The sequence below is a fragment of the Anguilla rostrata genome, chromosome 8 (genome assembly GCF_018555375.3).
Source record: "Anguilla rostrata isolate EN2019 chromosome 8, ASM1855537v3, whole genome shotgun sequence".
Taxonomy (NCBI): Eukaryota; Metazoa; Chordata; class Actinopteri; order Anguilliformes; family Anguillidae; genus Anguilla; species Anguilla rostrata.
The window spans coordinates 32,424,386-32,568,564 of record NC_057940.1 but is presented as its reverse complement, the minus strand read 5'-3'; the positions used below and the strand labels follow the sequence as shown (position 1 = coordinate 32,568,564).

General features: G+C 40.9%; 4 protein-coding genes and 1 long non-coding RNA gene across 7 annotated transcripts; 3 read left to right on the top strand and 2 right to left on the bottom strand.

Annotated features, from left to right (window-relative positions):
- The first annotated feature begins 56,603 nt into the window (after positions 1-56,603).
- Positions 56,604-63,299, top strand: LOC135261445 (CKLF-like MARVEL transmembrane domain-containing protein 7). The gene is made up of 6 exons (XM_064347751.1): positions 56,604-56,772; positions 57,002-57,117; positions 59,892-60,068; positions 60,446-60,544; positions 61,199-61,280; positions 61,994-63,299. Exons 2-6 carry the CDS (start codon positions 57,010-57,012, stop codon positions 62,005-62,007), a joined length of 480 nt encoding a protein of 159 aa, XP_064203821.1. The 5' UTR covers positions 56,604-56,772; positions 57,002-57,009; the 3' UTR covers positions 62,008-63,299.
- Positions 63,300-69,741: 6,442 nt separating this feature from the next.
- On the bottom strand, positions 69,742-79,763 carry dync1li1 (dynein, cytoplasmic 1, light intermediate chain 1). Its single transcript, XM_064347750.1, is given in 13 exon segments — positions 69,742-71,402; positions 73,166-73,297; positions 73,571-73,691; positions 73,930-73,974; positions 74,273-74,332; positions 74,998-75,106; positions 75,662-75,797; positions 76,563-76,656; positions 76,966-77,135; positions 77,451-77,681; positions 78,126-78,242; positions 79,288-79,361; positions 79,578-79,763. Coding segments are annotated over 13 exon segments (1,512 nt in total). The 5' UTR covers positions 79,682-79,763; the 3' UTR covers positions 69,742-71,283.
- A 723-nt stretch (positions 79,764-80,486) lies between these two features.
- On the top strand, positions 80,487-118,155 carry cpne4b (copine IVb). Of its 2 annotated transcripts, none has more exons than XM_064347747.1 (16): positions 80,487-80,723; positions 86,496-86,685; positions 93,099-93,278; positions 93,668-93,739; positions 93,989-94,063; positions 95,261-95,344; positions 95,950-96,039; positions 103,632-103,730; positions 104,728-104,814; positions 105,544-105,603; positions 106,517-106,650; positions 107,499-107,553; positions 108,038-108,089; positions 111,551-111,684; positions 113,994-114,230; positions 117,609-118,155. In XM_064347747.1, exons 2-16 carry the CDS (start codon positions 86,515-86,517, stop codon positions 117,738-117,740), a joined length of 1,662 nt encoding a protein of 553 aa, XP_064203817.1. In that variant the 5' UTR covers positions 80,487-80,723; positions 86,496-86,514; the 3' UTR covers positions 117,741-118,155. The 2 variants fall into 2 exon arrangements, with proteins under 2 accessions (XP_064203817.1, XP_064203818.1); XM_064347748.1 differs by lacking the exon at positions 117,609-118,155 and adding an exon at positions 116,882-117,593.
- On the bottom strand, positions 101,025-111,614 carry LOC135261443 (uncharacterized). The gene is made up of 3 exons (XR_010331936.1): positions 111,480-111,614; positions 109,695-109,763; positions 101,025-101,411 (listed from the first exon to the last, which is right to left on the bottom strand). It is a non-coding gene; the product is annotated as an uncharacterized LOC135261443 (long non-coding RNA).
- Positions 118,156-125,176: 7,021 nt separating the features above from the next.
- Positions 125,177-140,922, top strand: mrpl3 (mitochondrial ribosomal protein L3). 2 transcript variants are annotated; one of them, XM_064347745.1, is made up of 10 exons: positions 125,177-125,427; positions 126,055-126,236; positions 126,837-126,928; positions 127,600-127,698; positions 129,134-129,233; positions 129,527-129,587; positions 133,908-134,019; positions 135,075-135,152; positions 135,957-136,034; positions 140,330-140,922. In XM_064347745.1, exons 1-10 carry the CDS (start codon positions 125,333-125,335, stop codon positions 140,477-140,479), a joined length of 1,047 nt encoding a protein of 348 aa, XP_064203815.1. In that variant the 5' UTR covers positions 125,177-125,332; the 3' UTR covers positions 140,480-140,922. The 2 variants fall into 2 exon arrangements, with proteins under 2 accessions (XP_064203815.1, XP_064203816.1); XM_064347746.1 differs by having other exon boundaries at positions 125,178-125,427; positions 126,058-126,236.
- The last annotated feature ends 3,257 nt before the right edge of the window (positions 140,923-144,179 follow it).

Here is a 144,179-nt window from a genome sequence, read left to right as displayed (position 1 = left end):
TGGTTCATTAAGTCCACTCTGTTGTTTGAAGATGGAAGCCACAAGGAAGGCAGAAAATATTAACTGTGAATTAATGACTTCCTCTATATAGAATGATTGACATTAAAAAGAAATAGGTAAGTGGTGAAAATTAGAAATGCAAAAGAAGATACATGGTTTCATGCGGTAGAGGATTGTGCTATATGTTTGGCTGGGAAGTGGGGGGTAGTAGATGTGGGCAAAAGTGGGGGCTGGGGTGGGGGGGGGGGGGTGGAGTGGGAGAGAGAAAGAGAAGGGCTAACATTGGCTTGTCAACACAAAACACCCTGAGGAGCAAACTGGAAAATTTCACTGCGGTAAATATTAATCAGCCAGCCCTGGCAGGGTACCAATAACAACTACTCCTGCCAGACTTGTCTGTTGCATTCAAAATCGCTTACAGTTGCCTCTCGCTTACTGTGCACTATGAATTCCCATAAATTACAAAGTAATGCGCAATTTTTTTTCTCCATTCTTCTTTCAACTCCAGCTTGTGGAAGGACTTTAAGCCACTGGTTCATCCAAATGCAGTATGTTAATTGTAACATTAAGTCATTTTTGTCAGTTGTGTGAGTCATTATGAATTCTTTTTTTTTTTTTTTTTTTTAGTAAGAAGCAAGACTGGAAAACCCTTGCATCTCTCTCTCTCTCTCATTCTCTCTCTCTCTCTCTCTCTCTCTCTCTCTCTCTCTCTCTCTCTCTCTCTCTCTCTCTCTCTCTCTCCCAACCAACCAACCAACTCTCCACACAGCAGGGGGGACCCAATTACACCACTAATTAAAACCACACTCGCGCTAAAGCTTAATTGGCTTCCAAGAGAGAAGATGTGCTGGATATGTCTGCCAGTTACACCCAGGATAATTGCATATAAAACCAACCGTCCCCCTGACCCCCCTCACTTTCTGTCTCCGTGTTTACAGAGACTTTTCCAGAAGTGAATGGATGTGTGACACTTTATTTTCAGCCTGTACCCACTGTCCTTTCATAGACGCCAGAGAAAAAAAAAACAGAATTAATTTGTCTCTAATGTTCTTTTTTACCTTCTGCAAATTAAACTTCAAATTTCTCCCCTTATCTGCCCGACAGCTGCTAGGAAATACACATGCTGTCCTGTTTATCATTTGTTTTCCTGGTTATTGCTTTGTTCCTCTTGGCTCCCCGAGGTCTGATAACACTGTCGCTTGGGCTGTTTGTGATGGGGGCCTGCTGGAAGACTGATGACATGTGTGCATGGGCTTGAGGACGGATCCCTGCTGTGCTCCCACTAACCTCAAAGAGAGTTTGCTCTGCCTGGTCTTCACAGAGCTCCAACCGAGGTCCCCACCCCCTTCTGGCTCACACACACACACACACACACACACGCATGCACACGCGCACACACACGCGCACACACACACACACACACACACGAATGCATACACGAATGCATACACATATACAAACACACACATACACGCACACTCTGTCTTTCTCTCACACACACGTTTGCACACATGCGCATATACACATGGCCTCCCACTCACATATGCACAAATCTATGTGCCCATGCATGCACATTGGTACAGTCTGACACACACGCAAGCACGAACGCACACATGCACAAAAACATGCCTGCACCCCCTCCCCCCCCACACATACACACACACAATCCAAAAATCAGCACGCACCTCTATTCCAGTGACACCTGATCATGATTTTCCCTTCTCCAGTTCCACAGGGGAAAAACCACGGAAATCAGATAAAACATGGCCCGTCTCTTCCCTCGGCTGTTGCTTGTTTTCGGATAATACCTGGTGTCAGGCTGGCAGTGGAGTGCTCTCACGAGTGTCCATTAATTGCATTTTTCACTCGATATGATTCTGCTGTGGCTATTTAGAAAAGTGCCCTCAATTTTCCTTGGCACTGTTCAGTGAGAAATTATTTTGCAGTTTTCATTGTGACTGCTGATTGCACAGAGTTCAGCTGCTTGGGTTCCTTTTAGAGCATAGCCAACAGGCTGTACGCCAATTTCATGAAATGCCCTTAATTTCCTGTCAGATGTAAAATTGTAACCCAGTAGCACTCATTCGGTTTTTCTGATTGACGTCTATTGAAATACAAAATAAATAAATAAATAAATAAATAAAAACTCTCGAATTTTGCTATTAGCATGTGGACACTGCAAAGAAGCGGACTCTTGATGACACGTGTAAATGACAACTCAAGTCCTCTCTTTTTAAGCCAAACCCTACATGAAAACATATTTCTTATTTTTTAATTTTATCGTCTGTTGCAAAACAAAATGAATATGATTGTTTCACAAAAAACATTGAAATGGCATCAGTTGTTTTCCCCTTTTATGAAAAGAAATAAATGTAGCGGGAAAAAAATTACATTTCTTTATATATTTATTTATTTATAAATGTGATAAAAATAAAGGATTCAGAGAATCACAACCAAGCAAATCTAGAGAATCCAGAGAATCACCACCAAGAAAATATCAGTATAAGTGCATATGTATTTCATACACATACCAGTATTTTTTTAAATCAAAATGGTGAGCAGCTGTGTCAAATACTTCATTGATTGTGGGAAATACAAATCTAGAACACAGTTTAACATGGCCAACCCTGGTTTAACAGTTATTCATATAGCATATTTTCACTAATCTACTACTATTCTTATGCATAAAGTATTTATTTTAACGTTTTATTTGGTTCTGAATGAAACTGAAATGTGTTTATTCCCCAAGAGCACATAGACTGACTTCTATCAGTTCAGTCATGAAATCAAAATCTCAACTGTAATCCATAAAAGGGAAATGAGCCGCTAAGGAGTCGTCCAAACACACTTAATAATTGTGGGAAATGTAGTTCATAAGCCAATGCTGGTAGAGGGCTATGTCTATTCTGAGACAGAGCATGATTGTGTGTATGCTACCAAAGCAACGTGAATGAGTTCTGCTGAAGTGATGACTCTTACATTATTTAGCCAGAACCCCAAGGCTTTTGCACAGATGAGAAAATTAGTTCCTGAAAAGACGCATGTCTGGGAGTTTGTGGTACACCTCACTCGGTGAATGGGTTGCACAAGCAACAGCAGGTCAGGTGACCAAACCATAGCTACACATGAACAAGCCGGGGATGAGGGCAACACAAAAGTGCCACATCCTGCATCCATCGTCCGAAGGAGTCGCCCACCGCTTGCTATTGCAGCTCAAAAGAGGGATAGAAGTGGGATATTTGTTCCTCTTTCACTTAAACATGGCTGGGTGCAGCATGTGAATTATACTCACAATCAAACTGACCGGAATTGGTGCCAATAATTATGTTTGGCTACTGTAATGTATTTGTCTGTGGCTTTGCGCTTTTACATATTTGTGCAAACTATACTGTGACTGCATTGTATGATCCAATAGCAAATGCTCATTCTGATTCTTATGTTCCTACCTAAAGGTCTTTAATTCAAGTTATTATTGCACATTATTGTAAACTTATATTTCAAAATCAAATTGATGGATTTTAAGCATAAAATTCACATCATTTTGTCTGATTTCAGACCAAATACCCAAGGTGCATTTTGTTACATTTTCCAGATAATTCTGTATTTTAAAATGATAAATATGCTCTGGTAGGGAAATTATATATATTTTTGAAACATTAACTACAGCAATAAAGTTGATCATTTCTATTGAACACACAGGGTAAAAAAGGAGCACAGATGTAAATTGCATGAAGCTAATTATCTGAATAAGAAGTTGCCTTACATTGAATTAAAAAATAAAATATGACAAGAAATAAAGAAAATCACGATAAGCATCTAATTTTTGTATAGAGAAAAATGTAAATTGTTGATTCGATTCAAACTGATGAATCATATTTCCTCATTTTCATTATTCAAAACTTAGCTAGAGTATGTGCATTCTACGTATTCGAAAAAAATTTAACAAAAAAGAAGATGGTTTCTAAACACTATTATAAGTACCAGTCGGTACCAACATAAAATTTCTCCCACAAATCTGAAAGAAACACTGCACAGTTTAAAGTACAGGGCCTACATTAAGATAATTAGGATTGTAGAAAATTCATTTATGCCAAGCTAAATGACCTTGGGGATTTCAATAAATGTATACAAAAAGTTTGGCATTCACTTTCGTGGGTTTGAATTTTTAATTGCGTGGTTGCAAGGAAACAAAAATAAGTGTCTCACCATGCAGAGAGAGAGAGAGAGAGGAGGCCTCGCTGTTGAGACTAGCTACAGGAAGCCTCAACATTATCAGAAAGATTGACTGTAATTGCAGTACTTTCTCCATTTCTCAATATGCTCTAAGTAAGCGCTGGCTCAAGAGGTATGGGAAAGCATATTCCCTAAACAGCTGGCCCATGTTTACAAATTTGGTAAACCAAGGTTTAATGAATGAGCGCGAGCTATACGAGTGGCTGTCAATCATCAGGTGAGCAACGGCTTTCATTTTGCCTCCGCGCCACCGCGTCAGCCGGAAGATAAACAGCTTCATGTCACCGCGTCCCCTACACCACACCTGACTCATCCGCAGCCCAATTAGTGGGCTTTAGGAAACTTATGACGCAGAAAATGCGGTGCGGCGCTAGCGTGTTCGGCAGCATAATCGTGTCTTTAGAGAGATCCTCGCCGAGTCTTGAAAGGCTTTCCTGGATCGAGGGCAAGAAACGGAGCCTTGCTTCCGCCTGAAGCAATGAGAGCATTCAGTCAATACAACCCAACCCATACATAAAACCCTAACCCTCGCCTATGTCGGAAAACTGCCAGGATTGAAACAATATCCATCTTTTCCTCGCTGCAACAAAGCTTAGTAGCAATTAAATCAGCACTTTGGGACGACAATAGCTCATTTGCGGCTAAATAAGAAGCAGTTTGGATACAGTCTTGGATTTGGATTAATACGCTTTCTCTTATCAGTAAAGGTGTTAATGATCTGATCACTTACAGTGATAAATTATGACCGTAATTCAGTCCGAGAAACGGATTAATGTTCTCAGGATTCCTTTCTTGGTATTCTGAAGGATTGCATGTGCCAATTTGTTTATAAGTGGTCTTACTCAGTTAAGCCCAGAATCAATTATTTATATAAGGGCTAGATTAGGCATTACTACATAACCAACTGAGGTTTTTTCACGGTAATAATGTGCAGTGTGACAGGACTTTTACTGAATATAAGTAGAAATAAGTCAGCAATGAAAACTCTAAATATGGAACTGCCAAAGTCGCTGTATATAGTAGATTACAAGAAACTAGGCTTTAAAATCTGTTTTACTGTGCCTTGTTGAAGTAAACGCTGAGAAAATCCTTGAAAAAAACATAATCTAACTCAAAAATATGGGCAATAACTATAACTCTTGAAAACAGTCAAATGAATCACGTCCAAAGCGCATTTTAATCTGAAACCTGGGGCTGCAAACCATCTTATTAAACTGCTTTCATGCAGCCAGGAAAGCTGATCTAATCTGCGCCTGTGAGTCCAGGCAGGCGGGAGTACAAAGTGTCCACACGGCTCAGCCCCACTGCCCCCTGCTGTTTTTAATCAATAATATTATAATGCCTGCTACTGGTAATTCTGAGGGTAATCTGCTCAGCATTCCGCAAGGCATTCTGGGATGCAGAGAGACCCAGAGTGAGGAGTCGTAACAGTCTCCCCAAGGATGACTTCACCCCTCCAGTAGCATCACGGGAGAGAAATACATGGTCGCAGGGAGGGAAAGGGCTTCCTGGAGGTCAAATGGGAAGTAGGCAACCTCCAATTTCAGCCGTGCTTCACTTCCACTTGTGTGTTTACGTTGTAAAGACTCGTCACGTATCACCAAGGTGCTGCAGGCCTGGATTCAGTTCCATCTATGGCTGTTCATACTCTTTTAATAATACACTATTGCAACTTACATGTTACCATTTCAGCATTTAGAGATGGGTAAAGCAAATAAATAGTGTGATTAATGACTCCATCAGGCCCTATGTCAGATACAGACTGAGAAAGTGAACAGGAGCAGCGGGAGATGTCAGGGGCATAGGTGGAGAATGTTGGGGGGAGAGGGTACGTGAGTGGAAGGGAAGGAGAAACAAACACAAGAAAAACAAAGAAGTTAAGCGAAGAGGTTGGGGTAGGGTCATCTTTATAACTGCACTTTGTCATTTCAGTTCACGTTTCAATACTTCCATTGTAAACAATGAAGTGCTGATAATCAAGGTAAAACATGCGTTAATAGCATTAAGCACAGCTACATGTGCTATCATCAGTTCCATATGGATCCATGGTGCTACTGCTGTCATGGATTTCCCCATACAAATGCAATACCTAATATCCTTCCAAATAAACGCTAAAAAACTGTTATTAAAGTCACTTTCACCAATAAGGCAGTACTATGAAAATGACCATAATTATTGATAAAAATATGCATACAGTCCAATATCCATATTAATACCTCAAATTGTTTAAAAAAATGCTAAGCAAAAATACTCACATTAAATTGAAGTATTGAAATTGAAATATTGGCAGGTATGTCTTCCAATAAAATAATCCTGAATATATCAATGGGCCTATTTACGTTTTTATTGTTATATAGCTTATCGTCAAGGCAGCGCAGAGGTAAATGTGACATCTTGAATAGTTGTCAGGTTCTGTATGTGATCTTATCAGCAAAGCATGTGCAAGTTTCTTTATCTTTTTAATATCTTTATAGTTCTCAAAACTGCCCTTCAGCGTACGTTTTTTGCAGGGGATCCTTAGCCTCACTTGCTGCCCACTAAAGATTGCAGTTTGTATATGAAAATAATAATAAAAAAATGTAGGCAAAAATTGCATTGCAATAATGAAATGATTCATTTTCGGTAATAAGATTTATATATAATATTTAATTTATCTTGGCTACATGGCTAATATAGAATTTCCAGTTTGTTTTATAATATAATATAATATAATATAATATAATATAATATAATATAATATAATATAATATAATATTTTTGGTTCATTTGAGAAGGACGGTGCATAGCCACTTGTCTCTCCTAGATCAATAAAAATTTTATCTGTTGTCCATTGGCAGATAACAGCATTGAGTGCTTTATTATTTGTAATTATAGTGATTATATCTTCTTTTCACTTGTTTATCAAAATTGAATGAATAATTATTGTATATACCCAACAAACAAATTGTTATCCTTTTTTAGTTAGTGTAAAATGAATAGATCTAAAGTTTTGGGTTTTTTTTGTTTTCATTATTTAAACTACTTTATTTATAATACTTTATTATTTATAATAATGATTTATTTAATGCATTTAATATTATTTACCAATTAACTTTTTGTTCCATATTTTTGAATGGAGAAACAAAAATGGAATGTTACCCCAAAACACATACATTTATAAATTTTTCCATTACAATTTAATTACATTATTTTTATAAAGCAGCCTCCTGTTATATAGGCTGCTGTGCAATATTATGCATATGGGTCACTAGTGCCTTTACTAGTAGCATTATGATATCACATCAATCGTAATTCAAAGACCAGCGTTGTATAGGCCATAGGCTACAGTAGAATAACGGCTAGACAAACAAATTACATATTTTCTTCCTGAACAATAGGCTGTATAGGAAAGCAATATTTCCTATAGTTAAAGCATTGCAAATATTTAAAGTTTTAAAGTATGATAGTATTGAAATAAATGTAAAACATATATTTTCAGGATACAGTACATTTAAACCTCCTTTCTATAACTTGGTGTAATTAGTGTAACTGTTGATTTATTTACTGAAAAGACTAGAATGAAATTTGGCAGTGACAGGAAAGAGCACTTATGTACTAATGTTAACATTTGTATAGGGGCTACTTTCTAAACAATGAGATGCATTTATAAGCACACATGCACTCACAATACAGACAAATATCCACACAATGACCATTGAGCTGTTTTTGAGCCAAATGCAGACTAGACGTGCTTTCATTGCCATCATTCTAACTGCCAGGATATGTTTTTAAGTCACACAATACAAATTATATCCAAATCAATTTGATTAAAAAAAAAAAAAAAAATATTGAGCTCCCAAAAAAAAAGCAAAATATCTGTGAGAGAACAACTTAAAGAACAATGTTATAACCCAGCTAATGCATACAATTTACTGCTAACAATACGGGACAGAACCACTTCTCAAATACAATGACAAATTAAATGTTTCATTATAAAGCACATTGATGGATATTGGAAAAGGCATACAGAGACATACAGAAATTACAGCCAAAGATTATGTTAGTTTTCATCTGACATCTTGGGTGATATGTTGGATAGTGGTGCTGGTGCTATAGTATGTACTGTATGTGTATACAATTTGATTATCAGCCAGATGTGAGTCAATGACTGTCTGCAAGAATGATGTACAGTGAAGCTTCTGGATAAGCCCAACACTGCTAATACACTGCTAATACAGTCTAAGGGGCAGTTTAATTAAAAGGGAGAATCTAACACAGTCTACCTGAGACAGCAAGTGAGATTTACTGAAGGTTTCTTCTCAGCCATTTTCCTAGTTTATGGCTGAAATTAACCGAAAGTCCTAACAGAAAAAACTGATTTTAATTCAAACCCCCTCCAAAATGCCTTAAAGACAGGTGAGAAATATATAACAAGACACTATTCAAAATCCATTGTACTGTATGAGGCTTTGTCGGAAAAGAAATTGTCGAGAAATAGGCACAATATGCACCCAGTCTGTAAGACCTTTTACACACATTCAGGGGGGGAGATTACCATGGCAGTGTTCCAATAGTTCTGTAATAGTCTTAGACTTGGAGACGTACTGTACTTGCCTCACACAGAATGTTTTGGAGCAGGGGAAGACGTAGCAGCCAGGTAGCAATCCCCTTTCACACCCCATTAGGCAACACTGCTCGGCAGCCTCCGCAACGCGCCAAGATCCGTGCTGAGCTAATCGCCTTCAATTACAACACTCGCCATGCCGCTCGCATTACATGATTTTGGGCTGTCAATTTAGCAGCGTTACAGGGCTGCTCGAGTGCACATTATGGCTAATCTAATCTATGGCGTGAGTGTTCGCCAGTGGAGAATCCGCACTCTCACTCTGTCAAATTGCTGGGCAGGTTAGGACGCTTGACATTACGCAACAGAGAAGCAGAAAAAAAGAGAAATGCTTGAATATAGCTGTATAATACAGTGTAACTGTGGGTGGGTGAGGAGTGTATTGAGTCTTACTGCAGGGTGCCTAGTTTAAGTAACAAATCTAAGCCAGTATTACATGTATTCAATACATGTGCACCATCCTGAGATCTGCAGTCACTGAAATTATACAACATTGTGTAAGAATAAAATAGAAATGCAAAACTTGTTGCTCAAATGAATGACAATGCACCATAGGAGATCAAGAGTGAATGTCCCCCCCTTAGTGGAGTTGTACAGTTGCACAATAGTAGGTTGATTCCATAGTAATGTCCCCTCTAAAACGTTGTCTGTGAAGAAGTGATTAATACACAGTCTGTGGTGCTAGCATAGCCATCCTGCACCGGCTACAAGTCAGATTAAATAGTGCTGTATGTTATCTAAGTGAATTGTCACAAATACATTCTCTCATTGGACAGATTCGACTTTCAATGGCTGAGTCTCGTAACATCCCTAAGAACTAACTAGAGTACCACTTTGTCATTGAGTCTCAAAAGTTAATTACGGAAGTTTTATTAATTAATTCATTCATTAATGTATTTATTTATTTATTTATTTATTTAACTATTTTTAAAAGGATTGGTCACCAGAATGTCTAATTTGCTGGCCCTGTTCACCAATTTCCCCAATAACTCAAGAGGGCAATGGCCTTGACCACCAGTACGCTGTCTTGAGACACAAAGCTTAAAATAAAATAGAAGAAAAAAAAGCAAAAACCTCTAAATCCTAAAACATTTGTCCACATACCCGACCATTGAATTCCGTCCTTCCCTGGAGTAAACCACAGATACCGTGCTCCGGTGATGCAGTCCCCGGCCAGACTCCCATCTTTGTTTCGTCCTTCGAAGGAGAAGGTCTTCCATTTTCCTCAGGTCATTTTCTTCACAGGTTAATAAAGGAAATGCCGCCATTTGGACTATGATTCATGCTCTGAGAAATATGAGAGAGAGGAAAATGTGGGTTTTATTCCTCTGTTCCATTGATATTTGTGAGCCCAAATCATTGAAAACATTGCTTTTCTGTGGGAAATTCTGCCGGCTTGGGGGGCTTTGATGCCCCCCGACTGTGCACAGTATGGGTTTGGATCTAGGGAAGAGACGCTGATTTACAAAAAAAAAAAGAAAAAAAAAGAAAAAGATGGATAAAAAGGAACAGGGAATCTATAGACAGACTCAGGGCTATTATGCAGAATGTTGAATTTTAGTTCACATTTATTTGGGTTCTTGCGTTTTGTCTAGGCTCAAACTACTCTTTTTTAACAATCACATGTGTCTGAATCTTCATCCAAACTAAACTCTGTTTTTTGGTTTCTTTCTGCCATTTTTGCTGCATAGGCTATTGTTCATAGTGAATACACCTTAGGCAGTTTGTAAGCATGGATCTATAAATGCCTCTAAGCTTTTAAAATTAGCATTTTGGGAACATGTCCAGATGTTAAAGAGATGGATTATTTTAACATTACACAAACTTTTGAAATGTTTCTTCTAGGTAATTATAGGAGTAGGACAATACATGAAATCATTTCTCCTATGTTCCTAGTTTTAAAAAGAATGGATTGTACTGTTATTTCCAACTGTTTTCATATATTAATACATTTAGCTGATGTACTCAGAATTTCAATGTTTACAAGTATAGTTAGATGAGAACTAATTTCATTTAATAATATTATTATTTTAAAAAATCCATTTGGGAAAGCAGTATGTATGTTAAAGTGAAACATAATTACAAATAATGCTTAAATATTTTAATTGTTATATATTAATATATTTATATATTTAATATATACTATTGTAATTTTGTTCTAGTATATTGGCACATATTCTTATAAGTATACTTGATATGATGACATGCTTGTACATTGGTTTGCTTTCCTTTATGCGTGTTTATGAATACATCTTACTGTATATCTGCATTATGGCTTTCATATGTATACTTTTTTGTAAGACTTTAAATGTGAAAAGTTCTGCTAAACTTTAAATGTGACCTTTACACCAACTTACCAACCAGGAAGTTATAGTTCTTTCTTAAACACCATATATTAATTGCAGTGAGATGAATGATTAATTACACAAATGAAAGTGTACTTACGTAACATGGCACTACGGTGTGTCACACACAATGTGTTTTGGAGTGGCAGGCAGTGTGAAAGGGTGTTGTACGGTGAGATTGAATGCACCTAACAAAAAAACAACCTAATTAACAAGAACAGAACACCTTTAAGTTCCTTTCAACACCTATAATTTCCTTTTTTTCCCAACCAAAGTGAAGTGTGTTTGTTCTGTTGGCTCAGCACTGTCCTTACCAACGAAATGCCAGAAACTCACGCAGGCCCTTGACACAGTATTACCAACTTGTTAAAAACAAAAACTAACAAGCAGCATTGACATTCGGTGTTTTCTTTCGTTTGTGATGTAATACAGCCACACGAGACCCAGCAAGAAACTAAACCAATAACAACCTACTGCATTTTGTAGAGCAGAATGAAGGTTATGCAAATGGATGTGTGTGTGTGTGTGTGTGCGTTTGTGCATGTGTGTGTGCATGCGCGCATGAATGTGTGTGTGTGTGTGTGTGTTTCAGGCCGCTCCATTACCAGAGGATTAGGCAAATGTCTCTGCCCGTATTCTCTTTGCAAACTAGTCCCCGGCCCTGTGTTGCCCCTAATCCGTTGATCGCGGTTTGTCTGCCGGACATTCTTTCTTCTGTCAGTTAGTGTCACAGGGGCCGTCTGTCTCAGCTGCTGCTGCCGGTGCCATTTGCTCAAAATATCCTAACCCTCTGTCTTCCTTTTTCTTTCTTTCTTTTTTCTTCCTTTCTTTCCATTTCAGTTGTTCCTTCATTCTCTTGCGCTCTTTCTTTCTTTTTTTCATTTCTGTTGTCCATTCTTTCTTTATTTATCCCTTTCTTCCCTTCTTTCTCTCTCCCGCCCCTCCCCTTTGTCTCTGTTCCTCAACAATACTCATAACATCTTGTGATCCCCTCTCTTTCACCTCCCAGGCCATGTTTATATTCCTATATTGATTTTGCTACTTGTAAGCATACAGCTTAACACATTGGGAATTGATTCCAAATGCCTTTGAAATGGTGTTTGAAGACTGATCTGTTTTGCAAACACAATCTAATACTGCCAGCCACTTCAGACATTCATCAATTTTTGTTCATTTTTGTCTGTTACTGAAACAAACATAGTGCATGTGAAGCATTATTTGTATGCAGATAGAAAGTAATTACTAACCATAATGCTAACAGGCACGTTTAAACATATATTCTTTTTGGTCACCAATATTTAGCGCTCTTTTTTTAAATTATTGCTTCCCCTCCTGTTAGTCAAGTTGGCAAAGTTGATGAAAAGGATACTGAGGTCTTCCGTGCAACAGACAAACTGTTATATTTCCATGGAATTATTTCTTAACCAAGCACACGTAAGGTTAAGATTTGTTCAAATCAATAAATATATTGAAATGCATGGAATGTGATGAAATGAAGTTGCCTAGGTGTCAGATATATTTGCCAGATGCATTTAAATGAGAAATGTGTAGGCTAGCAGCCAAACAGAAGGGTATTTTCTCACAGTCATGTAGATAGTATATTGTGAGATAATTCTTGTGGATGTCAATGTGTTTCGTTGCTCACTTGTGTAATTGGTCAGAATGCCCTTGTGACCAAATATGGGCTAATTGATACTAGTTCTTAAAAGAAGGTCCAGTTATTTACTCCTGGACATTTATTTCCAAAACTTGCTCATCTCTTCCATATTAAACAAAACACAGCTTATATATTTTATATAAAGTATTTTGGCATGCTGTACTACATTTTTCCACAGATTAAAATTATAAATTGTACAAATATGTTAGATTTTTGATATTTCTGATAATTGACAATGCTATACTATACTATATCACACACTATTATACACTATATATATGTATAGATATTCTACAGTACATATACATACAGTGAAGTTGCTCCTCAGCAGATCATTTTGTATTTAATGTGACAGTTGACTGGGCTGCTGATATCTCTCTGTTCCTAGGAATGTTTTTTTTTAGAATAATCCCAATTTTTCCCCCTATTTGTTTATGTTTAACTGACTCATGCTTAACGATGCATTTCTAACCCAGGTTTGCCACAAAGCTATTCAGAAGATGCACATTTAAGACATGTGGAAATGTTGGTGTTAGGAGGGGCATATTATTACTTTATGTTACGTTATAAAAGACAGAATTTCTGAAACTACTCAGAAATGCATTTATTCCTCTTGCTGAAAATTCCCTAGTCTCAGTTTCAGGGAACATTTTTAATCCTTGTCTAGCTGACACTGTCTCAGCCACCTGCAGTCAGCAGTAAATCTCTTAACTGTAACCCTGAGCTTCAGCACATAGGGTATACAGTACACACTGTATCCGCTAGCACTCAGAGAGATGCCAGCTTACCATTCAGTATTCACTAATCTGTGCTTTGACAAAATGTCATAATCATCACGGCTGATTATTTATTTATTTATTTATTTTTCTCAGCACACTGTTTTTATTGTAAGATGATATACGAGTGTTCGGTGGGATTTTACATTCTACGTGACGCGTCTCAGAGAACCTTCAGTTTCGGGTGGGGCATTCGATTTAAAGCACTATGGCGCTATCCTGTATATTACGCCATTATAATCTGAACACTGTGACCCTGCTGTTGTAATATAGAAAGCTGAGAAATGACAGGCGTATTCCCCTCCAACAAGGAAGTTAAATTTGATTTTGGTGCCACTTATGAATCAACTAGAGGGTCTCTTACTTATTATATGAGTTGAAATGAAAGGAAATCATGTTAGGTTCAATTCAAATATGGTCTTTCTTCTTGAGCCCATATTTTCTCACCAGAATCATATCTTCAAGTGAACATTTTCACTTATGTACAGATAATGCACTTCTCTATGCGTGAATAGGAATCAAAATGAAAACATGCCTTAAAAGCATGAATGTAGAAATTGTGCCTTTGAACAATACATTTGATTAACCTAAACTTAATTACCCTTCAGTTTTAAACACTTATGTCACCGCATAATTTCAGGCTCTGGGAAGTCATATATTACTGATTATAACTTCAGTTTAAATATTTTAAATTGTCAATAGTCATGGGATAAAGAACGCATATTTCAAAATAAATATATTGACGTAGACAATTCTTATTTTTAAAGAGGTTTTGAAATAAAGATATGGTTTCATTAATTTCCTTTCAAAGCTTTTGTTTTATTGTTTACCTGTCTTCGCTGAATGCATAAAACATTAAACAGATAATCTTTTATTTATTTTCTGCCTATTTTACCAAATCCTACTCTTCCTTATATAACATAAAGCAAATAACACTTCCTAAAATGAATTATTCTGAAAATAAGGAAGGACTGAATTGCGGTCAGTGTAGAAAAATATTATGGACGGCAGGGTCATCACATCAAGATAAGAATATACACCTGGGCAAATCTGAGCATGTGCAGTATGTTCTCTTTCTGTTTCTGAAATTCATCTCACATTCCACCTTTCACCAGGCTCCGACACAGAAGCCAAAAGGCTACGTGGCTTCATTAAACAGTGCAAGGGATGGTGGATACTTTTGATTTGAAATGGGCAACATCATATCCTCCAGAGATCCAGCAGAAAAAAAACCAACATATTTTAAATTTCTGACCTAATACAAGCATCATGGATTACAAAAACATGTGAAAATATTTTCAAAAATACGTATTTTATTTTTATTACCAGAGACTAATGTCCTCTACAGGGGACACAAATGAATTGCCAGGTCTTAGGGAGGTTAGAAACACAGAAACCTACAAGCAGGCCTGTTGTTTTCCTATGAGGGAAATCTGAAAAATGCATTAGCAGGCTTTGCAATGCATCACGTCACACTTGAAACCTCCGTGCTCTAGTAGTCAGTCAAATTTCTGATGTAAAGATTGAAGATTTGATGTGCGTGGTCAGAGGTTTCTTATTTTACAAAATCAAGTAAAGCAAAACTGCAGTTCATTTAGAACACAGATTTATGACATCCACTCTGTGGGTTAAATCTGCCAGACCCCATATGTATCCTGGAAAATATTTTATTGAGTATGCTCTTTTCACCTTCCATGAAAGATGAATAATGTATCAGTTATCTCTTCAGTTGCCTACATATATTTGCCAAGCTTTTGAATGATTGACTTTGTATGTGCTTGCTTTGCCAAACTACTGTATGGTTGCCTCTGCATTTTTATACCTCATCACTGACTTTTAATATTTATTTAATCAGGTATTTGCTAATTTAGCTGTAATAGGACACATTGATTAACATCATTTTACAATTTACAATGCTTCTGTGAAATTTGACAATTTTGCAATTTCTGCCATAGATGTGGAACATTAAACGGTTTAATAAATATGCTATTGTAATGATCCCTTTGACTCTATCAGCAAATTTCTGGGGTGAGGGTTATACTTTGATTAACCTTGCTGCTGATTTTAAAATATAAACATAATTATGTGGTGCTTGCTTGCTCCTAATAATGCCATCATTTTGAACGAATAACAGTTTATTTGTTCTAAGCGTTAGACTTGCTAAAGAAACATTACATCTGGCCAGATGTTAGAGAGGTTGGTACTGTGATTGAAGAAAAATAGGCTATGGTGGCCAGTGGTAGGACATACTGGCTATAATTTAGGGGCCTGACAATTTGGTTTTTCGTGAGAGGAAGTAAATGGTTAAAGCAGGTAAATCTCACAAGTGTCCTGTTTGGGAATCCTGCATATTCTGCAACTTCCAGTTTTCGTGAGAGTGGAGCTCGTTACCGATTAAATGAGAGTAAATGTAGGAACAGTTGCGGAGCTGATAGATGTAATCACTGTCGATATTATGGTGGTTGTGCATGGTGGCAGTAATGGGAGCCATAGAAGCAACAGGAGTTTTATTGGTACAAACATACAATCCCATGATCCTTGTTGCTTAAATATTGCTGCTTATTCATGTATTTCTGAGTGAATTTATTCACTGTTTTTCAAACAGAGTTCATTAACATTAACATCATGCATATAATGTTATCATATTATACACACACACACACACACACTCACAAACTTGCATAGACACACACACAAGCAAGAAAATGACTAGTTAGTTAGTTGCCGTCGAGTCGTATAACAAAGAGAAATGTTTCCCGGTCTTGAGCAACATGCCTGACCATTCCAATGTCTGCCAAGAAAATGACTAAACTGTGCTAAATAAGAAGATAGACAACAAAGACCACTAAATCCAACCAGCTATTCAAATCAGAAAAACTGGCTCTGCGTAGTTACACCACCAACTGCTCAAGCATCAAAACAAAAATAATGGAACCCTAGTGATTCTGTATGATATTTCAAACATCCCAGCCAGTTTTCCAACAGCAAAAACAGTCATAATGCAAGCTCCCAGCAGCAGGGCTCTGTGGCAGCAGTTCTGTCCTCAGAATGTGGGCCCTCCTCATTCAAGGGTAAGCCTCTGAGCACTGAGGTCTATGTCTCCTGCTTAATGGAGCATGTCTCTCTTTGTGTTCCATTTGAAAGTCCTTCCTTTGCACCCTGCCATTGGCGGTCCACAGGGCCACAGACTGCGGCTCCTCCTCTCATCTTCCGCACTCGTTCAGTGGAGCTGAGCAGAGTTCAGGAGTGGTGGTTCAGAGCACCGCAGCCAAAATCCTGCCAGCAGAACCATTTTGTTTCAGGGCCTCTAGAGTTCAGGTGACAGTGGTGTGGTCTCCGATCGTCTCAGTCGAGGGTATATGCAGCCATTGACATTTGAAGTGCAAGTACGACCGAAGGCAAACTTAAAGTGTTCAATAAGATTAAGGTGATATTCACATTTGAGAGCTCATGTCTTTGAATCTTGAAGTCAATTTGAAGAAGCGAATTTTCACCTTTTACAGGTCTATTGTTTATGAGTGATAAATCATCCAAATTAGAACAAAAACTATGCAGTCAAACTATGCATTATATTATATATAACTATTATTTAGGTTGTGGAAAGTTGTAAAAACCTTTTCTCCAGTGATTTCATCAGGTTCAAACACATTCTTAAAGTAACATATGTACAGCATGGCTTGATATACTAAGAAGCATTCAGTGGCATTATTCACCACACCCATACAAAACTGTTATGGAGCGTTGTAAAAAATTGGCATAACATTTTATGCTTACTGGATATTAAGTTCTTTTGATGATCGATTGTTGTCTTCATTACTGGACCCACATGCCTGTTGTATGTGGCTTAGATAGGTACCTCCTGCGTAGCGCCTTGTCTAAGACCAATAGCAGTGTAAGAGTGGGGGGATTATTCTCAAGGGGTCATGTACGTTACAGTTATTTCTGTTCTATTTGAACTGTCAGTGCGTATGTGAACACGCCCTAAACCGTGGTAATGCAGCTGGTGGCTTGGGGCAGGACGGACTGAACCGATGCCGTTCATTTGTGGTGTTTTCCTTGTGGCGACTCTGGAAAACATTTCCCTGAATTCGGGTCAGAATGGAGGCTAAGATTAACCCCATAATTAGGTGGGGTTGGTTAGCCACAGACCTGCTGCCCGTGCCTGCTACACATTCACCACGCGTTCAGGGCCCGGTTTACTGGAAGTCCACAAGTCATTTCTGCGTACTTAGTGACATCATCATCAGGAGTGCAAGGTCAGTCCTGCAAGGTCAGTCAGTGGATATGTATTATCCAGCACGGTAAGCAAGATCTCTACATCCGATCAAAAAGTTCCCATACAGACAGCGACATTGTGCTGTGAAGCTACATGTAATCCTTTGGAGTCAGTAACATCAGCGTATGGATAACATATACACTCCAGTTTGATCAATGACATCACATGCAGAGGACATTCCAACAAGAGGAATACAGGGGCTTCCGTGTAGTCTGTGACATCAAACCAGGATATGACATCGGAATGTTGCATTCATAGATGCCAGGATATGACATCGGAATGTTGTGCTCATAGATGCCAGGATATGACATCAGGGTGATGTGAACTCAGATGAAGGTTTATGACAATACCATGGGTTAACACAGACTGCAAAGCACATTCGCATGGGGTAAACACAGATGCTGGTTTGCCCGGCCAAACCATGACCAGAAATGTTTATTTTGAGGAACAATAAATAGAGGAGATCCTGCCTTCACCCAGCCCGTTGGAAAAACAAACAAGCTGCAACTATCTAGTAATCTGTGGGAAGGCTAGCTCATTGCATCATTTCATCTGCACAGAGAGAAGCCATTTCTCCCACACATCTACGGCTTGAAAGGTCACACACTTCCTGACAGTGCCTTGGCCTAATATAGGCCTGTTCACCAACCACAGGGACAGGCACTCCTGACTTAACAGATTATTATATAAACATTTTATAATCAGATATGCTACCGTGACAACTACTGAAGCAACAAGCACCCTTTAATTACAAGGATTTCATTTGATGCATTGGTATATATGCTATTTTATTTATTATGTTGTAATGTTTTTTTTTTTTTTTCTTTTTTTGTGGTGGGCTGTTAAATATCTGTGGAAATTCAGACCAGCATAACTGGAGTCTGTGAAATATTCCCATGAACATGCTTTGAAAGTTGGCTTTCCATCAATAAATCTGTGAAGGCGCTATTATTTTCAGCTATATCAAGGAAGACTCACAGATGAGCCCGGAAAAGGACTTCTTGCATATTTAGCGCTTGCTCGGTGTTTGGCAGGGATTCGTTTTTCCTAATGAATAGCAATGATGATGTCGGGGAGCGGGATCAATGTCCTCAGAATGACAGGAAGCCCCAAGACACCGGAGAAAACCTGCTTGCTGTGGGCAATGGACAGGAGGAAGTCCCGGGGCTTCCGCGCCACGGAAACTCAGCAACTCGTAAATCTCTATTTTTGTTTTTCTTTTCAATATTCTCGGCACTTCCCTTAATCAGAAAAGGCTGTCTGTTTCGCTTCGCCAAGAGGGAGAAAGAGGGCTGGAGGGGGCATCGTCTTCGCTGACGTGGTGGTACCTCTGCCGACACCTTTCACCAACGCTTTCAACACCAGCAGCGTTTGCCACTGAACTTGGTTTTGGGGGTAAAAATGACATTCGGATGGATGGTCCCAGGTCGAGAAAGGGAGCTGGCAGGCACGGGAGCGGAAATGCAACAGAAAGAGTTGTTTGTTCAAATTTTTCCTCTTCTCTTCTCTCCCTGGTGGAGGATTACTACGCTCCCACACAGTCAAGTCAGAGGTTCGGACGGAAGCTTCTGGAAGTCCTTCAGTACCCCCAGCTGCTCTCTATGCAGCTCACAGCCCACACCTCTACCCGGAAGATTACCCAGCCCGATTAGGACAGAGGTAACATCAGACCCGGAGCAGTCTGGGGAGAGATAACAGCGCAGAGCAGTCTGTATGCCATGCATAAAACCACATTAGATCATGGACTAAAACTCCCTTATTTACAAATGTGCTGATTTTTTTTCAGTTGTTTTTCTGCATTCTAGAGTCTGTGTGTGTGTGCCTGTGTGTGTGTGTGTGTGTATGTGTATATGCGTATATATAAAAATTACTTTGCTGATTATGGCACATGGAAATTACTCTTCACAGCATATATCAAATGATCTTATTCAACCACTTGATTAACCGGCATTAGATTAGCATTTTAAAACTATATCACACACATGCGTACACACACAGACACATATAAACAGCATGGTGCTATGGTTCCTTCACTGACGCGTGACAAAAAAGTGAGTGCAAATGACCGTGATTTAATATCAGTAGATATTATTCGGTACCTCTGACGAAGAACAGCTGTTGGAGACAAACCGGAGACCTGAAGACCATGTAACACCAAACATGGATTTTAAATTACTGAATTAAGTTATGAATATTTTATTATGCATCCCAGAATGCACTGCCCCAGGTGTACGCTTGGGCTCTGCTTTATGCTTATATCAAAATAAAAGTTTGGCTGAATAACAGGCTGCAAATCAACAATGCAACATTTTTTTTTACATTGCATTGATTCCACAGTAATATTAAATATGTGACTTAAAACATATCCAGTAATTGTTTATTTTATTCAACACTGAAACACTACACTGAGAGAGGTCTCCCCAGCAGTGCATGTTGCGTGCACGGTGCTGTGTGTGTGCGCGGCCTCCCTCACAGATAATGAATTTGGAAAATGTCCCTGTTCTCCCCTGGGCGTGTTGGAGCAGCTCCTGCCGTGAGAAGAGCAGAGTGCCGCAGCGGTGAGCTCAACAATGGGCCCCGCCCGCCCGGGCTGAGCGTGCGGAGTCAGGCCACCGCCGTCGCCCGAACCCCCGGCGCGCCGCACTAAAAGCACATGACAACAGCTGCTGTGCAGCACCCGCAGCTCGCCGCCAGTCACGCTACGCCGTCCAATCGCGTCCTGTCAACAGCTCTGATGTGATAGTAACTGTGGGGGGGGGGGGGCTCTCCGAGTCTCTTTTTTCTAACCTCTGTTTCTCGCTAAATGCGACCCGTGCGATCAGACCAGCGTGGATTTTTGTTGTTGTTGTTGTTGTTCTGACAGGTCTGTTACAGGCAAATACAAATTGTTGTGCTTACGCAGGAAGTGGGGCTGAGACCCCTCCCCCACCTTCCTCCCTCAGTTCCCAGCCTCTGTACACATGCTCAGTAATAATGTGACTGAGCTGGCAGTTAAGATATAGCAGCTGTACCACTCCTATGTGAGTGCGTAAGCAAGTATAATGCTGATTATGGCGTTCCTACTGTACTATTAGCATGAATACCACAAATCCAGCCCTCACAAAACCAAGAGCAGAATTCATTCCAAGGACCACACACCTGGTGGTGATGCCCAGAAACCGTGACATCATTTATAGCCTGCTTAGTCAATTTTTTCCAGTGTAATTACAGAACAGCACACAGATTGACAAGTGGTACACTTGACAATGCGTACGTTAGGATAGTTTCAATTTACCATTGAATGAGATGCAAGATTGCACTGGGAATATTCTTAACAGTTTGGGACCCACGGCAAGCTGATTACATCAACAATGTAGAAAAGCAGAGGCTGTAATTATCAGAGGTCTTGTGATCGTAACGTAACTTGTGAGCAAGTCACGAGTCGAAACAGGGGTGTGTGCCACAGATCAACACAAGCACACTGCTCCAGTCCTGAACATTTGAAAATGAATTATTCTTTATATTTGTCTGAGTGTGTGTGCGTGTGCGTGCACTCACACATGTATGTGCGTGTATTGCTGTGTGTGCGCATCACTGTTGTGCTATATACAAAACCTGGTAAACTTCTTTAAATTTTCCCTGATATCTAGGTTATGATCCCACATCTCCTACATCACTGACTAGCTGGCCAGCCCAGATGGCAGATGGCTTAAGTGGTTTTGTTTCACATCCCAAAGCTCATATTTCCCATCACCTCTCCTTCACCACAATCTACCCAATATCTCTGTCCCCAAACAACACTCCCTCTCTCCCAGTCATAACTCCCCGCATCCCTGCCGCACCACAGTTCAGCCAATCTCTCTCTTCCACAATTCAACCCCTACATGCCACCGAACCCACAGACCCATCTTTTCCAAGCACTACTATACCAACCTATACCCTTCTATCACTTCATCAAAACTTGGCTCACCTTTTTTTCATTTCATGCAGATCCCCCCATCTCCAGTTCAGTATCCAATCCAATCACCTGCTCCACCATAACCCTCCTTAACTCCACCTCCCCTGTGTCTCACCCCATCTCAACTCCCACCACCTGCCTGCTTCACCTGTCCACACGGCCCCTTGTTCTTGCCCTACATCTAACCTGCTGTATTCAGCTAAAGATAAAAATAATTGGTTTCTGACATCTAACTCAATGGCGGGACTGGCTGTGGTATTTAAAAAGGAAAAAAGTAATGTCATTTTTGCAACAAAAAAAAAAAGAAAAAAGAAAAATCATTCTGTGGTAATTTATAGAAAAGCGAAGCTTGGAATTGCAGTGGTGGTAATGATTAAACACTAAAGGGAGAGACTAAAAAATGAAAACACATTGGTGTCTCTAATCAGCATTCCCAAGACCAATCTTGGATGAAAGAACACAGATCCAATGACTGAGTGATTCAGCTTGGAGCTGTAGCCCCCTACTGTGCTGTCTGTCAATGCTGCCACTGCCAAAGCCACACCAACACATCCAATATTGACTTTAACTCCATACTCAACGCATCTGAGATACACTCTAAGAAGGAGTATTTAGCACGAATATGAACATTATTTTTTCACTGAAGCTTCAACCTTTCTGTCAGGTTGGTGTTGTGCCATCATAACACATAAAGCCCGATACTGTAAGATTTTATTTATTGCATCATTCTCAACCTTTTTCTCCACACATTTCTTGATCATCCTTAAATAGCACTCTCATTCATGTATTAAGGTTTTAGTTCAATTGTTTGGTAAAAACAAATAAGGAAAAATCCAGTAAAGTATTAAATCCTAGCCATTATTGTATCCTGTTATTCTCAGTGAATAAAATGCTGTTGACGTTGCTAAAACATACATTTTTCACCTAATCCAGAGCTGAATGGGAGGAAAAGCCAGACACTTTTGCATTGTTAGGGCTTGAATCTTTTTTCTTCTTTTTTTCGTTTTTGCCAAGGATATATTCTCTTCGTGTATTGCAGGAAAATCATTAGCATTTTTTTTTCCAGAGTGTGAAAAATCAAAGCTGAGCTCCTGCTGAGTGGCGAATTGAGCAAGCTGGCAGTGGCATGAATTTTTCAGCAGCTCTCTCTCTCTCTCTCCCTCCCTCTCTCGGTCTGTCCCTCTCTCTGTCAATCCATCCATATCTCTGCACAGTTCCCTTTATTTACCCCATCCATCTCTCTCTTTCTCTTCCACTATCCACCAGTTTCTATATCTCACTGTCTCTTTTTTTTCCTCTATCACCCTGTCTCCATATTTAATTTTGAACTGTAGGTTGTGTCACTGCGTGTTTCACAGCTCTGTACATAACCAGTTTTATCTCTGGTGTGCCAATCTCTGGTACTGTAAGACGGTGTTCGCTGATTAACTTCACATATGGCCAATCATAACTGCCAATCCTGCAGTCCCACCAGCTGAAACAAGGCGGCCAGCAGTGATACGATGCTATCGCAATTTCACAAATGACAATTCATGTCAGGTTGCAAACTGAATTTGCTTTATAAGCAAAAAAAAGGCACAGAAATGATATCGTTGATCAAATATGTCATTTGTCATATGACCGCCGTGGAAGTGGTGTTGTTACTGGCGTGGCTGAAACTTTCCAGGCAAAGTTACACATATATTCTTAAAATGTCCTGTGTGTTCCATCTCCTTCTTTAATTTTTAATTTGTATGTCAGTCTTTTGCTGGTGGTGGGGCTATTTTTGAACACCCCCCCCCCCCCAGTCGATTCTAACATGCAGCCGCTGTCAGAGACGGAGCGCCTCCACATCTGCACTCATGCAGCAGCCGCAGAGAAAGAGAGCCTAAAATTATACCAGCAAACAAAATGGCAAAATGCGAGCGGACCCACCAGCCCTCTCGATTGCTGTCACCCGGCCAAATGCACAGAAGCAGATGTGCCCCCTCTGACCCAGGAACTCAAATCAATATGAGAAATTCCATTTCCCCTTTGATGAAAACATAGCATGGATTTGTTCCCTGACAATAGGTGTGATTTTGCACTGGCATGGACTCAAGAAGGAGGAATGGGACTGTTCTCAGCAGCAGTGTTAAATAGACAGCACACCCACACATTTTCAAACTGATCTGCACTGATCTTCCATTCATTCCTTTCACATTGAAACCTTACAGCGAGAATGATAAGTGATTGGCCAAACAGATTCTTTAAACAGATATTTAAAGTGTTCTTTTAAACACAATCTTAACTGTATTTCTACACTAGTTGCAATATGTATAGCCGCGTTTCCACCGCAGGAACTTTACCCCGGAACTAGGAACCTTTTGAGGAACTCAGTGCGTTTCGACCGCAGGAACTTGGGTCTAAATTTAGTTCCTGCTCGGGGGGTAGTACTTTCCAAAAGTACCGGAACCTTTGGGGTGGGGCGCAAGCGCTGAAAATTTCTGATTGGTCGACTACTTGCAGTGTTTCATTTCAACCGCCATTTTTTAAAATCTGCAGCCGCAAACAGATTTATTTTCATAATAACTTGAAATCTAACTTGTATGTTATGTGGCGCAGTAGCCTACTTTTGGTTATAGCCTGCCAATGTCTTAGAATTATAACGTGTGCTCTTCTGTTCTTTTCTTGCTTTAGTATTCGTTTTATAAAATGCTAAGCATTCATGCTGGGACAGCATATTACGTACCAAAACATTCAAACGGTTTAATTCGGTTGCTGAATATTTTCTTCCGGATTTTCTTTGTTAGCCCGTTGTAATTGACTCAAAACGTTTGATACAGTTATGTGAGGTATGCGGTAGTTCTGCGTAATTTTTCATTGGTGATACAGTAAAAGCACACTGGAAATCACCTTCCGCACTTTTTGTCAAGGTAAAATAACAGGTTAATTCTAGTAATCGTTCCTTTTGCTTTTTCAGACTGCCGTAATTTTACTCTGCCATTCTTCAATTCCACAAAAAGACCAGGAAGACTATGGACTAATTTATGGTGCATGGTTCGCATCTGGAGGGCACACTTCGCTGCTCGGCTAGCAGTAACTTTGAAAGACAGCAAACGGTGGCTGTACCACTGCTAATTTAAATTTTCACGCAGTGAAATTCTATTCTTGTCATTTTGCGATTAGCCTATATGGAATTGACGATGAGAAAGTAATCAATTCAACAGCAAATTGTTTACAACGTGTGCATGTTTTCTGCTGTTGTTGCCAGTTATTTGTGGAATGTGAATGCATTCTGTTGCCTCAGATGTCAAGACATGAAAGTGAATGTTCGCATAAAAACATAATGAATGTGTTTGAGAGGATATATAAAACAGTTACAATCTGACTATTGGCCTGTTATATCCTATTTGTTGCATAACAACAGTCCAAGTTCAACTACCAACGACAGTTTTGCTTGACAACGGTAAAATATGCCCAAACGGCCGCGGAAGAATATTTCAATTTCAGTTGATTAAATCGATAAAAATCAATAAATACAAAAGTAACCATATATAGTCATTGTTGGTAACCCGTTGTATATAAGTGGAATAAACCCCCCCCCGGGCTGTCCCGGTTATTAGAAAATAATGTAGGCTACTTCGGTGGTACTATGGGGTTACAGAAGAAATCATAGGACAGATGGACCGACGACAACGTCGCTTTTTCATACGTCAGTGGGCTAATTTGCCTAATCTTTGCGGAACTTTAGACCGCGGTGGAAACGCAGACAAGTTAACAATGGGCTGAAGGAACCTTTTTAGTTCCTTGAAAAGTAGTTCCTGGGACTAAAACGGGTACTTTTGGTGGAAACACGGCTTATGACTCCAACATGAAAACTGCAAAGTTTGAATTGAGAAAGCAATGCTTCAGGTTCTTATATAGTTGTAGTCTATAGAATGTACATTTACACAGGCATAGTGAGTTCTGTTGGTGGAAGCAGATTTTAAAAAAAAGATTTGTGAAAATCTGCAAAGACAAAAAATCTGCTAAACAATGCAATGAAATTTAGCAATTTTGTCATCAAGAGGTGTGGAAGTGCTTTTAATTTGCATAATATTCTCATTCCAAATTGTCAGGGAAGAAGAATAGAACCTTATCCAAACCTGCTCAATATATGATTGAAACTTAAGAAGTTATGAGAGCTGGGTGGCAGAAGGCATTAATTTTGAATTAACAGCCATTATTTCTAAGTGTGGATTCTTGGTTCATTAATTCACATTTGAATAAACGTGCCTCAACTATTAATTTCTGATTGATTGATTCTGCATATTGGAGAGACACAGCAGAGAGAGATAGAGGGGGGAGTGAGAGAGAGAGAGAGGGGGGGAGAGATATAGAAAGAGAGAGAGAGAGATTGATTCACATTCATTTTGCTCTTCACGGCCATCTGTTCATAACAGGCATTGTGCAGACCCAGTGATATTTATTATATTATGGCTGTTCCGATAATGGGCACACATAATTATATTAATGCATCCAAACATATAAAGGCATAAGGATTTTGACCGTGCCTACGAAACACATTGGTTGAATTAAACCACACACAGCTATTTTTCCATGTGATGACCTTAAAGTAATTGAACGAGTATGCGGTTCACAAATGGAAAGCAGTAAACTGCTTGATAAGACGGATAGTGTTGTGGCTAAGGAACCAGAAGGTTTCAGTTTTATACCCAGGAGATACACTCACAGAATAATATCATTGCTTCTGTATATATCCAGCAGTATAAATGTAAAAAAATATACACAAAACAATACAGAATGAACTGCATTTATGGAGTTGTAAAAAACAAAAAACAACTCACAGTTCCAAAGAAAATCGATACCTCTTGTATTGAAGCTGACCACATGTATTGCCAAACACAGAGACTCATATATTGTGACACAGTAGGGCACAACCTGGAACAGGCCTCGATACTCAAAGTGAAGAATGGTGATTTTGTCATACAGTAGGACAAAGCTGGAAGATGGAACGGCTGCCTGTATCTCTTCCTATTTTCTGCTCAAAACCTCTGCAAAGTGTGCTGGCTTGCCAGAGAGTATTACAGTCAATCATTAGAGACATTTCCACATGTACAATACACACAGTTGGAGAACAGCGACTCACTGAGTATGGCAGATGTGTTTGTGAATGTACATTTACAAAATATTTTAGAGCATTGGCCACATTCAACAAACCAGACACTTCATTTCCACTCTCACGCTGTGAATACAAATTAATGCCGCTAGTTTGCTTTCCCAGTGATGTATTGATGTAATTAGTGAAAATAAAAGCACCTATTCTTCTAACTTCTCAGAATGGACAATCTCCAGATGAAGTCTCATCAAGCAAACGACAAATGAAACAATGCCCTTCATAGAACTGCAGAATAAGACATGCAGAGAAAGAGAGAACTAGACAAAGAGAGCAAATGAGAGAGAAACGGAGAGAAAGCACTATGTATATATGAATGTGGGAGGGAGAGAGAGAGAGAGAAAGATTGAATTTTACCCATCCTTTATTTCCACATTCAACACGCCAATGACATTATGTAAATTACATTATGTTAATAATAAACCAACAGTCTACCACAAAAGAATCATATTCTATTCCATCACCCCATTCCATGTGCAAACAGTAATTCAGAGAGAGAGAGAGATAATCCATTGCTCTCCAACTCTCCCTGCCAACAGTTGGGTTTTTTAGAAGGCTTACTCTACTGGCACTTTTGCTCTTGAAACAGACTTCTCAGGTCAGGCTTCGTGCCCTTTTCTGCTGTCTCACAGAGATGACCTCAAAGCACTTCTGAAAGGAAGTGAATCAGTACGGTGGCCTTTTGACACATGTTCAATAACTATATGCCATTTTGAATCGCACCAGGAGCTTCAGTTCACATGCATACATTGTGCTCAGGCAAGGAATATGAATGAAGAACCAGGGAAAATGAATCCTTGGTAGCGAGCTTTCTCTATTATTTTCCTCATTGTCATTGTATAATTACAAAATAGTCTAAACTCAGAAGCCATTCTTTATCAAAACAAAATTTCCATTGGTAAAACATTTTCCTTTCCTTGCAAAACAATTTAATCATTTGTTATGTTTGTAATTTGTATTTAAATAGCGAGTGAATGTTTCAGATGCTTAATTTGCCTGCACGTTGTTGGAACGACCAGTAATCAAGTCAGAACATTTGCATGAAGGCTGCATTTTCCAAATTAAAAAAAGAAGAAAACATTGCCTCAGTGCTTTCAGGTGAAGATGATGTCACGTTGCTTGAAGGCACAGCCATTCACTGTATTCACATTTGTGTTGGATCATTACTGAATAAAGCAGTGATGTCATACAATCTGTAATACAATCAGTGCCGTGTCAATTGTTGTTTGTCTTCGGCTGCGTTTGTATGTAATTATGTCCGTGATTGCATTCTTATTGAGGTGATCCTTCACAGCTAAAAGACGGTAAGATAAACTTTTCCTCAATCACTCAATGTGTAACCAGACTTATCAGCAGCAGGGATAAGGATACAGCCACGCTGGAGCAGACCTCCTTTTATATCGCCTCTCTGGTAGCTCTGGAGAACTGAGGTTAGGACAGAAACCACTGCAAACAGGACCAAGCACACACAACCCCATTCAGCCCACACATAGCAGGAACTTAGCACTCATGTGGAGAGAGTGGGGATGACAGGAAGCCTCGGTGTTTTACGGGTGTACATGATGCCCAGCCCCATCAAAGCCACTGACACAAAATGGCGACCACACAACAGAACTGTGCAGAAGTGTCTATTCTCCATTCACTTGTTAACAAAATGTCATGTACAGTATGTATGCATGTATGTATGTATGTCTGTGTGTGTGTGTGTGTGCGTGCGTGCGCACACTACAATTGGTATTTGCCAATTCATGCAAACGGGACATTTGTGCCACCATATTCTTGTGGTGACACTGTATATCGCACCTCCAGCCCTGTACCAGACCATGGCACTGAAATGTTACGGTCTTCACTACTGTTAAAATGGCCGCTTGCCCTCCTGTGAGCTGAACATCAGACTCCTGCCTCCAGTGTGGAAGCGAATTCCAGGAATTCCAACTTTAAAGGCCGGCCTTCTTAAAGAGCGGTTCGGCAGGCTGGGCCGTAGTGATTAGGGGCCAATAAGACATTGCTTAGTGAGGGGAAGGACACCGGAAATAATAAAAGCCCATTAAAGTCTACAATGAAGCAGGACCTGGTGTAGGATTTGCAAACTAATTCTCTGGCTGCATTGCAATTTCACCCGCCGTTTCTGGACTAAATGTCATTGTAATAGAGGAAATGAATTCTCCAGGGTTTGATTGCTTTTTTTTTTTTTTTTTTTGAGGGAGAAAATGTCAAGTGAGAGTGTCGGGGGAGATTGCCTGAGAGATGATGGGGCTAAGGGGCCCGGGGAGGTCAGAGCGAGAAATCGCGTAATGACGTATTGACCGGTCGAGCCACGCTATATTTACATCGCGTTCGCCAGATGAATTCCATATTATGGCTCCTCTCCCCACAAGGCAGTTGCCCGCCAATATTAATCACACCTCCTTGCACTTGAGCACTGAGCAATTAAGGCCCCATTTTGAGAGTGGTTGCTGGGGGAAAAAAAGAAAAATTATTACTTCTGTTGCTCAAGATTAATGCAGTTTCACCTGCAACTGCATGGTGATTTCGCCTGTTTATGAGATACAGTCATGAAGGTTTGTAGGTGTTTTGCTCGCCCACAGCTCTTTATTGCTTAATTGAGGTCATTACTGGGACAGGAATCACTGTGTATAAATCAAAACCGAAAGCCAACTTTTATAAACCCCATGCCTCCAGGTGTCACATTGTCCTTCCTTGCTCTAAAGCAATACTGAATTCAGGTCTAATATATGTCACTAATATTCGTCATAGGGTTCCAGTGTTCATTGTTCAAAAAATTGTTGTACTTTCAAACAATAATATCACCTGCATTTACTGTTGTGTTCATCATTGCCACATTTTCTTTCAACGTGTCCTTCACAAACTCGCTTTTGTTCAATGCTTCAAACTTTGCGTCCTTCCTTTTTTCATTTTTTTCTTCCCTTTCTTATTTTTGGCCAGACTCTGGCTTCCATTCAACCCAAATTCTATGCCCTTTGCAAAGTATCTTCTTCTGTTCTTATGTAACATGATTTGTAATGTTCAGAAGCCACAGTGACTCATTTGATGGCATCAGGTTAATGGGCTTTCGTGCTTTTTCCCCATTCTTTTTGTGACTCAGGCTTTTCTTTGTCCTCTGAGGGATTAAATCGAATCTGAAAGGAATGAATGTAGAGGGCAACTGTTTTTTGCTTTTGGTGGAAGATACCATAACAGTCCAGAATAAAACTGCACATTCTTTAGTTTAAAGTATCTGAGGCCTGACCACATGTTTGTAGCTGTAGTGATAGTCCGCAAATACTTCAGGAATGGAGAAAACTCCAAGCCATTCCGACTGCTTTGGGAGCACAAGTTCAACGTTCCTTTGCAGCACATGTAGAGAAGAATTGCAGGGGTTCGAAGAGTTGGACAGACATGGTGAGTAAAGGCTTGGGGACTGTCAGGAGTGTCTGCTCTCTTTAGAAAATAGTCCATTCATCCCCATAATAAATCCAAATTTAATAACTTTAATAGCCAATTGTTTTAATAATTTTGTGAGACGTGCTCACAAGCACTGTAATGTTACAGCATTAAACAGAATTACATTAAGGAACCTGCCATTGATATTTTTTGTGAAAAAAAAAAAAAAACAAGTCCAGAAAACCTTTTTCACTTTAAAGGTAGTTTTGCTGCCATTATTACCTGGGTCATCGCTGCTTCAGTTTAACTAGCAGGTTTCTTTCCCCCAGCGAGACTGCAAAGGCACTGATTATTGAGAAATGTACAATAAGAATTTGGACAACAATTTTTGTACTTCAACACATTCTAAATGAAGCAATGAATACAAGATTAAAGTGAAGACTGTCAGCTTTAATTTAAGGGTATTTACATCCATATCAGCAGATTCATGTAGAAATTAGAGCCATTTTTATATATAGTTCCCCATTTAAGAGGACCAAAAGTAATATGTAAAAGGTCATACTTAGAACTTTCTTGAAAATCCTTTGCATGCTGTGCATCTTCCCTGGCGATGATCTGCCAGGCCAGTACTGCCCACATTTTCAGTTTCTGTTTGTTTCCGGGGTTTTTTGCCTTCAGTGTTGTCTTCAGCTTGTGAAATGCACGTTCAGTTGGATTCAGATCAGCGATTGACTTGGCCAGTCAAGAACTTTACACTCTTTGGCCATTCTTAAGGCTTGCCAGTGGTTTGCATCTTACAGCAAACCTTATGAAGTTGTGCTGGTGTATTCTTCTCTATGCCCACATCCTGGAGAGTGTTCTTGATCTGATCAACAACCTGAAAACAGGTATTTCTTTACAAGTGAAAGTATTCTTCTGTCATCCACTACAGTGGCCTATCATGGTCTACCATGGTTGGGGTGATATAGCTCAGGAGGTAAGACCGATTGTCTGGCAGTCGGAGGATTGCCGGTTCAAACCCTGCCCTGGGCATGTCGAAGTGTCCTTGAGCAAGACACCTAACCCCTAACCTCTAACTGCTCTGGCGAATGAGAGGCATCAATTGTAAAGCGCTTTGGATAAAGCGCTATATAAATGCAGTCCATTTACCAGGTTGTTTGCTATTGCTGAGCTCACCAGTGCATTCTTGCTTCTTAATACTTCAAACAGTTGTTTTGGCACACCCGGTGTTTTGTCTCTGATCAATTTATTCTGATTTTTCCGCCTCATGATGGCCTGCTTTACTGGCAGTGACACTTCTTTGGTCCCCATGTTGAGAGACATCAACAGACTCCAAATGCAAATGCCACAGCTAGAATCAACTCTAAATCTTTGTTATCTTTCTTGTGCATTAACTAATGATAAAACAACATACAGCTGGCTAGGAAACAGCTGATCAACCAATTGTCCAATTACATTTGGTCCCCTTAAATGGGGGTACTAGTTATAAAAAGGATTGTCATTCCTACACAAATCACCTGATTTGGATGTAAATACCCTCAAATTATAGCTGTATTCATTGTTTCATTTCAAATCCAATGAACTGGAGTACAGAGTCAAAACGACAATAAATGTGTCACTGCCCAAATATTTACAGATTGCACTGCATGTTAATTTAATCAGCATCTGAGAAATCACTGTTTAACGTAGGGCAAAAGGCCATAAGTGGAGTATATGCAACCTTGTGGTGGACCCGGTGCACACCGTCATCGGTAAAACCCGGTAAAACCCGCTGTCACCGCTGCCGAGGCCAAATTTTAAAGTGCTTTGATAATTGGCCGTTATCGCAGCCGCTTAATCCGGCTACGCGGCAAGGAGCGCTATCAGATCGCCTGACCGGCGAGCCTGGAATACGCGTGAAGAAGAAGAAGAAGAAAAAAACCGCTTCAGCGAGCTCTTTAGCTTCCGCCCACAGAGCGGCTCCCAGAGCCCCGCTCCTTGCAGGACGCCCACTCCTTAATTGCCGTTCTCCGCCGCGAAACCCCCGGGGGCCGAGAGGGAGCGGTTTCTTCGCTCGTCTTTCACCGCCGCGCTATCTCCGTCTGCGCCAGGACGCTACACAGGGACAAATTACGCTCGGCTTCACTTGGCAGGGCACTGAACACACAACCCTGCTCTATCCTTAGAAACCAAGGGGCCATGCTTAAGTTGAAACAAGTTATATGAAAGTACATGTTGATTTTTTTTTTTTTTTTTTTCCCCATTTCATGATTTTTTTTTCTCAGTTTTCTCTATAGTTCTTGCTCTGTGGTGCATTTTGTTTCAGAGGGACTATTTTAAATCACTTACGTTATATCAGCTTGCATAATTTTATCTAACAGCACCCTTTCAACTTTTATCTGCCATGAGTAACAAGTGCAAGTACTGTACATTGGAATTCTTACTCCTGTTCTTCCGACCAAATACAGGTATAAAGATCACAACATTGGAATGAAAATCACAATGTAATTCCTGTAACACTAAATGCTTAACAACATATTACTATGCATGAAAATTCTTGAGGCTCAGACTATCAGGGTAATATTTGCAGACACATTGATTCATGTCGAGTAACGGCAGAGGGGTAATGAGAGGAGAAGGACATGAATGAAACGAACAGTTCCGCTCCATTGAAGACAGGCTACACCGCGCTTGACTCACCCTACCCTCCGATGACTCGAGGTGAGTCACGGCTCACTCTCAGTAACTTTATCTCGAGTGAAACTCCCCTCCCCCGTCAGCTCCCCGCCCACACATTCCTGTCCCTCACCGAAGGCCTTGGGCACCTGTGGACTGTAATCTCTCCTTCTGACATGTGTGCTCCTGGTTGCAGTTGTCTGTTGGTTCAAATGACTGTGTTTGTCACTCTAAACCCTGTGTGTGAGTCACATGTGTTTCATACAGGCTTGGTAGCGGGAGCCAGGTCCATGTGTACAGGGGCTCAGGTGACAGTCACACTTGTGTTCCATTGAGATAGCATTGGTTGCAAGACCGTACAAATGCAGTTTGGTGTGGAATGCCCATCCACATACTCAGACAGCCACCACCGTCTTTTCATTCAAGCATCGACTAGTGTTTATTTTGAACGGTGGTTTACAGAAGTGTGCCCCTTATCACACCCCCAAAGGAAAACACTGTTAACAGTGCATGGACATGGAGTCAGCAGAGTGTGATAAAGAGACAGTGTTCAGTTGCAAAGAATCCTGGATCAGTAAACCTTAGGTTCTCCACAATACAGTGTAATCATCTTCAGTATTGTTGGCAAGCCGATGTCATGGGGAGCAAGTTGGTGTCTTTGGGGATGGGGTGCTGACTGAAGATCTTAATACCAATGGCCAGACAGGTACAAAGGTTAAGCTGGTGTGCCATGCTTACACTGCAAGCAGGATCATTGGTGTTCAGTTTTGTTATGATTGTGTCTTCATTTGATGACTTGGGGCTTCGCTTGGATTTTTGAGTATATAAGGGGAAAAGTGTAATGGTTCGGGGAGACTCGTCAACATGATCTCCTGAGCATCATACACTCTCATAAATAAAGGTACACAAGGGTACTAATTCTGTACAAGTACAAAACGAAAGGTGCAATTGCTTGTCACTGTGGCAGTACCCCTTGAAGGTACAGAACTGTACCTTTACCAGAAAAAAGGTACCATTCAGTACCTAGAAAGGTACAATTGCTTGTCACTAGTACCTTTAGAGGTACAGTTTTGTACTTGTATGGAATTTGTACCCTTGTGTACCTTTATTTCTGAGTGTGTATGCGTGCAGCAATCGGAATACACACACATTTTTGCACCATTGTATATTGCCATTATTGAATACACTGTACAATAAACTATATTCATATTGGCCAGGCATTCCTCTTTGACACTGCACACCTAGCAGTTTAAGGTCCTATACACACGCAACTGCAACCTGTAGTCATTCGTCTATACGCTAGTGTCGTAGCAAGATACACAAATGTATCTATTGCAGGCTACACGAGCCAGAGACAGCCCGTATAGAGCCACACTATTGGTGGAAAGCAGTCTCCTCCTTCTATGCGTAACTGTTGGCACAGAGGAAAGGTTAAAACTCTATTTTGTAGTCAGATAAACAAGATGACATTAAATTAATCATGTACTTCCGCTGTTTGGTGCATATGAGAGGTTTCTCACAATTTCTTTAGTCATTTCACCAGTGGACTGCACCAATTACACAGCTTAAGCAGACATCAGATAGGCTATATTTAAAGCAGTCATGAGGAGGCGGAGCCATGCTGACTTTGAGCCCTCCCTCTTTAGGCAATGTGTTGTTCAACCCCCCCATGGGTGACTCCACACTGAGACAGTCCAGATTTTATTCTGGACCATAAGGTGCATTACTACAAGGACAAGCCCCAGAGGTACACCACTGTCTCGCAAACAAATGTGTTAAAAATGAGCTCCTTTGTCAAATCACACACTTAAGCCAATAAATGATCAGTGTAGGTACATCCATGAATGAGCCTGTTTTAAGTTTCGCTCACCGTGTACTCAACTGATATTCAAATAATCAAGCATTTCGTTCTGAATGGTTTTCTACCGCAGTTTCGATAGTTACTCAAATCAGGAACAGGTTCTGCCCTCTGAATTCATGCCAGTTATAATTTCTTCATCAGGGTGCTACAGAACATTCTATTTGACCTGATAAGAAATTTTAGGTTTGAGAATAACTGTGCCACCCATGCCAGAGGGGTGTAATTCTAGTAGAATGGGTGTGTGATTGGCTGCATAGACAAAAAGCTGCCTGAGTCTCACAGGTTATGAGCTTGTGTCAGAACCACAGAGAGGTTTGAAACTGATCAGCCAGGCAGTGGAGTCCCCTCACTCTGAAGGAGGGGTTGTGAGGCCTTGAGACTTCAGCCCACGTGACCATCACCATCACCTTGAATATTCAAGCGCACCTCCTCTGGCATTTTCACAGCTCAACAGGGCTGTCTGAAATGATCACATTCAACATGTTATTTGTGATTGGCTTAGACGCTTCCCTTATCTATGGTGACTAACATAGCATTTTCAAAGGTCATCCTTCTTTCACATTAACTATGGCCACTGAAGGAATTCAGGTTGCATACATTACCTTAGCCGGGTTTCAGACCAACGCACAACATGGTTACTACTCTAGCTTCTTAACCTCTAGGCCGCAGTGCAGCCAATAAATGTTCGTTGTGCAGTGCAGAAATACTAGACAAAGAGTGCAGGAAAAGAAAAGTGGAAGAAAAGAGAACTGGCCCCCTAATTTTCGTCTTTGAAAGCACTTGCAGAAATTCTTCTGTTCAGGCAACTGGAAGACAGTGTCATCTTAAAAGATAATTAGCAACTAGCTACCCAGAGTTAGAAAACACAGGGAATCGTTGGGAAAAAAAAAAAAAACACAGCAGGAATCTAGCAAAGCCAATCACTGACTTGCCAGAGTTATAATCTCCCCCCCAGTCGCCTCCCAGTCGACACAGCAGTACAACTGCAAGTGAGAAGAGCTCAAGGACAGAAAACAAATTTGTCCTGGATACTTGCTCACACTTGCAGACACACACAATCGCACACGCACACACATCTGTGTAATAATTTAAGCATGGTTGTCATGGTAACCCAAGCTCGCTTTACAGATACCATGTGCAAACCCGTACAACTTGTTTTTCTTCATAAAACCAAACCCAGTGTTCCCAGAGGCTATTGGAGTGTGTGTGTGTGTGTGTGTGTGCGCGTATGTGTGTCCGTGTGAGTGTGTGTGTGTGTGTGTGTGTGTGTGACTGTTACGGAAATTAAGTTATGCTGAAAAAATGGAGGGAGAAACATTTCTTCACTATTTAGGAACACAATGTGTGCATGTGCATGTTTGCTTATGCCTCACATGTATGCATTCATCAGTCACAATGTACTCTTCTAAGAAAAAAAGAAAAGTTGCAGCTGCATGGGTGTGCATGATCCAATGCCTGTGAGTGTTCTGGCACATCCTGTTTGAGAGGTAAAAGGAGCAAGAGCTTCTGCACACCGGACTGGACCTTTAAATGACAGACACTACAGAGTCAAACACCAGGAGGAGAAATACACTGTTCATGAGATGAATCCTGCATATGTTCCCCAACCAATGGAACCTTTTCTATAATTACGACTTCCTTCACACAGGGACATATATCTAAGACTATTTAAAATGACGTTTGATATGTTCCAGAAAAGACACATGCAATAATGCCAGATAAGTAAAAGTTAGATTGTTATGCAAAATAAATCCTTAGGTTGGTTATTTGCTTAGCTGTTATACATACGTACTGAACTGTACATATGTGCACACTCATCCCATTTTAATGATGCTCATTTAGTTCCTAAATTGTGAGGAAATGTTTCTACCCTGATTTTTTCAGCATAACTTAATTTCTGTATACCTGGAGACATACCCAGTTTCTCTGGGAAGTACTTTCTGTACTTTTTCATCACTTCTCCCCAGTCAGCGAAATATTTTAAAAGTCTGATAAAAATGTGCTACAGTCGCCTGGAACAGGAATAGAAAAATGTGACTTAATTAATTTCCCAATAAACTGAAATCCAGCTGGAATATCAAATACAGCAGTGGCTTGAACCCACAACCCCCATGCTACGGACCTTTCTGAAAAGCACGTCCTCTGTTTGTGGCTCAGGAATATAGGACAGGGATGGCAGCGGGTCGCATGGGAAAGAACACTGGGCACACCACCGCGAGAAATACGAAATCCCTCCCTAAACTCTGATTGCTCTGGGAATGTTTTGCATAAAATTGCCAGTGAATGAAACTTAAATTAATTGCTGGGAGACCAAAGCGATCCCAGAGCTCTGGTGAAGAATGTTTGAAATAATTTAGCAACAAGAAAGTAATCATTACACCCTGGGATTAAATATTTAAACATGTAATAACTCGGGCAGCAGCATCAACAAAATAAAAAAATTAAATAGAAAGCGTTGCTCTACTCTAATCATACAAGACCATCGTGTTTTTTTCGCAGGCTCTGTGTCGACGCACTCTGCCAGAGAGAGACTGACAGGCTTGTGGGCTGGGTTCAGGACGACGGGTTTCATTTGCATTCTCGCCGGTGCGTTACGCAACGTTTCTCCGCTCTGAGCCCTCAGAGCAGGGGGGCCATTTCCATAATTGATTAAATATGATAATAATGCGATTCGCAGAGCAGGCCCGGGTCACATGTCAGCCTCCCGGCCGAGGCAACGCCAGCGACGGCCCTCGGGGAGCACTGTGACATCACGCTGAAGAGCCAACCTGGTTTGCCGCGAGAGCAGAGTTCTGTTGGGAGGATTAATGGCCCCGAGCAGATGCAGAACAGCATGAGAATTATCGCGGGGGGGTCAGGAGCAGTTCATCTTCCTGTCTGGATGTCACATCAGGCAGAATGAGCCTGATTTCCTTCAGCTCTCCAGCCACACCTCAGCTCTTAAAGGTGGAAAACAAGCTGCTCTGGAAACAACGAGAGCAGCTGTGCACTGCTGTGTCCCCGCAATAAACGTTTCCACAGGAGCTAAAGAAACTTGGACATCTGCACTAAAAAGTGCTGAAATGAATCTGTTTAAACATGCAGAGTCATAGTGGACTGGGATCATCTCACAATGGACTGCCACAAAAAAGTGGTTTTTGGCAGGGAACAAACCACTCACCTAATCAACATCTCAGAAACACTAACAGGGGAGCGCAGTGAATAGTTGCTGACAGTCCGCTCACTTGGTATTCTAGAACATGCCTGAAGCTGAGAGGATTGCATTCCCTGTACTGAATGGCAGCACAAAACATCCAAAATAATCGAAAAAGAAAATTACAAAAATAAATAAAAAATGAAGGCATGACCAAGACAGAAACCGATCTCACGATAAAGAACAATTGACCTTTGAGATGGTCAATGGGTGGATGCCCCTCTCTGTCACCGTCCTGCCCTCTGTTGCTCCAGACATATGTTCCATGTGTCGCTGGCCTCCTGCCACATGCTATGGAGAAGCTCTCTTTCCCATATCCAATCAACCAGCGCTCTATCTCCCAGCCAAAGGCTGGAATGACGACTGGCCCGCAGCCACACGCTGTGACCCAGGAGTCAGCCTTGCAGGCAGTTGACTGCATGCATAATGCTCAGACGCTCACACTGCATATCGCACATACTCAACATGCCAGAGGGAAATGGAGTCGGAGCGAGAGGTTGAGGATAAGTTTAGGCCGGCTCTCTCTGATGAGGCCAGGCCATGCGAGAGGGCCGCTCCTGCGCTCTAAAGCACCCTAAACCCTTTAATCACCTCTGTGACTACGGCTGGTATTAACTCTATTCATTTGAAATAAAACGCATGCAGTGAGATTGCAGCTCTGTAATCACTAAATGAAATTAGACGTGAAAACTGTAGCTGGGGTCTCTGTTGACAGAAGTAAATAAAGAGATGAGATTTAAAGCTTTTTTGAACAATGCATGGTTTATTTAATACATTTTGCTATAGTTAATTATGATTTCCCCATAAACACAATGCTGCCTCTCTGGAATTTTTAAGCTAAACCGATAACCACTAAATATGATATCCACACGTCAAGTTCATATCTTTACTGCCTAACATCAACTGCATTCATAGGGGTCTTAGATACTTACATACACAGTAAGCCCCATGACCATGTGAAGCCCCATGAATTGGGGGACCCCGTGCTAGTAAAAAAAAAAAAAAACGAAAACAAATGTGTTTTCGTCAAAGATTAAGATACATTCATATTCATTACGTACATTCATAATGTGCACTGTTGCATTCTTTGACCAACATAACATATGAGTTTATCATCAAGCGGTTAAGGGTTGCCCATATATTTCTTTGGAACGTGTCTAATGTCCGGTAAAAAGCAACATGAAATCTGAAGGGGTAAACTGTACTTTGAAATCACTGAAAAACCCGGTATGTATGTTGCATTACCATTACTATGGTAATTGCTATATCCATGATAAAGAAAGATTAGTGTGGTGTGTGTTATCAATTAAACTGAATGATGCAAGCCAACTGACTAGCAAAGTTAAACATGATATTCCATCCATAACATTCAGACAAGCATTTGTCCTCACCTAAGGATGCCCTCATGAATTCTCCCTCATTGATCAGATGGGCGATATTTGTACATTATAAGCTCCCGACACACACCACATCAACAAAATGCTTCAACTGCCACATGTCCACTCAAGAAGCACTTTTTTTTTCCAGAGGGGCCTAAAATCACAAAGTCCACACATGTAATATGTGTATAATACCATCACTGCAAACCTACACTTCTTGACACACTCAAGTGAAGTGAAATGTCTATGTCTAGTTCTTCCCTCCAGTTTTTCTCAGAGTTGAAATAACATTTCATTTATTTAACAAGCAAGTTTCAGTATGGCCTGGAGATATGAGGGTATGGGTTTGAGGGATTGCCTGACGCAACATACATTGAAAAATATTTTGTATTGAGGTCTGTCCAGGAGCCACAATGCAAATAGTCATGTAGATAATAGGCGTGTAACGATACAACTTGATGATGATGCAATAAGATAGTGATACTCTGAACAGCTATATGACACAATATGATTTCTTAATTTTTTACGATGATATGATTAATAACAATTAAAGTTATTTGTGAATATTTGTGTTATTTGCAATGTGAATATGAGATTTGAGAAATCCTCCCAACTCACTGACACTCAAGAGATCATTGAAATAACAGTATAACCTTCAAAATTAAAAAATGTGTTTATTAACTGAAGTGCCTCAATCTGCCTAAATAAAAGTTTGAAATGTAAATGAACAATTCATCGTGAAACGAATCAAATCATGTCACATCTATGCAGTTATATCATGACGTTTGCATTGCCGTGCATCGATGCACATTGATTTCAGAATATCCCTAGTAGCTCATGAACACAGACAAATGGTTTAGCACTGTTTAAATGTCCTTCAAAACAGCCACACCCCAAACATTACAGTGTTTTATCCCATATTAAGTAAACAGTGAAACATTGATGGTTTTGGTTTTTGGTCCACAATAACAGCTTTGTTTTTCTTTTAGTTTTCCTGCAAAAGATTTACCAGAACAAGTCATGCCTAGACTCAGCAGCTGCATGAGAGAGCACTGCAAGACATTAAGGCTGTCGAGCTAATTAGGCAGAACTGTAATTTAACACATACAAAGCACAGGTTAAACTCAATAAACATGGAACTGATTTAAATAAGATGCAGTGATAAAGCAGGATTAACCAGCGGGGTTATATAAGAGTACACTATTTCGGTTTTGGGCAGAAGCCATATTTCTTTTCCAGTCTTCCATTTGTAGTAGGACTCAATATAAAAACCAGAGCCTGACAACGGCTGACAATCAGTGTGAGTGATAGGAGAGGGTTGGGGAAAAGTAAGACCTCCAAACAGTGTAATTTACTTCTCGGCAGCGTGCCGCAGCGAGGGAATTCGGGGCAGAATGAAAGCAGGCGAAGCCATGCAGTTGTCCAGTCTCTTTCAAGCCGAGGTGGAACACACTGCACCCCGTGGCATCCCTTCCGGTGAGAGACAGTGTGATGGCACACCAACCTTGCTCCGGAGCTACCACGGCTCCAGAGAGGCATCCGGCGCAGGGAACTGCTCTCAGATATTACCAATTAACGTTGGGGAGCAGTTTAGAAGCGGTGTGTGTGTGCGTGTGTGTGTGTGCTGTGCTAGTGTTTGTGTCTGCGCGTGCATAGGTGGGGGCGCGCGCTTGTGCGTGTGAGCGTTTTGTGTCGGTGTAAGTGTGTATGTATGGATATGTGCCTGTGTAGGCACGTGCATGTGTGTGTGCGCCGTGTGTGTGTGTGTGCGTGTGCATGAATGTGCGTTATTCATGTATGTCTCATTCATCTCTCTGCTCCAGGAATTCCCCCCTTCTCCTCTTCCCTTTCGGCAAAATCCAGAATGTATCCAACCTCATATGATCAAAAATATGTATTTCTCCCCCTAGGAATACCTTTAAGGAACATATTAAATAGGAGGGAAACATAGCTATTCCCAACCCGCCTGTTCTTTCTTTTCAGTCTGGGCTAAGTAGGAGTGCAAGAGCATGGTATTGAAGAGATTGGGAATGTATCGTTTGGTGTAACACTTAAAAATATTGTTGGCACTATTCTTGTAGACAGCTTTCCATGGAGGAGTAGAGCACAACATTATTCCTCTGTAGAGCTGCCTGCCTCAGGTTTTTAAGATTATGAGATTATTTGAAAAAAGCAGTCAAGAATAAATTATAAATTGTTGAGACAAAATTTAGTAGAAGCGTTTCTAGGTGTTGCTGCTGGTTGCATTGACTGAATGCATTTGCAGAAAAAGTAAACAATTTAAGCGTAGTTTTTGAACTGAAAAACAATTCCGGTGCTGCACTTAGCTAGCTGGCTGTTGCCTAGAAACCCATGTCGCAGCTCAAAGGGGAAATCAATGTTTACTCTCCCAATGAATCCAAAGTACATGAAGTCCCATCTTCATCTTGCAGTGTCAATCAAATGTAATTGACGGATAATGCTGGTCTCCTCTCGCTCCTTGGAACTGAAGAATACCAATGGCACAGAAATGGCTCCCAGCTAAATGACCGTAATTTTCTACCTCTTTAGATTTGAATGGTCTAGTCACAAATAAATAATGATAATAGACAAAGTAAAACTAACTTAATAAGCATGTAGAATCCATTGCTCAGATCCAGCCATGCCACTGGATCCCAAAACCTTGGGATCGGTCATTAGTATCTTTGATACTGATCTTTGAGACATTCAGGCTATTGAAGGCCACACATCTGCAGTCTCATACAGTATTTTCTTGTACCTGAGATCTGTGTAGCTCCCAATATGGACATGGCTAAACACTGTGCATCATTAATCTTGTTTTCCAGTAGCAACATTTCATTCGCTACTCATTACAAAATGTCTCCTCACCTCTGTGAGGACTCACTTCTGTTTAGAGACTTCTCAGCTCCGCTAACTTTGCTAACAGTTTATTCACCTCCATCTTAATTAAATAACTTCCTTCCTTCCTCATCTCTCTTCTTTAACTAACCCTCACCTCATACCCGTCTTCCTTTACTAAGCCTCTCCGCACACTTCTGTCTTTTTTATTTATTTTTTTACAAACTGTCTCCTCTGAGACCTGAGATCCCTCCCTTCTGTCTCGTTGTCTCATTCTCATCCTCGTTTCTGCAGCAGACAGCCGAGATCAGTCACAGGGGAAGGCGGGGCTCCGACCCCCGTTCACTATTGAGTCTGTTTGGGAGGACTGACAGGCGTGACCGCGTGACCATCGGGTGGGTCGGCAGGTGGTCTGACCTTCTGTGAGCCCGGCGAAGCCAGCTCAATCCGTCAGCCCTGTCTCCCGTCCTCCCCGTCAATACCAAAGTCATCTGTGGCCCAGCCCGCCGCAGCCATGCCCGCTGGGTAAATCAACTCTAAAAGCGGCTGGCTTGTTTGTTTGTTTTTCTTTTTAATTGCTTGTTGGACTCACTGTCAATCGCGCACACATCAATCTCACCGGACCCTTCACATAACCACTGTGTCAAATTAAGAAATATATAATGCGTTTCTTGGATTTCTGTTTTGAAAGGGCATTGCTAGCTGAACTTGTGGAGTGGAAAGTAACATTCAGCACACGCATACAAAGACACACATATATCCATTAATAACACCGCAGGTCGCTTCAGCCTTTAAATCTCAGTTGTCGGACTAACTGGCTCATGTGTACCTCGCCTGCCCCCTATTGGCAGTTGATTTTAAAAATAACGACAACAATGAATTTTTTGGTGGAATTAGTGGTGGGTCTAAGAGTGTTTTCACACTTGGATCGTTTCAGCCTCTCAAGTGGGCTCAGACTGATGACTCTGCATTTTTTTGTCTGTAAGTGAACACCCCAAACAAACTCAGATCCCTCTCAGGTGGTGGTCACAGCACGGTGCATTTGTGTGTCTTTTCGAGGTCCACTTAATTTGTGCATTGTGAGCACAAATCGGCCCCAGTCCGCTTTCCGTTTTGCTGTACACTTTAATACCTGGAGACTTGCCATACATTGATTCTACGCAGCTGCAGTGACTTCTGAGCGTGCCCAGCTAAAATGAAATTGTAGAATGGTGGTGTTCGGGGGATTGTATGGTCAGAAGAAAGAAGTGCTCTACTTCCATGTAGCACAAAATCTAGCACAACCATATGACAAACACATCTGCAGAGTCAATCCTGATGAAAATTACCCATAATCAGGGGTTGACATAATGCATACTTGTGTAGTACACATGTATGCATTAACAGAAAAAAGATTTTAAAAGTGCACAGCAATTTTACCTCATAATGGTTCAAATACACCATTAGGACATCAAATTTCCATGCATTTTTTTTTTTTCGCGCCACAAATGCATGCTTGTGTACCACTTATGTCAACCCCTGCCCACATTTGAATGTTACAGCAGTGGGGTCTGAGTTCTAAAGGAGCTGTAGTGTGACCAACAAGTGGTCTGAGATCTCATCAATGCTTAAGTCAACCAAGAAAGAGTTGAGTCCTCTTTCAAGGACAAAAAAGACAGTTCATTTGCAGCTGGTTCACTTTTTGGTTCACATTAAAAGAACTGAGTTTGGTTCGTTTTAAAAGAAATGCAGCTTCATCATCGCCTGTGCAACCTTTAGGGTGGGATTATCTTGGTTTCTTCAACAGCATGAACCAATATTTAGTGGCATTCGAACAGTAAAACTAATACTGTATGCATTTACTTGTGTATATTGGTATGGGAGGTGACATTTAATGGAATATGTTTTCTCAAAAAGCTGCACATGCCAAAACGTCTCACTTAAAACCTATTCCATTGCAGTAGGGGACTCAAATTTACCAGGCTCATGTCCCAGTTTTCACCGTAATAACAAAAAATACCCATTCATAAAATAAAAATGATTTATACCACACTGTATACAATATCTTGGTAAAGATATACATGTAAACATATCATTGTTCAAGCTAGGTTTAGCTGTCTAACGCCAGAAAACATTTTACAGGGCCTCTTTCCCGACATAATTTGAATTGAACAATCAGGATGATATCAAGACAGGGTTTGGCTACAATTTGAATAACAATTAATTTCACCAATACAAAATTATGGACTACAAATTTGTTTTTGAACAGGGCTACTCTTTTGCATAATTCCCAAGTATTCCGCTTTTGCACAATAATGCATATCTTTGTGTGCTTTTACCAGACCAATGTGCTATTTAGCAAGGCCTCCAGCCTTTTATTTTGTACCAAAGAAGTAAAGCTACTGCCAACTTTGCACTCCAAATAATGGCATATTCAGAAATAAGAGATTGAAGTGTAACACTATTCACTTGCTAGTGAACATGCTAATGACAAACCTACACCTAGGATGCTACTTATACGAACAATTGATAAAATATGAGAACAGATTTTTATCACACTTCAGAATTTTAGCTAGGTTACTGGCAAAACAATGAAAATTCTTGTGTAATATTTCTCACCTGAAGATCATCATATCTTAAAATGATCAAATATAAACCTTATAGCTACCTCCACTCCCAGCAGATTGCTCTGCTGTTTCTGTCAGGCTATCGGAAATAGGCATTGAACTGTATAAGAACTAGAAGGGAAACGTGGTCATGTGGTTCCATTCAGTCCTATTCAATTCGATATTTCCGCATGTGGCACCACCGCAAGATGGTTGGCACAGCCCGGAAATAGAATTATATGATGAGGCCGGCATGTATTTCCTATGAGAGTTGTAGAAATTCAGCGAACTCACTCCTGTACAAATTAAATGACAAATATTATATGACCAAATATCACTATTCCGGGTGCGTTGACTAGGCGGACAGATCTCTAAATGGTCGAGAACAAAATCGATTAAATTTGAAACAGGGTCTTGAGAAAACCACAGCTTCATCACATGACGGGGCCTATCTTCACTTTCTTCTCTTGCAGAACTGTAGGGCTCTATCTGTGGCTCTGGGTAGGCCAAGTATAGCTAAATGGCTGTTGTGGTTATTTCTGTGGGGAACCCTGAAAAGTGCCAAACTCTCGGTGCTGTATAGGTATGGGGCATGCCCCCGCCAAGGCGTAACTTGGCGGGATGGCATACCTGCCATCCCAATAGTGATAACTACTTGTTAGCTAACAGTTATGAAATTTGCTACCTTAGCTGGCTAGCAACTGTTGCCTAGGTGTTTTTACCCTGAGCTTAATCATAAAAGTTTCAAATGCTTTGAAGTGATTAATATTTCTGAAGAGAGAACATCTCAAGTTACGTGTAGTCACTGTTTACTGAGGGAGACAGCATCTATAACCTGTTGACTATAAGGTAGTTTGCAAATAGCCTAGTCTGACTAGCTCTATGGCTAATGATAGCTAACGGTTATAAAGGCTATTTCTATGATATCTTGTACATAACATTATTATGGTAAGTGTTGTTTGACTATAACATATGACAATGAAAAGTATATAACTGAGCTATTTAATTTTGTGAGTAGCCTACAGCAAGTTTGTTTGCTAAATCGGTTACACCATTGCTCAAACAGCACTTCTTCCAACTAAATAGTTAGTGTAAAAAGCTAAACTGTTTCAGTAAACAATAATTAGCATATTTTCCAAACGTATGCTTTTTAACATTTTTATTTAGCATGTGTATTTATACTTAACATTGACATGTATATATAACATTCAAATTGAATACATTATTTTTCAATCCTGCTTTGATGCTGAACATTACTCTTGGCAAAGCAATTACAATGTTTTAGACATATTGCTCACTAAATGTTTTGGAAAAAGTGACATTTGAAAATTTAAGTGAATTATTTAACACTTGGCAATGCTAAACATGCAAAAATGGAACAGAATCACAGAATGCAAAATTTTACAAATGGCACCCCATATGTGCTTTAGTCAGACTTGCTAAAATGTATGTGAAAGCCTTATCGGTTTAGACTGACACAATCAATAATTGGAAAGAAGAGAGATTGTTTTGCCATTGTGTTTTTCTAAAGAAAGTTAAATCAAGTTGGGGCATATTTTGGTAATCATGAACTTCAAGGAAATCTTTCGCAAAAACAGTCACAGTTTCATGAGAAATAGTTCATCAGAGTTTCTCAAATGGAAATAAATAGTGTATATCTTTTGGTAGTTCTTTTTTTCAGTACTTTACAGTGGACAATGCACCTTGCAGTAAGCAATACTGAACAAATATACCTGTTAGAATTCTGCAAATTTTGGCTACTACAAATTGGAGCATTAATTTGTGGCATTTAACAGGAAGTGCTTCATTTTAAGATTGCTGAAAATGTGACAGTAAAATTTTCAAGACACAGATAGAGATTTTATAACTTCACGGTACTTTAGGTGGTGCTTCCGTACTTGCTCAAGGAACTACTGTAACATCTTTTTTTCTTACCTTTGACACTGCTTAAAGTAGCCTAATTCTAGCTTTCAAATGTCCAGTCTTTCTAATTAACTATGATCATATGTGTCAGACAATCCTACCAGATGGCATGATGGCAAATGATTCTGTAACAATAGCAGTAGAATGGGATGGGGCATTGAACCCTATTAGTGAAACATCTTTCATCTTAGGGTTAAAACCAGTTGGAATCTAGAATGATCAGCACCAGTCATTTGAATGCCTGGGAAGAGAGCACACTTTATTGTTATTTGAGACAAAATGTAGTTGAGAATGCATTTTTCGTTGTTGATGCAGAAAGTCAACAAGTTGTAGTTTTTAATTTAAAAATAAGTGTGCTGCTGCACTTAGCTAGCTGACAGTTGCCTAGAAACCCATGTCACTGCTCAGAGGGGAAATCAATGTTTACTCTTCCAATGAATCCTAAGTACATAAAGTCCCATCTTCATCTTGCCGTGTCAATCAAATGTAATGGACTGATAATTCTGGTCTCCTCTCTCTCCTTGGAACTAAAGGATACCAAAAATGGCCCCCAGCTAAATGACAGTAATTTTCTACCTTTTTTGATTTGAATAGTTTACTCATGAATAAATAATGGAAATAGACAAAGTCAAACCTAGCCTAATAAATAGCGTGTTGAACCCATTTACCAGATCTAGCCATGCCACTGAATCCCAAAACCTTGGGATCGGTCATTAGTATCTTTGATGAGACGTTGGGGCTATTGAAGGCCACACATCTACAGTCTCATACAGTATTCTCTTGTACCTGAGAACTGTGTAGCTCCCAATATGGACATGACTAAACACTGTGCATCATTTATCTTGTTTTCCAGTAGCAACATTTCACTCGCAATTCATTACAAAATGTCTCCTCACATTTACATTACATTTATTTGGCAGACACTTTTATCCAAAGCGACATACAATAAGTGCACTTCACCACTGTGAAGAGACTCCTCACCTCTGTTAACTAATAGTTTTTCCACCTTCATCTCATTTAAATAACTTTCTCCACATCTCTGTTCTTTTACTTACTCTCTTCTCACACCTCAGTCTTCTTTTACAAACTGTCTCCTCTGAGACCTGAGATCCCTCCCTTCTGTCTCGTTGTCTCATTCTCATCCTCGTTTCTGCAGCAGACAGCCGAGATCAGTCACAGGGGAAGGCGGGGCTCCGACCCCCGTTCACTATTGAGTCTGTTTGGGAGGACTGACAGGCGTGACCGCGTGACCATCGGGTGGGTCGGCAGGTGGTCTGACCTTCTGTGAGCCCGGCGAAGCCAGCTCAATCCGTCAGCCCTGTCTCCCGTCCTCCCCGTCAATACCAAAGTCATCTGTGGCCCAGCCCGCCGCAGCCATGCCCGCTGGGTAAATCAACTCTAAAAGCGGCTGGCTTGTTTGTTTGTTTTTCTTTTTAATTGCTTGTTGGACCAACTCACAAGAACATGGGTAAATTTCACCAGATCCTTCAAATAACCATTGTGTCAAATTAACAAATATATACCATGTTTCACTTTACGTGGTGTTGCGACCTGGTCGTAACAGTGGAAACTAACAATGAGCATAAAAACACGCAAACAAACACATACAAGGACACACAAAACAACACAGCCGGTCACTTCAGCTTTTAAATCTCGTGCGTCAAACTGGCTGCTTCATTTGTACCTCTGCTGCCCCCTATTGGTAGCTGGTTTTAAAAATAATATCAACAATGAATTTTTTGAGGGTAATCAGTGGTGAGTCTAAAATGTAGATGTTCTGAACCCACAGTGCTATCATGAGTTTCAACATGAGCCATCCCTATATATGAAAGACAAAATAGAGTGACCTGTGGACTACAGTTCAAATATTTAAATTCTTACACACTGAACATAATAGACACCATGATATTTGCTGGAAGTATCTGGTTAAGTACCTTTGAAGAGAACAATTGCAGTACCCCATCCAAGATTTAAACCTGTACGCTTCTGAATGCATGTCTAGTTCTGTGACTACTGTTCCGCGCAACAGCAAAGTCAGTAAACTGAAGAAAACAGTTTTCATTCAGGGTTCACTCTATTCCATGTGTCTCTACTGACATCTGCTGGCAAGCATGACATATTGGCAGCAGTATAATATTATAGATGTCTGGTTTTTTGTTTTTTTGAAGTCTGTGTATGTTAGTTGACTGATTACTAGACACAAACACACACAGAATATTTAATTTGCAGCAATTAAATAATCACAATAATGTCATGTAGCTCAACGGTATTCCTGTAGTCCCTTTATTTATATATATAAATATCTCCCAAAATATTTATTGCACTCTCCTGCCATTAGTTGGAGACAATGAGATTTGTTCCTTTCTTTCAGCTCTAAGTAAGTTAAACTGGGAACTTGCCATTTGTTGAAGCTGCAGCTACTCCCTCCCATTTAACCATTTTCACCATTGGGCCCTGTTGTCTATTAGCCATTAGCCAATGGCAGCATTGATCTGCTTGAGTGGGGCATGCTTTACTCTCTGAGCCCCTCCCATCAGTGTGACCGAAGCAACAACAGTTCAGTTCCTGAACTTAAAGCGGTGGGGACCGAATCCGTGAAGGAACTGGACATTCTAATTCCTTGAGTCCGGGTCCCAAACTGGAATGAGTTTAAGACTAGTTGTCGCAACTCTACGTGTCTTATTCCTGTACTAATGCCTTCGTACTTTTACCAGCAGTCTAACGATAGGGGTTATATGCACAACACTGCAGTTAATTTAGCTTTAAACACTATTTTGAGTGACTGGCCGCCCTTGTGTTCTCCTGCCGTCCAGGTACTGTCGTCCAAAGACTATGTTCACGTTCACAATCTCTGGGGTTTCGTTTCTGTACAAATGCTGCCACCAATTTATCCTCTCTTTTATTTTGTTCTTTTCATCTCTCCTTTCTTCTACCTGCTTCTCGGCCGTCATTCTTTTTCTCTGAGACCTCTTTTTTGCTGATCCCCAAAAACTCCATCTCTTTCTCTGATCTATTTTGCCCTTCTCCTTATCCGATTCTGTTCCATCCTCTTTCTCACTTCCTCCGTCGCTCTCCTTTCTTTTGTTTGTCTTTACCTTGCTTTTCCTCCCTGCCACTCATCCCTTCCCCATCTTCTTTCTGCTCCTCCCCATCGCCTTTCCCCTCATCCCTCATTCTTTCTTGCTCCTCCTCAGCCTTGTTGGTCTTTTTTTTCTGCCACCTCTTTTTGCTGACTTCCAAATGGTCCATGTCTTTCGCTGACCTTTCACTTTATCCTTCTCAGTTGCAGTTCTATCCCCCGCGCTTTTTCGTTCCTCCCCTCCTTTCTCTTTCTTGCCAATTTCCGCTCCTTTCTGTTCATCCCGCTTATTCTCTGGGTCTTGCTAACACTGGGTCTCTCTTCTGCCCGAGCTCTTTCCAGCACACATGACTTTGATCTTTCTCATTTCAGTCAGGATTGCCTTATGCTGTTCATAAAGACCTTTCTCCAGTCCATCCATCCTCCTCTTTTCCATCATTTCCATTCTCAACAGGACCTGCTCAACCATTTTCTGAGTGAACGGAGTGAACGGTCAGATCTGTATACCAAATACGACAACAAAGATGACATTTTGCATTCAAGCCTGGCCTATCTCCGACGTACCAAAACAATCACGCCAATGGAGTTTTTTCCCATCGGTTGCAGGCTGTCTCCGATAGGCTACCGATGTTAACTTGGGAAATTGTGAGTGCAATTTCTAAATCAGGTTTTTAAATCGTGCGGGAAGGGATGACTGATCACAACAGACACCCCTACCGGTGGCATAAGCCGTCCAAATGTGGTAATTTTGACGTAATTAAAAGGGGAGCATTATTGGAGAAAGAGTTTTAGATCTCTGTGCTATCTAAAAACCCAGAACGAGGCATTAATTACCTCGTATTCAGCAAGTAGCAATATATTTAAACCCTGAAAAACATAGCTTTAACGCCTAGCTAATATTTAGCTATAGCTGATGGGAACCACCAGGCACCAGCAACGACTCAAGCAGGACAGTATCAGTTCTGCCTAGTACACAGCCAACCACTGGCAAAATACTGTATTATACTGACAACTGAAAAGCATGTTAGCTGATCAAATACCATTTCTAACAGTGTACTGTATAGTTTGTTAGGCTTCTGTAGCTACTGAGGTCATGAACAATAGTTTGCAGATAGGCACTTTCTAAACAGGCAGACCACAGTATATAAAGGCATGGTGGGATGCTGCTATTTTCAGTGGGCAAGATTGGAAGTATCACTCCTTGATTGCAGTGTTGCCAAAAAAATCTCACCAGAAGTCACTATTGGCTGTCTGAAATGTCGCTAGATTGCATGATGACGGGGGGGTGGGGGGGTGGTGCTACGGTAGCAGGGTAGCCCCCCCGCTACCACATTGTCACAAATTGGTGAATGGTGGTTTTTGCTGTTGCTCAATAACGATAATGGAGGTTGCCAAAGTTGCGAGATGTCGCCAAAATTGTCACTAGTCGCTAGAAAAGATTTTTAGTCGCAAGGGAAGACAAAGTCGCTAAACCGACCAACAAAGTCGCTAAATTGGCAACGCTGCGTGATTGGCCACTCATGCTAAGGATACTGGGAATGCACAAGATTGTGCAGGTGCCAAATCTACGGTTTGTGACGAAATATGTACTCCCTGTAGTAGCTGTGCTATAGAATTAGTTAGATTACAGCATTGAGGATAGAACGCAAAATCATTATGATTCCCAAATCATCCTAGACATTTTGATGTATGAAATGATTCCTTATTCTCAAAATAACTTGCTATAATATGTAGTGTGGATGATAGTTTCCCACTTCCATATGGAAAACCTCCATCGAAGTTTCAGGATTTTTAGGGAGCTTATTCTTCAAACATAACAACACAGTTCTTCAAGGTTGCAGGTTTATGACTTTATTTATTTGTGCTGAGAAGCCCAAACATCGTTACTTCAGCTGGCACGTGCTAGGAGAGAAATCCTAGCCCCCCGAGGCAGACTGGGAGCCATTAAGCTTTGGGTCCTCACAACTCGACTTGGTTAAAGTGTTGTGAGTGGAGAGTTTGCTTGCTGCTTTTGGATGCCTATTGCAGTATAATTTTGAAGTGTGGGATTCACTTGTATTCCCTTCTCTAAATCTGCAGCAAACAGGAATAAAAGGTACAATTCAGCTGGGTAGAGTCTGTGGTCCAGAGAGGGACTGGTCAATCTTTGCGTAAATTTGTTATTGCTCCCAAAACATTTTATGAATTGTGCAAAATAAAAATGAAAAACTATTTGCTGTTCTTTCTTATAGCATTTTTTAAAATTCCGTACCAATAAAAAGAAAAACCTTTTCTGTGTCAAGACTCCTGTCTCTTATTGCACAGAACTTACATTTGGCATAATCGGCTACTATTGGTACACGTCAATGAGTGTTATTTGAGAACAATAGAATGTAGGAGATGGTTTTCATGTTTTTCTTTTTAGTAACTCTTGTAAAGGGGATGGAACAGCAGTAGATGTATAGGACACCTTGAGGACAAGCCCTGCTTGCTGCTTCCCTGTTACCGCTGTACTCACAGCAGTCATGTCCCAAGAACAGGAACTGTAAAAAATAAAAATAAAATAGAGGCGAACTGCAGCAGCGTCGATTGGAAAACCATAGACATATAGCCTAGAATGAACCGGTGTAGGCAATGCAGCTTGCAGGGATGGTAGCAGCCAGTGATGGTAGGTGGTCTATATCCCTCACGAGTGAAAGGGCTGCAATTAATCTGGTAAAGCAAAACCTGGTTCTTTGCGTATTGAGGACTGGTTGGAGGAGGTAAACAGCAAATGTTCGATATGGACAAAGCGTTGTCTATGTATGATAATTGGGGGGGATGCCCAATCAGAAATTAAATTTAGGGCAAATGAAGTGCGGGAAAACCATAGAAAAGAAATTACTGATGTACTGACTGAATAATATTCTTCTTCCCTTTCCTATGTCATTTTACAACAGCAATTCTTTGACAGAAAGACAGTGAGTCATTACAAGTAGTTTCATTGAGACTTGTATTTTGTCATTAATGGACAAAGCACAAACGTTCAAACTTACTGCAGTGTCTGACTGATGAGATGTTACGGGATCATTTTTCTGAAGGGGTACTTGGACCGTATGCTTGAGAGAGAGCTAAAAAGGCTGGTTCGTCAAACCCCCCTCCCTGTCACTCCTTGACCTGCGGAAGGAGGCCATTTGCTGGGTTGTGGAGGGACAGGTATGCATGCTCCACACTTCAGTCTCATGAAACGCAAGCCATTGTATCTTGTGAGGGGGCTACTGCTAAAATATCTGAGATATCAGAACTCAAGGATATGGTAATGAAGCAGCAGGCACAATTGGACATGATTGTCAGAACTCTAGGACACAAATTGGGCACACTAGTGGATTTCAGAGGCATAGGCAAGCTAACAGGTACAGGCATTCTCCAGATGGGCAGCCCATTTGTTTCTGGTGTAACCAGCTGGGACATACAGCTCACTATATTAAAACAAATAGCCAAGTTAGCAAGGCTACACCAGACACTGATACCACACAAAGTCAGGAGCAGATCGCACTACAAAAAAAACTAGAACCCCCCCAGCACACAGAGCCACATGTTGGAGGAGGGAGCATTAGGATCTAAGGTAGATGTACCAGAACATTCTGCAGTATTTAATCAGCTGGTTGGTTCATTTAGAATGGTGATTGCACTTTTGCAGGCACGACTTCATAACTGGGTGTACATGGAAAAATAATGCACACATCCTGGCCAATTAGAATTGTGTATTCAGCCAAGCCATTACATATTTGCTTAGTGGGCGTGCAACATTTGTAAACTGAGAATAAAATTATTTGCATCATATCTCGCACTGACTGTGTTTATTGACACAATAGGCTAAGCATTATGTATTATGATTGAAAAGTGTGGGCACTGATGTGCCTTGTTATTCATGCATGCATTTTCTGTACAAAGAGTGGTGCCACCTGGCCAAGTGCGCTCTATAAATAGATTCTTCCCAATGCTAGGAATCGATTTGGAATCGAGCACATCGTGCAATCACTCCATCTGTGAAATAATTGAAAACCACCATCCCGACTCCCTTCCAAGTACAAGCTAACCTAACCCCACTGCGGTTTTAATTGTCTGACATATGGTGGCTACAGGATGGTAGAGCAGAGGCAATTGAGCAACCACAAAAGTGGGAAAAAAAAAAAAAAAATCATAGGACAGATGTACTTTTGCAGAGAAAATAATAAGCTCTGATATTTTATGCCATTCCAGATCATCTCGCAATGTTTTCACTTTGCCCATGTCAATAATACACAGAATGTATTATTTATATTAATCAAATAGTCAATGCCTTATTGGATTTTTATGACACTATGTCAGGAGGACAAATGAATAAGCATTTTTTGGAAATAGTCCCAATTTTATGGTTTGATATGTTTTTGCACGTAGTGTACACAGAACAATCTTTATTTATTTTAGAGAAATGTGTCTGAAGACATGAACTTGAACCATGGCTGTCGATTTCAGCCCATGTAAACTAGGGATACATAATACTATTGAGGTTGGCGGTATCAGCCGATAATTGCTTAAAACAAACATATTGGTATAAATCAATAAACTAAGATTATTGTGATATGATGGCACAACATACGTACGTATGCCAAGGAGGCACCCCTAATATGCACCTTTACTAATTTTACATTTGTACATCTGAGACCACCTTACTAAGTAGCACATTGTACATGCCTGAATGAGTAGCTATGATGAAAGTAATGCATTGACCATTAACTGCAGTCTACTTCCATCAGGTGTCATTACTGACACTTAAGTATGTGTTTCAGAATATACAATGATATAGCATCAGTGCACACTCTCAAGCTCATAGTCAGTATTCATCAACAGAATTTTTTTAAATTGAGTGATTACACTGGAAGATATACAGAAGGGTGACAAATTAAAGGATAAACCAACATAAAGTGTCTTAGTAAGGTGTTGGGCTGCCAGAACAGCTTCTGTGTGCCTTGGCATAGATTATACAAGTCTCTGGAACTCTACTGGAGGAATGGAACACCATTCTTCCAAAAGATATTTCCTCATTTGATGCTGGTGGTGGAGAGTGCTGTCTAACACGTCAGTACAAAATATTCCATAGGTGTTCAATTAGGTTGAGATCTGGTGACTGCGAAGGCCATAGTGACTAACAACATTTTCATACTCATCAAACCCTTCAGTGACCACTCGTGCCCTGTGGATTGGGGGCATTGTCATCCTGGATGAGTCTACTCCTATTAGGATAGAAATTTTTCATCATAGGATAAAGGTAATCACACATAATAACTTTGTATTGATTTGCAGTGACCCTTCCCTCTAGGGGGACAAGTAGACCTCAACCATGCCAGGAAAATGCCCCCCACAGAGTCATCGGACCCCCTCACCGTAGGGGTCAAGCGTTCAGGCCTGTACCATTCTCTTGGTGTACGCCACACATGCACTTGCCCACTTGTCGAGAATATAGTGAAGGATGACTCATCCGACCATATAACTTTTTTCCACATCTCTGTACACCAGTGCCAATGGTTTTTGCACCACTGAACTCTCAAACATGCATTTGTTTTGTAATGAGGGGTTTATGCACTGCAACCATACTACAATATCCCTTTCTGTGTAGTTGTCGACGGACTGTTCTTGCTGACAGTCTGATCACGTTCTGCATTGACATTGTCAGTCACTTGCGGAAGAGTTGCTCTTCTGTTTTTCCTTACATAGTGCACTAATGCACGGTCATTGTCATCCAATGTACGCGTTCGACCACAAATTCCGACCCTATTCACTGATGTATTTCCCATAGATCTAAATTCAGATGTCACTTTAGTCACTGTTCCTACTGAAACACATTAAGCAATCTTTGTAACTGAAGCTCCTGCCATCCGTGCCCCAATAATGAACACTCTTTCAAAACCACTTAGATCTTTTCCTCTTGCCATCTTGATCCAAAATCGAGGTCAACCGAGCCTGCTCAGCATTTTTATTTATGCCATAGAGCATGAAAGGATGTTGAATTGGGTAATTGTATCATGTAGTACACATATATTGAAGCATCTGAATTAGTTATGTTTTAATCAAGCATCTAGATCTTGTAGCCTAACACAGCTTTTACATAAAAGCCTTGTGTGACTGTGAAACAAAGTTATGCATTGAACAGAGTGCCTAAAGCACTACACAGAACTGGTCACTTGGTAGAGGGTGCTCCTTAACACTACTCTATCTGAATGTGCATCTGTACTGTATGTGCTACAGGGGATGAGTCATTTGAGGTAAGAAAATTGCAATTCTTGCATTATTTGAGAAAGGGGGGTGAAGCACAACAGCAGAATGCTTTATGTATTTTGAGTTATGTGAATATTATTTTGACATTAGCACCACTGTTTTGGGCTATGAATAATTTAATGCTGTCTTTTTTTTACAGTTCACTTCAACAAAGGACAGATCCTAATAACTGATGTTATGTAGCCAGCTTACCTGTACATCACCAAAAAAAGAGTGAAAAGAAAAGAAGAACATGAAAGGATGCGTTTTTTTCAGATAACACAGCATCATATATACAGATACCATTTGTCCAGAATTTAATTCGTGACTACACCAAAAAAAAAAAAGCTTAAAAATCAGCAGCATAAAGACAAGACGTCCCGCTTTGAATTTCAGATTTCTTTTTGTCAAAAGTGTTCATACAAGCATCTTAGCCACTTTGCACAAAGAAAAGGCAAAAAAATGTACATAGAATTACGGTTGTGTGCCGATTTTCTTTCTTGAAGCGCAGTGCACATCATGCAGGCAATGCAGTACGCGTATGAGCGCATGCTTGAATTCTTGTATGTTTGTGCAGGTGCAGCTTTGCTGACCGCAGAAATTCCGGGGGTATGTTGGAAACATGAAAACGTAATTTCTACAAGCGATTAACTGCAGTAAATCGGTCGTCCTAAATTGTATCCGATATATTTCTCTTGCTCTCATTTAGCTAACAATTGCGTGACCAAACATGCACCAGGAACAACTGACAGCGTTTCCTGCCCGATAGCCCTTCCCCCAGCCGGTCCCACGCCCTTTCTGTCTCGCTGTTGCCGTATGCGTTTTGGGAGACAAAATAACTATCCCAGTCATTATTTTAAAGGGGTTTATTTTTTATTTTTAAAGGAAAAACGATGTCTCACACTATTGGAACGCCAGCCACTTCGCCGACATCTGACGGGAGCATTATGAATTTTGCTTTTACTCAATCTCTACAAGGGATGCTGAGGATTGCTCAAGTGGTGAGTGTGCCTTTTTCGTCGGGCATAGGTACGGTACTGCGCTCACTAAGGGCATGCAACGGACACTGGCATCGGCATTCGCAACGTTAATAGGTTTTCCGTATTTCTTCTTGGTAGGCAGTGTTTGCGCATAGTGTAGGCTATCCTGCAGACTCCTACTGATGTTTTCGTTTTGGGTTACTGTCCCATTCTCGTTTGCGACATTGGTGAAATGGGAGCTGCTAAGTTTATTCATATTAAAATTAATGTAAAAAAAAAATAAAACGCCTGCATAGCTTTAGCTAACCTATAATATCGCCAAAACGGTATGCTACTTTGGGATTTATTCCGTGGGTTAGAATATATTGCTAATAGCAGAATTGATTTTCAGGATATAATAAGGCCATCATGTTTTACTCCTTTTGGCTTATCCCGCAATGTGACATGTCGGTGTCATCCTGCAGCCATGCTGCTTTAATAGGTTGCGTAGCAGACGTGTTCCGCATCAGTTTGTTCCTGAAAAAACATGGCACCAATGAACATTAATTTCTTAATAAATGTTGACTATAGCTGTAGACTATAGTTTACAAATGTAAGCTATAAGGCACTTAGATTATAATGAATGTCAGCAATAAGCCATCCTCAATACGGATATCTAAAGGGCACATTCATGATAGCAAGTAACCAAATCATATACCAAATTATACGCCGCGCTTTTGCCTTAATTTTAAAGTGTGTAACTACAGTATAGTCCACGGCTGAGTAAAATGGTTTTCTACACACTCACTCACACACATCTCTGCATTTTATGTGCACTTATGAGCTCAGTCCATTATATTTAAGTTATGCCAAGCTGTAGTGGCAAGAGGATGGTTTTCAGGGCCCTGCCCATGAGTATGAGAGATCTGCTTGCACCCACCAGACTATCCCCTGAGATACTGTGGAAAGAGGATACAAGGGAGGAGCAGCTGGCTGCATGCATGTTGTGGTGCTGCTTTTTCAAAAGATTAATAAGCCACAGACTCAGTGGCTCAATGGAGGGTTCAATAGCTAGGTTTTCAACAAACATCACTTGATGCTGAAGACCTTCCTCTTGAATCATGCCATAGAAACCACTCCTAACCAACAAAAAAATACAATTGGTCTGATTTAACCAATCTCACCTGCTCTAGATGTAGGGGAGTTGATGTTGTTGATGTGGGTCCACTCTAGCTGCCTGTAGGGAGCAAGGCTTTACATAAAGGTTAACTGCATGGGTCAATCTCAGATGCTTTTTATGAGTTATTGTGAGATCTGTAAATATTTAAAGTCAGGATTTAAACAGACCCTTCATCCCAAGTTCTTGATTGAGAAATAAGAGTACATTTTACAGGTATCTGGGTACAATATTCTCACATTCAGGGCTTCTACAGGTTATGTGCTACTTGCCCAGTAAATTAATCTTGTTATTAATGCATGTAATTAATGTATGTTAATCTGAAAATTATAATCTCAAAGCAAGAATACACTTAAAAAAGCTCTCACCTGTGGTCTTGCTGAAGCAAAATGTTACTACAAAGATAGAAGATTTGAGATTTGAGTTTGGTCCCTCAAAATGAGGTTCCCCAAACATTAGTACTTCCAGCTAAGTATTCCCTTCCTTTTATTTTCTTGTCATTTCCTTCCAATCCACTGAGACATTTCCCACATGATGTCAGAATAAACATGGTTTTAACTGCATTTACTAAATCTGAATTTATTTTGTGCTGTTTCATCTTCTGAATTAACTCTACACTCTCCCATAGTCCTATAGTTTGACCTAATTCCAAAATGCTGTTTTTTGTGGTGTGTGAGGTTTTGCCTCATTCCTCAAAGCTGCATATTCAGCCTCAGTCTCCTGCCTTTTATCCTCTCTGAGTCACTTATATTTAGGCTCTTCCTCGCTTCTGTGTAAGACTATACTGCCAACACTCTTGTCCTTTCCTGTTTACTTTGTATAGAGAGTTTGTTCTCTTCTTCTCTCTCCAACCTTTCCTACAAACAGTTACCTCTGTATGGCCCTGGTTCAGGTTTAGGATGATAATGTACACTGTAAAATGTTCAGTGTTAAATAAACTTTGATAGTGTTCATCTCATCAACACTGGATTTATACAGAGCATTAAACACTGTACTCTGCAGGGCTCCAGGGTGGCCATCCAAGGTGAGAGCAAGGGTCAGGATGCACTCTCATGGTCAGAGTCAGCTATTAATAACCAGGAGACATCAAATGTTGGGAGGGAACAAGAAACCTCTTGTTTGGATTCATTCACCAAGTGGGCAACCCTAGTACAGCGGTAGTAATACAGTGCCCTCCATAATGTTTAGGGCAAAGACATTTTTTTCTTGATTTGGCTGTGTAATCTACCATTTTGATTTAAAAATCAAACATTTCATGTGGTTAAACAGCAGATTCTCAGCCTAGAATCAAGACTAGATACTGAAAACTGTTTTATTCCTAAACTAAGGAAGCAATTGAACACACCTGATTAATAAGAAACACACGTGAAGTCATTTGTCCCGGACATTATGGTGCCCTGAAATGGGGGGTGGGTTATTTATAAAAAGTGCTGTAATTTCTACATGGTGAAACCAAAATGTATTTAAAATATCCTTTAATAAAAGCTGAGAATCTATAGTTTAACCACACATTAATTGTTTGTTTAAAAATCTAAAAATTGTGGAGTGAAAAGCAAAATCTGTCTTTGTCCCAAACATTATGGAGAGCACTGTAGCTCAACCTGCTTGCACTATACTGCCTGGAAATTCTCCTCTGCAGATGGTGCTTCTGATCGCCTTCTTGCTTGTGTGCTGTGCTCCGGACTGGCCTGAGCATTACGCCTTCCGTTTCTTCGAGGTGGTCACCCTATGGTTCTTCTTCGTCTTGCTCATCTTCCTCCTCATGCACATCTTCAGACTTCATGGCAAAGTGCCCTACATTAACTGGGTGTTAACGGTAGGTGGTTCTGACTCAAGTTAGACTGAAATGATTTGTTGTTATTTGTGAATTTAAAACTCTTTCTGCAATGTATTCACATAGCTGTGTTGTCTATACTGAAACATCTTGCGACATTGTCTTGCCCAGAATGCCAACCCATAGTCCAGAGCTTTGACCTCTACATCTCACACTGCTTTAGGAAATAATGTGGTGTTTTGTTGTTCATTTTTGGCTGTACTTGTATTGTATAACCCAATAAATAAAAGACCAAAATCTTTTCTTTCTTTATAGATAAAATTACTGTCAGTGTCACAGTATGGATTTGTAAGCATGTATTTGATGAAAAAGTAGGAATTGAGACTTGTGAGGTTGTGATTTCCTGTGCACTGTATCAGGAGTTCCTGCACTATGCTGTGGGGGCACTCCTCATCTTCATTGCTTCCATAGTGGCAGCCGCAAGCAGTTGGGGGCTCATGTCACTTGTCTTGGGATCAGTGAGTAGTCTGTTTTTTTTTGCCCTTCTATTAAAACGGATATAACATGTAGATTTTTAAACTTAAGGAAACATATCTCTGTTAATCTTTCTTATGGAACAAATTCTGTAGTTACCAGCCACTGTATTTCGCAATAAGTTCAGTTTGGTTTGAGTTTGGTTGTAGCCGTCCCCTTTAAATTCCAATTTTTAACAGGCATCGTATGATCATTACATGTTCAGCGTATGGCTGTTTTCATAAATTGAAAAGCTTTTTTTTGTGCAACTGGTATCACAGCAAGGTATTACATTAATGTTTCAAGTGATTTGGCATTAGTCATAGCTTCTTAAAAATATTAATTCGTTCAGTGTAAACACATAGCTCATAACTTTTCTTACACTAATATGGTAGCATTGTAATATTATATTCAAAAAAGGAGGTCAGAGAGATGCAGAAGAGGGAAATGTATGCAGAATTTTACCATTCAGCCTGACTTTCATCTAATGATAGGTATTTACTGACTTTTGTGATGGTAATGACCAATAACATTTGTCATTTTGTTTGCCAGTTTTCGGAAGGTGTTGTCATTATTTGAGTGGGACCATGGTAATTTTATTGTGGAAATGTGAGCTGAACATTGAATACAAGCCTCACAACCCTTGATTTATTTTACAGATTTTCGGGTTTATAGGCGCGATTCTGATGGCCATAAGCATACGGAAGTTACACAAGGTCATTACTGGTTCCAAGCAATCAAGTGAGTCCTTTCACGATGTGTTTCATCTGCTCATCAACAGTCATGTTGTCAGGCAACTTTGTGTTCCTGTGAGATAAATGACCAGTTAACATTAGTGTAAAACAATTCAGTAATCCAGTGGGAATAGAAATTGATAATCGTTTTTCATTAGAGCCAGATGGGAATCTGTTTTCTGTATAATACACAGTAACTTACTCTGCATTTCATTTGAGTATTTGAGTGATTTCATATTTAATTGTTTTACATATTGAAAAGGACATGTTAATTTACATATGCATATGTGATATACACATAGCCTATTTATTTGCAAATAGTTTTTGTCATTTCAAAACTTTAGTTTACCATTCTTCAGAATGGATTGTGGCAGTGTGGTGTAATTTTGGCGGAATGCCTTATATATAAACAACGTGAGACAGTTTAACACAATAATTTTATATCTCATGTTAAAACTAAACTGACAAGATTACAATAACAATAGCATACAATAAAATAGCAATTGCATTTTGAATGTGTCTCACAAATAGAACTGTCTGATACTAAATGTGGACCAAAAATATATTTTTTCCTTGAATTTACACTATATGATGGAGAAACCCCAGGCTTGACCAACTTTCTACATCAATTTGTAAATTCACAATAAGTAGGCTAAATGAAAGAACAGGTGGAACTGTTTGCTTGAAAACAAAAACTAACTAGTTTCTGTTCTCTTTTAGGTTCAGCAGTTTAGAAGTGAGGCAGTAGATTTATTTTCTCCAAAGATCATCACTCTGTCTTCAAATTTCAGACTGAACTGCTTCACTTCAAGTGCCTCATCAAACACGTGGATCCACATTAACCGAGAACAATGCAATACCAAACCTGCCCACCAAGCACAGCCCACCAGTTATCGTGGGTAGTTTTGCTCATGGCAAAACTAACATCAGGCAAAATCAGTAGCTGTTATATGGCCTCAAAGCAATGTCAAAAATATTCAGATTCATAAATCAGTGTCTGTACGCTTGTAAAAATGTTTTGTACTTGTTAAAATTGTTCATACTTCTGAGGCTGTATTTGTGTTTGTAACATTCAGTCCACTCTCATGAAATACAAATTTTGTCTCCAAACTTCCGTTTGTACCTGTAGCAACTACAGATTGAAATTTGCAAAATTCCAAACCTGGGGACTGTTTTCAACTGAACCTCTTTTATAAAACTTGATTTACAGTGCTTTTTTGCACATGGTCTTGAACCACCTAACTGATTGCCAGCCGAGTAAAGGATATAACTAACCAATCAGAAATCAAAGATCTAACCAGCGGGTTCTTACTTCATCGGATTTCAATCGCCATAGCTATCCACCAACAGCAAAATAGGAAATAGCTATGCACAATGGCAAATGGAAATGGACCATGGACATTGCACCATCAAAGCTTTCATTTCAACAGTATATTTTCCAAATGTTACTATCAAGATTTGTGGTTCTACTGTACTTGAAACTAGCTAATTTATATATTTTTAAGAGTGCAAAACATTTTACAAGTGTATGGAGGATTATACACCAGTATGAATATTTCTGGCTGGTTTTGAAGCCATATTCTTGCTTGGTTTGGAATTTTATTCCTGATTTTTTGGTGGGCTAATGTTTGATTTGGTTGCACTGTTGTATAAAAAAGTATTTAAAAAACAAATAATATAAATAAAACAGAATTATCACAATATTAGATGTATCTGTCAGTGTGACACATTGTTTACACAAGTTATTTAGAAAGAAATATTCACTTACAATTTGGAATGTATTACTGCGGTGCTCTCTGTCCTATTCTAAAGTGAATTCAAAGCCTATGGTTTTTCAGACAAGCAATGGTACAATATATATTTGCTGCACGATACAGTATCACATCGCTTATAAAAATTGGTGCCTTTCACTTTGTTTTAAAATGCATTTATATTAGCTTGGATTGCTATCATCTCATCAAAGTGATTTTATTTTTTATCCAGTAGTGTGCCTTTGCTGTCTGAAGTAAAAGGAGTTCACTCTTAACACATTGTGAGACTATTTTATTCATATGTGAATTGGTTCAAACCTCTACAGAGGTTTACACACTAAGTGGGTAAACTGCAGTGTACTATCAGTCATATTTCCATAGGAGATTGTTTTTTAAGGATACCAACAAGTAATTATTTGCCCAAAGATTAGAATTCCAGTGTGCTCCTAGTGCAACTAGTGTGGACCAGTGACCAGTGGACTGGCCTTGGACTGCTTGACTACATGGGTTATCAAGACCGTAGGTTACCACTGGTTACCAGCGATTATCCGATGTGAAGAGGCATGCAATTTTGTGGTTAGTGTAGTTTTTGGATGTTTGTAGCATCACAAGGTTTTCTTGACATAGATGACAAGAAGCAGAGAAAAACAAAAGGCAATGCTAGCCCCCGGTGAAATGTCTAGTAATTGCATCAGTGGAATGAGAGCTCTAGGGTTGATTTGGAAGATGGAGGCTGCTGAAAAATGTTTGATATTTACAGTGATGGATTCCACACTGTACTATAAAGTGGGAGGAGAAAGAGAGATGGATTGAAAAAATGTTTTTATTTATGGCACTTAAGTCATATGAAATCTTCCACTGCTATAAATCATTATAGGATTGCTTGGCTCTACTGGATGTACAGCATTAACTGTGGAGAATGCAGATACATTCCAGAATGGATTCAAAAGCATTTCAACTGAGAAAATCTTCAGCATAGAAACTCAGCACTTGCAGTGCAGTTAAAACGTAGCTCCTGAATTCACCACGGAATTGCTTTACACCCAGTGTTCGAATTACGGCGGGGACTGGGGGGGTCTGACCCCCCTAATTGAGACTTGGACCCCCCCAAAAGAGATAAAAACAACAGGATGGGGGGGTCGAAACATTTATATATCCTTCTTACCTGTAATCGTAAATATTACAATATATTTCCCATCAGTGGCGTCAGTGACGTCACTGTGGCGTCAATCCCCCCTGTAATTTGAACACTGTTTACACCACATCGGTGTAAAAGATCCTGATCAGGAAGTGGGTGTGAACTGCGACTTTTATTCGTTTAAACCAGGGCACTAACTGATAGAGCAACTGGGATTTTCTTAAATCAGAGTAATTTCTTAATTTCTTAAAAGAAGCACAATTTTGTAAAGCAAAAATGTACAGTACTGTGCAAAAGTCATAGGCCACCCATTATTTTATTTGTGACAAAGCTGGCCACTACTTTGTCATACAGAATAATTTAAAACCATCTGCTATATGGAGTATAACAAAAAGACATTTAAAAAAATACAACAGGGAATCTGCATGTTTTCCATAGAAACCACCTCAACCCTATTTCTTACAAAATGGCCTCCCTCCTGCTCCTCACACACCTGCTTTAAGAACAAATTGTAATCACCAGTAGGTGTGAAACAAGCCTTAATCAGTCACACATTTAGACCTTAGATGGTCAAAACATTTTTGTTCAGTTACCAGTTTTGTTAATTGTTATATTAATTAAATATTAAATAATTATGGGACCCGCAGCATGTCTACTGACGGCCCGCTCCCGCCCGCAGTAGGCTAAATATGATAGTAAGTTTCGTCGGATCCGCCAGCATCCCGCCCCAATGCAGACCTCTAGTGGAGACTTTTCTGTTAAATACATTTCCAATTATTGCCTGACACTGAAAAAAGGCTAGGCATACTGTACATGAGTGAAGTGGTAAAAAGGTGTAATTTGAACTTTGTAATATGCTTTTAAATATATATTTGAGGGCATGTGTATATTTATCAACAGTGATGCTTTTACAAACAGATTCCTAAGGTATTAAGCAACAGACTAAAGCTCACTGTCAATTAAGCCCACAAGTTGTGTGTCTGTGCTGCTCTCCCTCCATCAACCAAGTGATGACAAGCTAGTGAGGCTATATTTGTAAAGGGAGCAGGGGACAAGGAAGCAGAAGACACCTCATTTCTCCTCTGAAGAAAGCAAGTGTTATGTTTTCAACAACCAGACGTATTTGAGGGAATCTTCCCAGAATGCAGAATGGCATGACAACCTGAACCATAGCTGCTGCCCGGGCAGGACAAAATGTTCTTATCTCACAAGAACTGGTACAGTACCTAATAAAATTAGGGTATACTCCAGCCGCAAAACCTGAACATATTCAGCAGGTCTGCATGGGATTAGACTCTTCATGAGCAGAGTATGCAACACAAGAGGACTGTTTAGAGCAGCATGCAGGATGACTGTGCAAATAACACTACAAAATAACCATTGACCTTGGAAAAAATAGCAATATACAATACATCCTCTAGAAACCTTGCAAGAGTGGACTCAGACTATATAAGGTAGAGTACAGATATGTTCCGGCATAAGCACATATATCCTGTGTGTTGTAGACCCGTTTTTTCTATAGAACTTATTAAAAAAAACAGATCAGCTGTCTGAGTCACCACAAACTGGTACAGGAAATCTGCTGGCCTAAACAAACAAACCATAAGACAGCACTTTATTGCCTCAGGAAAACTAGTTTACTGATGATAAAATCCCTCCTTTTCTGGATGTGGTTGCTAGTCTTTTTGCACTTCTTGGTACCACAACAGCTTTAGCACTGAGCAAACAGTGTGGCTGTGTTTTCTTTTGACTAAGTCTTAATTTAAAAAAAGTTTTTTTGCATAGTTATACAACAGTAAGTTTCTCTTACCGATGAAAGGTACAGCCCACAAACTGTCAGTATTACAATTAAATACAATTTATGAGTCTTAGAGATGCCAATTATGAACTGGGAAGGTAAAAAAAAGGTAAAAATGTAAGTGTACTGTTGTTGACAGCAGTTCAAATTAGAGCATTTAAATCCACCAGGAAAGGATTTGATCCACGTTTAAGTTTACCCCATGTTTATTTGTGTACCTTGTTCTAAATAAACAAGTAGAAAAACACTTTCACAATATTCGCTGGTATTCAAATCACATTCAATATTTCACAGAATAAATAAAATTATATACATGAATGACAGAATTTAAAGGAATAAGCGAATAAACTTTAGCATTTTTAAGTCAATAATATTAACCAACACACTGAACGCTGAAACGGGAGACCGGAACATGTGCGTATTCCAACAAATAATAACTTATTCATTCAATATCAAAGCGAATAAACAACCAAATGCTAAATAACATGTAAATAAAATGTCAATATTCAATTTAAATAATTCAAGCCTTATTTTATGTTTAACAGAACTATAAGTTTTCAATCAGTCATTCTCAAATCAAAGATTCAGCCAACACGCAATAGTAAATTAAATGGCCTTTGCCGCCGTATCAGTTTGTCTTACAACTTTAAAAAAGCAAGTAAGTTCTAGCATTGTTATCGCAAACCAATAACAAGGACTATAAATCACATGAAATACACATGTGAAATAACTAAGTTGTGGTAGTTCATTTATAAATTCGAAAGGGTTGACATAGGCTAAAGGAAATTAAATGCCACAAAGAAAGTAAACGCTGCTAGCCTGAACACAATAGCCTACCTTTGATAACATGAATGCATTTATCAATTCCCGCACCTGTAAATAACAAAACGTATCCTCTTCAAGAAACAAATTAACTTGTACTTACATTCAAAGAAGCAAGGCAAACAAATAGGAGCGTGTATGTAACAACCTGTGCCTACACAATGATTAATAGGAGTGCCATTTTTAATTCCGACCCATGTGCACCTATTTCCCGGCCTCCGCTTTGGTGTTCCGTTGCTGTCCAAGATCCCGGAAAAGTGCGCTCCCAGAGGTGAAAGGACGGTGAACTTGCATGTAGTTACATTTACATATCTTATGCAAATATTTCTAGACCGGTTGATAAGCACGCAGTCAATTGTGGTTTCAACTCACAGAAATAATATCTTGTATGCTACCTTCAAACTAATTCAAGCATTCTTGACTTGTGTATTTTGTAGTTCTCAAAAACAGAACTACAATAATGGCAGCAGGCTGTCACTGTGTTTGTGGCTTCCCTAATGACCCACATTATTATGACAAGATACTAGAAAAGCAATAACAAAATTATGTAATTTTATACAACTAAAAAAGACAAATAACTATGGTATTAAAAATTCATATTTGTCAGATGCTGGCTGGAACCACACATTTCACAGGAGAGCATGTGCTTGGTTGGACGCTCTGAAATTGGCTAAGGTAGTGGCAGTGATGACACTAGCCTAGAATTACAATCATACATTACACATTGTGAGAATACCTGGGGCTAAAAGTTTAGCTACAGTCCACTCTGTAAGGAACTCATTGTAGGCACCCTTATTTCTGAGAAGGTGGTCAGGCTTACAGTAAGATTTGTGGCTTTCAACACTGCAATCAAGCTTCTCATTCTCTGAGGCAGTGCTGTGGACAGTGTTCTACAGATCCTGGCTCCTCTTGTCACTGTATCCATCACAATTGCAACCCTGGAAAACAACATCTATTCTTCCATATGAAACAGTAAGACACAAGTATACATTCATTAATGATAACTCCAATACTGAAAACATTTATATTTATACTAATTAGTTTATCAGGAGCATATTACACTCGGTTGAATGGTGACAGAACATTCTGCGAAGTGATGTCAAGAGTTCATGTTCAGCTACCAGAAAATGAAACCCAGGCAGAAATGACAGCACAAGTTTGACTCTGGGGAACTGTGGCTGCCTTGCACTCACTCAGACTTACGAGGTCTGCGTGCGCATCCCGTTCTAGAGGAAACGAGCGGGACAAGCTGCGCGTGCTCAAACGGAATTGTGACAAACACGCCTGCCACAGGCCACCGAAGTGGCTTTCTTTGGGGCCCTCCAGCACAGAGACACAGGGAGAAGATGTTAAAACAGTCCACATTTATTCCACGAGGGTTTGGCAAGATGTTACAGCCAAGTGAGCAGATCTCAAACACTGTCATGACAGAGAAGCTCCCCTGTGTGGGTGGGGATGGCAGATTTAACCTGTGCGCAGTGATTACCTCACTACGCACAGGTGCAGCCACTCCTGTTCCTGGGTCCAATTAGCCTGGCCAATTATCTAATTATTAACCAATTATCCAATTGGCCAGGTCTAATTAGCTTGACCCAGGCAGGTGTGGCTGCTTAAACCAGCCATCCCCACACCACAGGAATCTTTTAGTTTTAGTTTATTTATTTGACGATTCACTTTAAAAGGACAATTACACGGTTGCAAACACCAATGTACATGCACAATTAAAAGAGCATCAAGGATAACACAAAAAAGTCACAAGAGTTATTCCCATTGTGGTCCTTGCTGTAGCTAGATGTCATGGAGGTGTGTGTGCGTGCGTGTACGAGATGGTGGAGTACGGCATTAGCGGCATATAAAAGCACAAAGACATCAATATACAGTGAACATTTACATTGGGCATTAACAGGCCTTGTTTTGACAAAAGGTTAAAATACACACTTCCTATTATACTAAAAAAAAAACTACTTTACAGGGGTACATTATCTAAAAGCCAGTGTTTCAGTTTAGCCTTAAACATGACTGGGTTTGTAGTCTGTTTGATGATATTAGGAACCTTATTCCAATCCTAGGCACCCAAGTATCTGAAAGAACTTTTACCCATCTGGCTACTAATCCTTACCAGCGTCAGATTTGCTACACTAGACCTGGTGTTGTGCCTGTGAGCCTCTCTGACCTGCGGGAAGAAGTTTAATAAGTAATTTGGGGCTACACCATTTACGATTTTGTAAACCTGACAGAGTTTTAACTGTGTCGCTCTGGACTCCACAGGGAGCCAGTTTAGCTGCATGAACTGGTTCTTCCCTATGTGTTCTCGTGGACCGAGACCTAAGACCACTCTAATCAGTTTATTTTGGGAGACCTGAAGTTTTATCTTCCATAGCTTGGGCAGATTACAACCAAATGTCTGACTGTAGGATCTGTACAAACGGCGTAGTACCTCTGGATTATGCCTGAAGGTATCTGCCTTGAAGAACAGTGCATGACATGCAAGTAAGTGTAAAGCCAATGTAAAGCAAACCCTGTTAATTCTGCATATATGTGAGCAGATTGTTAACTTTTTTAAGATTGTTAAAGGGTGTTGGTAAAACTTATCTTTGGACTTTGGGATTGGCAAGCCTTTTTGGTGCATGACCATCACCTACCAGCCAACAGTATGATGAGACTAAGCGTGATGGGAGCCAAAAGAGTAGGTACATTTTAAATCATGTTAATACCTGGACAGATGTAAGGTATTACCTCAGGTCATAAAATACACAGGCACATGACTCGGATAATCAGCACCAATCTTCACCAGTTTTTCTCCTGTATCTCATTGTTTTTCCAATTGCCAATTTAGACAAACTGGAGCTACTGCAATGTGTTCAAATCTGTTTTACAAGGCTAACAAGGACATGAATTAAGGGGACCCAGACTGGTCAGTTTCACAAAACAGGAAATAAAAATGCAGAACAAACTGAAGTCCAAATAAATACAAGTTTATTGAATGATTACAGACCTGATCCATTGAAACATCACTACAATATTTGAGATAATAGACCAATCATTTTCAAGTTTAATGATGACTGTACATTCTGACGAGGCTGAGCCCTGCCCCCCTCCTGCTGTTGCTGAGCAACCGCTAATTGACTATGAATAATGCTATATATTGTTTTACTTCAGTGCAACTACAGGTGATAAGACCCCTGAAACAAACTGACCTCAGAATGAAAACTAATACTTATGTGGTCACTTGTAGTGCATCGTTCAATATGTCTCCAAGTAGTACAGTGCCCCAGATGAGAACTGAGCTTAAATTAGCTGCAGACACATTTCAATAGATACACTGTTAAATGCTCATTAAAAGGCACCTAGATTTGTTCCATGAAAACAAGCCAGGGAAAGCTTTTTTGTTGGACACTGGACAGGACAAGTACCAACAACTCTACTTTAAAAGACCCATGTCAAAAAGCAGTGTTCCTTTTCATCCAAATTAATGCATTCCCTGCTGTTCTGTTTTTTGTTTTCTTTTTCTCCGCAAAATGCATTAATGTTCCAATAAGATTCACAATAAATGTTGATAGCAAAGTTAACCAAATATAATTTTTCAGTGAACAACCCTGGGTGCCCTTTTTACACTTTCCAGTGAGTAACTTTTTAAATTCAGAATTACCTTCTTAATTACATAGTAGTTGGTGAGTCATATACTTTCAGGCTTGTCTGCAGTCAAATTAGAGGGAAAAGTTCAATTTGAGCAGTAGGTCATGTGTACTCTACAACTTGGCTGTAGACAAATATAACTGGTTCAATGCAAACCCAACATGTTAACAGGATATTATTTCATTATTTCTTTCAGAAAAATGTAAAACTGCTCATCAATAAATTGCCCATATTACAGATTCCCTTTATAAGATTTTTTTTTTTTTTGCAAGTTATGTCGTACTCCTTTGGTTAATATAACATGCATTTCCAAGTGAAGCCAATTTAAGCAACAACACAACACTGGCCTGCAGGGGGGTTCAGACAAACCTCCACCTTAAACTGGCTGCTGCCCATCACTCCAGCCTGAGATCATCTGAGAACCACAGAGGCCATTGACAAAAGCGTGTCTTACTGATGCCTAAACACCACCTTCATTCTGACAAAAACAAATGACTGCGTCTAAAGGACTCTGTGGCCGCATTCCCCGGGGACTTGAGGTCACAGGCCTTCCGTATGCCCTTCAGTGTGAGCTAGCACTCCTGCTAGCTCTCCTGCTAGCACTCATCGCTCTCATTTCTTTCCAGGTTTTCCTTTCCGCACAGAACATTAAAAAGAGAGGCCAGCGAGCGGGAGAGGTCCTGCTGGCCCGTCAACATAAAGTCTGAATTTACTGTTCTGCTCTGCAACGGGCTAGTGCACTTGCAGAAAAAGAAGACAAAGATGAAGTACAATATGAAGGATAAGGGAGAGGCAGACTTGGGTGGGACGATGCAGAGTTTGGGGGTGGGGGTGGAGGAGGGGTTGTTCTTTTCCCGCCCGGTCTTCAGGACTCGTCGTTTTCGGCAGGCGGTGACGAGGACGTTGGGGACGACGTGTCCATTTCGGATTTGCTGGAGATGCGGTCTAGCTCGGCCTGCACGTCCGTCAAGCCCAGCTTCGAACCTTGGGGAAGGGGAATGAGTAGCATGCTTTAGGACAGAGCACATTGCCATAAAATGGCACCATAGAGAAGCTTGAGTTTACAAGGTGGCATCTAAATTTGGAATTAAATTAGGATTGAGAGAGACTCGATTTCAAGAGTGTGTATGAGTTGAATGATGAGCTATTAGGATGACATTGATCGATCAAAGCTCTGGGAAATAACTGGACTGCACTGATAGGTTAATTGCACATGTAGAATTCATGAGCTTAACACTATTAGTCACTGTACCAACTGAATTAGGTACCGAAGAATACATACTGGACTGAAACAAAAAGCACTGCATCATGGTGTTTTTGCGTGAGGTTGAGTCTGAGCATGGTGTCTTTGCGTGAGGTTGAGTCTGAGCATGGTGTCTTTGCGTGAGGTTGAGTCTGAGCATGGTGTTTTTGCGTGAGGTTGAGTCTGAGCATGGTGTCTTTGCGTGAGGTTGAGTCTGAGCATGGTGTCTTTGCGTGAGGTTGAGTCTGAGCGTGACTGCACATTGGCACATTCACACACGGACACAGCACTGCCGACACACAAATGGTTTCAGAAGGGAGGGGACCGAACGGGAGCATTCGGCTACATTCAGCATTCGGGGTTCTGGACGACTAACCACACAAGAGACAAGATAAGAGAGTACACTGAACAGAAAGATGGATAATGGAGGACAAATGAAGATTTAAAGATGGAGGAAAAATCCAAAGGAACTTAGAAAATGCAAGATGCAGTGGATCAAGTGGCACATGATCAAACTGGCATTCAGAAATGGAAAAATGAGAAGGGGGGGAGGGGCTGAAATGATGCAGGGATAGAAATTAAGGGCCCATAGCTGGGGCCGCCCATTTGAAAAACGCTAAAGAAAGAAAACGTGACATCAACACAGACCTTAGCGGGGCCAGCATCCTGTAACTGACACACAGGAGGTGGAGAGTAACATTAACACCTAATGAGAGTCATCTGGGAAGATTAATGCATGTGAAATGGTGCTTAGTAATGCTGGACTCTGGACATTAGGGATGCAGGTAAGATGATAGACGGACATTGCTATTCTGCCTTTGACTAAAGCTAGTTATCTCAATAGCGGCTCATAAAATCCAACATACATAACACAATGTGCAAAAATGTCACAGATTGAAGCAAAATGAAGGTGTCAACTAAACATGCAAGTATCGTATTGTGTTAAATCCTAAAGGGCTTTAACACTGCTTGTGTAGCTTAGTAGCTGATAGTTCTATCTAAGTGTTTTTACATTTAAATATACATTTGATTAGCCACACCATTCTTGCTATTTCCATCTCTGGATTCAAGAGTTCTGATACAATGTCGCTGATACGACATGGAGAAGACACTTTGTAAGGAAATTTAAGCAAGACGCTAGCAAAAAAAATAAATTATTCATAAGAATAATGCACCTGGTGAATGTCAAAATCAATGTGAACCCCTCCATACTGGAACAGTAGAGACAGTAAAGTAAAAAATGTTTTGTGTTTGAGGGACTCATTTTCATCATGACAACATATTCTTTCAATGTCCTTCGATGATTATGGACAGAAAAAAGAAAGCTGACAGTTAACAATAAATCATCATATGACAGAGAAGGTAGATTTAGGAAAGCATGCTATGAGCTAGCCAGGTGCTAGCAGCCTGATAAACATTGTAAATTACTCAATAGGTTATGGTTATTCTGTTAAATGCTTCAGTAACAACATATTTTGGACTGGTTTCCCACTGTGTGTTGTACCTGACTTCCTGACGGTCCCAGGCGTGTTCCCTCCTCCCCCTGATGGACTACCGCCTGGCCCTGGAGACCCCGCTTTCTTGGTCAGCAGGCTGTTGAAGAAGTTGGCCAGGACCCCCTCACTTGTCTGTCCACCTGTCAGCCACCAGGGGGAGACAAAACTATCAGAAAGGTAACGTAAAGTCCAAAAACGCGGGCTTGGTTTAAAATTGAATGAGGAAGAGAGAGTAAAGGAGAAAAAGCGGCTTGCAAGCAAAAAGCCAGAGAAATAGAAGGCCGCAATCCCAGAAGTGCTTCACTGAGCTCTTGTTCTTTCCCCTGTTTGGAATGTACAGATGCAGGCACAGAAGGAAGAGCAGGAGAGGGACCGGGAATCATAAATCCATAAATGCACGCTCATATACACACCTTTCATACTGGGATCAATCTTCTTGGTACCTGATTGCATGGGCATGACGTTAGCCACGTTCGATGCTGCAGAGCGATTCGTCGTTCTAGGGGATCCACCAGGGGCTCTGCTGGCGGTGTCCTGCTCGGAATGGGAAAGGGCGTGGTCAAAGGGGGTTAAAAAACAAACACATGCCCAACGGGTAACAGACACTCATAAATATGTACATATCTAATGTATCTAAATAAGAATTATTTTGTAACATTGTGTACCTCTGCATTCATTATGTACATTATGTACACTTTCACAAAGGTATGACTATAAAACAGTTGAACTGTGTCTGTTTGACAAAGGAAGAATGAAGGCAATTCATACTAACCACTGGCCGTCCTGCAGAGGCGGGAGGCTGTTTTGCTAACAAGGACTGAAAGCAGAGCAGAAACAGCGCCATTTCAGTGGAAGGACACTACATCAATATTAAGAGGCACGGGACTTCACTAATCAAAATAACCAAAAATAATCATAGTAATGACCAGCTTAAGGTTAAAGCACTGGCTCTAAACATTACCCTCGGCTTGCCAAAAAGTCAAATGACATTCAAAGCATGTTTGACACAATTAACCATACTTTTGAGTTTCTTCATTAAACAGACATTTGCTTGTGCCATTTTTATAGAGCATACAATATCAAAACCCAAAATAATCATAAATAGTCTCAATTACCTGGAGCTTTGATAGAAACACTTGGTCATCTTCTGCATTTATTTCCTTTTCATGTACAAACTGCAATAAATATAATACATAAAACGGGCTGAGAAGACTGCCAGATGCGTTACTGACATTGACATAATTCAAAATAATAATATTAGAAATGCCCATTTTGAGTATGACATGATATATTGTTCTTTTGGCATTTAAAATGCATTACATGTTGCTGTTGTGTTGGACATCAGAAAAAAAGCCAGATAGTGGACATTTTTGGATATTTAGTGTTTTCATAAAAATTCCCAATCAATGTACCAGAGTATCTGACTTCCCTAAGCACAAAACATTTTAATGGCTAAAAATAACCATTGACGAAAAAAGGGAGGAAATCCAGTATTTCTAGAATTTGGTCGGTTCTTGATTACCATGCTTTATCGGGAATAACCACACATTGATTAGACTGGCCTTCCCAACTTTCCATCTCCCTCATCTCTAAAGCCGGACTGCAGGGAGATTCAGTAAACCTCGATTCACAGGGAGCCTTTTCACTTCAAATCAGACTAAGGGACACCAGCTGGCTTTCCACCCTCTCTATCGGGGACAGTGAATTTACGGCACAGACCAGACCAGTGGAAATGGAGTAGCGAAGGGTAAATAACACAGGATGTGAGCGGAGAGAGTAAAGATCAGGATGGGGGCCAAGGGAAATATTCCAGCACATCTCAAATGAGCGCACACATTACCTTCCTGACAGATGGCTTTACTATCACATCTTCGAACGCGTCCTCCGCTTTTATTGTCTGAAAGTTTTCGTGCAGGATCGCAATTTTTTCTTGTTCCACTGCTTATGGACTGAAACGAAGAAGACTGACCATCCAAACCGACTGCAGGGAAAATCCATACCCCCGTCACAGGAGCACTTTACATCAGACAGGGAAAGCTGCCTACCACCGTCCAGGGAACAGTGACATACCACGCCAGGAACAGTGAAATGAAGCGGAAGGTACCATACACGAGCGAGGAGAAGCATGGGGAATCCACACATCTCAAGGACAACATACCTTCCTACGAGGTTAAAGCATGACTCATACCCCCGCTTAGTCTGAAAGGGCATGGATCGCAATTTTCGTCACCACCGACCAGGAAAGCATGACCATACCACCGCCAGGGAAGCATGACCATACCACCGCCAGGAAAGCATGACCATACCACCGCCAGGAAAGCATGACCATACCACCGCCAGGAAAGCATGACCATACCACCGCCAGGAAAGCATTACACAAATGTATAGAAGCACCACTGTGAAAACCATCCATAGACTGTTTTTTTTTTTTTAAATATATATTTTTTAAATTAAACCTACAATTCGACCTGAAAACCAAAAATGTATAAAACCTGGGTACTTACATGAAAACTGCATCTTTCTCCACAATTTGAGCAGGCAAGTTGAAAGGAAACCCGTATAACCTATGGACGAGATATTTATACAATAAATCTAAATTTTTACTCTCCTTTACTGAAGTGTAAAGTAGTGTTGCCCCATCTGCACAGCCACAGTCAAGTAAAATATAGTTAGTCTTATTTTCACGGAAAAAAAACAACTTAACAGTTCACGCTAACAACCTCCAAAAATTCCCACAGCTGCAGCTACATTGGCTTAGTTACACGATAGCTCCCAGGCCAAGTCACGCACTTCTGACAGCTGTGGCACACACCTGTGCCCTGTTCAGTAGGCAAAGCACTACAGAGCTCAAATTCAAATTCATTTGAATAAATGTCCTGTTCCATCAGTCAGGCGAACGCAGTAGTATTCACTAACATCAGTTTCATCAATCTCAATACACAGACAGCCAGCTTTTTTTCAAAACCCATAAATACACATGGCAGGTTTTCTTATGATATATTATGTTTGTAGTTTAGCAAAAGTCTGTGAAGTTAGTCTTTAAAATACTGTATATTAATGCAGTATTCTTCCTATGTTTTCAATTTCAAATTTTTGCTAACAGTTAATAAAAATGCAAATAACCAGTGAAGATATGGTCAAAGTTTTAGGTTATTTCCGTGGCACTCAGTGAAGCACAGAATTCTGATTTCATGTTGAGCAACACTTAGAGTATGCAGACTCCACAACCTGATTATGACCTTCAGTACTTTCACTACTCGGTACATTCATTTCTTGGGAAACCTCCAGACTAATAGTGAGTGTTGTCGTGCTTCCAAATGCCATGGAAGTGCACCATGGCACTCCTGGACTAACGGCCATTCTGGCTCTGAGCCCAGCATTCCGCCATTCATTTTTAAAGGATACACTTCAGGCAGAAGCGGCGGATGTGAGACTGGATGAAGTCGAAGTGCTCGTCTCTGTAGTCGTGCTCCTTCTCCAGCCCGCTAATCGCATCGCACTGTAGAGAGGGTGATAAAGAGCAACCTGCAACACGCATTCACACAGCAGGTAGAAAGAGGAATAATGCTTAACTTTGTCCAAAATGCTCAAACAGCAAAGCATCTAACAGGCCATGCTTAAAAAGCTATATGCCATTCAAACATACTAGCAATAAAATATACAATGGACAATCCCAGCGAGTTCTCTCTAGGCTGCGGAAAGGAACGACATTACCAACTATTTAAAGACATGAGGAAGAGAGCCTTTGTCTTTTGAAGGGGGGGGGGGGTGCTGGGTCACAGCCCAAGTGATCGCTCTTGGTCCCCACCTTTGTGCACACGACCACCATCGGCACGCCCAGGTTGTGCGTGAGGGTGTTGTCCCCCAGGGGGAGCACAACGCTCTCCTCGCCCCCGTCTGCCATGTTAGGGTTTCTCCTCTGGGGGGAGACATTGAGGTTGCTCCCTGGTTCTGTGTACTCCTGGAACTGCCTCACCACTGTAACAGCACACAAGGAGTTGGGGGTGATGGTTTATGGAAGCTGGAGTGATTACACCGAATAAAGCTTTGTTTAGGATTGACAAATATAAAGTAACCTCACTAAGATGCAAAAAAAGCACAGGACGATGCCCACACACCTGACTATGGTATTACACATTTCCCCCTTACTGCTGCTTGCTGTGAGAATTCATATATTTTGAGCTGCGTGGAGAGCTAGCAATTCCCCATTTACAACAGCACACCTCAAAGCTGATTTTTTATTTTAATTTTTTAATAGTATCTCTTCTGAGAGAAAAGTCCCCTTTCACACACGTTTTTGTTCCATTTCCCTCAGATCCTCTGGGGGGACCCTCAGCTTGTCGATGTACTCTCGGATGACGCTGGCCCACTTCTGCAGGGAGTCCAGGGCGAACCAGGGCCTGGACATGTCAACCACCAGCAGAGCGATGGTATCAGCCAGGTTCTCCAAGGAAACGGCAAACTTCTGCAGGCCCTTGTGAAAGAGGTCACCGTCCAATATCCAGGCATTACACATGGCGTGGTCTGAGGAAAACGACAAGATACGTACAAATAAACAAGACAACAGTTGTGTACAAATACCTCCTTGCACTTCAAATTGACAACAAATAAAAATCAAGGATGCTAAAAAATAAACTGAAGGAAAAGGGAAATTACTGTTTTAAAAAGCTGTTTCCATGGGAAATAAATTATCTTATAAGATTAAAAAATAACAATAAAATGTGGACAAACAAGGAGCAGGTTGGTCACGAGCGCACCAAAATGCATCTTTTTTTATTTTTTTAAAGGATTTGGATTTTCCATCACAAACTCTAATGCTCACACTTGTACATATTACACAATAAAATGTGTATTGTCTGAAGAACACAGTACATTACTGATGCATATATATTACGTTCCTCCCCATTGTGGAACACAATGTAAGGACTGGCCTGTAAGCAGCATCAATAATAGAATGCGCATGCTTACCATCAATGTCATCATCGTGAACATTAAAATAAAGGTACTCCAGCCCCCTCCCTTTCATGTAATCTTCTATGCCCTGGAGTTTAGCAACCAAAGTGGTTTTGCCTGCCCCATCTTCACCTGAAAACGTGAAAGGGGAGAGTGGGAATATATTTTGTGTAAGCCCACCTTTAAAACAGTGTTAACAACAAACCAGTAAAGGCAAAAACGTCAGAGTGGTACAATATAGCATTTGTCAAAATCACTGAATTTACACTGAAGATAGTTTATTCTTGGACAGTATATATTCTAGAAGGAAGAGTGCCCCCTGTTGGCCTACCAAAAGCACTTCTAGCGGCAGACTGATTTTCCCAGATCTCCCAACCAAACCCAGCCCCACTTTAGCCTCGGGCATGAGAACAACGATATGGTATGGTTGCAGGCTAACAGCGTTTACAACATTGCACGCAATAAAGGATGTACTGCAATACACCTACATATTTTGCAAGCTATGCACTATATAGAAATAAATAGTATTTCAATTTTCTTTTCTGATAGTCTTGGTTGCCATCGGCTACATTTTAAGTCAAAAATATTTGGAAACATTTTACAATCAATATTGTTAAAAATCTCAATTTAGCATACTAGCTAAATAGCTACGTACAGAGACACAAAACTACAAGGCCGAACGTCCCTGTTAACATTACCTTAGCTCTATTGTACATTTGTAGCTACTCAATTGGTTTTGCAGTAGATTGTGCAGGGACCAGTGTAGCCTACTGCAGTGGGACATCTACATCCTACACTGATTAACATCTAATTGGGGATTATCTAGCTAGCACGCTGCTTGAAAGATCTGTCTCAAGTGTCTGTGATCCAGTCTGAAAAAGAACATGGGAACACCCTATCAGTGCAAACCATGCAATGATTCACCAAGCAGCTTATCAAGACGCACCGCATAAAGCGCGTTTTATTTCCGAGCAGACAAAGGAATGATTTACAGCTATAGTTCTCCATATTAGCAGCAGACACCATGGCAAACGTACGTTTGTTGTATTACACATAAGACAATGCATTAGCTAGATGGCTAACAACAGCCGACTGTGGCTAGTCAAATAGTCAAATGCTCTGGGCCAGCCTAGTAATACATTACGCCTACTTTAGTGGAGAAAAATAGCACACTCACCCAAAACAAGGACATTTTTTCCAGATGGTAGCTTTGATCGAGAATGTGTTGATACCTCACTCAAAATTGATGACCTGTGCGTGAAATAATAATAGCAATAAATCCTGACATAATCACGGTCATTTATACAACGTGATTTGATGTCACCATTCATGGGATGGATCAGCCCTTCGTTAAATTGTCATAAGCTTGCAAGCTAGCTAGCTAAAAGACACACACGTTTAATAGTAGGACGCGCATTCCTTTAAGAGTAGCTATGGCTTTTCTTTGCGTGCAAAATACTTGCTCACCATAAATTCTGTCCATCATCTTCCTCCCCGTTTTGTATTTCCAGATTGCTGTTATTTACATTAGAGTTGGTGGATGTTGATGCACCTCTCCCTATAGCGGCCATCTTCACAGGCTAGTGACACCCGCCAAGATTCCCGGATGTGAAGCGCAGACCGAGTACGTTAGACAGGGGTGGAGTAGCTGTATGTCAACATTTGTTTGATAATTGCAGCTGGGTAGAGCGAGGTGTGACTCAACAAAAACAAACCAGACAGTTATTTTACCCACATATGATTAACCATGCTGAGGTTAATCTTCTCATTAAAGAGCGAATCCTCTGTTTTTAAAAGTTGGCTTCGAATATTGTAAAATAAATGTAAGCCAATCTGTGACATGCCAGTCTGACGGCTTGACGGCGGAGATTTAAGCGTATTCTTTGTTGAAGTGGATGCTGTGAATTTTTATGATTCGTAGTATCTCGTTCCGGATGCACGTGCACGTAGCCTACGGTCAATGCTTATTACAATTAAATAGACTGTAATTATATAATAAAGTATATCTACTTTTTATTTCACTTCAAGTGTTCCTTTATTTTAGGCTATACTCTACAAAATGATTGCATACACTCACAATGTTTAAGCATGATAAACTGATCAATATCAAAATAAGAAACGACCTTGGAAACGACCATTAAAGGCGAAACACAATCATTCTGATAGTTTATGTTGTAGTTTACGTTATGTAGTACAGTTGTGATTAAATTAAAATTTTGCAATGAAAGTCGCTTATTGTTTCTACAGCTGTTTCTGAGATGTACCCACTGCAATTAAACAAACTATCCACACGAGGGCACTGGTGTTATATGTAAGCCATTGGACAATATTTCCTCTTCGATATGAAGAGCGTTAAAAACTCCAGTGAGCCGGTGAGACGTTCCCCTTTCCTATCTTTCATTGAGAGGAGAGGTTGGCGAGAGGAGTTTGTGGCAAACTCACTTCCAGACGGCTAGTTCTATATTACTGATACAAGCGCTGTGGATTGAGGATGGGTTCAGTCCCACTGCATGGAGTGTTCTCTCTTTAAAAACGAGTTTGCTCAAATCACATTTATAAATTAAGCCAATTTCTTTGCACTACTGCTTGGGAATATTTTTATGTTCACAGAAGGTGAGTTGATTTTGATGCATACATCACTCGCTGTGTAGAGTCGCTTTCAATTTTTTGGCATTGATGGATTGTCTTCATGACCTGTATTTTTGTGTGTTTTGTGGAATGTTTTAATCCGTTAATTTTTCTGAGATACAATTAAGTAGCGTCCTTATCAGCTGGGATTTTGTTTAGTGCATAACTAATTTTCCTTCTGAAAGTTTTAACCATTTTAGGAGGAGCAAGGAAAATAATTCTGGCATTATAACGCAGGGTTATCATGGAGTTAGTTGTTAATGCATAGCACATTGTAATTGTAGGGTTATGGGGTCAAAGACTTTTAGATGCGTGGCGTCATTTGATGAATCACAGAGTCAACGGAAATAATATATGTGTTGCCTAATGCTTATAGTATTACATTAATTCCTTCACGGTATGTTTCCTTCCGAGTGTGTGTGTGTGTGTGTGTGTGCGTGCGTGCGCGTTTTACATTTGGCACACGAAAATAAGCCCTGAATATCTTTTTAAAATCTTGACAGTGGTAGTTCTTATCTTAAACCATATTGCCTGCTTAAGCTCTAAAGTTAATCTTTCTTATGTATGTATGTGGGTTCTGTTCTATATTATACACCGATGACAAGATGACAGATCACATTATTGTCGATGACCGAGTGTAACTTCATATTCAGCCATTGTAACAGTGGTAAGTTGTGTGGGGAGAGTGAGGGATAGGGACAGAGGAAATTTGCAGGGCTTTGGGGAGACATGAAAGCTTTGAGATTAGAAGGGGACAAACCACCTCCAGTTCTGAACCAATACTTTCTTTTAAAAACAATACATCCAGGCAACACTTGGACTGACAGCTATAAAATATTTTTTAATTGAAATCCCAGATGACTGTTTCCAGCAGCACAGTGGTCCTGTATTCAGGCTACTGTACTGTAATACTGTGCACTGCTACCCCTTCAAAGCCTATATGGGGTCAGCGGGAAAACAGTTTCCTTTCATTGAATGGTAAAGGACAATCAAACATATGCACAAGCAATGTAACGTAATGTTTGATTATGAGGAAGTATTTTACCAGTAAGTCATTACAAGATATTCAGAGGTGTTAATGTTTACATTAAAATTGTTCACGCAATTCTTACTGCATAAACTTACATCCTCATCTGCTGTGCCACCTCTGGTGGTTTAAGTATGCTCATGTGATGCAAATTATATGAGTAAATTAAAAGTTTTCCACCCTTCGCTTTGTGCGACCGGAGCAGCCAATAAAATCAGAGTTAATGGGTAATGAACTCTCTATCCCATCATAATTGTATTTACCCACAATGCATAAACACATAATGTAATAACAGATTAGATAATGTGATAACGGATATGCCTTTTCAGCTTATTGTGTGATAATTGGTTTGAAGGTGCACCTGTTCTGGCCAGCTGCTATTTTTCATACATTTAAATCACAACATCTTGGCATTGCTGTTCACTCTAACCCTTCTCTCTCATCCCAGTATGCATGAAGTCTTACTGATCTTTCTGACCGATGCTGTATTCACTCAAGCATGTTCTTCAGATTTATATAGCACTGTGCCTGACACTCCTCAGGTTATGTTTTTAGAAAAACCTAAGGGAATAGATATTGTTTTAAGTGTACACAGTTATTGGTTATTTATGAGGTCAACACTGCACAGTAAAATGTTCAGTGTTTCACCATGCCTCACAGAGTTTATATGAGTCCACTAAGTGCAGAGTGGACCCAAATAAACTCTGCTGGAGTTGAATTAGCACTGGACTTTTTACTGTGCAGTCTGGCAGGGATTGCATGGTTTCAGGCTAGATATACAATTTGTTCATGGCGCTCAATATACGTGCAGAGTCCTTTAGCCTGTGCTCCAGAGACACTGAAGGTCTAGATTAATGGTGCAGCGAAACAGCACCATGTGCAGTGTGACAGCTGTTGGCCTGTTGCTGGCCGGTGTGCCTCTCAGCCACTGTCACTCATTCTAAATGATCTCACAGACACAAAGTTGAGGGGTCAAGGATGCCCGGCAAACATTTATGTTGCTTTCATAGAGTACTGGGGGACGCAGCGCTGAATTTGTTGCCTCCCTGTGACAGGATTATTATTATTTTTTTTATCAATGAGTGACGGGCATTGTGACTGTTTGGGGTGTAGTGTTTGTCAAGACATCGGGCTTGCCGTCTGGCACGCTGGGTGTCTTGCAGGTTCTCTGAGTCCTGCGCTTGAGAAAGTCAATGTTTGAGGGCCAGGTGCCAAAGGCTGTAGGGTGACTCCAGCGGAGGTCTGAGCTCTGCCTGGTAACTGCAGCCAGGGGAGGGCCTCTCGATTACGGTGGGGCCGGGGGATGTGGGGCCACTTGCAGTCAGATGGTAGGGGAAGGATTGAGCTTCCGTCGAAAGTTCTGTCCTTGTCTGAGAATGTACAGAAAGTCTCGCTCCTTTTCACATCATGCATAAAATGAAAATACAAAAAAAAAACTAAAATACTAAAGCATGCTAAAACATTCTAAAAAAAATAAACTTACTACTACTAAAACTTTGAAGAATGATGTGATGTGGTCTGTTTATTCAAGGTTTAACATTGAGAGAAGCAGCCTGCGCTGTGGTGACTCTTCCTCACGTTTGGCCCTGAGATGCACTGTGCACGAGCGAGTCTGCATTCATCTTCATTTTTGCAGCCCGGTTCAAAAATAGCTGTGCTCGTGTGAGAGCACTGCAGAGAGAAAACAGAACCTGAGACAATGCTCTGTCACACGTTCAGCAGATGGCGTGATGACCTCAGCCTGATGAAAATTGCACTTTTTTTGACGGGGAAAAAAAAAATACAGAATTACAGAAGGTCAAAGCACAGGACTGGCTCATGACTCTGTGCTGCAAGCCCCTCTTTTCCACACTCCTCACGAAGTGCTGTGAGGTCTCATCCTTCTGTTTTAGCAGATAGAAGCAGTGTGCAGTGAGGGTGGGCATATGTGTGTGATTCTTTTCCCACCCAGAGCAGCAGAGCTGGGCATTCCATACCTTTTCAGACCTTTGTTTAGTTGCCATCAGGCTTGAACATCTTGGTCACGGGAAGTAATTCATTGGACAAAATCATTTCGGGTGACCAAAAATCGCTACAAAACCAGGTTTCTCCTTGTATTCCTCAGGCAAACATTTCTCTCTGCAGACAGATTAGCTTCATGCAGCTATCAAATATAAGTGAGCTTCGAGCCATGTCATGACACCGAAATGGAACACTTGCGGTATTATTTTGACATCTCGGACTGCTGAATGAAATATTCTCAGCTATACTTGCCTTCCTTAATCTAGAAGCCTTATACACACAAAGAAGTCCCATACCCACTCAAAACAATTACATTTTGAGTGAGAGAGAGGGGGGGAGGGGGAGGGGGAGAGAGAGAGAGAGAGAGAGAGAGAGAGAGAGAATGAGCAGCTCTTACATGTTTAAAGATGGATGTTTAAGACTTGTCCTTGAACAAATAAAGTGTGAATAATTCCCTGTGTTTGAGAACTATTAGAGATCGGTAAATTTCCCTTGTGGATATCCTCTGGCTTTGTTTATATAAAAAAAAATTTGAAACCAGTTAGAATAATTAATGGAGGAAGACATAAATTCCCTAGTTACAAATACAACTTGCAGAAGTATACCATTGTTTATGAAGATTGATAGGGTACCCAGATAAGATGAATTGAAGGGAATCATTTTCTTAGTTTACTTGAATAATGTTTTGCATTAGAGCTGAGAGCAATTAAGTAACATTCATTTAAATTAATCTTTTATTTTTCTGAGAGATTTTAGAAGGAATACTAAATAATAATTAAAAAAATACAATAAATTATAATTTTTTAAAAATCTTGTAACATTTAGATGCTTTTGGTCTTTGACAAAATTATTGGAGTTTGACAGGTATAAAGTATCTCTACTTTGTAAAGTTGTATTATCAAAGTATATTTTAGATTATTATGTCCTTCTACTTACCAATAGGGTGCTTTGATCCAAGTGCAATCACATGGTACATTTATCAGAAATCACAGGACATGCTGGACTTAACAGGCTGAAAGGGAGAACTGCCATTGTTCGCAAAATGAAACAGCTGTAGATGTAAAAAATAAAATGGATGGCATAGCTCTATTTTGAGAGAGTACAGCTGTGTTACCTGTTATATGTTCGTATATCATCCAGGACTGGTCACAGAGTTAACAGCGTGTGACAAGCCAGGAAAGCGTGAAGGATATGAGAGGACACCACAAGGCGTATACTATGTACTTATTTACTGTAACAGGAAACGTAGGCCTCTATTTCATTAAATCCACAATACGTTTTTTGATAATTTTTTATTTTATGGAATTAGTCTGGTACATACATTACGGATAATAAATGCACAATGAAACCCTTTCTTCACACAAATGTTCTTACGCCTGTCCTCAAAATCATACTAGGTATCACTCAATCTCCTATATTGCGGTTTTCCCTGAAATTTCTCAAATTCACAAAATACCAACAGAATAGTGTTGGTGTTTTGTGAGACATTACAACTCTGCAGTTCTTTCCATAGCAGGACAGGTTGATAGGCCCGCTACTGAATCATTTTCGCCTTTCACCGTGGTCAATGCACCTTTTGCCTTTTTTTATCTCTGTAACTTGATTTAAGACATAGTGCGGTGACCTCCTGCCTTCAGGTTCCGCGGACGTCATCCATTATTCACTACCGCCTGATGCGGCGGCCTGCTCTCTCTGACCCACTCGAATCAACCCCAAGCGGCGTATTGCACAGCCTGCTCTCTGAGGGGAGAGGCGGGCTCGGCTCGGCTCGCTAAAAATGCTGAAATAACCGGACTGCGAGCGGGCGCAACTATGGCCGTATCGATTCAGCATTTAGCGTTCGTGTATTTGAGCCTCCGCGGCTCGTTTAATTGCTCGTAATTTCAGAAGCCGATGAGTGTGCAGATCGCAGAGCTCTGTGACGTGCTGTACAGAACTGGGGCGCACTTGGCTTTTAGCGACGCGGACACGCTTTGCATCTGTCCGTGTATCAAGATGGAGTTAAGACATGAAATTGCTTGCAAACCATTCGAAATGCCAGGAGCAACATAGACGTATGCCCTTTTCTTCTATGGCTGAGATGATACAATTTGTTTGCCATTTTTGACAAGCAAACTTAGTCCAGTGTACACCTGACAGAGTGGGCAAGCTTTGTTTTGGTTCTATAATTGCAGTCTCTTTGACGATGCAATCATGCGGTTGTTTTGTGTGGTGGAACCGAGAGGCCAGATTGACAGATGAAAAGATCAAGAACATTTTGACATTTCTATTTTCTAAAGTTACGCTTTATTTATTCCACTTCTATTATGTCTCCTGACCTATCCCACACCCCATTCAGACACATCTGTATTATGCTACCGATCATGGCTCGGTGTGGATCAGAAGTATCTCTGAAAACAGCCAGCAACATCTGACTGTTTGAGCTGTCTGAGGAAACCTGTCTCTCGTCAGCAACATCCGCCCCCCCTGCTGTTGGCTCTGCTTGGTCTTTCCTGGAAATGTCAGCCAATCAGAGATTGGCTCCAAGCAGGTTATCTCACACCCAGCTGGGTGACAAATATGTCTGAAGAAAATTGTGGAAAACACCATTTACACCCATCCAACATTTTGTTTTGCCCTCATCAAATCTGGTATTTACCACCCTGCCCAGAAAAATAGGAGTTTTCTGTTAAAATTCTGTCCTCTGATCTTCTACGATGTTTGACTTTGTCTTTTATGTTTTCCTCCAGCACAAGCATCTCATAGAAAATGAGCAACATTTACGAGTCAGCGGCCAATACCCTGGGCCTTTTCAACAGCCCCTGCCTGACCAAAGTGGAGTTGCGTGTCGCCTGCAAGGGGATATCGGACCGGGATGCCCTGTCCAAGCCCGACCCCTGCGTCATCCTCAAAATGCAGTCTCACGGCCAATGGTTCGAGGTGCGTGCTCTCATTGGTTCCCCTAATCATCTCCCCAGGAGATCGTAGCCTCTGTTTACACTCTGTTTACACTGTTTACAGGTGCCTTCTGACGGTTGAGTTGAGTGGATGGTACCCTTTTCATCGACCGTAGTTTTCATTAAACGTGTAAAATGGTTTGTTTTCCATTCAAATAGTTCATCAAAGTCTTGTTTAGTTGAGTGACATGTTGTTGGGAATGGTTTGTTTTCGAAGTCGTTGTGCAAGCAGTGTGTGTGGGTGGGTGGCCGCTAAGCAAAGGTGAAGTGCCTTCTACAGTAATGGCTATTTCATGGGAAAGTGGGCACTAAATCACACGCCAGGTGAGTACTGAAATGCTGTGAAGGTTGGATTCCTCAGCATCTGAGATCAGCTAGTGGGAAAGTAGTTTGTGGGAAGAGCAGTGAGCTAATGGTGTGGCCAGTTGGTTGTTTCTTTTGAAAAAAAAAAAACATTATTTGATTTTTAAACCTGAATAAACATGCTAATGAAGGTCAGCCAATAAATTTGTGTTTTTGTTCCCTTTACATATTAAAAATCTTAATATTTTCTTTTTTACGCATCACACATGAATCATTTCATGTGAGTGGTGTTTGTTCTACTGAAAGGTAAACCCTTTCGAATGACCCAACCAATCTGCTTTGTTTCAAATTAATTCATGCACCTTAAATTTTGAATTGATATATTGTCACACAATGTCACAATTTACCATACAATGTTCTAAACTCAGAATTGAATGTGACGTTCATTCATTTCATAGAATTGTACAGCTTCCTCAATAATTTCATTTTTTGCAAAACTGAAACTAATCTAGAAGTTGTTTCATAGAAAAAAATGTAACATTATGATAATTAAATGGATCCAACAGCTCCTTTGACATTCTTTGTTAATTTTCTGGCTACTGAAGCACTGCTGCTTATCTCTACTTTAAATTTCAGTCAGATGTCTGGCTAAAATTTAAAGGCATTTCAAGTAGTTTTTAGATTTATTGTGAGAACTTCTGAAATTCAAATTTGGAGAAGGTGCTCAACAAAAAGGGGTCTGATAAATTTATCATTTTGATGACTGAATGTGTCTAAAAGTCCAGCAAGTCAAAGGTCAGGAAAAGGAAGTAGTAGAGGCGAATAAGAGTAAAGGCAGGTGTTTCTGAGTGATATACCAGCTGCTATCAGGCATTAAACGGGCCTATAGGCCCATTCTGAAGAGGTTCTGCCTGGGATAATCGCGGGTTCTCACAAAGGTTAATGTATTCCATTGAGCCTTTATCGCTGGGAGAGGTCTTCATCGGTGGCGGGTGGGCAGACGGGTGGCAGGCGGGGCACGGAGAAGGAACGGAACTAATGAGCTGTCATCCCTGCATTTCGGAGACTGGACCGGGGTCACTGGGCCTGGTGCACCACAGAGCGCAAGCCTCATTGTCTCTGCCCCACTCTCCTCAAAGCCCCCTAATGTGTGTCCCTCTGGGTGCCTGACGCACTGGCGCGGGCTCTGATGTGCCACAAGTTACAATAGCAAGGTAGACTCATACAGGAGAGGGTTAGCATTTAAACATTCCAGATGGGGGGCACATAGTGGAAGATTCCTCTTTTGTATTGGAATATTCTTTTTCTCAAACAGTTTTTTCAGTTCAGTAGAATTACATTTTATTTGTATAGTGCTTTTTACAGGTTCACTGTCACAAAGATGCTTTACAGAAAAACAGGAAACAGGAAGATTTGGAAAGCCTGATTCTGAATCCCCAAAAAAACTCCCATGTGGGACAAAATCTTCGGGGGATGCTGGCTGTAGAAGGGGATCACATCTTGCACTGGCCATCCTGGTCAATATTTAAAGACAGACTAAATGGTAATAGGGGAGTAATGGGGAATTTTTCAGAGCACATAATCATAGTGGTTGTGCACATTACAGTTTGAGGTATTAAACTATCTGATAGAATAGACCGCAAAAATAAGCTGGAAAGTGTACGTGAATATGTAGGCCAGGAATACGAGGCCTGTAGTCAGGGTCATGGCATAGGCTTGAACCAGGATGGGGTCAGAACTGGGCTTGTGGGTCAGGGAAAGGGCCAGAAGCCTCAGGGAAGAAAGCAGGGATATAGATGGGCTAGGGACTGGATAGCTGCAGTGTTATGTCCTGCACATGCAGAGGTCTGAGTATAACATGGAAGAGGCCCAGGGGGCTGTTCAACGGGAGCATGTCTACGAGAAGAAAAGGCAGGTTTCAGTTAGAGGTGAACAGGTTTCTTGAAGCTGAGTGTCGCTGGAATTCCAAATCTCAGTACTGCGAGTTGGCGGTTTCTGTCTCTTCTGTCTCATGGCCAGCGTGACACTAATTCATGTTAACAATGGGAAGCAGCTGCGGGCGCACATGATGGCCATTGAGAGTTAGTTGCCATCTTACTAATGTCATTTTGAGCCATCTCAGCTGTCTGTCACAGCATTGAGACTGAAGGGCCCTAAGCTTTGATGATAGTATTGTCTGGTAGTTCTTTTGCTTCTGTTCCACGTTTAAAAGTTTCTAAAACCAGACCGTGTATTCACTTAATTTATCGCTGCTGCCTGAAAGGCAGCATATCTCCCAGAGAGGCTGGTTTGCTGCTTCCTTAGGAAAGTCATTATTTAGGCTTTCGTAAAGTTGAAGTGTTTGGGAATCTGTGATTGGGATGACCTTTCCAGTGGTCATATATGGGCTCTCCGTCATGCTCATTGATGGTTGACAAAATTATTGAGTGGGCACTGAAACACCTAATTGAAAGAATTGAGGTCATGATTGAAGACCATGATTAGCTGAGGAGCTGATTCAGATGTTTTGCCTGGCTCAAACAAATGCTTGCTCCCCCACCTGCCCTTCTTCAATAAGTGCCCCCGCCCTTCCGGTATAGACAAGGCTCTACAATTAAAAAGAGAAAGATCGTATTCCAAGTGACCTGGCTAAATGCTGGTTCACTAAATTACTTCATGTTGCATTTGATTAATCCAACATAGGTTCTTTATTTGCATATGATTAATACTGTGGCAAAATATTGCAAATAGGGCCAACCAGAACGCTGTACTCTTGGTATGCTTATTTCAGGTAGTCATTGGGTTACTGATGTGTAGGGAATGATACTACTAATTTGTTTACGTGGTTTTTATTATTATTATTATTATTATTATTATCTATTTATTTATTTTTTGTAATGCTACTTTGAACCTTTAAAATATGTATTTTATATGTGTAGGTCTCAATATCAGTGGCTCAACCAAAATCTGCCATTCAATGATTATGTCAAATTGTCAACATGAAACTTGGTCAACATTTCCTACAATGACGGCTTTCTCATTGAAACATTAATCTTGCTATTTCATAAGTATTTCATAATGCTATACAATAATTATGCTGAACAAAATTTTGAGATAAATGCACTGTGGTCTATGTAGTTCCTAAATCAAATGAAAGCTGTTTAGCTGAGTATTCTGGACATCACATAAACAAGGAGAAATGATAAACTGTACAATGAATTTTGACATTCAACCAGCTTTACTGGATTCTACACAAAGTGCAGTATCCAGGAGTTAGGCCAAATAATTAAAAAGTATCAGAATGATTTTGGACGAAGATGAGGAGATGCCACTCGGATAACTGGAACGATACTGATATTTCAGCAGTTCCTACCACTTCCCCAGAGAAGTGGCCTGAGGCATTTCACCCCTGTTGGAGACATTACTATGCTAATTAGTCTGGAAGCTTTCTGTTCTTGCTTTGCCTTGCTAATAAGGACGTGCCGAAATATGAAGTATTCTCTAATGAAATGAATTAAACAATTAAACTGGCCAAAGCACTTCTGACATCTATAAAATGTCAAACATTAGGACCCTATATAACAGAGTCTCTTTTTCATTTCCTCATGTCACAATGTCTGACTTAACAGGAACACCAAGTCCCACACACACACACACACACACACACACATACAACCTAATTTATCGAGATAGATTTGACCTACAAAGAATAATATGCTTTAAAATAACTAAGTTTGCATATAGAACCATTTACGCCCAGACGTTGCTGTAGCAAGATTGTTGTAACTGCAGGGTGATTTAGAGGAGAATTTAGAGAGTAGCAGATGGTTTTTATATAATACGGAGAGTATTATTTACCACTGCCCAGAAAAGAAGGGCATGGTTTTTTAGATTTTGCCTGCTTCAGCATACACTGCATGTCTACAATTTTATACCAGATAATGTTTCAGAGACTAAGGCACTGAGGTAGCAAGTGATTATTTTTAGATAATTTGTGAATACTTCACTTTAGAGCTATCGTGTAATAGGACTATATAATCACAGCTTGAGAGTTTTTATTCATTTGGAAATGAACACAAGACAAACTGGTTGATTAGCCATGTCAGGCTAACATAAAATCATTGGCTCTTTCTAGACAAATTCTTAAATGCTTGATTGAACCAATAATTCCCTCTGTTTAATCTTGCAATGACCACTGAACTGGAGTATATCTAACGTGCCACAATGTTCTATGGAACCAGTCTTATACCGACTTATAAACTTATATACTTCTCTCTAGGGTTTTTCGACACACTTGTTCCTGGTTATGGTTATACACTTTGTTGTACGTCGCTCTGGATAAGAGCGTCTGCCAAATGCCTGTAATGTAATGTAATGTAATGTAATAAAAATGTCCGCTTTTGGCATGTCTTTGCCCGAATTCTGACTTGCTCTCCCGTACTCTTCCAAAGCAGCACATAGACAGGAACTAAGAGGTGTGGGACCTATCACTGAGGTCATCTGCCCCTGGGTCTCACAGGTAGCTTAGCATGCAGTGGAATCATGCTTTACTGTCCTGGCAAAAACCATATTGTTCTTTGGACACAGAGTTTGGAATACACACAAAATCTTATAACAATACAGAATAAAAGAAAAACTTCACTTGTCTTTTGACCAAGAAATTCACGGGCCATATAAAGCTGTTCCATTCCATCCTAATTCTGAATTAGTAGACTTATTTTTGGCAGAAAGGCATGTGAACTCTTCTGTGTATGTTCTCTGCTGCACAATGCTGTCTGACTCACTTTACCAGCTGTAGTGTTCAGCACTGAGACAAACTAGGCTTAGCTCCGCACTGGAAGGGCAGAGATCCCCTTTTGATTGCATCGGCATCCGTGAAAAGCTTTGCGGCTTTCTGTGACTATTCCCTGCGCGGATGTAATGAGAAAGGCGAGCCGTCGCCTGGAAATTTAAGCCACTTGAATCGAAATAAACGCTTACCTACAAAAGACAGATTAGAACGCGGAGGCCGAACTTTAGCAGGCCACTTCATGGATCATTGCCCCGGTGGAGCTTCCTTTGTCCTGTAATTTTTGGCTAATAGTCGGAAGATCACACACCTCCCTTCGCTGATGTTGAACCCTTCGATTGTTTTTGTCATCATCTAAGCAGGGAGATGGTTCAGGACGAGGTCCCCTCAAGTAATTGTTATCAGTCACTTCAGGACACACACACACACACACACACACACATTTTATGATGACACTGTCTCAGGGAATTCAGTATGATAAAGGGCTTTGTAATATGAAAAAGGCCATAGTTTGATAATGTCTCTAGTTCACTGTGATGGCATGGATCTAAAGAGGTGTAGTGTATTTTTCTTTTTCCAATCCACTGCAGCCCTTTGAAATTGCAAGATTCGAATGCATACCCTTTCCAAGGGGTGAGGGTCAGCTTATTTGGTTTAATAAGGAAACGCTTGAATGCATTACATTTTAGATTACAGTAATTAAAAACACTTTCATCTCCCCTGCACAAATGTGATGCTGTAGACTTAGCTTTATAAGGTAGCCAGGTGTAAATTATTGGTCTATATATACAACCATTTATGCTCATAACAACTCTGAGGATGTTTTTTTTGCTCATAAAAGTTGTTTAATTGTATTGAGAGTTATGGATATAAAATCTCTCAGTTATGGGTATGAACATGGTTTAAAATTGATGTTAAAACAATTTTGCTTATGGAAACATTGCATTTGTTCACTATGAGGCTTCAGCCCCTTGTAATATTGGGCTAGGAGTTCCCAAACATTTTCTTCTCAGGGCTCCCTAGAACAATCACCATGCAGTAGAGGACCATAACCTCAACAAAACAGGAACACCTTTATTCAACACACATTACAGGCTGCAATGCAGTGTATATATTGCACATTAATGAATGGATAAATTATACATGTATATACAAGTACATAAATACGCTAGCTGGATTTAACTGGCACCTGACAGTTTGAGCTGATGCAGGACCCTGGGGAATCTCTGTAGTGAACGGTCATCTTGACTGTGATTTTGCTTGGGGGGGAATTGCCTTTGTTAGAGAGGAGGGAATTTACCCTCCCTTTTTTGCTCACCCTCCAGGTTGACAGGACGGAGGTGATCCGCAGCAGTATAAACCCTGTCTTCTCCAAAGTGTTTACTGTGGACTTCTACTTTGAGGAAGTTCAGCGGCTACGCTATGAGCTGCATGACATCAGCAGCAACCATAACGGGCTGAAGGAGGCTGACTTCCTTGGGGCCATGGAGTGCACACTTGGCCAGGTGCTCTTTATAGCTGGGAGCTAGTTCATTTTGTCACTGTGTTCTGGTACTCTCCAGTTTGTGGCAGTACCAATACTTTTAAATAAGGTTTAACCACTGTGGGTTTAATGTCATATAAATTGCTTTAACAGCCTTTGAAATTAAGTTAAGTTATCTGTATAGTACTTCTAGTAATCAATTAGATTACGTGCAAATGCACAATTTGGAGACTGTTTAAGTATTCAGGCCATAGGAAATAAATACACTTCAGGTAATAATGGAAATGTAAGTATGCTGCATAACACTCGGTATATGTTTTGTTGGATTTGCTATTTTCTCTCTCTCTCTCTCTCTCTCTCTCTCTACCTCTCTCTACCTCTCTCTACCTCTCTCTTTTCTCTCTCAAACAGATTGTTTCCCAGAGAAAACTTTCAAAAGCTTTACTCAAACAGGGGAACACTGCTGGAAAATCATCCATCACGGTAAGAGCCTATCAGTACAGGGATTTGGGTTTTAGAAGTGTTTGAATAACTATTTAGGCTTTATCCATTATGATGAATATGTGAATTCCCATTCAGTGCTGGAAAGGTGTGTCATCTCATTTAAAATGGGCACTGAAGTAGGACACCTAGCAAGGGATTACTTCAGTGTGATAAAATGATGCAATTTACTATGTGCCTCTAATATCTGATTTGTGCATACAATATATTATTAACTATGTTGCCACTCAGGTTACAGCAGAAGAGCTTTCTGGAAATGATGACTATGTGGAGCTCTCCTTCAGTGCAAGGAAATTGGATGACAAGGTGAGACAATGCACAGTGCAGTAATGTTTTTAAAGTAACTTTTAACAGTACTAGGCTGGGCAAAAGCTTGAGAACTTTAAAGACTTTTTTCCCCATTCTGCATTTATTAATGGACATTGCATTAGCTATGCCCTGAAAACAATGTGTACCCAAGCATGTGAGAGCTTTGTAATAAGCATGTGGCAAAATTAGGGGGATTGACCGAAGTGGGAGATGACCGCTGCTGGGAGATGCTGTTGGTTTGAGTTGGAAAGATTTCCCATCTAATCCTTATCCTTCATTAGTAAGGTTGCACTGTGACACCCTGCTGGGATAATTAGCCAGCCATTAATTAAGAGACGAGATGCTGATTAAAACAGGGATCGATGAGACGGCTGAGCGAGCTGGCGAGATCACGTGGGAACGCCAGGTATTGTGAAACAAGGACAAGCGGGTTTTCCCGGAGAGCCGGGTGTGAGGGAGGGAGAAAGGAGTGCTCTCATTAACGAGGTTTCCTACCAAAGCTTCAGGAAGGGTCCTGGGGCCCTTCTGCCAGTTCCAGGAAGCGTGCAAATATTCAGCAGGATGGACAGGAAAGATGCATTGTCGTCAGGTGCCTGCTGAAATACTGATACAGTGCACTCATTGGCCAGCAGATGATTCAATCAGATCTGTCCACACTATACATTCACTCCTCTATTCATGAAAGGATTATGCTGTTTAGAATAAAAAAAGAGACGAATTTAAAGGCATGCCATGCATGATCTTTACCTTGAAAATGTTATATAATAACCATGCTAAGGCACATCTACGATGCATTGGTAATCTGTCTTCACGTACTTTCTACCAAATTTGTGCTCCTTTGCCTGTGTTTGTGATTCCAAAATGTGTTTGGGACGTTTCTGGGTGTGGCGTACTTTCTATGTTGGGAGGGGTGGGTGTGGCTACAGAGCCTGTGGTTTGGGATCAGATATCAGTGGAGTGTTTGTTGCTAGCTGGCTAGCTGCTGCAATGGCGGAAGAAGCCAAGATGCAACGAAGCGAAGACTAGCCTACAGTGCTCAAGAATTACAGTTAGCCTTATAATTGCTTTTCCTCGGTGGCACCAGCTGAAGTTTGCCATGGGGATGAAAAGCGAACCTGTGAATAACGTTACCTCCAGCTATCCCGCTGGCTATGTTGAGTGAAGAATGCTGACCGATGTTTATTCCCTCTGCAGGACTTCTTCAGCAAATCAGATCCATTTTTGGAAATATTCAGAATGAACAATGACGGTACCGGTTCGCTCGTTCACCGAACTGAGGTGAGAAAGCGGCTGGGACGTTGGAAGTGAGGAGTGTGCTTCCTCCACAATTATCCTGCATGCACTGCAACTCTCTACAGCAGTAGCCTGCTGTGACACTTAAAGAAATCTGCCTGAATTAGCTGAAGAAATTATAAACACAGTTGTCTTTTTGTTGTAGTAACACTTCTAAAGTAAGTGTTGCTTTGCTGCATCTTTTATTTATTTCAGTGGTTGTGAGACTCATGCAGCTGTCTAAGAAATAAAACAATGCAAGGTTTTACTTTGTGCTTTAGCTTTAGTATGTTGGTTGTGTTGGCATACACAGAAATACACGTGCACACAGAAACTTGGAAGGTTCGGAAAGTAAAAGCCCTGCCCAGTATTTTGTTCTAATCACCTGGATTTGCTCATTATTCTGCCAGGAGGTAGAAATAATTAGTACAATCAGCTGGATAGACTTTTACTTTCTGACCCCTGGACTTTCCACCTCTGTTTATCAGTGCACTCGCATACTACCAAATTTACAGAAACTGCTCCAGTATTTTATTGTGCTTGCATTTGATATTTGTGTCCCTCATGCAATTAGTCATGAGCTCTAACACTTTTCCCCCTGTAATTTACAGACTGTTATGAACAATCTTAATCCGGTCTGGAAAACGTTCAAAGTCTCATTGAACACTTTGTGCAGTGGAGATCATGACCGTGAACTAAAGGTAGGAACAGCTTTGTCATAACATTTCCTGGAACACATTTCTAATTCAACCGATGGCTTTTTTTCAAAACGTCATGTGGAACTGTCAGTTGTACCATGTCACTCACACCTGCACAAAGTGCACTGCAGTCCTCTCATTCACTTGTCTCTAAGACGGTTACTATTTTCCATGTTAGAAGTGCACTGAAGGAGAGCTAGCGAGGGGTGTCACTTCGAATGGCGCACAGGAGAACTGGCACTGCTGAAAACTGTTAACACGTGGGTCCCTATTAAGTAGGAAGGTGGTGATCATGCTGTGGGTATTACACAGCCAACCAAAGAAACCGATGATGTCTGAATTATAGGGCTTAGCCCATGTAGGCACAAAGCCTATATAGGAAACATGAACACGCGAGTGACCCCAGAAGGAAAAGCTAGTGGCACACGCCCAGCAGTCAGGGAAAGTGTATGATGTAAGTACTTTGCCTTGATCCACATGACATCATCATGTGGTGTAATCATTGTGAAACCGGTCTTCTAACCAGACACTTGCATTGGTGGTCCGCAGCCATTGTTTTGCTCTAGCTCTCTGAAAGGACAATGCATGCATACTGAATAGAAACTACACAACCTTTGCTCTAGTACATATGACAACAGCATTGCATAAGTAGTATATTAATAATAAATGAAGCAGATCTATGTTGTAGTCACCGACTATTCTCAATATTGAATATTATCAATGGGGGTTAATGGGCAAATTCTGAGCTGTTTTCAGTTTAACTCTATGTCATGCTTTATGCTGCAGAGGAAGAAATGAAATACATTTTATCTGTGGTACTATGAAGAAACCTTGGCTTAGAATCAGTTGGCCTAGTGATGTGTCTTTTGCATTGAGGTGTAATTTTTACTGGGTACTTCACCGCACAAATTATTTAAGTCCCCTGGCTGCTTTATGGCGCCATGGCGATTTCAGTCATGTGATGTAGTAAAAACCTTTCAGAATCTAGCTCAACGTGCTTGGGTACAATTTTTGCTGGGAGCATTGTACATTTTGTTTTGTGAGCTACTCCTAGTTCCCAAATTTGGATGTAGTGATTGTACCATTGATTACCTGATGAACACAGGTATATAAGTCCATTTGTTCGCTGTGACGTGTCTTTACATTAAATTTATATTTTTGTAGCAGATGCCCTAATCCATTATCAATGCATACGGCTGGGTTAACAGTGAAGCAACCCAGGCTAAATACCTTCCTTATGGGTGCAACAGCAATGACACACTTTGGGTTTGAAATGGAAATCTAGCATTTAAAGTTAGAAGTTCGGAAAGTTAGAAGTTCAGATCTTTTTTTTATTTGAAGTCATCGTCTGCACTGGTACAATGCTGGTGGATATTACATCCAGTTGACATTCAGCTATAAAGAACAAACAATCAGAACTGATGGAAACGACTTCTGCGTATAAAATATACTTTGTTCAGTGCACAGGGCATGCAAAGGCGATTTTGCTGAAGATAAGGCTAATGATAATGTGAAGCTGAAGCGAAACGTTACATAATGCCGAACACCTGACTGTGTGATCTGACCTGACATGTTTCAGCGCGGGCTGACGGGTATCTCAAACGCAGTGTAATTACCCTGGATCAGCTGCACCACCATGCAATTTAATCCTGACAGGCGGAGAGCAGGAGAGATGACTGGAACTAAAAGAAATCAATGACTTTGGAATAGATGCCGAAGTATATTAAAAAAAGAAACAGTTTGGCCCCTTTTGGTAGAAATGCACCATTATAACCTCGTATAATTTGATTTCAAAACACACTTTGCAGCTAGTATTGGTGACATTTATCAATTTTCCCTCATTTCCAGGCCAAGCATTGGCACATTGATAGTCTGACATTTTTCCTGTTCTTGTCTGTGTGTGTGTGTGTGTGTGTGTGCATGGCAGTTGATGGCTAATATATCATAGCTCACTAAATACGAGCGCAATTAGCTTAAATCATCCAGGCATTTTACCCAATTCATCAAATCAGACCTTTTTGTATTTGCCTCACATTGCCTCGGTAGATGCAGTGCAGCGGCTCGTTTTCAGTCTGCTCATTTGCAAATTCATCTTCAGCTTTGTAATGCACAAAACATCTACCGTGCTGGGAGAAACTGTGAAGAGATGGGCTGTTTACCTGTGGAATGTGGTTAACCTGCTACTTCTACCCTTTGTCTCATTGATGCCAGCAGAATTCCAGCTGTAAAATCAGAAATGTGGGACATACAGTATTACTAGAATAATGGACATTTGTGCAGATAATGGAAATTTGAACACTAATTTTATTTGTGTAATATAGAGCTTGGTGTAAAAAAAAGACAAGTGTACAGGATGTTTTTTTTTTTTTTACAGAGTGAGTTCATGGAGAGATTTGGTAACAGTTTTGTCATTGAAAAGAAAGCTCCTAGCTCTTAGTTCTGTGTAAAATCCTATCACATCATGTACCACATCAGAGCTGCCTGAAAAGTGAGGCTCTGACTGACATGGCACTCTATTGCAGTTCAGAAAACTGACGTGTGCTACCATCTAAACAAATAAATGAAGTGAAAGGATTTTTAAATTTCAAATCTAATAATTATGTGGATAAAAATACTTAATTTAATTTATATTTCTTGTCTCTGTGTTTGAAGTACCTGGAATCAGTGTGTTTAGAGATTAGATGATGCTGAAATAGGGTACGCTGAGGCTATGGGTTCAGCTGTTCATAATTTTACACCATCTGAATGGCAGCTTAATGCACTGTACCACCGCAGCCGTTTGATTGGTGGGTTCGCTTCAGTTTGCGTGACTGCTCGCCTGCCCTTTGGAGGTACGTTCAGCGTGCACCCAAAACAAACACAGCGATTTACTTTTCGGGTTAAACTGAGGGGCGTCTGCCGCTTCGCAGTTCATTTGTGAAGCACCGGGGGGCGCCGCTCGAGTGTGGCAGGCCTGGATGAGCCGGCCTCTTGATCTGCTGCCTCTCATCTTCAGAGAGCTCGTTCCCAATTCCCCCGCCGCACCCCTCTCTTCATCAGCGAGGTCGAATCTGTCCTCGTCCGCGGAGAGGACGGACAGGCCAGGAGGCGGGATTAGACGCCGGTTTCCTCGTGCGCCCCTGTGTTTGGCTGATGAAGCCAATCAGCCGATCGCTGCTCAGTGCCTCAGGGGGCCAACCTGCGGAAATTAACCTCAACCTTTTTTAACCTATTCAGTGCCAGAACAGTGCTGGTCTTGATCTCTTTAGTCTGACCAGTGAAAGTGGTTGACTTTATTTATACTAGCCTTTGGGAAGTTATCAGATGGAATGCCCAGGCTCTTATCAGCTTTGTGGACTGATACTAAAGTAACTGAAGGCAGCCGTGATACTGGTGATATTCCTGAGAATCAGCATCGTTCGTTCCCTTGCCATGACCTACATTTATAAAGCACCATTTCATAGCCCTGTGGGGGATCTTCTGGCTGCAGCTAAAAGAGTGACAAAGGCAGAATTGAATATGGCAGCATTACTTGATGGTATGGTGATATTATAACAGACCAACATCTTGGAATATGCTGCATCCTGTTAATCCAAGAACTTGCTGTCACAAGGAGTGAGAAGAGAAGAGATCCAGAAGGAAATAAAAAATAATATGTTGGCAACACTGAATCGCTTGAAGATTGCCTGCAGTCACAAAAGTGCTATGGGTTAACTGTATGTGTGAAAATAATTGCTCAGTTATTAAAAATATTCAGCAGACCATTCCTAATTTGTGCATTTAAGCAAACTAGTCAAAGCTGACCCTTCTTACTGTCTAAAGGGAAGATATATTAGTGGAAAACAATTAAATATTAGCTCTTGAGAGTGAAGGTGAATGTTTAATAATTGTATTTATTAAGCATTTGGGCTTAAGCTTTGGAGCCATTCTTCTCTGTTCACGGTGCTTTTTGCCTGGAAATCTCTGATTCTGTCACTGAATATACTGCTGAGAGGACACACAGTGTTTTAATCACCTGCTTTCAATTATGAAGGGTCATGCCTTTCAGTAAGACTGTGGGAGGAAGCGCAGCCGCAGCCAGCTGCTACCAGAACTCTTGTGCCGTTAACTGCTTGATTAATGCGCTATAAATATATAATCTGATTGATATGCAGATGGCCCTGTGATTGTGAGGAAACGGCGATGGCAAATACAGTGCACCCTGAAGTAGCTGGTAGCTGGTCAACACGGTTGATTGTATTCGGCGAAATCATGGTTCTGCAGCGGGTCTACATTCAGGCCGATTGTGTGCATCCTTAAGCCTCTGCGGAGAAGTGCTGTGTGCTGCTCGGCTTCCTCTCATTAACACCGTGGTGCATATTAATGCGCCATAATTCAACACAGACTCTAACATATTAAAATAACAATAATAGTCCATTTGCATTATTCATTATTTATAGAAGAAAAAAAACTTGGGCGCATTTAAATATATGAAACATTAAAGGAATATTTGTACACTGTGCTGTAAAAAGGATTGTTAAGTTTGTTTCAGTAAACATTTTGTTGATGTTAAACAATGTCAGTTTCATAAGCATAGTAAATAAATATCAATAAGAAGCACCAAAGAAAGTAAAAGCAAAGGAATTCAGTAGTTCAGTAGTAATTTTTGTTTGTTCTGATTACATTTCAGTTATATATTATTGAAAAATATGTAATAGAATATTTGTAATAGAATATCTAACATGAAGGGCCATTCATAAACATCCATTCCTCTTCCTAATTACCATGAACATAAGGCATTAACTAATGCACAGTGGCAAGAGCAAATGGATCGCTTGGGTCAGCTACAACACTGCCCTGTGGAACTGTGGGGCCAAATGAGGCCAAAAAAGCTGCTGGCTCAGTTCAGCGCAGTGCTTCCTAGTTCTAGCTCTCTTTGTTGTCCATGGGGATGACCCTACTCTTGTGATGCCTTAAAACAATCAGCCTTGCTATTTAAAGAAATGAACAGCATTGGATTTGAATAAGAATCACTTGGTGGATGTCATTCACTCTAAATCACCGCATTGATTGATTAATCTAGCCTTAATTTCCCTTTGTTTAAAGTTTCTTTGTCCTTACCCTCTGCTAGTCATTAGTTCACTGCCCTCCAAAGTAATGATATCTTTTAATTAACCTTAGTTTATCTAATGAAGCTGTTGATTGAACCAATAAACTGCAGGAACTACAATGAGACCTTATAGATGAGATGATCTTTATTCAGTAATTTAAACAGGTCTCAGACGTTTGGAATTGGCAGGGGTGCCTCTTCATTGACAGCTTTTCTGCCCGAAAGAGCACGATGAGAATTGCTGAAGCACATACTATGTGCTCCTCCGATGCACCACGGGCCTCGCAATGTTGCAGGAGAGCCAGCGCTGGTTGGAGAAAAAGTGAGAACGTTTAGCTCCAGTAATTGTGTAGCTCCTATTCCGGTCTGCTGCCCAGCTGTTGGGAAGAACAAATTCAGAGGCAACCAGAAAAACACTGGCTGGTTTTCCCTGACGGAATGACACCAATTATTAAACAATTGTGGAATTCAGATTTTAGTTGGCTATTAACATAGACAGGCTTGAATCTACGACTGCAGGGTTCTGTCTGTCCACGTGACAATTACCTTTAACATATGAGCCACTTGGGGGTCAACATAATTACCTTTATTATGTTTCCATAAAAGAGAGACAGCTGTGGCACTGATGCCATCTCACTCAAATGTAATATCTCTCTTCCATTGGCCATCTGGCTGTTCAGCCCCCCTGGCAGTGGTCCTGGTAGTACATAATGTGTCTCTTGAACTCCCATTATCTGTGTATCATTTCCAGTGCGGCTTGAGCGGGCCTCCCCCCAGTCAGATACTGGTGATTCTGCTCACTGTGGGTACATGCAGTGACCTACCTGGCCCTGTTGCTGAAACTGTGAAACCGATGACCTCTGACCCTTATCTCCTATCCACCAATGAAAGAATGTTTGACATGATAGAAGAATAAACATGGCAGAACATGCATGGTTTTTAAGGGATAGTTCACACTGAAATTTTTTTATTTTATCAAAAAAATATTTCTTTTAGTGTGTGTTTTTATACACTTCTCTTTCCCCAGAATGTGAACTATCCCTTTAAGGTAACCTAAGGAGAAATGCTGCGCAAAATCACACTTTGATTGACAGAGGACACTGAGGGCGATTTGCGGAATATTATCTTGTCTGGATCGTTGACAGTAACCACATAAAGGAGCAAGTTAAGCAAAAACATCCAATCGTAAGGTCAAGTACTGCTTTGAAGCTGTACCAATGCCTGGGGGTTAGGACAGGAAATTAGAGCTATGACTGAAATTAATGCATACAATCTAAACTCATCAAGGTCATTTCTTAAGCACATCAGATAAATGCACTGGGATGCTTTGGCTTGAATTGAAAGCAAGAGGTGAGGTTTGTGAAGCTGACGACGCAGAAGGCAGTGTGCTTGGAGCTGTGGCATCCATCACTTTCCTCGTTACAGGATCTGCAAATCCACTCTTTTGCTCTGAAAGCCATCTGCTTTTCCATGTACGATTTAAATTCAGATTTAACCTCTATTAAATTATTCACTATTTCAAATTACTTTGCGTTTTGGAATACATTTAATTCCACAGACATTATCACAGTACAATGTGACAACTCTGGTATGCTGGTTATGTAAAATGTGCAATATATGACTTAATTATTGGCATATATGCAATGAATAAATTGTATATTTGCGCGGTTGCTAAAAAGAATATACACATTATATACATTCCGCAAAACTGGACAGCTTATTTCATATTTTAGCCTAGTTATGTGTGTAGGTTATAAATGACCTGAATAGGTGACCTATTCAGGTGACCTGAATAAAGCATTACATGTGTTGTGTCTAGCCAGACCTAAGCAACACAGATAGACACACACACACACAGAAATACCAGTTAATTTGTATTATGTCATCTATATTACATCACCTGATAAGTCACCCTTAGCATCTCCCTATTATTTTTCAATATTTAATCTAATTTTAATTGTCCCCCCTCCACCATCTCCATTAATGAATGATTCATAATTGAGGGATTTTTTTTGGATGGTGTCTCTCTAATATATTTGCTGTGGAGGTGTAAGAAAACAGGACCATTAGCACACAGCGTTCTTTTCACTTCCTGTGTCATTGTGAAGTCAGACTTTGGATGCTGCGCTCAGTTCCAAGATGTGCCGTTGGGAGGTGTAGTCCTGACCTGGCTTGCTACATGCATGCCACAAACTCTCTCTGAAATTAATCCCCTATGTGTGCCATTGTGACATAACAGCAATTCATTTAATGCCTTTTTATTACCTTTATTTCATTTAAAAAGGTCGGATTTCTGATCTTCATGTATCACTGTAATCGAGTCTGTGACATGAGTGCTCTGTTTATTCTCCACAAATGATTTTGGACTTAACCCGTGAGGCCCAGTGGTGTATGACAACATCCTAACTATCTTCAAGTTTTTTGTGTGTTTGCTTGTTTGTTTTTCGTATTTGTTCATGTTATTATCAATAAGTAATACCTGCTGAGCGGTCAGTGGTCTTTCTTCTGCTTATCCTTCCTGATCTAGTGCACTGTGTGGGACTGGGACTCCAATGGGAAGCATGACTTCATCGGAGAATTTCAGACAACGTTTAAGGACATGAAAGGAGCACTGGACGGGAGACAGGTAATGTGTGAGAGCAGTATAATGACATCACCAATTGACCTTAGGCTCTCATTAGGTGGTGCACATCCTTCTATGAAGGTGATGAATTAAACAAAGTTTTTTTTCTCTCTCAGCTTCTCCAGCCATTCATACAGATACACTGCATATTTATTTTATTTGTGCTTTCAGTTGTGTTTACTCTTGATCAACCCCTGTAGAACTGTATATATATAGTGATTGATTTGAAAAAAGGTCAGTTTTTGTAATATCCTTGAAATCAAGAAGATGGGAATTTTGCTGCACTTAAGAATGAAGTGTTTCTGGCAGCCTTCCTCTGGTTCATTCCTGTATGGCTGTATGTTCCTCAGCATCTGCCAATATGAGGCAGATGAATCTGACATATAATCTATGGATGGGGAGCTGTAGCTGTCAGCAGGGAGGAGAAAATTAAGTACAATAGCAGCCATGGCTGACCGCCACTTTATGTTGTGCAGTCCTTTTGAGGGAATTGTGTTTCGGAATCTGCTCTGACCTCACTGGTGGTGGGAGGGGATGACAGGCAATTCTGCAACAGTAGCGTGTTCAGTTAAAATAATATGAATAATCAGAAATTGATTTTGTACAGCTGAGAGTATCACACCTGAAGTCTCTGAGTGAGTCTTTTATAACTTAAATTTGCTTGGGAATTAATTGAATGTCATACTTCATTAATAAGTAATAAAAGAATTTAAAGCCACATTTTAGCCCCAACTGACAATAGCCTTCAGATTTTTTAATCAGTTAGAAAATTCTCTGAGGCATGCTCTCCTGTCACTCTGTGCTACATTAGCTTTGACGTCTATTGTTTGCAAACACATTGAGCACCTTGGCCTCAATTAACAGCAGTGGCAAAGATGTTCCTCTGCCATTTTAATTATTTTAATCATGCTCCCTTTAAAATGCTGAGCGTCCTTAACCACGCATACTTTCTGCTTTCCTGCAGAATAATTGCACTCTTTTTGTTCCACTGCCTTGTCAGATCCAGTGGGAATGTATAAACCCAAAGTACCAGGTCAAGAAGAAGAATTACAGGAACTCTGGAGTTGTTATTCTGAACCATTGCAAGGTAAGGAAATGTGCTTGTTACAATATCTCTGTGGGCATATGTTGACCCTGCGGAGTTACTGTATTTACACTGACTTCTAAAATCAGATCTTGGGTAAAAAAAATAAACACATGAACATTACATGCAGTTTGTTTCTACTCTACCCTAAACAGAGCAGTCACCCCTAATTTCCACTTCATTTGTGTCGAGTCAGACCAATACACATTCATTTATAATGGTGATTAAATTTTTGCAGTTTTATTATGATGGAAAAACTTTGGTAATCGTGTGTGTTGTTATGTGTTCATCCTTTTTTTTTTACCAGTGGTGCCGCCCGGCTGGCGTTCTAAAAATAGATTCTTCCCCATGCTAGGAATCGATTTGAAAGCGAGCACATTATGTGATCCCTTGATCTGTGAAATAACTGAAAATCACCATCCCTAGTCTTTAAATTCTAGTGCGGTAGACATGAACGGTTAGTAAAGGAAACAAACTCTGAATGTGACTCTGAATTATAGAGCTTATACATTGTACATTAGTTCAGGGAATATTTGAAAATGCTGTAAATACTTTCATTTAATTATGTATTGAACTATTATTTTGATTTATGTACAGAAGTATTATTTATTTATGTATGCATGTATTTATGTATTAACAATTTATGAATTGAACCATAAGCTCCTTATGTTTTTCTTCTTTTTTTTTTTGCTAAAATGTGTGGGGAATGTTTTAATGAGTGCCTTATTACAGATCATCAAGATGCACTCCTTCCTTGATTACATCATGGGAGGATGTCAAATCCAGTTTACAGTGAGTAGATTCCTTAGAGATTGCATTATGAGTCATCGCATGGAATAGATGAGAGAACGCTGGACTGAGGGATTGATGGCTGGTGTATAGCTATTATATGCAAAAGGAAACTCCACGCGTTCAACCTCAAAGAAATAACAACGGCAGGATTTATGCGATGTGAATCTCTTACAATGCATCTGTTCCTTCCAAATATGATTTCCTGACGGAACATGCATTGCGTGGTTTCCTGCAGCAATGCAACAGTTTAACATGGCTTAACTGTGACAGCAAGCACACAAGAACCTGGCCAGAGCACAAGATAGGCCTTCCCCACGCTGTCCCTGTTTGGCCAGAAGTGTCTGGACAAGGTTGCCACGGGCAGACCCGAGCCCATTTATGTCACTTGTATTTTGATGAAGTCATGAAAAGCAGGCTAGCTTTATTCAGACTCTAAAGCAGGGGTGTGGATAGAGCACCTGCTCATTAGCACTTCAGGGACAGAAATAGGTCATTACCGCAGCGGGAGCTGCAATATACTCCGACACAATCATAATCTAGCTCAGGAGCGCTAATAGGCAGCGCTGAAGCTACAACATAAGTAATGGAAAAAAGTATTTTTTTTTTTATTTGCCTTGCAGCAATGTTTCAACGTTGACCTATTTCATAAGAAAACATGAGTTATGTTTAAGTGCTTAAATATTTTCATAGCCTTTGGCTTTAGATGCTGTTTTCCTGTTGGTTTAATACATGATGTTATAGACTGGATTGCCACACTTTTGGGCATGCATTAAAAAAAATATATCCGAAATCAATTATTATAAGCAAGGCAATTATGCCTTCATATGATTATATGTGTTAGACGATGTATACTCAAATGAACCTGAGATAATTAGCATTTCCTAGTGCCATTGATTGCCACTCTTCTTTCCAGGTAGCTATTGATTTCACAGCATCTAACGGGGACCCAAGAAACAGCTGCTCGTTGCACTATATCCACCCGTACCAACCTAACGAGTATCTGAAGGCCCTGGTCGCGGTGGGCGAAATCTGCCAGGACTATGACAGGTAAGATATCAGCACAGCCAATCAATCATGACCAGGATGGGAAAAGATCTGTCAATTAATCACATTGTAATAGAATGCCCACTGCAAAGGATTACCTCAGAGAACAATTTTAGGATAAAAAAGCACATTAGTAAAGGCACATTGTTATAACTTTGGGATGAATGTTATAGACAGTGATGGAATTGTTACTTCAGAAGTACAGCCTTTCTGTCTCCAGTGTAGCTGTAGATTAGACAGGAAATGCTGGCAGTTTTGACATTTTGATGTTTGTAAAACCCCATCTTGACTAAATGGGCATACTCCATCATCTCGTAAACTGGTCAGCTTAAACCTCCAGCTGCTTTTATTTATGAAATGTCTATGTCTGTCCAGCGACTAAAGTAAATCCATAATTGATAGCAATGGCAATATCTTTTTACTATATTTTAGTCACAATTTTGAAAATGGTGGTAATAGAGCACTTTGAAAGAAATTGTATTACAATTCTATAGGGAAAGAGTGCCTTCCTGAGTATGTGTGTATTGTATATTAAGCCTGTAAATTATTTTCCTTCTGATGATGATGATGATGGTGATTATTATTATTATTATTATTATTATTATTATTATTATTATTATTGTTGTTGTTGTGCGTGGATTTTAAAATATCTGTGGTGCCTTCCTTAGAAAAATAACCCTCCCTGCCTCTCAACTCCCTTCCACCCCCACAAAGACAGTCATTGTTAGTGCCAGCACATCATACAGGGAGGTGAGAGGGAGGGTGGAAAAAGCTGTGAATTGTTTTTTGCACTGGCTGTCTCATCTTAATGTTGCCTCTGCTTACATCCCGCTGTTCATTTCTAAATCCAGTGACAAAATGTTCCCTGCCTTTGGGTTTGGAGCTCAAATACCCCCTGACTTCAAGGTAAGAGTTCTTATTCTACATGGAAATTAATGTTGTTCAGTCTGAATTTGGAATGTTTAGGGTGATCACACTCCCCACCATTTGTCAAGGTCTGTTTTTCTAACAATATCTCAAGTCTTACTGTCTGGAGAAAAGAGAAAAACAGGACTGATCTACAGTACCTCTGAAAAAAATGCCAGCCATTCTGCCCGTAGATCTCCCAAATCATGTTGAAAACCATTTTGAATTTCATTGTGGTTTCACCATACAGTATATCATTATGCATTAACCACAGACCATAAACTGAGTGTTCATCAGCCATGCTGCATTAACCAACCCTCAGAATAATAAAGCTAGGTAGCATTGATTTTCTGTCCAGCTCCAATCGAAATCTGTCTAATGCAGAAGAATCTGTTGATATTCTAGATAATCTCAGTTGCGTGTATGCTGATCCAGTGTATGCTGTTGTTGCAATCACAGATGGACTTTATTGCTTGCCTTTCAGGTTTCTCATGATTTTGCCGTGAACTTTGATGAAGACAATCCTGAATGTGCTGGTGAGTGTTTCCATGCTTAATTACTGCCAGGAATACACCATATTCCATTGTATTCAATATTATTCCGCCAGTCCCTGTTGCTTTGTCACAGCGAATTTATATCATTGATTGTGTGGAGATTGAGGAAATCTACCTCACCGTGGTGTGATTAAAGATTTTGTGAGTACTCTTGGGAAAGATGACCTGATTGCAACTTTAAGGACTTGTTGTACTGATCAAGTGATTCATTCAACAAATACGGCTCACAAAATAATGTCCAATATCAAGCCTTCTGAGGATAAGGATTAGGATAAGGACATTTGAAGCACATTTCTATTCTTGCCATGTAGTGATTCCTATTTTAGGTTTAATACCTTGACCTTGGTGTACCTGAACTCCTCTATGTGTGGTTTTTGTTTGTTTGGGGTTTTTTTTGTCACTTAGAAAGATAGATATAACACTAATCAGTATGTGGCGAGGGAATCATTGTACCACACAGTGCTTCTGTGCCAGGAGTGAGTGGATCAGCATCCTCAGCTAAAACTATTGTTTGTCTGAATCAAAGGCATTTTCCTAAATTCAAATCGCAGAATAACATTATTCTGCATCAATATCTCAACCACCCATTTGGCAGGTTCATTGCAGTTTTTAAAGTGACCTGTTCAGGGGCATAAACGCAGGTGTTAACAGATGGTTAAAGAGCCATTTTATGGCTGTTCTTTTTGTGGACGCTCGAAATGAAATGAGAAGGGGAGGATCTGAAAGTGTTTGATGTGAATAGATTAGGCTGCGCCTCGTCTCTTAGACCCACGCCAGTTTACCTGCTCCGGCTGCCATTTGGCTGCTCAGCAGCACCATCTGATCCCACTCACAGAAATGAGCTGTTAATTGGGCTGCTGCGTTTCAGAGCAAGCTGTCCATCCATGAGAGGAATATGCAGGGATGTTCAGCACCATGGACAGCTAATTCTGTTATTTTGCCTTGAAAAACTGCTTGCCTTTCAAGTGTGTTTTTTTTCTTTCTCCAACTTATGCATATATACGGATTTAAAACAAAACAATTAAACACAGTATAATGCAATAAGGGGCTGGGCCTCCAGAAGTGAAAATCAGTCAACTCACACTAAGGTGATGGAAGTGTTACACAGTCATAGGCAACATTCAGAATACCACATATGCTTGATTTGGTTTAAAGTTAAAAGTTAAACCCTGCATGCAGGCTTTTGCATTTCAGCTAAAATGCATATATAAAAGAAGATATATTTTAGCATCACTGCATATTTTTAGGTATACTGTAATTAATGTATTACAGTATACATTACAGAGAATGAGGCATGAGTTTCCTATATTTATATTACAGTGTCTGATTTTACTGATGTGATTATTTCTTTTTCATAAATATTGTGCTCTGGAGGACATCCAAAAATGGCTATGGCTGAATATCTCCTTGTTTTAGAGCAACAAGAACGCTTCTAATCATTTTTTATGTGCTGCCCATGGTTCTGAATTTAACTGTTTATATGATACTGAACAACTGGGTTAGTACCATGGACAGCGCTTAGTCCAACCAGCATTACAATAATATTTATTCACAATTATAAGCATAAAAAGCATACTGTGCTGGTACCTCTTTCCTTCTCCGTTCTAAGCATGGTCTTCACGTAGCGATGATATTGGAAGCCTCAGCATAGGTCGCCTGGCCATGGGAAATAGTTACAACCAATATTACTTTAAAGTAGTTTGTAGAATAGTCAGATAATATACACATGTACAACCTCTGGAGGCATAACATCACTGGAGAATGGCTGCGCAGATAACAATTGACAAAAGCCACGTAAGACTCAAGCCAGGATTCATGTAACTCTAGTGGAGCACGCCTTCTTTATTGTGAAACTCCACACCAAGTGAGCATCTGTCATCTCCCCACTGACACATCTGTCATCTCCCTACACACATGCCTGGATGTGTGTAGGGGAAAAACACATAACTTACAAGGAAATTTCATATTAAGTGCGCACATCTCAAGCCAGGAACGGACCCTATTATATATCGGCTACTGACAGATATAAAATATGTTGAAATAAATGAACTCATTTTAAGGTCTTTATACAGAAGGATCAAGAACCACTTTATATTCTGGCGAAATATTAGACAGTATCTCATCAATGCATACATACACTCACAAACAATGTGCCAGTCATATGGGTGCATTGTCTGAACATTTGATAGCATTGTGAGTGTACAGCGTTTATGTCATTATTCTGAAGTCTCACAATGTAGAGTGTAGATGCAGCCAAAAGAGATGCAAACATATCTCCCTTTCCACTTCAGCTGATGTGTGGTCAGCGTTTTGGCGCAAAATGGCTGCCATGCATCACCCAGGTGGGTGCGACACATTGGTAGTGGTTGAGGCGAGTTTGCCCCACATAACTGTAAAGCACTTTGAGTGTGAGAATAGAGCTATATAAATGGATGTAATTAATTAGTATTCACTATTAAACATTGTGCAAAATCTGTCAACTGTCATGCTGCTTTGGTACATGCAACATTGGTGAATTTTTAATGTTGCCCTAACTGCAACTACCACCAGGGGGCAGCTGGAAGCACATGGTGCAACACAGTTTGGCACAATGTAATGATAAATATTTAATTGTGGTTTCATTGACAACAGGCAAAGATAATGTACTGCAGTGTAACAAATGTGCTTAATGCATTAATTAGAAATTATTAGGAGAATGTATAGCAAACATGGTTTTTTTTTTACTAGTTTTGTCCATTGTGATACACCAATGGATGGATGTAATAGTTGAGTGCAAGAAATAAATGGACTACATTTATGCTCAAGGTGGATATCCAAAATCATACCAGATGGAGGTTTAAGTCTAAAGTGACCATTCCTCATTTAGTAAAGTGACAGGAAGACAGAAATAATTATTTTCTTTTTTGAGAAAACCGGTATGAGATGCAGCATATTGTGTTCTGCAACACAATTTGTGACTATGCATTGGCCTATAGACAGCTCATTGAAAGAAATTATTCATCACATTTAGTGACAGCAAAAGCACTATATTGAAAGAAATACATTCTCTTTCTGATCTGGGATTTCTGTCTTAGCTAACTTTTAATGGAAATCCTAGCCCTCTGCACAATGTAAATTAGATTTTAGTGCTGGTATATTCCCATGTGCTGTCCCCTTTGTCTTCTCACACTGTGAATGACTCACCACTGAAGTCATTTGAGTTTTAGATAAGGATTGGAACTGACACTCAGTACCCACAGAAATCAATATGTAATTTGGTCTCACGTATGCCATATACAAATGCTCAACTGGTAAATTTACAACAGAACTAACAAGATGAACAAGGGAAAGTTTAGTGACTCTTTTTCAGTAGGTATATGGTATAGTACATACCCAGTTTAACCATTTTTTCTAGCTGGTACAAGACTCATTACTCATCTGGCATCTTGTGGCATTTGTTACAGGTATCCAGGGTGTGGTTGAAGCCTATCAGAACTGCCTTCCGAAAATCCAGCTGTACGGCCCAACCAACATCGCCCCCATCATTCAGAAAGTGGCCAGCTCCGCCTCGGAGGAAATGCACACCAAAGAGGCCATGGTGAGGCTGGAGCCCGGAGACAGGCCTCAATTCTTACCACCCTTGTGTTCCATTACATCAGCTTATTCACTAACCAGGAGTACTTACAATTTAATATCCATTTGTCATTCCTTTATTTGCAACAAGAGGATTGTGCTTGAACCCCTCTCTCCGCCCTCTCAATTCAATTCAATGTGCTTTTTCTTGGCAGGAAATACACATAGTAAATATTGCCAAAGCAAACAAGAAACTTACAAAAACAAGTAGTGTAACAATACCAGTAATGAATGAATGATAATTAATGCAATTGCAACTGCAATTCAAATAAAATAAAAAAACATAAAGTAAAATAGTAATAATGGTAATTTGATGGTGTAAACTATAAAAATAAATGAAATCGTTTTTTTTCATTGTTGATTAGTAGTGGATATTGACCTAATTCACCCATGCATGCATTATTGGGTGTTTTTCTTTGCATATGTAGTATCATTTTACAAAATATTGTTTTGTGAGTGGACCCCAAACTTCACTGCCATATAATGTCATAGGTTGAATGATTGATTTAAAGATCTTTACCCAAATTTGAATTGGAATGTCAGTGTATTCCCCTTTAAATGGCATAAAAGCCCTTCTGGCTTTCTCTTTCACTTGAAACTTACAGATCAATTAATTGTGAGGACTAAATAAGTATAGCTCATGCAATGTTATATTGAATTTGGCCTAAATTAAATAAGTATTTATTGCAGAGATCTGAGTCTTTTATGAAAAATCATTATTCTTGTCTTTTTTACATTAACTGCCGAGGTCTGACAGTATTTCTCAAGGAGATCCAGGTTCTGGATCAGGTTAGGTAACCCTAATTCTGGAGGCGACAGCAGAACCAGGTCATCTGAATGGAGCAGGAATTTAATTTCTTTACCGTGTAGAGTGAGGCCAGGGGCTGCAGATTGTTCCAATATTGTGGCCAATTCATTGATGTAAATGTGAAAGACGGTTGTTGCATCCTTGTCTCACTCTGTGCCCCTAAATGAAGAATTCTGTTCTTTTGTTGCCAATTTTAACTCCACATTTATTTTCTGTATACATTGATTTTATTATATCATAGCTTTTACCACCTATATCAATTTCAATAAGTTTTTAAAAACAATCCTTTGTGCCAAACAGAATCAAATGCATTTTGAAAATCTAGAAAGCAAGCAAATATTTTTCTTTTATTTTGATGAACATAATTATCAACTAAGGTTTGTAGGGTTTAAATGTGATTTGTAGTGCAATCTCTTATTTAAGGCATTGTGTTCATTAAGGAAGATTTGTTATTATAATGCTACAGAACACCTACCCCAGATTGCTGTTCACACTAATGCCTCTGTAATTGTTGGGGGCAAATCTGTCTCCACTCTTCAAGATCAGGGTTATTAGTGCTTGACTTCAGATTTCAGGGAAGTAGCCCACACTTAAAATGTGATGGAAAAGTCTTAGCAGTGATTCTTGTAGTTTTTTGCTGCTGTATTTTAACATCTCATTGAGGATCGCACCAGGCTCACATGCCTTTCCTGATTGGAGGGCCTGTAGTCTCTCTTTTAGCTCCTTGTCAGTATTGGGAGAGTCCAAGGGATTGTGGTTGTTTTTTCAGTTATAAACCATTTAGTTTTTCACAGATGGGGGACTGTTCTAATTTAGTAATAGGAATTTGTTTATACAGTTGTTCAAAATGTTCTCTCAATTATTCTCTGGTATAACAAGTTCCTCATGTTTTGATTAATTTATACATTTCTAATTTTCCCAAAACTGATTTGTGTTTATGTCCACTCTGACTATGGATTATTGTCGTTTGTTTTGTGTATGTTGTTCTTTTTTAATTCGGTGCACTTGTAGTGCTTTTGTTCCTCATAGTACATAAGGCATAAGACATGATTTTGTTGGTCTTTATATTTTTGATTAGAAAGTCAATGCATTCTTTATCACACCATTTTTTATCCTTGCTACTTTTCTTATTTAAAATGATTTGGCCTTTCAAATGTGCAATTTTAGCTGCTTTTTCAAAAATGTGGTTAATATTTTGGACAGCTAGAGTTACTCTTTTTGTACTCTGAGGATATGTAGTGACAGAAAGTTATCTAATAAGTTTTGAATATTTTGGTCTTCAATTGCTCTCTGGTATTCTTGTGTACTGTTTGGAGCCCATCTCTTGGATTCATTAATTTTGTACAGTTTACTGGGCTGTGTATGTGTGGTATTAGTATTTGTCTGTTTTAGAACAAAGTAACTTCTGTCTCTCTCTCTTTCTCTCTCTCTCTGTCTCCCCCCCCTCCCCACCCCACGCTCCACAGGAGTACTTCATCCTGTTGATCCTGACGGACGGCGTCATCACCGACATGGCGGACACCCGGGAGGCCATAGTCCACGCCTCCCACCTGCCCATGTCCGTCATCATCGTGGGCGTGGGCAACGCCGACTTCAGCGACATGCAGATGCTGGACGGGGACGACGGGATTCTGCGCTCGCCCAAGGGGGAGCCCGTCCTTAGGGACATCGTGCAGTTTGTGCCCTTCCGCCAGTTCAAACATGTACGTGTCCACCTTTTGCCTTGCTTTCCTATACAGACAGATTTTCAGGGCCAGAGCTGTTCTTACTCAGTAGTGAATGCGTAATATGGGAACAACTGCTTGTGCCATCTGGATGCACCTGACAGAATTTTTTTTTTTTTTAATTCAACCTCATGCATGATATTCTTTCATTGATCTTTGCGATTCTACAGATGTTCACTACAAGCCTTTTACAGTATACATTCTTGAAGCGCTGTTTTGCTGCGTTCCGTTAATAATTCAGCAAAGCGTTGTGCGTTTGCGGGAACATCCAGGGAAGCGTTCTGAGGATTTCTGGGGGCAGAGCTCAGACGAACCTGTTAAACAGCTGCATCAGCGCTCATTCACACTTCTCACATCCTCAGCTCCTGCTCAGCCGCTCTGCTGCGGAGAATGTGCTCTTTCTGTGCCGCTCCCCACGTCTCTATACCTGACGAGATCTAATAGCCCCCAGTGTGAATACACAGCTCAGGATCGACCTCCCTCCTCATCTGCTACAATGAAAAATGGATTTTCCTTTTTTTTCTGAACAAGATTACAGAAAAGGAGATGGGACAGCACAGGTCACGAATATGATTTGACCAGCGTCTCTCTCTGAAACCTAAGCCCCCTAGAAGTACCCGTCTCAGTTCAGTTAAATTGTATATCACAGACACTTGAAATTTCAGACTTTATTTTGTATGCGTGGCTTATATTTATTTAATTTAAAGTGTGTTTCGGTAGTTCTTCGTAGGTTATTTGAGAGAGATCACAGAACTGCTGTGAGCACTGTCTTGAGGTTAAACTTAAACTAAAATTGAGAAATGTATTTTTTCTTCTGTCCATTTTTGAGTGCCATTTACTTCAACCAAACACCTCAGCCTTGGGAAATCCATCACCAAACATCAAACAAAAGACTTTTTTTTTTTTTAAAGGACACTGGCATCAATATAACTATCAATAATTAATCCAGTGTAAAATCTAACAGAAACATAAGTATCTCAACATAAGTGGTGGTTGTTTAAAAAAAAAGAACATATACATTTCATTTATGATAGCACGGCTCTGTTAAATATCAGTCCCATTTTCTGTGCAGTCCACCAAGAGTGAAAATAACTTTAAACGCCCAGTGTTATGCACCAGTAACTTTCATGTATCCTGGATTAGGAATGACTATGCTCACCGCTAACACTGTCTAACTACTGTATTATCCTCTTTAAACTGGAGAGCTCAGCCTAACATACATCACAATTCAGCTAGTCGTCACTTCTTTTCACCATGAAATCCTCCACAGCATCTTACACAGCTGCTATAAACAGATCACAGACGTCCATTTGACCAGAGGATTCATTACTTTGCGTTGAGGTTGGGAATATTCTGCCGACGTGAACCCTCTTCACCCCATGGGACTCCTGACCAGGTTGATTTTGGGCCATGGGAGATGTTAGATCCTGCATTATTAATGAGTGATTTAACTGTTTTTGCTTATGTTTACATTTACATTACATAATTGATATTTCTGTGCTCATGGCCAGCTGAGTGAAGCAAATGCAATGTCAGATTAAGGTTGAGAAAACATTGCATTCCATGCTTCAACTGTTTCTCATCTTTCTGCTCTTGAAAAAATTCAGGATGACATTTTTTAAACTTGATGTTATTAAGGGAATCACTGGTGCATAACAGTGTAATTCTGTTTAAGATAACAGAGGGCATATTTGCACCTGTGACACATAATTGTGATAATCTTCCATAACTCTGTTACTCGACATTTTACAAGTATAAACACTGTGGCATTTTGTTTTGCATCTGCTTGTTATGTGCCAAAGTGTAAACACTATTCACAAAGCATGAAGTGTGGTACAATATATGAGGATACTTAATGAGCAATGATTCATAAATCTGAAATGTTGGCAGGGAAACAAAAACTCCAAACACAGCATCTTAAATAATTGCAAATGACAGGGCATTATAGCTTCAGTGATCAAGTCAAATTCATCTCTCAGTGCAATGTAGTGCACAGACAAGAAGATTTGCCACGGCACTTTAATTCTGCGACATTTTTAAATTGAGGTAGATTTTCTTTTCTCTCCGCTGACTACGTGCCCACGCAACACTGCCAGTCTCTCAGCCTGAAGTAAATGCTTGTCTCTTGTGTGATTCAGTACAGAATGGATTCATTCAGATTTTGAAACGTAGGCCACAGAAACTGCAAAAGGTGAAAAATATAGAACTAATATTACCACTACCACTCATACTGTTACTGATAGTAGCTACTACTGCTACTGATATTATTACTGTTACCATTATTGTTAGCAATTTTGCTACTACCACTACCACTAATATTACTACTATTTTCACAAATAGTACTACTATCAGTAGTACGTTTATTTAAAATACTTCTACTAGTACTACAGTTACTGTTAATATTACTAATGTCACTGCTAATAGATGAATATATTAAACTCATTAGCCATCTTTCACAGCGAACTGGAGATGGCCAAATGTGTGGGACCCACAGAGTAGTACAGATTGTGGTAAAAGACAGAGATAAAACATAATCCTAATTTTTTGTTGAAGAAGAGAAGTGTGTCTCTTTTATTGCTACTCTAAAGTTGAGGAGGATGTTCTTGGCGTGATACAAATTCCTTTCACAGATTTCCAAGAGCATAACAAAGAATGCTGAGCACAGAAGATTGCACCTACCAGGGAGATAAGGTGGAGAAATCCAGTGATGAAATTGTAGGGATGGCTAGGTCATCGACTTTGAACAAAAGTAAGAATTTAGCCAAGACATTGGGGAATACCCCCTATTCTTTACAAAAATGCACTGTTGGAAAAAAAGGTTATTTGGCTTGTCTCATTAGGCAAACCCTTTTTTAGTTCTTTATGGAACCGTCTTGGTAAGTGTGAAAAGTGTGAAAGCTTCCAGACTGAACCATTTTACCTGACAAAGAAACCTTGAACTAGATAGGATTCCTCTGAGAAAACACAGAGGAACCTTTTCTTCTGAGAGTGTAAGCATCTCAGAGGGGCAGTGAAAATCTCTGAGTGGGGGCATCTGAAAGAGAATCCAAAATGGCTGTGTTGGTGTAGCTCAGGAGGGAAGAGTCCCTCCACTACCTTTGCTAACCCACTTTGGAGAAAAGATATTATGGACCTTTGGATTAACTGCATGCAGCTGTACCACCTGTATCTTTATCTCAGCGATCTCATGCAATTTGAGACTGTGAAACTTGTGACTGAGTGTCAGTGTCATTGAAGGAATGAAATGCATTTTTAGCCCGAGCCAAAAGAAGCTTCTTTATTGTGATGCAGTTGCACGTATAAATTTGTTTCACTATAAAGTGACTCTTTTTCATATGCCAATTTTCTTTGTTCCAGGCCTCTCCTGCTGCCCTGGCAAAGAGCGTTTTAGCAGAAGTGCCCAACCAAGTGGTCGACTACTACAACGGAAAGGGAATCAAGCCTAAGTGTCTCGCCGATTTCGAGTCTTCCAGGACGTTCAGCCCATGACATCATCACACACAGTTCCACATTGTCCGTGCAGAAATAGCATGTTTTGGTGATTTCTAACTTACAGCTTTGTTGCATGTCTGGGCCCTGAGGCCCGCAGCTGTAACCTAACAGTGTTCTTGAAGAAATTTGTACATAGAAAACAACGCAAGTAACTGACTTCTTTACACAAGAGCATGTTGACTTGGAAAACATATACAAAATAATTGTTTTGGTTTTTCTACAGGTTTGTTGAGATTTTGCTAAATTTCTTAATATTCTTACATTGTAAAGTATTTTGGATCAATGAAAGTCAATAGCAGCTATAACTGTATTAGATTCATCTGCTTCGGACTGAATATTTTTTCCCAGATAAAGCAGATAAACGGACTGTATTTTGCATGTCAATAAAAAAACTGTTTTTTTTTGTTTTTCACTGGGTCTTTTCTGTTTCTTTATAGTAGCCATTTTAATGAAAAATTAAACAAATTGATGCTTTTAATGCTAGATAGACCACACATCCACACTCTGGTGTAACTAGCATGAACCATAGGAATAATTATCCCTCTCTTTCAAGCACTGTTACGCTTCTGATTTAAAAACCACAATCTCGGCCATCTCAAGTTGTAGTCATGTGGATGTGAAAGTACACATAGCTGATGTTGGCTCCAAATCTGCCCAGTGAAGCCTCCTCTGCATCAGTAAAATGGTTGCCATCTTAAGAGAACATTTTGCTAAAATGCTACAGTAGCACTGTGAAAGCACTTGGTTCTCAGGAGCGGACTGAGATGCAGATGCAAGTGAGAAAGGAAGTAGTAGCTTGGGAGAGACACGAATCACAAAGCTGTTTGAAGTTTGGAGCACAGAGGCCTTTCAATTAACTCTGCTATCAGGCATAATTAATCATTAACAGTGTGTATGACCAGGACAGGCCTGCGGGGAGTCTAGCAGAGAAGAAATATATAATAAAACTCTGATACACAGAGGATAATGGAGGGAGAGCATTTTCCAGCTGTGGTCCTTGTTTTCAAGCCAATGGATATTTTTGAGATTTAATGGGACATGTACGACTTCCTGCAATGTTTTTGTCCAGGACTTTGTAACTGTTACATCTGCTGCGTTCAACATGTTAATGTTAATATTACATTACATTACATTACAGGCATTTAGCAGACGCTCTTATCCAGAGCGACGTACAACAAGTGCATAGGTTTCATGATGTAGAGGCGCAAAAGAAACACTAGAGTGAAGTAAGGATCGTAGTGCCAGAAGTGACCACATCGATCAGGACTCCAACCCTGTAGAGTAAGCTTGTTCAGCAAGCAAGAATCCTACCTAGTACAAACTAGCACTGGAATCACACCTAATCATACAAAAACAATCCTGCCAGATACACTAACAATCAAATTATCCTAACTAGGTACAATGAGCTGAACTATAGGCTAGGGAGGGGTGGGGAGAGGTGCAGCCTGAAGAGATGAGTCTTCAGTCTGCGTTTGAAAGTGGTGAGATTCTCTGCTGTTCTAACCATCACGGGGAGGTCATTCCACCAGCGAGGGGCCAGGACAGACAGCAGGCGGGAGCGGGAAGTGCAGACGCGAAGAGGGGGAGGTGCCAAGCGTCCAGAGGTGGCAGAACGGAGAGGTCTGGCTGGTGTGTAGGGTCTGATGATCCTCTGAATGTACCCTGGTGCTGACCCCTTAGCTGCCTGGTATGCAAGCACCAAGGACTTAAATTTGATGCGAGCCATAACAGGCAGCCAGTGGAGGTCAGTGAGCAGGGGGGTGACATGGGAATGTCTGGGGAGGTTGTAGACCAGACGCGCTGCAGCATTCTGGATGAGCTGCAGGGGTCTGATGGCGGATGCTGGCAGACCAGCCAGTAGCGAGTTGCAGTAGTCCAAGCGGGACAGGACCATCGCTTGAACCAGGAGCTGGGTTGCGTAGGTGGTGAGGAAGGGGCGGATTCTCCGGATGTTGTACAGGAAGAACCTGCACGTTCGACTCACCGCCGTGATGTTCTGGGAGAGGGACAGTCTGTTGTCCATCACCACTCCAAGGTTTTTTGCGGTGGGTGATGATGACACCACAGTGTCCCCCAGGGAAATAGAAAAGTCAAGAAGGTTAGAGGATGGAGCAGGGATGAAGATCATCTCCGTCTTGCCTGGGTTCAGCTTAAGATGGTGGTTATCCATCCAGCTCTGGATGTCCCTCAGGCAAGCAGAGATGCGAGCAGATACAATTTCAGCACAGCCATCAAGCCTATAAACAGACTAAATTAAATTGCACAAGAAGGAGGTTCAAAGATTTTAGCTCAAAAATGTTCCACTGGCCCTTGTACCCCCGTAGGCAAGCCAAAATATGAAAAGCACATTTGCTGTACAAAAATATAATGCGCAAATGACAGGGAGAACTCATATCTTTGGTGAATTGTTTTTGTGTTTTCTGATTTGTTGATTTGTCTAGCCCTTTCATGGCCACCGTACATGAAGAGCAGAAGGATCAGAAACATCTGCTCATAGAAAAGAAATATTGCGACAGCATTTGCATCACTTTGCATGCACAACAGAAAGATCATACATATATCAGCACATAGAACTCAAATATAATAACAATCTGTATAATATGTACATATTTCTTTCTCCATCCCACGCGCATGACTATTTTCCCATTTGTGGTCAAACAAAGCAGCACTGAAGAAAGAGCCTATTTTCTTTTCTCTCTTCCAACTCGTGGCATCACAAGTTATATAACTTTACTGATTCAACCGCTAACCTCTGTCCTCAATAGTCAGATCACTGCTCGACTTCATTACGCATGTTACATTTACATTTCAGGCTTTTAGCAGGTACGCTCTTATGCAGAGCGATTTACACAACATCTTTTTACATAGCATTTACATTGCAATCATTTATATAAGCAGAGGAGAATTCTCTGCAAAACAAGTAACACTGATTTCTTCAGTACCTATCTTGCTTAATTTAGGGATATCAACTATAATAATACCTAAAAATCTAAGTTACAAATAAGATAACACAATGTTAGCTAATCCGGGAATTGCAGTAGTATTTGTTCAGCATAGATGAGTAGTGTTTTTACTTACTGCATTACTTTATAAGGCATCCTGCATCCTAGATACATACCAAAGCAATGTAGGGGTAAACAGCTGTGTCCTACCTGGGAATCGGACCTGTGACATTTAGGTTACAAGACCAGTATCGGTAACCATCATACTACACTGCAACGCCCATTTGACTGCGGAAGACGGCAATAATATTATTCTGTACATGCACAATTATACCGTTTTATTGTCCTCCATGGGCACAAGACAAGTTTCAGCAAATTGGGATGGCAGGTATGCCATCCCGCCAAGTTACGCCTTGGCGGGGGCATGCCCCCATACCTATACAGCACCGAGAGTTTGGCACTTTTCAGGGTTCCCCACAGAAATAACCACAACAGCCACAGACACTCAGCCCTTAAAAACATTAAATTCTGTACATTCTGACCCCATTTCAACAGACAGAATTCATAAACAACTTCACATGTCCACACAATAAAGCCCCAAACTAAGGGGATTTTGCGTTTTCTCCTTCTTCTTCTTCTTCTTCTTCTTCTTCTTCTTCTTCTTCTCCATTCTTATTTTTCCTGCCGCCTATCCCACTAACAACATGTCTCCCCATTGGACATTTCACTAACACCAGCCAAATCTGCCCTACACGACCCAATCAAAACCGCGCATACACACGCAAAATACCCATACATTTGTATTCTGAAACATTTCCCGTTTAAACAGCTAGTCCACCTGTGGCCTAGTGGGTAAGGTTACAGTCTTGGGAACATGGGGTCGGAGGTTCAAGCCCAGCTTAGAACACATTTCTTTAACCTGCTTCAACCCTCACTAATAATTGTCTACTAGCCTACTTATCAATTATTGCTTTTGCACCATATTTACCCGCCGTTCACCGTTCAGTTATTAACCGGCTACAATATTGCTAAGCCACATGGATTCAACGGGAGCTCTTCTGTGCTTACTGGCCTGTGTTCTTTAAAACCACCGGCAGGTTTGCTAATGATATTTCACGCATTGCATAGCTATGGCATTAGCTAACGAAGTCACGGCAAATGTATTCCTTTCATTAAAAAGTTACACCAGTTCACCACTGTGCCATTTCTATTAACTATATTTCTTCACTTGGCTACCGTACAAAACTTTCATATAAGCAAACGCCACGCTTCTATTTCTACATTCATGTTACCTCGCTCTGTTCTCTATCTAGCCACATACGCTACAAACAATTACTACTTGTGTACATTCTGCAACTCCGCAATTTGAACAGCTAATCCATCCGTGGCCTAGTGGGTAAGGTTACAGGCTTGATAACACTGGGTCGTATGTTCAAGCCCAGCTTGAAACACGTTTCTTTAACCTGCTTCGATCCTCACTAATAATTGTCTACTACTTCTTAATTATTGCTTTTGCACCATTTCTACCCGCCGTTGACCGTTCAGTTATTAACCGGCTACAATATTGCTAAGATATATGCATTATGACTTACCGTCTGTACGTTGGGTTATTGACCGGCTACAATATTGCTAAGCCACATGGATTCAACGGGAGCTCTTCTGTGCTTACTGGCCTGTGTTCTTTAAAACCACCGGCAGGTTTGCTAATGATATTTCACGCATTGCATAGCTATGGCATTAGCTAACGAAGTCACACACTGGTAAACCTCACTCACTCACGGCCACCCATATGCATTTCATGACGCAAATGTATTACTTTTATTTAAAAGTTACACCAGTTCACCACTGTGCCATTTCTACTAACTATATTTCTTCACTTGGCTACCGTACAAAACCTTAATATCAGCAAACGCCACGTTTCTACATTCCTGTTACCTCGCCCTGTTCTCTATCTACCCACATACGCTACAAACAATTAGTACTTATGTACATTCCGCAACTCCGCAGGTTGAACAGCTAATCCGTCTGTGGCCTAGTGGGTAAGGTTACAGGCTTGGGAACACTGGGTTGTATGTTCAAGCCCAGCTTGGAACCCGTTTCTTTAACTTGCTTCGACCCTCACTAATAATTGTCTACTACTTCTTAATTATTGCTTTTGCACCATATCTAACCGGCTACAATATTGCTAAGATATATGCATTATGACTTACCGTCTGTACGTTCAGTTATTGACCGGCTACAATATTGCTAAGCCATATGGATTCAACTGAAGCTCTTCTGTGCTTACTGGCTTGTGTTCTTCTTTAAAACTACCGGCAGGTTCGCTAATGATATTTCACGCATTGCATAGCTATGGCATTAGCTAACGAAGTCACAGACTGGTAAACCTCACTCACTCACGGCCACCCATATGCATTTCATGACGCAAATGTATTCCTTTTATTTAAAAGTTACACCGGTTCACCACTGTGCCATTTCTACTAACTATATTTCTTCACTTGGCTACTGTACAAAACCTTAATATCAGCAAACGCCACGTTTCTACATCCATGTTATCTCGCCCTGTTCTCTATCTAGCCACATAGGCTACACACAATTACTACGTATGTACGTTCTGCAACTCCGCATTAAAACATTACATTTAAAATCATGATTCACTCATAAGTATAACTACTAGCACTGAACATGAGAAAAACACATTCGTGCAATAGATTACATTACAGGTAAATAATGTGTGCAATGTTATTTGACCCTCCACTTCAACAACCAATGTTCAATACCGACTGTTATATATACCATTTGATAAGGAATATAAGCTCGCTCATGGTCACTCCATTTACTCGCACTATACTCCGTGATCATGTCAACCTTCACCTACATGCCCATTCTGCTAAAAACATATTGTTTCAACTACGGAATTTCGTAATTTCATTTTAATTTCTCTCACACTGTTGTTATTCTCTCATATGCAAAGCCTGCTGGGACATATGCGTCTGCTCCTATTCTCCACTATCATGTTTTCCGGTTCTAGTTTAGCAAAACGGCGAAGAGGATTCCTACCTGCAGATTAGCCTATCAAAATGCCTTATAAACCTTACAAAACTAAAAGTGCATCTCCACGAAATAACAGACAATGGAGCAGGACAGAAGGATAAACCTTACAAACACTAATAGTGCATCTCCACGAAATAACAGACAACGGAGCAGGACAGAAGGCTACACAAGTTGCGACCTAGGGAGTTATAATTCTACGGGCGTGTTGATTATTTTGTCAGTCAAGGCTCGTTGGATGGACGTCAAATCCGTGAGTACATACCATATTCCATCTGCGTTTCTGATGCGTTTACGCTTACGCCATTGCATCCTTTCTCACAGACACTGTTTTACATATATAGCAAACCGAAACTGCTGAACGGTACACGCTCATCAGACTGTACAGATTCACACAACGATAGCCATAATCCACAACCGTTTCTTGCAGGGTCGCATTTCTCACTCTCATAATAAAACGCTTTGCAAAAAGAACTGATATCTCATAAAAAACACGTTTTCAACGTACAAAAATGCCAAGTTACTAAAAAGTATTGATATCAAAATGACGCCAAGTTACGATACTACAAACAATATAGGCTATCTTGCCTCACCGAAATGACATAAGATGTATCTCAAAGCAATGCTACCCAATATTTCCTCAGTTCTTTCAAGTCACTTGGCCCTGTGTTTTCTAATCTTACCATTTCACAATATCATGCAAACTTTCTGTCAGATCAAAGAGACAAATATTTCGAATTGCCTCATGGAACACATTGAACATTGTACATTGAAATTAATGTATAAATTCATTAATGTACAGAACTGCTGCTGAGCAACGACAGGAAGCACATTTCTCCAGAAAACATGTTTATACTTGCTTCTGAACTGAATTTGAGTACATGTGCAAGTTATTGTATATTTGCTACGTACAATAAATACTGCATGTAAAACACATATTGTACATACATACATAGAGAACTTCTTTATCCGCATGGGGACATTTCCCTGGCAGCATCTTACATTCACATTCACGAACACACTTGTACCAAGAAACATACTATCATTCACGCAACAGAAAGCCTGGGCAGCGAAATACATAGGCCTACATACCAATACAAATTGGACATACACACACCTATTCAATCAATCTTGACTGTGAGAGAGCCATCCACACATATATTTGGCCTGTTCATGTAGTGCATGCTTATACACAGGGCCAAGTGACTTGAAAGAACTGAGGAAATATTGGGTAGCATTGCTTTGAGATACATCTTATGTCATTTCGGTGAGGCAAGATAGCCTATATTGTTTGTAGTATCGTAACTTGGCGTCATTTTGATATCAATACTTTTTAGTAACTTGGCATTTTTGTACGTTGAAAACGTGTTTTTTATGAGATAGCCTTTTACCGATTGAAGTTCTGGGGCCGGAACTTTAGGCTACAGTCGCGAGGGGAAATATTTTACTGTAGTACCCGGAAGTTCTCAGGGTGACATTTCTCATAACAACATGCACCGGCGTGATAGCTAACATGTGTTGCTAATGTTACATTTAAATTGGAAACGCAGATTTAATCGTATCCATACATAGAATATTAAAGGTTCCTAAATTAGGATGGCAGCTTGGGGCTGCAGGTTTCTGAGGCTGGGAGATCCGCTTTTAAGAGGAACACGTTTTATTGTCAGCCGATCAGCGCCAACAGGGGAAAGGTACGGAAACAGCTTGCTTTTAGTATCGTGCTAACTAGTTAAAACCAAGGCGTTAGAGATTTGCTGTTTTACCATTTATCCTGTAATGTGTAATAGTTGTATAACTAGCTACCTGGCTACGTTGTTGAGATTTTGAAGTGAGATCATAGTAGCTACGTTTAACTGGCTGAACAGTCAGTCTGATACAATGCAGTATTGATTCTGTATAACTAACGCAGCATACCTAGCGCCAACACAAGTGGAAATGCTACAGTAGTTATCGAGCTAGGTAATCGGCTAACTAGCACTACCTATTTCCAATGTTGAAGTCATAAGTAGTGGGACAATTTTCTAAAACGTTGCTGTATTAAATGGAGAAACAGTACTGCATAGCTAATGGAAGGGGAAGCGATGACTGCTTGTTTTTAACTGTACATTGAGAGCCGCCTATTTGTCGTTCTCGTTCGCACGTAAGAAATACATACTCACCAGGGCATTCTCAATGTGAAAGACAATACATGTAAATAGAGTTGTCATGATGTTGAAGTCTTGCTACTATCAGGCAAATGCATGTCTTTTATATTACAATTGGAGTAAGTTCATTGAATAAATTTTTATTATACATCTTAATGGCTTTCTGGTTTTAAGCAGTGTGCTTGGTGTCCAATTTGTGCGGACAATCAAAAGCACGACATGGTGGGACGAACACCTCTCAGAGGAGAATTCCAGCTTTCTGAGAAAAGTGATTCCAGAGGAGTACAGCAGCCAAACCGACAGCATGCTCAACCCCCTTAAAGATGAGCCCTGGCCGAGGCACAAGTGGGAGGAAGGTGAGTGCAACGTCTGAAAAGTGTTTCAGGTACAGGACAAGCTACCTGGAATTGGTAAGCTGGTGCTCTTGCCCCCTCAGCAAAATAAGTAACCCTGATTACTTCTGTACCTATCTTGCTGAATGAATGGATATCATCTATAATCATATCTCAAATCTAAGTTGTAGCCTATATAAGATAACACAATGTTAGCTAATCCAGAAATTGCAGTAGTGTTTGTTCTGCATAGATGTGTAGTGTTTCTTCTTACTGCTTTACTTTATAAGGTGTACAGTGCATTTGAACATACTGTAGTGAATTTGGTAAAGTATATTGCTCAGGGATATACCATCTGTATGTCCAGTCCTGTGCTCTGAACCTTATGCAACTGCTAACTCAACTAGAGATATGATTTTAAACAATACTAATTTATTGGAATAACCATGTGCTGTGGTTCTTCCTTTCCGTTGCATTGAAACACTAACACTTAATTCCAAAGATAAGGATAGATTTTTTTTTTTGAGGTTTAGATATTCAGGTACCTCCCTGTGCCTGGGAGCAGAATTTAACAGTTGGACCTCTCTGTTTACAATGTGCTCTGTCTGTCTGTCTGTCTGCCAGGGAGTCGGAGAGTTGGTCTGGTGGCTTTGAAGATGGGCATGATGCCCATCTGGACCAAAACTGGAGATAAACGCGTGGTCACCATGCTCCAGGTGAGGTGGGCAAAGAGGAGAAAGGCTGTGTATCTCAGCCAGCACAAGCACGTGGTTTTTGTTGTTTATATTATAAAATTGTTTGGATTATTAGTTAAGCCAGGTTTGAAAACCCAGTCTCAACTGCTGACTTGTCCATTCAGTACAACATCTGTTCTGGCTTTTTGTGAAGATATACTTGAAAGCATTTGGCTCTAAAAACACGTGAAGCCTATTTCTGCACCTATGGCACCCTCCCTTAGCAACACTCTGGCCAATTAAGAATCACACCAAGGGACTATTGACCTGTCGGCATGGGAACAAATTCAGTCTAGGCCATAGGAGGACCCACAATAATATGACATGCGTGTTGAGCATGTGAGAAAATGAAAGTGTTCTGCGTGCCAGTGAATTCAAATGGAACAAAAGTTATGTGAGTACAGCAGGTGACCAACTGTTCCTTGCATGAACAAACAAACATGTTCTTTCCTCGACTGATTGAAATGTGTTCTGAGCACAAGCAAATGAAATATGTTTTCCACGAGAGTGACTGAAAATGTATTGCACACAAGCAGAGGGAAATACGTGCTGTGTGCAAATGATGGAAAACGTGCTCTGCGCATTATCAGTTGAATATATGCTCTGTGCTTGAGCCTGTGTGAGATTATTCCTGTTTCTGCGTTTCTCTGCAGGTGCTGGACTGCCATGTCATTAAGCACTTGTCCAAAGAAGACTTTGATGGGCACACTGCAGCTCTCATCGTGGGCGGCAAAAACGTGTCTCCGTTCTATGTGAGTATCCAGGAAAACAGGCCTGAGGTTTAAATCCCAAAGGATAGCTTTAGCCTTCTGCACACTGACTGAGAGATTTATTCTCTATTCATTTGAAGTTTGGAAGCCATACAAGGTTTTTTTGTGCATGCTTCAAAGTACAATTTTCTGAAATTGCATTGGACATCCGCACCCCCCACCTGCTCACTATAACAGCAAAAGGCTTTTGCCAGCAGCAGCTACTCTGACAGGTAGATGTTTTTTGAGCACTAGAATACAGCTGGAGGGAGACGTTAGACAAAGCATCCCTAAAAGAGGGAGAGATGGGATGTCTTAAGAGTAGGAAATCGGAGTACCAAATCTAAGGCTTCTTTCATTTTCAGAGCGGAGTGGGATATTCTCAGGAAAAAAAAAAACACAATCTGAGAGCTCGGTCTAGACAATCCAGCCCCATGTGAGGGGATTCGTTTTGCCTCCAGAGCCCAGTACTTTGTAGAACTCGCATGATCTCAAGCCTGAAATACATTACTGAAATAGCCCGTGTCACTGTGGGAGCTCCATTTCCGCACGGCGCTGCAGAATGGCAGCTGTAGCTTCAGCGGTTAGCGATGCGAATGTCATACCCAGTGCTTCATCACGCTACACCCTCCCATTGGCGCTACAGCTGGGCTCACAGCAGGCTTTTTGCCGATGATTTGCCCAAACCGTTGATTACCGCAGCGAGAGGCGTTGATTTGTCTGGTCTAGAAGTGTTTTGATATGAGTGAACTGCGTTGACCCTTTTCAGAACGTTTGATTAGGTTTGAATGATTTGATAGATAGGGAAAATGTAAGCTTTTTTGTAGCTGACAAAAAAAGGCTGAGATGAACTAAAGCATTAATGTGAGAAGATGCTCAAATATAACAATTCTCTGTGTCACTGGAGAGAGAGATTCTGAGTACATGCCAGCTGTCAGAGCCTAAGACTGTGGGATAACTTTCAAACAGTAGTTACTGTGGCATTTGATGCTGACCAGTTTAGCCTCATTAAAGGACAACTATCTTTTCTGAAAACCATGACCTCCTGTACCTGATCCTCTGAAGAATTCACCTTCGTGAAAAAGAGCATGCTGAATCTCCTGCCTTCGCGCGATTTACGACGGGGTTGCAGTAATTAGCGATGTGTTCTGCAGCGTGTTCCAAGGAGAGGTCATTAGCTGGGGTATTAGCCTCTCGCCTCTTCTCTGCTTGTCAGAACCGTTTATTGCTGTGCTTTTGAAGAGGGCACACCTGCACATAGCTGTCACGGCAGAGGGCATTCCCTCTGAGGCTGCGTCAGCAACTCTTTCCTCTGTTTTGTACTCTGTGTGTGTTTTTTTTTTTTTTAATGGCGTGAAGCATCCAGTCCCCGCTGGAGTGGCCAGCTGTAAGTTTTTAATCTGTGCCTTCCTGCATGTCTCGCGTCTCCCCATCGCAGAGGTCGGAGGAGCACATGGAGATGTTCCGGAACGCCGGGGTCCCTCCAAAGCAGAAGCTGACGACGTTCAAGGTGTCCGATAATGCCATCATAAAACCAGGTAAGGCTGCTCTGGCAAGTGAGCGCTTTGGGCATTCAGCTCTTGCCTGTATACTTGCCAGTCGAGCCACCACAGTGTTCAACTGCATTGGCCCTGTCGTGCCAGTTAAAGACGACCCCATCTAGCCTGACAGGATCTCTTATGTAATGGGTCTGACAGACATGATTTAGTTTAAGGTTGCTAATTGTATTTAAAAGTAACTCATTGCAATACATTGCAGCCATTTAGCAGACGCTCTTATCTAGAGGGACTTGCACAACGTTTACATTGCATCCATTGCTCTGTGTTTCCAGGCACTCCGCTCTACGCAGCCCACTTCCGTCCGGGCCACTACATTGATGTCACAGCCAAAACGTGAGCGTGTTTTCTTTGTCGTTCTCTTCTTCATCTTTGCTGTTTATGTGTTATTTCCGGTGCAGGTTGCCAAGCATTCAAACCCCATGAGCCCCCTTATTGAGTGGATACATTTTCTATGACCTGGTTCAATGAAAATTAGTATTTGCTTGTTCAAATATGGAAATTAAACAACAAACAAATGTTAAAATGGTTGTTTATACACTCCAACGTTGCAGTACATGTAAGTGCAGCACTCAGTCTGACTCCTGGTAATGTGTATGGAATGGGTGCTACACGCCCCTGAATGATTCCTCTTCCATGTGTGATGCTCGGAGCCCGTGCCAGCCCCTCTCTCCTCTGGCAGCGTAAACTACGATAACCTGCGGTGAGAGGCGAGCGCGGCGCGGACAAAGGGTGAAACGGGATTACACGGAAAAGCTGTTTACCAGCAGGGCATGAATACGTTCACTCTCCTCGTACACGCAGGAAGTGTGTAATTAGGTCGGCGTGTTCCTCCGCTCCCGTCGCACTCCGATCGAGCTTGCTGGAGTTGGGTTGGGGGGTGGGGAGGTTGGGGGGGGGGGGTATTGCTACTCCAGCGTCTCAGTGCGTTGTCGGAGTCGTCCCGGGAGGTGCGCGCGCGGCTGAGGCTGCCGTATCCTGCGCTACGGCGTAGGAGCTCTGGCGCGTAATTATTTCTCGCCTTCAGGCGTACCGCGAGCCTCGTTCCTTTTTCTCGGGGCGGCGATTCGGAGACGGAACTCGTAATTAATTTAGAGCCCTTATCATTTCAAAACGTGCCTGTGACCTGATTGTACTCAATTAGTGCGGGATGAGGCGATCCAGGACGGGATGCGCTGCTTAGCTTTTCGCGGCTTATCGAGTTGTCGTCGCTTTTTTTGTTTTGGCTGGAATTCCTTTGTGTCGCTGCGGGTTCCTGCCCGTCTGCTCTGGCATGCTCAGGAAACCGTGCTCTCAGCACTTAAAGGCTGCTGCACTTTTCCATGATCTTACACGATTCGGCTTTTAAACCATTGAACATTGCGAGATTCTTGAATTACTGTGTGTGGTCTGGCTTTCACTGGTTTTGGTGTGCGTCTCCAATGCATCTGTCAAAGCCCGTTGCAGAGATTCCGAAGGAAAAGCCAGCATAGTGACTGGGAGGCTTATCTGCTCATAATCTGATTAACTATTACAGAGTTACCAGGAAATACCGTATGGGTACAACTCGACAGTGAATTGCAGTATTTAACTGGTTATATTGACATTTACCCTGGCACAGAAATAGGTTTCCAAAATCTTTAAAATATAGTCATGGTTGTGGTGTGAGTGATGCTAATTATCACCTTTCTGAAATAAACAATAAAGAGATGTAGCTGCAGTCTGCTGCTAGCATGACCTGAGTACAGATACAATATTCTATATGCAAATGTATTGTTCAGTGCTAAACTCTTAGTTTGTTTTGCCCCAAAGGGAGCTTTTTGAAGTCAAAGCCATATGCCTTTGTAGCTGAGAAACCCAAAGCCTTTGGCATGTGGTTATTGTGTGTGTGGATCCTCTCGGTGTGTTTTGCATGTTTCAAGGCCTCCTTTTTAAATTGGTAACATAAAACAGGCTTATTGTTCACACCTTCATAGCTGTGGGAAAACCTCAGCTGGACCTTCTTTGCTGTTAATACAGAGGTCATGTGACTTCTCACACCTGTGTCACATCCCATCACTTTGAAAAGGGCTCCTAGTGCTGGAGGGAGAATAGCGTACACCCTTCACATCCGTGTTCGAACTCATTTTCTGATGTGAGGTGTACATGTCCAGCAGTGTTAACGGGACAGCTAAATACCACAGCATTACCTCATTTTGTCCAAGTGGGTATTCTGTAAGTTGCCTTTTTGTTCAGAGTAGCTTTGTAACCGCCATCCTGGTCATTTTTTTGTTGCTTCATTTGGCAGCCAGCAGAGATGATTGTATATTGATGTAGTCACCGTTTAGTGTTAGGAGCAGGGTATTTTTTGTGATTGAAGGTTTTTCACGTGTGCATGTGTGTTTGTGTTAATGTAAACTCTGAAAAGAAGACCTCCAGTGAAAAAGCTTTAATGTGTTCATTTTGTGCACAAGCCCTGGGGACAGGAAATTTTAGAAAATTTAATTGAATTCTTCCTGAGTATAAAAAATTGGAACCAAAGCCAAAAGATTTGTGTTCAGATGGCTTTGACGGTATGTCTAAAAGTTAATCAAATCTCAATGTTTATATTCTGGATGTGGGCCATTTTTGTTTGCAGTTTTTGTTTGTTATTAAATACCAGGTTTCCTCCTAGCAACACTGCTTTTTCCTTTATCGTAATTGATTTTAGTCAGCAGAAGTTGCACCAAAGTACAGAAAAAGTGTTGTCTTCTGTTTAAGCCAGTGGTCTCTTTCATTAGCTGAACAGTGTTTTCATCCAAACAAGCGAATCAGACTCATCATCTCCACAGTTCTCTGCAGTGAATCCATGCAGAAAGCCATCAGGGCTAAGGAGACTTAAGACCTTGGCTTTAGTGAGTAATTGTTTTTGGCCGAGGCGGAAAAGACAAGAACAGAACCCTGAACAGACCCAAATCCCCAGAGGCGCTGAAGAAGGGGGTGGGGGGGGGGGGGAGTGTTCCCGACCTGTCCCCCTCACGCTTTGTCAGGCCACACCCTCTCCCTTACATTGTCCCAATCACGGGCCCTCTGAGCGGAAGGTCACCCCGCCGAGCTCCCGCCGCTGGCCTGTTAGGGATGAACGCCGCCTCAGTCCGCTCTCTCATCCAGCCCTCCTGACTGCAGGGGGTCAGGCAATTAGTTACGCAGAGCATGCTGGGTATTCCGCAATGATTAAACCGATGCAGGCAGGGCACAGTAATAAAAATTAAGGAGTGAGATGGTACATAACTTCTTTTTTTAATAAAGGAGTTACTTCGCTTAGGAGTTACACGTAGTGATGACGAATTCACGTTGTGCACAAGTGCACCCAATAGTATTTGTGATGGTAGGCGTTAATTTCATTAGATACTGGACCTGAGGCTGAATTGCAGGGGAGGTGTGCATGAGTAGACTGAAGATTCTGCTCTCTTGAGTTTGATACTTGCATGTGCGAACGCTGGCTGTTGGGGAGAAACCTTGTGCCTTATCGTAGATTAAGGGTAAAATGATAGTGGTTTAGAAAATTGCCTGTTTCTCAGTAGCTTTGCTGTGACAGGGCCTGTTTCACAGATTTACTGACTGTCACGCTGCTCTGTATGGAAGAGCAGTCCGTTTAAATTCTACACACACATACACAGACCCCATTTCTCACTCGATGTACACACACACACACACACACGCACGTACCATTATATGCCATCACACACTATAAAATACACCATCAAAGCCCAGCCATCCACCACTCACACACACATGCACACACATGTACACACACACACACACTCTCTCCCTCCATTTCCCCCACAAACCATGCTCTTTCCCTCTTTCTTTCTCTTTCTGTTTCCTATCAATGCAGGTTTAAAAATAGGTTTGCGAAAATGTCCGTGGTATGTTCACCTCCTCTTCTCTTATCACTGGAGGGCACAACAAGGAGCCCACCTCATCATCTCTCTCATTAAAAACCCCTTTTGTTATTTCCTGTTGGCGTCTAAATTGTACTTGGGTTGCTTTGTTTCTCCTATATTGTTCCAGGCGTTTTGAGGGCCATTAAAAATGCACTGCCTCGGTCGTGTCGTTTACGAGTTACATGATCACTCGCACCGTTTTGAAGTGGTTTTCAATCTCTCGGTGTTCCTTTGGTCGGTTTGAAGGCCTTTCGATGCATATTTCATAAAGATAGCCCAACTCTGCTTTCTGGTAGAGTAAGGGCCTAAGGTAGCTTGTTAGCGGCCGAAATTGACTCATAAAATGGGGCCTGTTTACTTGGGTGCCTAATGGAGATGCAGAGTGAAACGCTGTCACATCTGCAGAGGTGGATTATGTTTTGCAGAAGGTCTTTAAGCGCTGGGATTTATCATTTTGTCAACCCGCTGAATGTTTGGAGGCATGAAATGCAACCACTAAACTAGGAGCCTAATGGGGCTGAGATTCTGTGGGCGTGTATCTCTGGATTCTCCCAGGGGATCTAGCTGCCCTTTTTTAAAGATAATATTCTCTCAGAAAGCCAGGTTTTAGCAACATGCAACACCTGACTGCCCTATACCAAGGCGTTCCCCATGTTCAAGCGGTGATTACCTGAGGCAAAATAATGGGAACATGATTGTTTTGCTTTTGAAAGTTTTACCTTTTCTTTAAAATCCATATTTGTTTGTTGTTTTGTCATTCTTTCCCCCTCAGAATCGGGAAGGGCTTTCAGGGCGTCATGAAGAGGTACGGGTTCAAAGGTCAGCCGGCGTCCCACGGGCAGACCAAGACCCACAGGAGGCCGGGGGCTTCCGGCCCCGGAGGGGTGAGTGCGCGCGCGCGGTCTGTGGAGGTCAGAGGGCGCGCGAGCCCCCCGTCCCCCCAATATCACCTCTGACTCGAGAACCGGGCCAGCTGAAAATGTGCTGAAAGCACCTGCTCGTTTATCTCCCTGACAGCGTGTAACCTCGGCAACAGATTTGCTCAGGCGCAACCGCACGCAACCGCAAATGCGCCCTCACTGGCAGCCTTCCCGACCTTTTGGGAAACGTCAATGCCAGGATGCCAAAAACATACAAATTGAGTGATGTATGGAAGGTGCTCTTTGAAAACGGTTTGTTCAATTGATTAGAACAAGAAAAAAATATGTTTCTTGTTAACAGCCAAGTTAATCAAGCTACCGAAAACAGCAGCAGCAATTAAAATTCAATACATGCAACAGACGTGGTCACATTGTGTGCAGTAAACCAGATTAATGATGTACACAATTTAACTGCTACAAAATAGAAATAAATGAGTACATTCTCTCTATTGCCTTAGCTGGTCAAATGGCAGAATACACACTCAGCCTATTGTATCTATTACTGAGAACGTTCTTTTGAAGCAATGCCTTTTTAATGTGATTACCAAACCACTTACATGTTTATTGGCGCCATTGTCAGAAATGGTCTTTACAAATAAGGTTTTCTTACAATTATTATGTGTTTAAGATGGATGCTTCCTCTTACGTCCCCAACATGAAAAATGCAAGAGAAAGTTGTGTCTGCCTTTGAGTGATTAATCATTTAAGGCTGATAAATGTCGCAGGTCTGGCTCATTCGCGCTGTGTTTTATGCTTGTGTGGGTGTGTGTTTATGAGCCCCCGTGTTTGTGTGTGTGTGTGTGTTTATGTTTACGTGCGCCCGTGTTTGTGTGCGTGTGTTTATGTGTGCTTGTGTGTGTGTGTGTGTGTGTGTGTTTATGCGCGCTGTGTGTGTGTTTATGCGCGCCGTGTTTGTGTGTGTGTGTGTTTATGCGCGCCCATGTACGGTAACTATTCAGTTATTCAGCAGCGCGGCCCGGGGTGTGTGTGAATAACGCGGGCCTGGCTGTTTCTCGCAGGACCCAGCCAAAGTGTGGAAGGGGAAGAAGATGCCGGGTCGGATGGGGAATGTTTACGACACCGCCTTCGGGCTGAAGGTACGGGAGCATAAACAGCGTGCCGCTGACACGGAGAAACGACATCAGCGCCAGGCCTCCGCGGCGTAGGCAGCAGCGCAGCTCTGTCCTGAAAGGAACAACTCGCCCAAGAGCGTACAAAATGCGTTTTACTGTCCGCGCGATACAAACGCCTGGAACACGATACTACACCCTGATGGACAAGATTAGGCTAACCGACATGGGTGGGAATAAAATATATGTACATCTCAGCCACGTGTCATTATTTGCGATTAATATATACTATATACATCCAGGTTCCTGCTCTCTGTCAGTTGAGTAGTTTGGCTTGTCAGTAGGATGTTCCTAGCATTTAAACCTTATTGTGACATATGGGGGTCATTTTCATTACCACAAGCTTGTGTAGTGCATTGCAAAGTAATTGACTTTGGTTCCTATAAGATATTAGCAAAGTGTGAAATCCAGAGACTGCTTTTGGGAGAACCACAGTTTTTTTAAAAGCTATGTTTAGTAACTTTCCAAATTGAACTAAGCTATATTTAGTTTGATTACTAACACTATATAAATAAGTAGGAATATGCGGATTCAGCCGAATGTGGTGAGATCCTTCCTTGAAGGAACTGGGCTTGTTACCAGAAGGTTGAACGAGACTCAGCTGTACCATTTAGCACAGTGCTGAACCTGAATATCTTCAGGAAGTGTTCACCAGATAATAATTTAATCATGTAAGCCTGTTTGGCTTTATAAGTGGATAAAAAAGTGACACTGCAAGTCTGTGCAGTCTGTAACACATTACAGTGTCTTGTTTTTGAATATTCCCTCCAGGTTTGGAGAATCAACACCAAACACAACGTCATTTACGTGAACGGATCGGTTCCCGGGCACAGGAACTGCTTAGTCAAGGTAAGGCCCCGCCGCACCACACACCCGTGGCTCCAGCACACCGCCGCTGTGTGGCAGGACAGCGGGGGCGCTGTGGAGTCATTTACATTACATTACAGGCATTTAGCAGACGCTCTTATCCAGAGCGACTTACACAACTTTTACATAGCATTTTTAAATTGTATCCATTTATACAGCTGGATATATACTGAAGCAATTTCGGTTAAGTACCTTGCTCAAGGGTACAACGGCAGTGTCCCACCCGGGAATAGAACCTGTGACCTTTCAGTTACAAGCCCAGTCCCTTACCCACTGTGCTACACTCCGTCCTACACTCCGAGTCATGTGACGTCTGCACAAAGCCCACGTCTCCGGAGCGGGTCACCTTGCCCATCCACATTAATAATCATTCAGCCCACATTAATCACCTTCCTCAGCACTTTACATTCATAGTTCAAACGCCCCGTGGGTAAATATTGAGCTGGTGACATTATGCAGGGGCACTACGCTGAATTTAAATCTAAATTACATTAAGGCAGAGCCGCTGTCTCTGTTAATCATACCCGATTATTTCCCAGGCAGATGATTAATATGATACTGTGCGGCACGTCTCCGGCAGTGATTTTTGACTGATTAAAGTTGTATATTTCCCACTACGGATGTGGACAGACCTTCTGGTGTCCCCCTCATGTCCGCCTTCACCCCGAAGGAGCGGCTCAACAGCCTGTGACTGGTGAAAACGTTTCCGGAACCTCAGTGAAGCAGAACATTCTCATTGTCTGGATGGGCTGACTTCATCCCGTCCTTTCCCCTCTCTGATTGGCCACTGTGATTAGAGCTTGTTTCTGTGTGGCCTCGTCTTGACCTCTGACCACTTTCTTTGATCATCTTATGGCAGCAAGTCATGTAACATTTTATTATGTGTCACAGGCCATGCCTCTGGAGAGTGCCTAGCATTGTGTCAAGCCTGGTCTTTAACAAACCTGAGGTCTTCTGCTGAATTGTCTGCCCCCTTGCACTACTTACAGACCTCAATTCCAAGCATCTTTGGCTGTCCACTTTAATTCCTTTTCAGAACAAGACTCCCTCACAGCAAGCTGAGGTGTGGATAAGCCCTTCAGATTTTTGTTTCTAATAGCCATCAAAAGTGAATAGAAAAATGATTGGTTCAGGAGTCGGAGCTAATATATGGGGTCAGCTGTTACCCTCCTGACCTCAGCTCCTCCCTGGCTGACCTGATCTTCTTCCAGGTTATGTATGATGTCATGGGTGAGACCTTCGCGCTCCTCCAGCGGGTTGTTTGTCGTGTTGCGGACGAGTTGTTTACTTCTGTGGCGCGTCGGTATGAGGCGAGCACGGCGTGCGTTCCGCTCCGCTCAGCTTCCCGATTTAGAGCCGCCCCGGCGCGGCTGCTTTCTCGCTCGCCTCAGCGCTTTTGAAGGACTCTGCCTCGCGCGCCATCGACCGGCGCACCGGCGGGAAACGATCGGGGGGAGTCGCGCCCGCGTGCCGTCACGGCCGAGCGAGCCGGGGGGGGGGAGGGGGGGGATCGTCGCCACCGCGCCGTCGGCTCGAAGTCATCCGAGGGCTGAGTCAGGACCCTGCTGAGATGGCAGTGTTTATTTCGGGGCTCGGATTACCGTCTGTTCCTCTCCTCTCCTGAACAGACGAGGTTGGCGAGAGCCAAATCTGCGAAACGGTTTTGCTTTCGCTTCTGCGTGTTCAGCTCCAAACGCTGCGCGACTTTCGGGGAAGCTAACTGGCGTAACCCCGCGACCCGGCACGTTCCAGGCTCCGCAGATGTTCTGCAGATGAGCTGTCGGTGTTGCCTAGCAAGCCGTGAAGCTCCATTCCTCTCATCCTGTGGTCCTTGAACAGTCGATTGAGTGAGTTGAATGTATAATTGTCCCTGAATACCCTCTCTGGATCTTGACAGCACAGGGGTCTTTGATATCTTTCAGTTTGAGGATTGAGCTTGACACCACCCTCCCTTTGATATGAAAAAAATGGTGCAGCTTTACAACAGAATAGTTTGATATAAACTATAGTCTTCGAGTCTTTTCCATTGCCCTTCAGGACCACAAAGCTGTTGAAAAGGACAGCCGGTGTTAACCTCTTGTCCCTGATAGGTGTTGCTTTTCCAGGACTAATTAGACAACCCTTTTTGCTGTTTCAGTCTTGTCCTACACTGCCACCGGTGCGGCAGGACGAGCTGATTACGTTATTCCCACACTTCCCTCTTACTGGCTGAGTATCGCTTTTAAAGAACAGAACTTTTTGTGAGGAATTCACTGTACACAACAGTGCCCAAGTGAAACAAGATCAGACGAAACACCACAACAAGTCATCCCCCATTATTGATCTCCAACCATTAATATTCCTCTCAAACGAAGCAGACCTGAGAGTCAGTGAGCAGCCAAAGGGAACTTCTGTGGTTATTCATTTTGAACTTCAAAGCAGACTTGAAGGCTGACTCTGTATTTGCGAGCTTTTGTGCGACTGATTCAGAAGGGGGAATTAAGCCCAGGTTTCAGTCTGCTAAGCTCCACTCTACGATATTATATATTTGCGGGGACTCGTGGCCAGTCTGGAATGAACCGGTTTTCGGCGAATTCTCTGAATAAGCCCTCCCACTTCTTCCAAAATAATGCCCCTCCTGATAGCTGGTGGGTGTTAGGTGTCATGGTAATACAGTGTACGTTTCTCTGCCTCTGCACCAGCCTCTAATCCCCGCTCGCTTGCGGTTCCCAGCGGACACCCAGATAGCCAGTTGTGGCGCCCCCTACTGGTGACCTCCAGAAACTGCATGTCAGAAGAGTCAGCCCTTCATTCCTCCCGCCACAGGTTTCGATGTGCATAAAAGTCTTATGGCAGACATTGTGCAGATTAGCACGAATGGAATATGTCCATCCCTCCTGCGTGGATTGGGAACAATAACAAGCAGGGATGAAGATGGGAGATTAAAGGACAGCTGCGATGCTGATTTTATCATAGTCATTGGGTGCTAAATTGTGTCTCTGTCCTCTGATTTGAGGCTCATTTTCTTGCCTCCCGTTTCTGAGGTTCAGTGTCGGGATACATGTCTGTCAGGTGCGCTTTGTTCATAAAGGGCTCTAGTCCTCTGAATTTCATTGGGTCCCAGGGAATAGCAGGAATCTCAAGCTCAGGTCCTGGTCTGATGGCCATAGTGTTTTGCAGACTTGTGTATTTCTCGTTCAGCCAGCTGATTTAGGCCTTGGAAACCAGTTTTTGGACTCCAGCCATTAAGTGACTTCAAAGAAGCACACAACTGCAAAAAAAAAACAGAGAAACTAGCAGACACTGCAGTTTGTCATTTTTTATGTCCCTTTATGTTTTATGTATACTTGCACCTGGACTTATAATCCCTGGTTTTATTAGAAGTTTCAGTTAATCTTTCAGGCCTATATTCTTGAAGTAGTCAGATTCCTTTAATAAATGCCTGAAGTGATTTGTCTTTTGATGCCTCCAAGAAGCGAATCATGTGGCTACAACTTGATTTATACATAATGTGCTTATGTAAAAAACAATGTTAAAAAAATGCTTTTATTGTACCTTGACTGACTGATTCATGGATACATTTAAAGATACGTTTAGCTGAAACCTTATGATTTTAATATCTTCAGTTTGGTTGTAAAATAATTTTATATTAATCAATTCTGCAGTCATTTTTTTATTTTATTAAATGACATCTTGCTCTACAAACTACGAGACCAACACTGAACTACAGACTACAATAGAAATTCCTTTGTATTCTCCTTTGTATTTATATAAACCTTCATATTTTTTTGAGAATCAGAAATTTCGATTTCTGGTTTTTCCATCTACTTTTAAATTGAACTTGTCGGGAAATGTGCAGGTTGTCAAGTAATGAAAGGTAGCACCTGATGAAGCAGGGATTGAAAATAGGTTATAAAAATTCAATTTTAAAAATGAAAAATATGTGAAACACAGATGCTGCTCGACACACAGCCAGTCTGAAGGTTGAGGTTGCTTTGTACTCGCGCACAGCAGTCAGTTGCACCTTGTAGGCTACAATAAAAAGATACTTTGTTATGTAAACATAGCCATTAGACGGGTTCTCACTTTTGCTTAGATAGAAGTCACCTTCTACGATGTGAAAAGCGCTTGAGTTTGTACTGCTTTAAACACATCCCGCAGGTTGTGATATTGCTTGTGTTATTCCTGCTGTGTTTCGGGTAAGAGTGCAGTTCATGCTTTCGTGCCTTCCGCGTTGTTGCGATGCTGTTGGGATGTTGAGGTAACGTTCCTGCGATGTTTCTGTTGCTCGCTCCCAGGTGAGAGACACCATCGTGCCCACGCGTTTGGGGGCCGCACAGAACCCCCCGTTCCCCACCTTCTTCGCTGACGGGGACGAAGAGCTCCCAGAGGACCTCTACGATGAGGACGTGTTCCAGTTTGGGGAGCCCTCGGTCTCCTTGGCCTGAAAACTCGGCTGGCGTCTGGGAAATGCGGACCATGTGACATCCATGTGTCCTCTACTTGTCTTTGGGCTCTCGTCGCTATGGTGACCTACTTTCTTTAATACAAAGGCAGGGCAGCGAGCACAGGGCCAGAGAAGACGCGGAGTACAGGATTTCTAAAGAAGAACGGCTCCCTGCTCTTTGCAGTTACTGAAAAACAATTCTGGCCTCATCTGGCAGTTATTCACAAAACAGTTGGCCCACCCTGTGTATTTATGTTTAAAACAGAATAGCCGTTAAAGTTGACATATTTTGTCTTCTAGGCTGATAGTACATCAGAGTAATAATATGGTTCTGAGGCCTGTAGGTGTTGATGAAGCCCAATTCACTCAGCTCCTGAAACCTGTCATGTTTATAAAAAATATATAAAATAAAATAAAATCAATAAAATAACATGAAATAAATAAGTGAATTTTTGCGGTCTTTTCTTGAAGATGCTTCTGATCTCTGAAATAAACCCTTGCCTATGAATGAACTTCCTCCATTACATTCTGGAGGGTGTTGTTGAACATTACTGATATTAAGAATTTTTGTGTGTTGAATAAAAATCACGGAGTATAGAAAGCCGGTCCAGGATGCTTAAATGCAAGTTAGAAGTGTGAAGCAGTCGAAACAAGGGCGTTCGATTCTCAAACCTGACTGTTGTGGGTTCCAGGCCCGAGAGAGGCACTGATGCTCTCCCCTTGAGAGAAAGAGAGAGAGAGAGACATGTTTTCTAAAATCTGCTGCTCCCGGCAGGGAGTTCCGTTACCCTTCCCCAAAATCAAACCCAATTGTATAATTCATTGGGCCGTCTCGGGCGTGAGCCTCCTTAATGAGGGAGTGATCTGGAGCAGCGCAGCTGTGGCGCTGACAGGAAGAGCCTCATATTGACTGGGAACAGTTTGACAGAGAAGAACCCCCCCTCCCGAAGGTCCCCCCCGAACCGCCTGCCCGCCTGCCTAATGATGAGCCAGTCGCTCCGCACAGACAGCGGAGGCGGGGTAACGATACTCACCTCCCGCTGGCAACAGCACCAAGATGAAAGTCTGGGGTGGGGGTGGGAAGGGGTGCGTGTTTGTTTCTTTACTGTTTAGGAAACACTGTCTATTATGTCTGAGGACATGAACTGTGCATTATGTTTTGTCAACCGTGATGGTCTGCGGTTTTCTTTCCAATTAGTGTTAATGATATACCCTTTGCAATTTAATATATTTAAAAAAATGTTTTAATTGTACCAAGTGTTCACATAAAAAGGGTATGTAATATTAAGGCTAATTTATATGGATAGATGCTATTAAACATTATGACTACACAGAAGATGAATAATAAATCACATTCATCTTACAAGGGTTATTGATGCATGTAATATAGTACTATATGTCTCTTCCTCTCTGTGTGGGTTCCTCTGTTTAAGAGCATGAACAAAGGCACAAAGGTAGTCTTGGTCCAGTAAGAATCTTTTATGCCCTCTTCAGTTCATCTCTGAAGGTCATGAACCTTCCGTATGAGCATTTAAAATGTCCTCTTTACAAATATTTTGGCTTTGTTATGCTTTCTCCCCATAGAGGACCTGAGCTGACCCCATAGGATAGCAGAGGTTCTACCAGCGAGCTTGAGAATAGGTGACCTTTATCTTCATAAACCGAATAAATCGTGCCATCAATTTTGTATGAGAAATGGCTCAGAGATTAAGGAGAATGGTACGCCATCCAATCAGAATGCAGGGACCCCTCCCCTTCCCCCCCCCCCCCAAAAGGTCATGCGCATCAAGAGGCTCTGTGCTTCCTTATCTGCCGTGCAGTTCCGGAGTGTTCCAGCGGAGATAGGTTCTGTGCTGGAGTTCCCTCATCCCCCCGTGAATGGGAGGAGGCTTCCTGGTGCTCCTTGAAGTTGGTGGCATGACATGAGGGCCACATTTCCCAGTCCCCTGTTGGTGTTTTCACCCTCCTCCGCACCCCACCACCTCCCCTCCCCTAGTCCCCAGGATCTGTGTCCTTGCTAAAATCACACATCTGCTTCAGTGTAATCAATTTGTTTGGTGGTAAGTCCCTGACTAAATTAGTCCCTTAGTACAAAAAAAATTTCACAGTTATTTTAAAGTGGTTACTGCTTTCTTTATTCCAATCAAGAAGCTGGAGCAATCTGCTGATGCACAAAGCCGAGAGGACCTGTGGAGCTGCAAAAAATAAAATTGATTGGTGTTTTCAGACTGTTTATTTTTGGTTCACCATTAAGTCATTTGAACAGAATATAATAATAAGAAACTACAAATGAACTCCCGAGAAGGAGTTTTGCATATTGTTTGACTAAAATGTACGCACTTTAAACTCACTTTAAAAATGAGTGTCTACATGTGAAATTGTAATTGGTTCAAACCGAGGGGTCTCACTGACCACTCACTCTGCGTTTAATGGGACAGCTGAGCTCTGTCGAATTTTAAGACTAAGATTTCCCCATCGCTTCTTAACATTTAAGAGAGGTGCAATTCAAACCTGTCTCCAATAATGCTAAAAAGTTTATTGCATCATTTAGCAATATTAAAGTACTTTGATCAAAGATCATGGACATTTGCAGAAATTCCACAGAGGGAAAATTAAATTAGTAGTATGGGGGACACCTCTTCTTCACCACTGGTGTCAATTCTGAAGTCTGCCAGAAGTATACATCATGTTACAACCCATGGCATCTGCCATTTTAATTAACATCATGAGCTAAATTGACAAACTGCGCATCTGGTGAAAACATTTTTGCGGTGGTCTGATATAGGACTGGATTTGCAATGGTGTCTTCAGCGTTTAAAAAAACATAATTCCGAATATTTGGTTGGAACAAAAGCCAGCACACACATCGATGCAAATTCACCATGGAGAAAACATTTTCATGGCAGTTGGGTATAGGACTGAATCTGCATTGTTTTGTTCCATTGTATAGAAAATCAAGCCAGAATAATTGTTTGGAAGAAAAACCAGCATATACACTGTCTCCCAGGACTGCAGCTGTGTACCCCGGGTGTGGATTATCTCCCACATGATCTGCAACTTCACTCCCTTTATTTAGCATCATAATAGAAAGTGCTTAGACTTGCTTCTAAGAAAATCCCATGGAATTGTTTTTGAAGATACCTACGGTTAGAGACCATTTGTTCTCTAAATTTCCCTTGAAATCTTCTTTCCTCCAGGATGAAGCCACCCCAATCAGCAATAGATGGTAATATATCATGGAAAGCTATTTGTTTTACCAATCTGAGGGCATTGTCTTTGGGTTGCTTTGTGATACCTCACTTCAAGGAACACAATGTTCGGTATTCGCTTAGAAACATGCTGATATCAAGAAGCTAAAAGTGCAGCTTCAGTCCCTGCCTCTCGAAATGGATGGTCTAGGCCTCCCAGGCTCACAGCTGTTAGGACCTCTGGTAAGACTCACCATTATCCCAGCGCTTGTAGGTTCCTCACCATTGTTTGTTGTCCAAGAGAAGAGAGCCCATGAGGAAAATGAACCACATTAACTGGCACTTTCCCACAGAGCCTCATTTTCCGGGTTCCTGTTATGTAACATTGTTTTACATTCTGTCGAGCATCGTGAAGCTCCAAGGTGCTTATTAATGTATCCCATAATCACCAGGATTATAACCTTTTGTGCTAGATGTTGCCTTTCCTCGGTTTTCTGACTAGTAAAATGCTGG

What these genes read in the sequence shown, in the direction of transcription:
- LOC135261445 (XM_064347751.1), top strand. Translation starts at nt 57,010, where the DNA reads ATGTCTCACACTATTGGAACGCCAGCCACTTCGCCGACATCTGACGGG. An exon ending in ACATTAACTGGGTGTTAACG is followed by an intron (nt 60,069 to 60,445) that starts GTAGGTGGTTCT and finishes GCACTGTATCAG; the next exon opens with GAGTTCCTGCACTATGCTGT. An exon ending in TGTCACTTGTCTTGGGATCA is followed by an intron (nt 60,545 to 61,198) that starts GTGAGTAGTCTG and finishes TTTATTTTACAG; the next exon opens with ATTTTCGGGTTTATAGGCGC.
- cpne4b (XM_064347747.1), top strand. Translation starts at nt 86,515, where the DNA reads ATGAGCAACATTTACGAGTCAGCGGCCAATACCCTGGGCCTTTTCAAC. An exon ending in GAGCACTGGACGGGAGACAG is followed by an intron (nt 103,731 to 104,727) that starts GTAATGTGTGAG and finishes CTGCCTTGTCAG; the next exon opens with ATCCAGTGGGAATGTATAAA. An exon ending in TGCACACCAAAGAGGCCATG is followed by an intron (nt 111,685 to 113,993) that starts GTGAGGCTGGAG and finishes CACGCTCCACAG; the next exon opens with GAGTACTTCATCCTGTTGAT.
- mrpl3 (XM_064347745.1), top strand. Translation starts at nt 125,333, where the DNA reads ATGGCAGCTTGGGGCTGCAGGTTTCTGAGGCTGGGAGATCCGCTTTTA. An exon ending in AAAACGTGTCTCCGTTCTAT is followed by an intron (nt 127,699 to 129,133) that starts GTGAGTATCCAG and finishes TCCCCATCGCAG; the next exon opens with AGGTCGGAGGAGCACATGGA. An exon ending in ACAGGAACTGCTTAGTCAAG is followed by an intron (nt 136,035 to 140,329) that starts GTAAGGCCCCGC and finishes GCTCGCTCCCAG; the next exon opens with GTGAGAGACACCATCGTGCC.